Raw genomic sequence first — 140,276 nt, forward strand, 5'->3', positions numbered from 1 at the left:
AGTGCTCGTGACCCCCTGAGTCATGTCTCCAGCCCCAGAAGAGTTTTAATAGTCATACAGGGTGATAAAAATGGTCTTAAATTAGTGTAATATTTGGACTTCTGCTTCCAGAAATCTAGATGGGGAGAGAGATTTGGATTGGGCACAGTGGTGGATGCTTTTAATCCCAGCACTGGGGAGACAGACGTTGGTGAGTCTAACTCTAGGCCTTGTGAGATCCTGTGGGGAAAGACAGCGTGTGTTGATTTGCTTTTGGTTCCCTTTTGCCTAGAACAACCAAATATGGTCAAGACATTGGCCATCAGGCCACAAAGGAGAGTAACATTCGGGAAATGGGCAAAGAGGAGGATCCTTCTTATTACCCCAGTTTACTGTCTTCAGGGTTTCCAGGCTAGACCACAGAGAAGGAAAACTGAGGTAAAGCTCAAAGGAATCCCTTGGATCAGTGGTTCTCAACCTTTGGGGGTGCTGAATGACATTTTCACAAGGGTCACCTATGACCATCTGCATATCAGATTTATATTACAATTCATAACAGTATCTGGGCAGTAGTAGCGTACTCCCTTAGCATACTCTGCACTTGGAGAGGGAGAGGCAGGCAGAGCTCTGTGAGTTCAAGGCCAGTCTGGTCTACAGAGCTAATTCTAGGACAGCCAGGTTGTTACACAGAGAAACCCTGTCTCAAAAGCCAAGCAAAATAAAACAACAGTAACACAATTACAGTTATGAGGAACTATATTAAAGGTCATAGCACCAGGAAGGTTGAGAACCATTGCCACAGATGCATAGACAGCTGAGAAGCCTGAGAGAGAAAGGCAGCTCGGGTTCAAAGGACAAAATGGCAGAGAAAGAGTGCTGTACCCAGACAGACACACAGACAGAGACCTATAAGGGATTCTCTTTTAGTGTTAAGCACCTCTCTGGGAGAAAACTAATTAGTTCCAGCTACTTGGGAGGCAGAATTTTTTTAAATTTTGTATTTTTTTTTTTTTTTTTTTTTTTTTTTTTTTTTGGTTTTTTCGAGACAGGGTTTCTCTGTGGTTTTGGAGCCTGTCCTGGAACTAGCTCTTGTAGACCAGGCTGGTCTCGAACTCACAGAGATCCGCCTGCCTCTGCCTCCCAAGTGCTGTTGTTGTTGTGTGTACCTCTGTGAATTTATGTGTACCACATACATGAAGGTGCCCTTGAAGGGTCACCTGGTGTAGGTGCTGGGAACTGAACTTAGGTCCTCTGAGCAATTAAAAAATCACTAAGCCATCTCTCCAGTCCCCATTAGTTTGAGGTTTTATTTGTTATCGTGTTTCTTTCTTTCTTTCTTTTTTTTTTTTTTTTTTTTTTTTTTAGTTTTTCGAGACAGGGTTTCTCTGTAGCTTTGGAGCCTGTCCTGGAACTAGCTCTTGTAGACCTGGCTGGCCTCGAACTCACAGAGATCCGCCTGCCTCTGCCTCCCAAGTGCTGGGATTAAAGGCGTGTGCCACCACCGCCCAGCTTCGTGCTTATTTCTTGAAACAGGGTCTCTCTCTCTATAGTTCTGGCTGTCCTAGAACTCACTATGGCTGACTTCAAAATCACAAGAGATCTGCCTGCCTCTTTCTCTGGAGTGCTCAGGTTAAGGGTGTATGCCATCACAACCTGCTGGTTGGTTTTTTGAGACAGGACCTCGTGTAACTCAGGGCAGCCCCAAACTGGATAAGTAGCTAAGGGTGACCTTGAATGTCTGCAGCTGCCCTCAGAATAGTAAACTTACAGACATATGCCACCATGCCCAGTTTTTGGTGTGCTGGGGTTCGAACCCGGGACCCCTGCATGCTAGGTGACAAAACCGGAATTGGACAAGCGGCCTCAAAGAGTTCCTTTGGGAACATTTCCTTTGGGCTTCAGCAACCAGCCCTTACCAAAGCCGCAAGGAAGCTTCAGGAAGCTATACACAGGACTCCACCTCGTCCCTGCACCACAAGCGATCTGACGCTTTCTATGGAAGCAGTAGGGAAAAGTCCCTAAGTGGAACCAGCCCAGCCACACCCGGCTGCGTCCCTCAAGATCCAGAGCTTTCCAGACAGCGGGAGGGCGGGACGCGTGGGATCCGCGCCTGAGAGAAGCAGCAGCTTGGCAAAGCGGCGCCCCGCAGAGGTGCGGCTGGGGCCTTTACCTCCGCAGCATCCGCCCTGGCCGCGGTCACCTAGCAACCGCAGCCCCATACTCCCAGACACTAGGCATTGGCCGGAGAGTCACGTACGCGCCTGCGTGGCAGCTGGTGCTACCGCGCAGGCGCAGTGTGGGCGAAGACCGCTGAGGGCAAATGTGGTAACAGGGAGGCCCACGTGCGGTTCAAAGGCTTTTTGTGAGTCTGTGTGTGGAAGCGTTTCCTTTCTTTTCTTTTTGTTTTTGTTTTTTTTTTTTTTTTGTGTTGCTTTGGAGCCAGCCCTGGGACTAGCTCTTGTAGACCAGACTGGCCTCGAACTCACAGAGATCCGCCTGCCTCTGCCTTCCAAGTGCTGGAATTAAAGGCATTGGCTGCCACCGCCCGGCTGGAAGCATTTCTTTAAGAGAAAACATGGCAAGTTTTAAAATCTGTCTCCCCGGAAAAGAAACTTCTCAGCATCCAGTTTGTTGCCAAAGGAATTTCGTGGCAAAGGGTGAACTTTAAGGACGCAGATTGCTTCTGCCTGGAAAAACGCCTGTATCCGGCCTAGAGCCTGCTGGGACATTTGCTGCATTTCAGAAGTTTACTTCTGGATCATGTTTGTTTGTTTGTTTGTTTGAGACAGGGCCTTTGGATGTAACCCAGACTGCCTTCAGACCCCAGATTCTCCTGCTTCGGCCTCCCTAGTGCTGCCAGGTGTCATCATTCGGCATCCTTGGGATAGTTTAAGAGTGACTCTGGTTTATGATTATCCCTACCTGTCTGTCCGATATTCTGCAAGCCATCATTCATAGTGACTAATGTGAAAGGGATTAGAGATGATTGGGGTGGGGCAATCTTTTTTTTTTTTTTTTTTTTTTTTTTGGTTTTTTGAGACAGGGTTTCTCTGTGGTTTTGGAGCCTGTCCTGGAACTAGCTCTTGTAGACCAGGCTGGTCTCGAACTCACAGAGATCCGCCTGTCTCTGCCTCCCGAGTGCTGGGATTTTGGTTTTTTGAGGCAGGGTTTCTCTGTAACTTTGGAGCCTGTCCTGGAACTAGCTCTTGTCGACTATGCTGGCCTCGAACTCACAGAGATCCGCCTGCCTCTGCCTCCCGAGTGCTGGGATTAAAGGCGTGTACCACCACTGCCCGGCTGGATGGGGCAATCTTTTTTAAAAACTCACGCACTGTTAGGATCATTTAGCCCAGAAATCCTAAACTTTCTTCCTTCAGTTTTCCAGTTCTGGGATTATATTCTTGTTCCACAACACTAGGCCAGTAACATCCTTTCTGATAACACTTTCCTCCAGCAAGTGGAGATATGCAGGCAGATAGTAAATTAATCCTTGTTGAAAAAATGAATAAATGTTCTATTTTTTAACAGGTTCTAGGCAAAAGCAGAAGTGGGGCCGTACCTGTAATCCCAGAACTCAGGAGGTTGAGGCAGGAAGTGTGTCATGATTTCAGGGCCAACCTAGGCTGGTTATATAGCAGGCCAGTCAAGACTACAAGGCAAGACCCTGCCTCAAAAACTTACAGTCTGGGATGCAGCTCAGTTGGTGGTGTGCTTGTTTAGCATGCAAAAGCCTCAATTCGCCAAGCGGTGGTGGCCCACGCCTTTAATCCCGGGACTCAGGAGGCAGAGGCAGGCGGATCTCTGTGAGTTCGAGGCCAGCCTGGTCTACAAGAGCTAGTTCCAGGACAGGAACCAAAGGCTATGGAGAAACCCTGTCTCGAAAAAAGTCAAAAAAAAAAAAAAAAAGCCTCAATTCCTAGAACAAATTATGCAGGGGTGGTAAATCATACCTGTAATCCCAGCATGCGGGAAGTGGAGCAGAGGTGGTAAATCATACCGGTAATCCCAGCCTGCAGGAAGTGGAGGAGAATGACAAATTCAAGGCCATCCTGAGCTTGGTGCTGAATTTGAAGCCTGCTGAAAAAAACAAGCAAAAAAAAAAAAAAAACAAACCTTGGATTGTACCCAAAATATGGGTAGTGCCCACTCAGGAGACTTTGTAACCACTTTGTATCTTTAAAGTTGTGTCTTTAGACTCTTCGATTTAAACAGTTTGGCTTTATTGACAAAGGTCTCACTTGGTAGTCCAGGATGGCTTGGAACTCATTTTGGAGCCCAGGCTAGCCTCGAACTCATGCACCATCAGGCTGCCTCTGCCTCCCGAGTACTGGAATGACATGTTTGAACAATTCCATCGGGCTTCTTTGTGTTCTTAGCTTTGACGGGCACAGGTGTGTTACCACCCCTTCTTGTCTTTGTTTTCTGATAACCTGTTTAACTGTAGCTCTTGGAACTTTGTAACTTGAAACCAGGTTGGTTTCAAATTTATGACCCTCCTGCCTCCCTCTGTCCCTTCAATGCTGGGATTACCAGCATGCGCCATGCCACACCTTGTAGGAAGTGTTTCTTGAAGAGAAAGAAAAATAGAATTTTATGTTTTTATAACAAGGTGGGGATCTTGAAGTAGGCGTGTCAAGGAAAGGTCAACAAATTCCTGCTCAGATGGCAACAGTAATTCCTTTCATCCCAGAAGTTTCCTCAGAGCCTACCCAGAGATCTGCAGCCCACAACTGAAAACTTATTCCCTATCCAAACTCAAACAACCTAAAAAAAACAAAAAATTTCAAGCAGCCATAAAGATATTAGGGCTAGTTCCGATCTGTTCCAAAGAGAAAGTTGACTGTTTTTATTTGGTTTTGAGTCAGGGTCTCTGTGTAGCCCCAATTGTCCTGGAACTCTCTACATAGAGCAGGCAGGCTTCAAACTCATTGAGATCACTCTGCTTCTTCCTCCCTGTTAAAAATAATCCTGAAAAAGAACCTCTCCCCTGACACAAAAACACTCCAATCAAACCAGATTAGACCGAATCAAAAATGCCCACATTTAATAAATGCCACACTCCCAGGTGGACACAGCATGGGCCCAGAGAGGAGCCCATGCAAACCCCTGGAGACCACAGTGTTCCTAAATACCCTGTGGGAGTGGTCCTAACCCTCCCAGGGGAGGGGTCAGCACTTGGCAGGCTGGGAGTTGGAATCTAAGCGCTTGACAGGCTGGGAATTGGAGTCCAGACCAGGGCAATTCCCAGGCCAGGAGCTGGAGTGATACTTCCAGACTCTTTGGATATAGGGGTGTTAGAGGACTGAGTCTCACTTTTGACCAAATACTCCCAAGTGCTAGGATTAAAGGTGTGTGCCACCACTGCCCAGCAAGAACAGGTTTTGATAAAGAAAAAAAAAAAAAAAAAAAAGGACCTTAAGATTATTGGAGAACAAGGAGGGGCAAATGAGCAGAGTCCAGGAGTAGAGGAAGGAGCAAGGAGGTTGAGTTTTCCACAGACCAACTTTGACCCATTTTGTCACTTTGCCCAAAGCTGATTCTTGCATTCAAAGTACCAATCTCTAGCCCCAAACATGGGAATTGGGCAAATAATGGCACCAGTTATGGGAGGGGAGCAAAGTTCATACTTATCTGAAATGTGTTCACAGTCCAGAGTACAGGTGCCCTGGGGTGGAGGCCGCTCTAAATGGGGTGGGACTAGAAGTCTGCCAAGGGAACTATGGGTGCCTTACCCAAGTGCACGTGATCCTGGCCAAAGAAATAGGAAGTGTATGTGTAAAAACACTCAACACCCTGAAGGCTGAGGCAGGTGGATGTCTGCGAGTTCAAGGCCAGCCTGGTCTACACAGTGGGTTTGAGGACAACAGTGAGACCTTGTCTCAAAAACAATAAAAATCAACAATGATCAATAACCGAATAAAATGAAGCTCTGTGTACTCTCATTTGACGAGCTAGAAGAGGAATGAGGGTCTGTAGGAAACCTGGCCAGGATACTGTTAGGAAGGGTGCGCTTACAAGGAGACATTTTAAAGATCGCTATATAATTCCCTAAAGAAAAGTAATAATTCATTAGTGTCAAGAGCATTTACAAGTCTGTGCATGGTGACACAGGCCTTTAATCCCAGCACTGGGGAGGCAGAGGCAGGTGGATCTCTAAATTGAAGGCCAGCCTGATCTACAAAGCAAGTTCCAGGATAGCCAGGGCTACACAAAGAAACCCTGTCTCCAAAAAATGAAAGAGATGGAACATGAACAATTAACTTTTGATGGCTGTTCTCCGATACCCACCCACCCATCCATCCATTCCTCCCCCCACCCCACGCCAGTAAATGCTTTTTTTTTTTTTTTTTCCTTTTTCGAGACAGGGTTTCTCTGTGGTTTTGGAGCCTGTCCTGGACCTAGCACTTGTAGACCAGGCTGGTCTAGAACTCACAGAGATCCGCCTGCCTCTGCCTCCCGAGTGCTGGGATTAAAGGCGTGTGCCACCACCGCCCGGCTTAGTAAATGCTTTTTAAAGTATCAGGATACACTAGGGATGGTCGTGCTTGTCTGGAGGCAGGAGGAGGATACCGATTTTGAGGCTAGCTTGGGCTACATAGTAAAACAGTCTAAAAAAAAATTAGAAAAACAACCAAAGAACAATTGAAAGACAGAATAGGCTGGTCAGACGGCTCAGCAGGGAAAAGTGCTTCCTCTAGCTGCAGACCTGAGTTTGTCAACTCTGCACCCACACCATGGAAGGAGGAAACCAACTCCAGCAAGTTGCTCCTTCACGTCCACACGCACCCCTTGTCGTGAGCACACCCACCATCACATAACACAACACAGGGAACTAAATGTGCTTTTAAAATTAAAGCAACTACAGCCACAAAATCTGAGTAGATGCGTTTAACAGGTTGGCTGCTTCAAGTAAAGAAGAACTGGGCAAGAATGAGGCAGAGATGGGAGCCTCATTGACAGTGACCATGGAGTCACCAAGGGGGCTGAGAGGACAGCAATGTGACAGGTGTGGGCAGAGCATCTGTGCTCTAGTTCAGGGAAGAAATTGTAGGGGACAAAAATTCCACTTTCCATGGTAGGTGCCTGGGGATCACAAAAATAGGAAAGAATATGAAGAATAATAAAACAGAAAACATAGGCTAGTATTGGGAGGGAATTCCAGTGAACATTGAAATCGCCCGCGTTTAATTCCAATTGCTAAAAATACCCCTGACCCCAAAAGATATGAGTAAGATAAAAATCTGCATTAACAAGATACAAGGAAATGAACATAGCAGTTGAAGGTCACAGGCTACATTCATAGTTAATCATTCTGTTGCTCAATCAAAACAAGTCACGCTCACACCCTAGACCAAAACATTCTGTAGGCAAACCACTCCCTGGGTGGAATCCATTGTTATCTCAGTAAGGGAACTGGAATTTAGTTGGATCCTTAGAATTTTTGGTGGGTAGAAAGAGATCTACTTCTTTATTTCTGAAATACAAGGTCTGGATATTAGCCTCACCTGTGGACAATAACCTTGAGAGAGCAGAACTCTGACCTAAATGTAGGTGGGACCTTTGAGGTAGAACAGACAATAACCTTGAAGGAGTTATTGTCTTGTAGAAGTAAGTTCCAACTCTCTGACCTTTGGTCAGGTGGAAACAGGCTCACATTTTTTGGGCCTTGACAAGAAACAGAAGTTTAGGTTATTTTTTATTGTTAATTACAGAAATATATGTGTGGGGATGCGAATCAGTGCCCACAAATCCTAGAAAAGGTGACAGATGCCCTGGAGCTGGAGTCACAGGCTGCTGTGAGCTATGCCACACGGGTGCTGGGAACCTGGTCCTCTGCAAGAGCAGTATGTGATCCTAACCGTTGAGTCAACTCTCTGGCCTAAGAGTTTAGAGTCTTCGGTTCTTCCAATTTGAAAGTCTTCCGATCACTGTCTGTGTATATTTAGGGAAGTAAATTAAAGTCCCCCCAGGTCTCGGTTTCCTTATCCATGAGATGAGAATGGGGTTCTCTGGGAACATTTCAAAGGCTGGGCCTGGAGACACAAAAGCTCCTGAAACTGTCGGCTCAGTCAGGCCTCATGCTCATGCCTCTAATACCAGCACTCTGGAGACGGAGGCAGGAGGATTTAGAGTTCTAGGTCAGCCTAGACTACATAAGACCTGTTTCAGAAAATAGGCAAGACTGCAGGCTCAAGTCAGATTGCCTCCTGGAATCGCTCTTAATGTTTTTGCATCCTTAGGCGAGAGGCTGTCTCTGTCCCTCCACGGCTTCTGTAAAATGGAGGTAATTAATACCTCATGGGTATTCCTCGGGGCTCAGTGACTCAACACAAAGTGCTCCGAAGAGTTCTTGGCACACAGTGAGCATTCGGTAAATGGTAGCCATCCTTTGGAAGGTGCTTGCCGGCAGCAATCAATGAATAGCTCCCATTTTTGGTAAGCCGTGTTAGTCTGAAGCAGGACTCCAGACTCCCTCTTCTAAACCGTCAGCTCACCCCAGCCTAAATTAGGGCCGAGGACTGATTTGTCGTTTGTGGTGACAGGTGACAGGCGTACAAAGTCTATCTGGTAGGGTGATAGACTAGAGGCCACAGTCTGAATCAGATCCCAAGAGGCAGTTGACTGGAGTCTAAACGGGTGAGGCAGGAGAGGGACTGAGATGACTGAAGAGGCAGGACCAGGGTCCAGGGTATTTGAGCAGTGAGCAGAGCTGTGGGCAGACAGTCGTAGGAGCTCAGTAGCTCTGCCCCATTCTCCAGGTAGCAGCCAGCTGGAACATTAAAAGCACATTTCACAGTTTTATTAAAGTATATCATGGGGCTGGAGAGATGGCTCAGAGGTTAAGAGCATTGCCTGCTCTTCCAAAGGTCCTGAGTTCAATTCCCAGCAACCACATGGTGGCTCACAACCATCTGTAATGCGGTTTGGTGTTCTCTTCTGGCCGGCAGGCAGACACACAAACAGAATATTGTATACATAATAAATAAATAAATTAAAAAAAAATAAAGTATATCATGTACTTCATACACTAATCACAGTTCATTAAAATCGTTGTTGTTGAGACAGGGCTTCTCTGTTACACAGCTCTGTCTGTCCCAGAACTCCCACAGATCACCTGCCTCTGCCCCTGGAGTGCTGGGATTAAAGACGTGCACTCCTATGCCCAGCTGAGATGGGGTTTTACAATAGATGCAGGCTGGCCTTGAATTTGCCACCTTCCTGCTTTAGCCTCTTGAGTGCTGGGATTACAAGTATGCCCCACATGCCGGCTTAGCTTAATTGGGTTATATGCACGACAATCGATCTTAGAACATTTTCATCACCCCCCCATCAAAGAAATCCTGTACCCATCAGTCGATCACTATTCAAGTCTGTGTCTTCCCATCAGCCCATAGCAGCCACAAATATATTTTCTGTCTCTATGGATTTTCATTCTCAGATATTTCATATACTTAGAATTATGCCATATATCTCTTTGGTGACCGATGTCTTTCCCTTTTTATAAGATTTATTTTGGGGGGTTTGGAGAGATGGCTCAGCAGTTAGGAATATTGCCGTTCTTCCAATATATTCAGGACTCTGTAGAGAGACCTGTCACATAACAAGCAAACAAATCATGAACACTTCTTGTTCTTTTTTTTTTTTTTTTTTTTGGTTTTTCGAGACAGAGTTTCTCTGTGGTTTTGGAGCCTGTCCTGGAACTAGCTCTTGTAGACCAGGCTGGTCTCGAACACTTCTTGTTCTTACAAAGGACCTGGGTTCATTTCCCAGCACCTGATGGCTCACAGCCATCCATAACTGTGTTTCCAGCGAATTTGACTTCCTCATCTGATCTTTGAGGGCATCAGGTCCAAACTTGGTGCACAAACATATATGCAAGCAAAACATACAAGTAAATAAAATTAAATTAAAACAGACAGTCGGGGTGTTATTATATAGCCTAGGCTTGCCTGGAACTCTCAGAGATCTATCTGCCTCTGCCTCCTAAGTCCTAATGGCTGTGCTTAAAAAGTCAACATCAGGCTTTATTTATTTATTGGTTTTTCAAAACAGGGTTTCTTTGTGTAACAGTCCTAGCTGTCCTGGAACTAGCTCTTGAAGACCAGGCTCAACACCAGGCTTTGTTGTTGTGAACCTGGAGATGTCAATGAAAAGGAGGAACACTTCACTTTGGTTCATGGTTAAAAGGGCTTTGGTTCAGGGTCCATTTGTTTCATTAGCATGGGGACGTGGACAAGCAGAACACGGAGGCAGAAGCATGTGACAGAGAAAGCTGTTCCCCTCTTGGAAGAAGGAAGGGATAGAGAGCCTGGGAGGAGAGCATGACATCACCAAACCTCTTCATCCAATCAGGCCCCACTTTCTACCATATTCACCGTCTTCCAGGGGTCCATTTAATTGTGAGTCCAACAGTGGATCAATCCACGGATGATGTCATCACTCTCATGTTCCAGTCACTTGCCCTGAAGCCCACCACTGAACACGAACGAGCCTTTAACATGCCTCGAAAATCCCCTCTGCCCTCCTCTGTGCTTACCACCACGGCCACCGTAGTGAGTGGTATCGATTTTACGGTTTTAACGCACAATTGCATTTTATTATGATCAACGGATTCTGGGAACCAGGAATTTAGAGAGTACAGGGTACCCAGGAGTTGGCTCCGAGCTGTCTGTAGCCTCGGCTGCAAAGTCTCAAAGGCGGCTGATAGCCGGGGGATGGTGGCGCACGCCTTTAATCCCAGCACTTGGGAGGCAGAGGCAGGCAGATCTCTGTGAGTTCGAGACCAGCCTGGTCTACAGAGCTAGTTCCAGGACAGGCTCCAAAGCCACAGAGAAACCCTGTCTCAAAAAACCAAAAAAAAAAAAAAAAAAAAAAAATCAAAGGCAGCTGATGACTCAGTGCCTAGAGCTAAGTTCATCTGGAAGGTTTTATTTTTATTTATTTATTTATTTATTTATTTAATTTTGGATTTTCGAGACAGGGTTTCTCCGTAGCTTTTGAAACCTGTCCTGGGCCTGGTGGTGTTGGCTCACGCTTTTAATCCCAGCACTCGGGAGGCAGAGGCAGGTGGATCTCTGTGAGTTCGAGACCAGCCTGGTCTACAAGAGCTAGTTCCAGGACAGGAACCAAAACGCTACAGAGAAACCCTGTCTCAAAAATCCAAAAAAAAAAAAAAAAAAAAACAAAACCTGTCCTGGAACTAGCTCTTGTAGACCAGGCTGGCCTCGAACTCACAGAGAATGCCTGCCTCTGCCTCCGGAGTGCCATCTGGAAGGTTTTAAACTCAGACACCTGCTAGGTTTTCCTGGTGAGCAGCTTTGTCCTCAGTTAAGCGGTTGCTTGGAATAGCTATGTTTTTTCTCCATGGTGGTCTCACTACGAGAGAGATTTTGGGCAGCCTCACTGGATCCCAAGAGCTAATTGTCTAAGAGAATCAGGTTAAATGCCATTCAGACAGACTTAAGCTCAGAAGCCATACAATGTCACTTGCCCAGAGTCAGTCTACACCACAGTTCAAACTGTCACTTGCACAGTCCGTCTACACCATAATTCAAATGTAGGGACTTTTTTTTTTTTTAATTTCTAAGCCACACTGGTCTCAACCTCTCTTTTTAGCTGAGAATGGTCTTGATCTTCCGCTTGTCCTGCTTCCACCTCCAGAGTCTGGGATCCCAGGCATGTGTGCTCATGTTGCATTGTATGCAATGCAGGAGGGTGAAGCCAGAGCTTCAAGCATGCCAGGTGAATGCTCTAGCAGCTGAGCCACATCTTGCTGCATCTGCCTAACTTAAAACCTATTTTTAACCTGCTCTGCTTTAGAAAGCATCACGTATGTTTTACCTGAGACCATCCTCACCCCCCCACCCCCTTTCCCAGGCAGTGTTCATTAAGGCTTGTTGAAAACGCTAAACATCTGCTTTCCTAGCCTCCCTTGTAGCTCTTGACACAGGTCTACCCAGTAAGACACCAGCCATAATCTGTTGCTAGGCTTCTAGGCAAACGCCAACCCCGGACAAGAAAGTGACCCACGGTGTGGCGATTCCAGCTACACTGCCATCTTTGGGGAAAGGCCAAAAGAATTGTTACATCCTTAGAGGTAAAAAGTGAAAGTACTGGCCCTTGTACCGTTGAGCCACTGAACTGGAGTAGCCGCCTGTCCAGGCCCCTAGCCTGTGAGAAAATAAACCCTTATTTGGTAAAGCCCCGAAAACATCTATCAGTCCAAACCTAGGAAACTAAAGGACTTCCTTTGGAGTTGTAGGAATCACACCTGAGGTGTAACGGGTTCATAGAATAGAGTCAATGATGTAGATAAGGAAGGGGGAGAATTTGAACTGAAATGGATGAGTAGAGAAACTCTATTGAAATTGGGAAAGAATTGGCGTTGTATGAAAGGCTCTAGGTCACGGATTCATTCAAGCCAGTATGGTGGTGCATTCCTTTGATCTGAGCACTTGGGAGACAGAAACAGGTGGATCTCTACAAGTTCAAGACCAGCCTGGCCTACATAGCAAGTTCCAGGGCTACATAGTGAGCCCCTCTCTCAAAAAAGGGAGGGGTCTGCTAGAGGCATGGCTGAGCAGACAGAGCACTGGCTGCTCTTCCAGAGGCTAGATCTGGTTTGATTCCCAGCACCCACGTCATTTCAGACCTGTCAGTGATTCTAGTCCCGGGAAATCTGACACCCTCTCTCGTCAACAGCACAGATGTACACGCAGGCAAAGCACCCACACATATAAAATTTAAAAAAAAAAATTCTTTTGTTTTTTGAGACAAGCTTTCTCTGTGTAGCCTTGGCTGTCCTGGAACTCAGTCTGTAGAGCAGGTTGACTTTGAATTCAGAGATCCTCCTGCCTCTGCCTCCTGAGATTAGAGGTATGTGCCAGAACTACCTGGCAAAATTTAATTTTTTTCCAAGAAACGATTCATCCAACAATAACATCTTGATGTCCACGAAAATCTAGGTACAAGTTAATTATCTCCTTCAGATGACACAATCCAAGCGTGAAGGTGATTTGAGCTCCCATCCTGCGGGGCACCTGGTGTCCTCAGAAATCTCATTTCTCAACTCCGTTTTGAAAGGCTCTTTACAATTTGACTTTAATTTGCCCTGTAGTTGGGCTTTCTGTCACCCAGTCCTTGGTAGCATCACTGTCCTGGGGGCCCAGTTTTCCCACTTCTGGTATTGTAAAAGTCTGCCTTCTCTGCAAACAAACTTAAGTTCTTGTGGCATCTGCAGCCATCTTGCTTCCTATTTCCTTCCTGTTATGTTAGAGAAGGCAGCCTGTTCACTGTGAAGCCAGGAGGGAAAACTTGTATTTGCAGTAATCCTCCAGCCTCTGCTCCTGAGTGCTGAAATTATAAATGTGGGCCACCCTAGTGTTCCTGGAGATTTTGGATTTCTATCTTTTTTTTTTTTTTTTTTTTGGTCTTTCGAGACAGGGTTTCTCCCTGTACCTTTGACTAGCCTGGAACTCACTTTGTAGACCAGGCTGGCCTCGAACTCACATAGATTCACCTGCCTCTGCCTCCCAAGTGCTGGGGTTAAAGGCGTGCGCCACCACTCCAGCCCGGCATGAATTTTTATCATTCTTGTGCCTTCCTCTCTATATCCTCGTATGAACTGGGTGGTCTTAAATAGGGCCTTAAAATAGCAAGTATTTACCAAGTACTTTCTTTTCGTAGGCTGGGATTGCCCAGTTAGGCTCCTCAGCTGGATGGTAGATTTGCAGAGGCTGAGGGTGAGGTAACTAAGGCAGAAGGGGACTGAGTGGTGCTTCTGCCAGCACAGAAGCGGGCCCGAGCACAGCAAAGTGAGCTCTAGGGATCAAACGAAGGATTTGGGTTTCCGTCTTACATTTAATTACCAAGGCGAAAAGTTAATATATTATAATGCCGATTTCCATTTTGAAAAATCTGTGTTAGAAAGATGTTTGGTTGAGTTTCCCATAGCAGATGGAGAGTTAAGGGTAAGGAGTCGTGCCTTTCTTCCATTTTTATGCCCGCACAGTAGGTGCCTGTTGCTTGAATAACTGAGATCGTGGAGTACTCCGGCTTCAGTTACTAAATCAACCAATAGTGGGTTTTCCCCACCCCCGGATTCCTCCCCCACGGCCCCCCCAGCCCCGCCCCACACGCCGCGTGTCGCGAAGGCGGCCGCAGCCAGAGGCGCTTTACGGCAGCCGCGTTGCAGCGGGGCGGGGCGCCGGGCGGCCCGCGCTTGACGGCAGCGGTGGGAGGCAGGCCGGCAGACAGACGGCCTCGCAGGCGGGTGGCGGCGGCCGTGCTGGCTGCAGAGGGCGGGAGCGAGTGAGTCACTGTGCGCGTGTGAGGGAGGGAAGGAGCGAGGGAGCGAGCAGCCCGCGCCCGCCGCCCTCCCGCAGCTCCCGGCAGCCCACTCCCACCCCCCGCCACCGCCTGCCCTCCGCCCAGCGCCCAGGCCGGGCCGAGCCGAGCCGGGTCGGGCCCGGGCCATGCTGCTCACCGTGTACTGTGTGCGGAGGGACCTCTCCGAGGTGACCTTTTCCCTCCAGGTCGACGCCGACTTCGAGCTGCATAACTTCCGCGCGCTGTGCGAGCTGGAGTCCGGCATCCCCGCCGCCGAGAGCCAGGTACGCCAGGGGCAGCGAGCGGGGCCTCCAGCCGCTGCGGCCGGGGAGTTGGGGGGGGCGACTGGGTCCGAGTCCTGCAGCTGCCCGGAGATGCACCCACTGCAGCGAGGGGGACACGTGCACGGGTGGGCACCCCTCCCCACCTTCTGGCCCTCGGGAGCCCTGGATCCTCATCACGTACCTCCTGCTTCTCCGACCAGAAATACCAGTTTGGATCACTGGGAGATAGACACTGGTCTGGGGTTTGCTTATTTGTACCGAGTTCCTCCTTCAGTATGCGCAGTTTACCAGGGAACACACATATCTGTAGTTGAAAGTGAGGGGAAAAGTTTGAGACTCGCTCTGCCTCTGCCTTTGACGTCGCTAGAAATGCATGCGTTTCTGGTTAGTTTATTATTATTTTTTTTAAAGCGATGGTTAGGTCAACTCAGTCTGCTTCCCAGGCCAAAGCCTTCCTCCTCTCTGGTCCCCGTTCAGTTGGGTCAGTTCAAAAAAGCTCAGTGCTTTCGAAGGATATAGGCTTGAAAATGACCTACTGTCTGAAGACCTCCGTGGGACTCGGTGGCATGGCGTTCAGTCCCTCTTATGTTTTAATAAGAAAATACATCCTCAAAATGCTTTGGAGCTCTCAGTAGTCTTTGTCAAACAGAATAGGTGGACTGCTCTGTAGCCTTTGCACTAAAACTCTTAAGATTGTACCAAAAGTGGGCCTTGTTGGGCGTAGTCCAAACATTAGAAAATTGTAGACGACTCCCAAGGCCTCAGAATGTAAATCTGGATTTCCTTCTGCAGTTATGAAATAGTTCCAGAAACTATTGCCCAACTACTGCTTGTTCTGCCCTGACTTATGGCAAACGTGTCAATATTTTGTTGAGACGCGTGATTCCTTTGCACAATGTGAACTTAGAACCTTGGCATACAACTGTTTCTGGAAGGATCTGTTTTAGGGAACAAGGTGTCACTCACATGCAGTCTGGCAAAAGGTAGGGATTAAACAGTTCCCCCAATTTCTATAGAAAAATTCACCCACAAAAACCTAGGACTCAGTTCCTGTTGGTCCGCCTCATACTCATGGCAGTGGCAAACTAAGACCAAAGAGATTGTGGGGAGGGGGGATATCAGCCTTTTAGAGAATCAATTGATTGATTGATTTTTGATGGGGGTTTCAAGACAGGGTTTCTCTGTGTTGCCCTGGAAATTGCTCTATAGATCAGGCTGGCCTGGAGCTCACACGCATCCACTGACCTCTGCTTCCTGAGTGCTGGAATTAAAGGTGTGCGCCACCGCCACCCAGCGATTGGTTGATTTTTGAGTCAGGGTCTCACTGTATAAATCATTGGCTTCCATCTAAACTCATACAGATCCCTTCACTCGGTGTCCCAGGCTAGAGCTATCACAACCAGCTGTTTCGTTTTTTTGAGAGGAGGTCTTAACTAAGGGGCCAAGGCTGACCTCAGACAACATTCATCCTGCCCCAGGCTCCTGGACTGCTGGATCACATGCAAGTGTACACTACCATGCCCAGCCTAGCCTATTCAGTTTTTTTTTTTTTTTTTTTTGGTTTTTCAAGACAGGGTTTCTCTGTGGTTTTGGAGCCTGTCCTGGAACTAGCTCTTGTAGACCAGGCTGGTCTCGAACTCACAGAGATCCGCCTGCCTCTGCCTCCCAAGTGCTGGGATTAAAGGCGTGCGCCACCACGCCCGGCCCTATTCAGTTTTTGAAGTCCCCCCCACATCGTTTTTTATGTGGCTGTTTGATTACCCAAGTTATAATTGCAAGCTGATTGGGAATAATTTTAAGTTGAATTTGTTAGTAGGACTTGAGAGTGAACAGAAGTTGACATTGTTTCTTTTCCCATAGTGCCCACATGCACTCTGTGTGTGTGTGTGTGTGTGTGTGTGAGTGTGTGTGAGAGAGAGAGAGAGAGAGAGAGAGAGAGAGAGAGAGAGAGAGAGAGAGAGAGAGAGAGAGAGAAGCATTCTACGCCTGGGTTATAGGTGCACTCCCACGCCTGTGTCACTCAGATGTCAGTAAAATTTTTAGTAAATTAGGGTATCAGATTGAAAGATAATTGTAGGGTTAAAGAGGGCACTGTCATCTGCCACTTGGGGACTTTAGGGGTGCTACTTGAACAATTAGGCGAGCTCCAAATTCTTCCACTGTTGGCATCAACATTTGGTATTTACTTTCTTCCCAACACAAATTAGTGTGCTCCAACTAGTGTTAAGCCTGTATTAAATAGCTGTAAACAGCGCCCTGTTTTTCAAGTTAGTGCTGTCGGCTCTATGTAACCTGACAACAGTAGTGTCTATTTTAAGAGCGGATTTTTAAGCACTCTGGGGGTCGCTTGTCTGGCTTGCTGGCTAGCCCCCACAGGCAGGAACAGGATCCGCCCCAGACACTAAAGTCACTTCCTTTCGTCGGATCTTAAACATTATCATTTGTTTGTTTGGTTTGGTTTTTATTTTCCCCAGTCATTTCTTATTTGAGCTCCCCAACCAGTTTTTCTAACTTGTCCCTTCCTCTCAGATTTCTTTCTGGCTGTTTACTTCATTGGGCTTTAGTTTTTTCCATCCCCATTCCTTCACCTGTTTCTGACTTCACACCACAGGTGTCCAAACATGTATGAATTTTACAGAGCTGCTTGGCTACCGAGTCACACTTGCACTGAGATAGAATGTGTTTCACTTTAATCACATGTACAGGTGGAGATGGTTTCTGTTCTAAATTTATTATCCTCATGTAATAATTTGTATCTCCATAAGTAAAGTGGTTCAGATCATGCTCACAGTACCTTGTACATAAATTACAAAAGTGGCTGTTTTAGGCACTAGACACGTGCATATTTTCTTGTGTGGTGCATAGCAGTTACAGCTATGTACACAGTTATATATGTGCATATACTATACGTCAGTTACATTGTGTACATATATACATTGAGTAATCATGTGCATTATATATGCAGAGTAGAACTCAAGGATAAAATAAGGGGGGAGTGTTGGCCAATGCTTTTAATGCCAGAACTTGGGAGGCAGAGGCAGGTGGATCTCTATGAGTTCCAGGCTAATCTGCTCTACAGAACAAGTTTCAGGATATCAAGTACTACACAGAGAAACCCTGTCTCAATCCCCCACCTCTCCAAAAGAATAAACAAGACTACATGGAAATGGGACTGAAGAGACAGTTACTGACTAAGAGCACTTGTTGTCCTTACAGGGGTTTGATTCCCAGCACCCACACAGTGGCTCACAACCATCTGTAACTCTAGTTCCATGGGATCCAACACCCTCTTCTGACCTCTGTGGGCACTAGACAATACACATAGTACATATACATACACATGGGCAAAGTACACATACATAAGTCAAATTTAAAAAACAAAAAAATAAATAGAAATAAGAATTCTCAGGCTATACCTGTACTCACCCAGGGAGCACTGTTTAGAGCTCCACCTTTCATCAGCATCATCTGTGCTCAATCTCATTATAGTAGTTCTGAGGCAGTGACAATAAATTTAGAATAGAAACCGTCTCCACTTTTGCTGTGATTAAAGCAGGACATGTTCTCCTGCCGTGCAAGTGTGGGCTTGGCAGCCAGGCAGGCTTTGATGCAGACTTGACTGGGCCGACCTCAAACAATTATCAGAACTTATCTTCATGTTAAATGTCTGGGTGGTTTTGAAACTAATTTACTTGTATAGGTGGTATGGAGTACAAGCCTGTACAGAATGGAAGGCCCCTCAATGAAAGCTATGTTTAAGTGGCAGCTAGCAACCGTGACCCTGGAAATGCCACTTTTGTACAGCTTACATGGTTTACAAAAATGCTATTTTAGACCATGGGAACTGAAAGTTTCTATTGTGGCTAGTTTTGGTGTGTTTATTTCCTTAAGTAATTCATAGTCTCCCCTCGGGGGGCCCCCACCTCTGGTAAATTCTGAATAGTTGTGATAGAAAGGTTGTAACACAGAAAAGAATAAAGAATGCAGCCACTCGCTTATTCCTCATAACCCGTAACTCATAACTGCAGTTTGGGTGTTTGTTTGGTTAGTTTTTTGTTTGTTAATGTTATTTGAAACCACAGTTCAAGGCCAGCCTGGTCTTCATTGAGGGTTTCAGGCCAGCCAAGACTACGTGTTGAGAACCTGTCTCAAAAAAACAACAGTTCTTGTTGGAATGCTGAGTGTGGTGGTTCACACCTTTAATCCTGGCACTTGGGAGACAGGCAGACACAGGTGGATCTGTGAGTTCTAGGATAGCCTGGTCTACATAGGAAGTAGTGAGACCTTGTTTCAAAACAAAAATCTACTGGGTTGGGGCTAGCTCTGGTAGAGTGCTTGCCTACTGCACATTGCCAGCACTGTAGGAAAGAAAGAAGTGACCCCGCCCACCCCGTTAATTGAAGGCTCTCTTTCAGAGACCAGAAGACATTTGGTGTCATGCTTAAAGGTTCTCGAGTTGTATTTTTGAGCTTGTAGCTAGGTGTTAAGGTCGGACTCTCATCTGAAAGTTGGATTCTAACACTCCCTGGGTGTGAACACCAGCTGCTGCGTCAGGTCTGCAGATCCACACCTAAAAGTGTAGACTTCTGTTGTGCCCTCTTCTGACTGGCAGGGCGGGGCTCGGGCTCAGGTTTTCCACACTAGTTTCTGAGGTCGGGGACAGATGTGGTAGAGCACTGTGCCCGTGCCATTGCCAGCTTGCCTTTTGTTTGGGTGGTGGGGAGACTAGAGGTTGTTGATCTGGTCATACTCATATTGAGATATTGAGTTGGGAGGTGAATGGGTTTGTTTGTTGGACCACGTGTCCTCTTGCCTCTGCCTCCCAAGTGCTGGGATTACAGACTGTACCATCATGCCTGGCCTGTACTGGGTGATTTACTTAAGGACTTAAAATGTAAAATAATCACATTTCTTAGAGTTTTTTGAGCTAGGGTTTCAATAGCTCAGGCTGCCCTTAGCCCCAGCCTTCCTTCTTTATCCTTGCAGGTCCTGGGATTACAGTCTTCATGTCCTACTTAAACCTGCTGGATTTCATTCTTGTGGATATTTGCTCTCTACCCGGTGTGGTGGCTGATTTTGTTGTTAGCACAACTGAATTAGGCTTCCTGGGGGATTAGTGAATTACATCTCCAAATGTGTCTATGGTGGCGTTTTTCAGAGACAGTTTCATCCTGGGGCTCTGGCCTAACCTATGGATTAACTAATGCTTTGATGAATTTGTAATATGGAATTATTGGGAGGTGGTAAAAGGTAGTGGAGTCTAGTTGGAGGAGGAAGGTCATTGGAAGCATGTTCTTAGGACATATCTTCCTGTGTCCTTTTTTTTGCTTTGAAATCAGGGCCAAATAGACGTCAATGCCCAAGTAACGAACCCACCCATTTTTGAGGAAATGGAGTCAGAGATTCCATAACGTGCATGCATTATATATGCCTGATGTCAGTGACTGTTAGAGCTTGAGTCATATCGCCGTCCCTTTCTTCTCTCTCTCCCTCTCACCCTCCCCTCTCTCAGATTGTTTTTTTTTTTTTTTTTTTTTTTTTTTGTTTTTCGAGACAGGGTTTCTCTGTGGTTGTGGAGCCTGTCCTGGAACTAGCTCTTGTAGACCAGGCTGGTCTCGAACTCCAGAGATCCGCCTGCCTCTGCCTCCCAAGTGCTGGGATTAAAGGCGTGCGCCACCACCGCCCGGCTCTCAGATTGTTTTTGAGATAGGATTTCTCTACATAACTCGAGCTGTCCTGTAATTCTGTGTAGAACAGGCTAGCTTCAAACTCAGAAAAGTACAGAGATCTGCCTGTCTCTGCCTCCCCAGGCTGGGGTTACCACCTCTTTTGGCTTCTGTTGCCATCCTTTTTAACAGTGAGAAACTGGGGCTGGAGTGGTTAAGGTGCACTGGCTACTCTTGCAGAGGGCTGGGTTCAGTTCTTAGCACCCACATGATGGCTCACACATATTTACGATTCTAGTTTTAGAGAATCAGACACTCCTGGCCTCCAGCACCAGCCATACAAGCAATAGACTTAGGCACATGAAAGTTAAATGCTCATACTCATAAAAAAAAAAAAATCAAAAAATAAAAAATGGGAAAAAAAAAAGGCCAATTAAGAAGACGCTAAACATTGTAGTATTTTCCCGTCCTTTGCAGACATCCCCCAACCCCAGTATTTCTTGGTGTTTCGAATAAGGACGGTTATGTGTGTATCCCGTACCCCATACTCAGACTTGAACCCAGGGGCTTCACATAAGCAGTCAGGCACTGCCAGCAGAGGTTTAGATCCTTATCAGGGAAGGCTGGCTTAGAAGCCATTTCCCGAGGCTACTTTGGGGTGCTAGAAAAGAATGCCATTTTTAATGTCAAGCACGTAGAGCACCCGCATCATGTCTCTTTATAGCTGTGTGGTCTCTGTGTCTTCTGATCCATAAAATTGGACGAATGATTTTTGTTAAAATGTGACACTCCGTGAGACAGTGTAAGGGTTAAGAGGGAGAATGGGAACTGGACTTGTTAGCCCAGGAGAGTTTCACTCAGTGGTAGCAGGGTGCTCTTTAAGTTTGGGTTTCAATGTTACGCCCCATTGGAAGAGAATTGAGTAGTCTTGTGCTGAGCTTTTCCATGCCAGACAGACGCTCTCCTACTGAACCAAGCCTTATCCCCTAAACTGTTCTCATCTTCCTGAGTTTGGTTCTTTATACATGAACATATTTTCTAGTAAGTGTGTCTTCCTTGGGAGACGAGTCATGTGTCTTTAACTACATTGCAGCTGACTCACTGAACCTGAGAGGCTAGGGTAGGCAGGCCATGGGCTATTGGTGACCTCATCACAGTGGCTTAATTGTGTCGATGCCACCCAGTACACCTCAACCTGTGCCCCCGGTTTATGGTTGTTTTCCACTCACCACCACAAATTATATGTGGTACAGTTCTTCATTGTATTACCAAAAAGAAAGAAGAATCAGTTTGAGATATGCACTTAGATGAGTGTCATGACGAGGTGGTAGTGATGGTTGCAGTCATTTTTAGTAGCGTATAAAACTTGTAAAATTGGTTGGGCCGTGGTGGCACACACCTTTAATCCCAACACTCAGGACGCAGAGGCAGAGACAGGTGGATCTCTGTGAGTTCGAGCCCATCCTGGTCTACAAGAGTTAGTTCCAGGCCAGGCTCCAAAGCTACAGAGAAACCCTGTCTTGAGAAACAAAACAAACAAACAAAAAAGCGTGTAAAATTGGACAGGCAAGTTCTGCTTTCTTGTCTCCAGAAGGATTCCATTCTGGAGGACTAGGTTTTTTTGCCCGTATCACCATGAGATTAGGAGCAGAATGGCAGCATATGCTCAGGATGGCCGGTGTAAATGATGTTTGCTGTTCTGTGCCCAGGAGCTTTGCCAAGAGCGTATGTGGACAGGCGCAGGAAGGCTGTGGTAGACAAATTGCCTAGTAGGTACAAGGCCCTGGGTTCAGCCCCCAGCACGGAAAAAGAACTGGAAGGAATATCTGCTATGATCAGTCCTGGTGGCCTGCTGGACACAGGACATTTAACTCCTGGCCCACCTAGTGACAGGCCCCTCCTAGAGTTCCTGGCTGAGTTAGTAACCAGCTCAGGTTGCTCAGTTTGTTTGTGGCCCAGAACAGGGCAAACGCTTAGGGAGCAAGATGTGCCAAGTGTGCCACAGCGTGTCCCGTGGAGTACATGAGAACATAGGGACAGTGTTTCCACCCTCACTCCTATGTGTGCCATTCTTCCCACAAGTACACTCTGCTTCTGTGTTGGACCCATTGAAAGTATTTCTGTTAATAGGACTTAGCTCAGCATGTTTTTCTTTCGTGTTAGTTTTCTCTCATCAACATGAGAGCAGTGAAACTTGGAGGATGGCAGAAGAAAGGCCTGCCAGTGTGTGGATCCCTGCCGACTGCACTCTGTTCCCGTCAGTTACTGTAGTCACACAATTCTCTGTCATCCTGAATTTCTTTTTTGTTTTTGTCTTGTTTTGTTTTTTGTTTTCAAGATAGGGTTTCTCTGTAGCTACGAAGCCTGTCCTGGAACTAGCTCTTGTAGACCAGGCTGGCCTCAAATTCACAAAGATCCGCCTGTCTCTGCCTCCCGAGTGCTGGGATTAAAGGCGTGCACCACCACCGCCCGGCTTCTCTTCCTTCCTTCCTTCCTTCCTTCCTTCCTTCCTTCCTTCCTTCCTTCCTTCCTTCCTTCCTTCCTTCCTTCCTTTCTTTCTTTCTCTCCCTCCCTTCATTTCTTTACTGATTTATTTTTATTTTATGTGCATTGGTGTTTTGCCTGTGTGTGTTTGTGTGTGGGTGTCAGATCCTGGAGTTACAGACAGTTGTAGGGCTGTCGTGTGGGTGCTGGGAATTGAACCCAGGTTCTCTAGAAGAGCAGTCAGTGTTCTTAACCATTGAGCCATTTCTTTCTCAGATTTTTAAACGATGTTTTGTTTTTTAAACTTTTTATTTGCTTTTTTTGAGAACTTGATCCTTGAGTACTGTGTTTACATCATTTCCACACGCACCCCATTCATGACTTGTTCTGTGATTATTGTTGTTCCGTATATAATGGGTTTAGTTTTGTGGGTTTTTTTGAGACACTATCTCACTGTAGCCCTGGCTGACCTGGTACTCGAGGTAGTTTTTTGCCTTGGCCTCCTAGTGTTGGAGTTACAGGCATGTGCTACCATGACTAGATAGCTAAAAGTGTACATTAGCTAAAAGTGTACATTATTTGCCTTGTAGCAGACATAGCCAGAATATGTCATCCCTACTTCCCTGGTTGCTCAGAATGGAAGCTAAATTCCCTGCTATATGAATCAGCCCATCCTTTGCTTAAGTAGATTTCTGGGCAGTCATTATATACCAGGCTTTGTCCTAAGCTGATGGGCAGCTGAACAAAATCATTGTTCCACATAGCGTACATTGTAGTTGACCAGATCAACGTGTAGCATATTAGTGAGGAAAGTAGTCTATTACAAAATACATTGTGTTGTTCGGGCTAGAACCCAGGGCCTCGTGGGTGTGAGAGAGATGCTGTCATTGAGCTCCACCCATAGCCCATGTCCAGGGTTCACTTTAGATGTGGCTTTAGGGAAGAGCACTGAAATAATGTTTGATAAGAGACCTAAACCAAGTGACAGGAGGAAGAATGGTCCTCAGGTAGAGAAAGAAACAGAGCATGAGGGGAAGGTGGTGTGTCTCGTTGGACAGCAGTGGGATGAGGTCAGAAGCGGCTGTCAGCCAAATCCTTTGGGCCTAGTAGGAGACAGGCAGGGCTTTGGATTTCCTTCTAGGCATAATGAGAACGCATGGAAGGGTCTTGAGCAGGGAACATGATGAAGAAGAAAGTGGTACCATGTTGCTTTTCCACACTTTATACCACCGGATCTTCCCTTGCAGATTGTCTATGCAGAAAGACCTCTCACTGACAACCACAGATCCCTGGCTTCTTACGGCTTGAAAGATGGCGATGTTGTGATTTTACGGCAGAAGGAGAATGCGGACCCTCGCCCTCCAGTGCAGTTCTCAAGTAAGACCAAAGCTCATCACCTTCTAATACAGTGTCAGAATAAGGGAGTGTAGGCCACCTGCCTGCCACATAACTTTGGGCAGGTCATTGGGTTTCTAAATCAGTCATCTCTTTAGCAAGGTAGTTGTCATAATTAGCCCAGCTTTACCTCAACGAGAGATGAAATGCAGGCTTAAATGATGTCATCACAGTCACATAGCTAGTAAATAAAAAGTGATTGAATTGGTGCTTTTTCTGTTGCTCCAAACCTGGCAGATTTAAGTGGTTGGAACATCAGGTTTGGATGCCTCCCTAACACTGCTATTAGTCTTGATGTGCCATTCGGAATGGGGAATTTTGTAAATGTTTTTGTGGGGTTTTTTTTTTGTTTGTTATTATTTTTCCAAGTCAAAGTTTTTCTGTGTAACAGCTCTGGCTGTTCTGGAAGTCACTCTGTAGACCAGGCTGGCCTTGAACTTACAGAAAGCCACCTGCCTCTGCCTCCCCAATGCTGAGAGTAAAGACTTGCACAGCCACCACCCTGCCATAAAGAATTTTTTGGGGGTGGGGAAGGGATTGGTTTTTTTTTTTTACAGGATTTCTCTGTAGCTTATAAACCTGTCCTTGAACTCGCTCTATAGAGCAGATCCACCTGTCTCTGTATCCCGAGTGCTGGGATTAAAGGCGTGCGCAACCACTGCCTGGCTTTAATAATATATTTTTATATGTATGTATGGGTATTTTACCTCTTTGTGTGTATGCTATTGCATGCAGCTCCTGTAGAGGCCAGAGGAGGATGTCAGATCTTCTGGAACTGAGTTAATTTTTTTTTTTTTTTTTTTATTTTCGAGACAGGGTTTCTCCATAGCTTTTTGGTTCCTGTCCTGGAACTAGTTCTTGTAGACCAGGCTGGCCTCAAACTCACAGAGATCCGCCTGCCTCTGCCTCCCGAGTGCTGGGATTAAAGGCGTGCGCCACCACTGCCCGGCTCCGAGTTTATTATTTTTAATTTTGTGTGCGCGTGTGGGGGGGGTGTTGTACACCTGAATACAGATGCCCACAAAGATTAGAGGCATTAGAGCCCCCAGAATTGTAATTTAGCTACCTTACATGTGTGCTTGGAGCCATCAAAAATCTTTTAACCACTGAACTATGGCTCCAGACCCCGTGGCTTTTTGTTTTGTTTCAAACCCAGAACAGCCATGGAACTTTTTGTGTGACCCAGGCTGGCCTCCAGACTCCCGAGGGCTGAAATTACAGGCATGCACCCACACATCCAGCCAGCTTGGTGTTCATAGTCTGGATCCTGCATTTAGATTTCTGTGTCTAGAATATGCAGGACTGTGTGGGAGCGGGCACATATGTGCTTGATGCTGAGAGGGCCTGTAGCTTCCTTCAGCTGCTCTCATGACTCAGCTCCCAAGCCCTGATGTGGGCTATGTGATGAAATGTGACTTCTTTTCCCTGCTGCCTGCCATATTTTGGTGAAAAATTTCAGATAGTATTTAGCCTCCAGGTCTCCTGCCTTTAAAGGGTGTGGTACTGGATTGACAGGTGTTAGGGTCAGCAGACTGCAGCCTGGAGCACACTGCTTCATTCAGACTCCTAGACATCTTCAGTCTCGCTATACCAGTTCCGGATTTCAATCCGTCCCTTGGGCTCCTCCTGCTTTAGGAAGAATAGCAGTTGGAGTTTGTTCATCGGGAAAAACCAGATCTTCGCTTGGGTACTTTGTGAGGTAGTCGGTACTAGAGAGTCGCCGTAGTAGTTTTGTTTGTATGTTTTATTTTTTCTTCACTGTTGGTATATGAACAACATCGCAGTTAGGTTGCTGTGAGGGGAGGGGTATGCGTGGAGATCTGGGTTATGAAGTGGACAAGGTTTTCAGAGTTCTGAAGTATATCGACTGGCAAGTGGAGATAAGTTTCTTCAGCAGCAGAGGTGGCCCCACCCGTGTGATTTGGTGGTTGGTAAGGACAGCAGCTCCCCAGGGAGTCTGCCATTCCCTCACCTTTCCATTGCTTAAATGTTTTGTCCCACGTGACTCTTTTCAACACACACACTGACTGACAACTGGCCTCTGTTTTAAGACAATGACTGGTTGAGCCCACATGTGAGGCTGAAACCTTATACCTGAGTTTAAGCTTTCCCTTTTTGTAGTTGATACACAAAGGGCTTCAGGATAGTCCAGACTCTGGACAAGGCTGGTTATTAAATAAGTTTTAGGGTTGAACATAATGTGAATTTTTTTTTTCAGGGCCATTGTCTCATTTTGGCTCTAGTTTGTTTTAGTTTGTCTCTTTTTTTTGGAGACAGGCTTGCCTCAAGCTCCCAGTCCTCTTGTCTCTGCCTTTGTCATGCTGGGGTTACATGCATAAGCCACCATAGCTGTCACCTTTCTTTTACTAAGCAGATTTATTGAAATAAAGTCCACACAACCATGATTCCCCCTTTTAAAGGATACAGTTCAGTGGTTGTGATTATTCACAGAATTGTATAGCTCTACTCTCTGTTCAGCTGAATCCTAGTAGTGATTCAGTGGTTTCCCTTACACACCAAAAGTGTGCTTCCTGTCCTTGTGTACTGTTCTGGTATTTCATGGCAACAGAGTCCGACATTGTATGGTCTCCTGTGTGAAGATGAAGCTCTAGAACAGTCTAGAACCTGAGATAAAAAACTCCTCTTCATTTCTTCTGTCCTGTAAAACAATTATGCCCACTTACTTCCCAGGACCTTGTTTGTCTGGGATGCACAGATGAAATTGTAAATTCAAAGAAGTACAGAGAACCTCCTCAGATTTCCTCAGGCAGTGCTTAGATGTTCAGAATTTGACATGAAATGTTTGTGCTGTTCACTTGATCCATACAGTTTTCTTTACTCCAAGTGTCCAGACTTTTCAACAGAGTAGCATGTTAGGGGCTGGAGAGATGGCTTTGAGGTCAAGAGCACTGGCTGCTCTTCCAGGGACCTAAGTTCAATCCCAGTACCAACATGACAGCTGACAACTGTCTGTAATTCTAATTATAGGATCTAGAGTAAATATATGCACCACATGTGTGCCTGCACAGGACTGCAGAGGAGGACGTCAGAGCTCTTGAAATGGAGTTAGGCATGGTCGAGAGCCATCATGTGGGTGCTGGGAATTGAACTCAGGACCTCTGGAAGAACAGCCAGTGCTCTTAACCACTGAGCCATCTCTCCAACCCTGGGTATCTATTAAGAACCTTATGTAGGGGCTGGAGAGATGGCTCAGTGGTTAAGAGCATTGCCTGCTCTTCCAAAGGTCATGAGTTCAATTCCCAGCAACCACATGGTGGCTCACAACCATCTGTAATGGGGTTTGGTGCCCTCTTCTGGCCTGCAGACACAGACAGACAGAATACTGTATACATAATAAATAAATAAATATTAAAAAAAAAAAAAAGAACCTTATGTAGAGCCGTGCAGTGGTGGTGCACACCTTTAAGCCCAGCACTCTAGAGGCAGAGACAGGAGTTCAATGCCAGTCTGGTCTGCAAAATGAGTTCCAGGACAGGCTCCAAAGCTATACAGAGAAACCTTGTCTCAAAAAAACAAAACAAAAGAAAACAAAAAGAACATATGTAGGGCCAGTAAGATGCCTCAGAGGGTAAAGGTACTTCCTGTACAAGCCTGGCAACCTGAGTTTGAACCCAAGAACCCACATTAAGGTGGCAGAAGATAATTTATTGGGTGGCTTGAATATAAATGTCCCCCATGGGCTCATATATTTGAATGTTTAGCTGGGGAGTAGAACTGTTTGAAAGGATTAGAAGGATTAGGATTTGTTACCTTTTAAAGGAAGTATGTCACTGGCTTTGAGGTTTCATAAAGCCCTGGCCAAGCCCAGAGTCTCTCCCTCTGCCTATGGATCAGGATGTAGCTCTCAACTACTGTTCCAACATGCTGCCATGCTCCCTGCCATGATGGTAATGGACTAAACCTCTCACACTATAAGCAAGTCTCCAGTTACATGTTCTCTTGGCATGGTCATGGTGTCTCTTTACAGTACTAGAACAGTGACGAAGACAGCAGGTGTGCACTGGAACACATGCTCACATCTTTAATTAGTAGTTTTTATGTATTTATTTATTTTGGGGGAGTATTTATATAGCCCTGGCTATCTATCCTAGAATTCACTGTGTAGATCAGGCTGGCCTCAGAGTCACAAAGATAAACCCTACCTCTGCTTCCTGAGTGCTGGGATTAAAAGCCTACACCACTATGCCTACGATAAAATTGTTTTAGAAGAGCATATCTAGAATTAGGCAGTTGCAGTTACTGAGACAGGCATAAGTTTTTATGTTTGCTTATACGAGACAGAGACTCATATATCCCCGCGGTAGACAGAAATCTGCTACGTATCGGATTATCTTGAATTTGTAGTCCTTTTGCCTCACCTCATATCGTTTATGGGGTGTTGGGGAGTGGGCACAGGACTTTGGCGTGCTGAACCTGATTCTGAATTCTTTTTTCTCTCTCTCTCTCTTTTGGTTTGTTTGGTTGTTTTTTTTTGTTGTTGTTGTTGTTTGTTTGTTTCGTTTTGGGTTTTTTTTTTTTTTTTTTTTTTTTGGTTTTTCGAGATAGGGTTTCTCTGTGGTTTTGGAGCCTGTCCTGGAACTAGCTCTTGTAGACCAGGCTGGTCTCGAACTCACAGAGATCCGCCTGCCTCTGCCTCCCAAGTGCTGGGATTAAAGGCGTGCGCCACCACCGCCCGGCTGTTTTTTGGTTTTTCAAGACAGTGTTTCTCTGTGTAGCTTTGGAGTCTGTCCTGGAACTCACTCTGTAGACCAGGCTGGCCTCGAACTTACAGAGATCCGCTTATCTCTGCCTCTGGAGCGCTGGGATTAAAGGTGTACACCACCATGCCTGCCTCTTTTTTAGTTTTTTAATCTTTTTTTTTTTAAATAATGTGTGTGAATGTGTCTGCACGTATGTATGTGCACCATGTGTGTGCCTGACCTCGTGGAGGTCAGAAGAGGATGTAGGCTGTTCCTAGGACCCAAGTTGCAGGTCATCTTGACCCACCATGTGGGTGCTGGAAACTGAACCGTGGTCTTCTGCACCTCTGAGTGGTCTCTCCAGTGAGCCCTTCCCCTCTCATATTTTTCCCTATTAATTTACTCTTGCAGCACCATCTTGGAGGAAGGGCAAGGGGAAAGACGGAGCGTTTACAGTTACCACTTGCTGCTGTTGTCAATGACGAATGCCTCTTTGTTGTTTCCTTCAACACTTGTTTTTATGGCATGCATCATTTGGGTAAACTTGATTGATTGATCTCAACAGACTTGCCCCGGATTGACTTCAGTAGTATAGCTGTGCCTGGTACATCAAACCCCCAACAGCGCCAGCTGCCCAGAGCGCAGGCTCAGCACTCATCTCCTGGGGAAACAGCATCGTCTCCTCAAGGCTTGGACAACCCAGCCCTGCTCCGAGACATGCTGCTGGCCAACCCGCACGAGCTGTCCTTACTGAAGGAGCGTAACCCGCCCCTGGCAGAAGCTCTGCTCAGTGGAGATCTTGGTAAGCTCCCTTGTGTGTCAGTAGTTGTACCAGACAAATGTGTAAGGCAGCTGTTTGAGTCCATTGGCTGTCTGCTGTGAGTCTTGAGCAGGCTACTTGTTGATGAGAGGTGATTAATGTAATCTCAAACTGGGGTAATTGGCAATAATGTTTGTATTTAATTGAAGTCATCTTGATCCTTAGGGCAGTCTCTTTTTTTTAAAGTTTATTTATTATATATACAGTGTTCTGACTGCATGTATGCCTGCAGGCCAGAAGAGAGCACCAGATTTTATTGCAGATGGTTATGAGCCACCATGTGGTTGCTGGGAGTTGAACTCAGCACCTTTAGGAAGAGCAAGCAGTGCTCTTAACCACAAAGCCGTCTCCAGCCCCCTAGGGCAGTCTTTGTCCACCTGGGCCTCTGCCTCCATAGTGTTGTGATTAAAGATGTGTGCTACTATGCCCAGCTTCTTATTCTTTCTTTGTTTTTCAAGACAGGGTTTCTCTGTGTAGCTTTGGAGCCTGTCTTGGAACTCACTCTGTAGACCAGGCTGGCCTTGAATTCAGAGATCCACCTGCCTCTGCCTCCCCCAGGGCCAGCCTGATCTACAGAGCAAGTTTCAGGGCTACACAAAAAAGACTATGTGTTGGGGAAAAAAAGTTTGTTTGTTTTTTAAATTATATTTATGTGGCCACAGCTGGCATATGGATGTCAAGGACAGCCTCGCTGGGCGGTGGTGGCGCACGCCTTTAATCCCAGCACTTGGGAGGCAGAGATAGGCGGATCTCTGAGTTCAAGACCAGCCTGATCTAGAAGAGCTAGTTCCAGGGCAGGCTCCAAAACCACAGAGAAACCCTGTCTCGAAAAACAAACAAAAAAAAAAGAACCCCCCCAAAAAAACCAACCAACCAACCAAACAAAGGACAGCCTTGGTTGTCAGTCCTCATCTTCCATCTTGTTTTTGAGAGCAGGGTCTCTGCTGTTTGTCACTGCACTGTATACAATAGGCTAGCTGGTCTGTGAGCTTCTGGGGGATTTTGTCACCACAGAAGCCCTGGCATGCGGATTGTATGGGTGCACCAGGTTTTATGTGGGTTCTGGGGGTCTGAACTCAGGTTTTATCTTGAATAGGTGTCACAGCACACACCACAGCCATAGTAGAGGGCAGTTCTCAAGAGCTGGTTCTCCTGGCCTCTTCGGGGAGACAGGGATTAAATTCAGATAACCAGACTGGTCCACAAACTTCTGCCACACCTGGCTTGTTTTTAGTCTTTTTTAAAGTGGGATTTCAAATGTAGACCTGGAGGAAAGCTCAGATATCATCAAGTATAGGATCCACCTTGTGTGCAGCAGGGTCTCTCCTTGGCTTTTCAGCAGGTGGGCCAGGGCCTCAGAGAGCCTCTTGTCTCTGCTCGGGCACTGGAACACAAGTGCACACCATCATTTCCTGCAGTTTCGTGTGGGTTCTGTTTATAAGTTGAGCACATTTTCAGCTAGAAAGTTCCACTATGTCCCTTTTACTCACTTTCCTCTTGAATAGGCTGGCACTGTTCTGATATTTGATTTGTTTTGTCTGTTTTCAAACTTAATGTATTTGGAATTATAGAGTACACTCTTTGAGGTTTGTCTTTATTTTTGGCTTTTCAGGATAGGGTTTCTCTATGTAGTTCTGGCTGTCCTGGAACTTGCTTTGCACACCAGGCTGGCTTTGAACTCACAGAGATAGCATGCTTCTGCTTTCTAAGTGCAGGTATTAAAAGCTTGCACCACCACTGCTAAAATGAAGTAAAAAACATTTTTTAAAATTAAAAAGTAGCTGGGTAGTGGTGCTGCACACCTTTATCCCAGTCTTGGGGAGGCAGAGGCAGGCAGATCTCTGAGTTTAAGGTCAGTCTGGTCTATAGAGTGAGTTCCAGAACAGCCAGAGAAACCCTGTCTTGTAAAAACCAGAAGAAAGAAAGAAAATGTAGAGTTGAATATGTTCCTCCCTTATTTTTGTAGAGAAATTTTCCAGGGTCCTGATAGAGCAACAGCAGGACCGAGCTCGGAGAGAACAAGAAAGGATTCGTCTGTTTTCTGCTGACCCCTTTGATCTTGAAGCTCAGGCAAAGATAGAAGAAGATATAAGGTAAGATCCATCTACCTAATGAGCAAGCTCACAGCATCCAGGTCATCAGCATTAACTAGATGTCTGCTTGCAGGCAACTTCCCCATCTCCAGGTTGAGATAATACCCTCAATCTGCCTAGGTAACTCTCTCCTTCATAGTCCTCACATTTTGATCCAGTATTTGGAAGTGCTCTCAAATTTTGTGAGCACTTCCCGATTAGCAGACAAAACAGCATCGTTAAAGCAAGGTAGTTGACCCCAGGATGACTGAAGAGAAACCCCATCTGCTGAGATCAGCTGATTTCAATCCTCATTAAGTCGGATCTTGAAGGCGGTTGGATTGGAGAGCTCTGCACATGTGGAGTCTTGTAGTCTTCTGTCTTCTTTCTACTGCCCCTTGCTGGCTCCCTGCCTGACACTCTGCCAACCCGAGTCTGTTGCAGCGGCTCTCTGCTGGGGCTGTATTAAAGCATGCAGTAAGCTTTTCAGAGTTTAGCTGCTTGAGCCTTCTCTCTATTCTGATGAGTCAGGATCTTCAGGGGTGGAGCCCAGGCAGGTACAGAGATGCTAAAGGCTAGTCACAAGTTAGATGCTGTCTGAATAAAATAGCCATTTGCTCCCCAAACCCAATTCAATTTTTGTTGCTACTTGTGAAAATCCTCCTGTAGCTAAGAGGAACAAATCTAATGATACTCCTATTACACTGAATAGCAGGGTGGGAGCTTTAGTTACCCGACTTACTTGCTTTATTATACCCATAGGCTTTCCCCACCCTTTGCCTACACTGGGCCCTCACGTATTTGTACTCAATAGACTAGTCCTTTATTACCAGACTGCATCTAGGACACTCTGACTATTCTCGAAATTGAAGAAATAAATCATATTTAGAACGAATTGACAGCCCTAAGCTATTTGCTCATGTTCTGTTGGTTAAGTGTTCTCTTTACATGTATCAGATAATGGTGATTTTTCCCCCCTCTCTTACACAGTTAGACAAGTATTCTGCCACTGGGTCACATCCTCATCTCTGCTTTTACTCTTTATTTTGAGACCCAATCTCACTAAGTTGACAAGCTGGCCTTAAATTTAACATCCTGCCTCGGCTTCTCCACTAGCTGGGAGGCCTGTGCAGCCATACTTTAATCAGATGTTAGTGAGTGTCCGTGGACAGCTTGCCTAGCTGAGTCAGCCCAGAGAAATAAACCATTTATGTTCTCAAATTGTGGCTCTAAGGGAGTCTGACATTGATTTCAGGCATAGTTGGATTTATCCCAGGAAACCGGGGCGGTAAGGCGCCATAGACAAACCCTGGAAGTGGAGTGTGTCGAATTGAAACAGGTTTCCTACAGTGGTGGGGTAAAGGAAACTGGGTGATGTAAGGAAAGAAGATTACCAGATTACGCAGAGTGCCCAAGCTGGCCTGACACTGCTGTGCATCTGGGGCTGCCCTGAAACTCTTTGTATTTGTTTGACTTGGTTGGCTGGTTTATTGAATTGTGTTGTTGTTTTGAGACAAAGTCTTACTATGTAGCCCTGGCTAGCCTTAAGCCCAGGTCTACCTGCTGTGTGTTCTACCACGTGTTGTAAATACTTTAATTTTATTGGTGTGTGTGTGTGCACGTACACATATATGAGTCTGTGGGATCATTGGAGCTAGAAGTAAAGGCAGCTGTGAGCTGTCTGACGTGGATGCTGATAACTAAACCAAGTTGTCTCTCCAGCCCAAGAAATGTGCTCAAAGCGACCTAGAGTTAAAGCATTCTTATTAGTTATTGGTATGGATGTGTATGCGGTGATACATGTGTGTCAATCAGAAGACAGCGTGCAGGAATTATATCTGGTTTTCTCCTTCCACCATGCGTCATAGAGATAAAACTTAAGTTGTCAGATTCGTGACAAGCACCATGCTTCCTGAGTTGTCTTCATGGCCTCACAGTCATCCCTTGAAGGAGACTTTGCACTTCTCAAGCTCTTCGGTTGTGACCTTCAGAGCCGTAGCAAATTGGTTGTATTATTTCAAAGGATTAATTTTTCTGAGATTTTTATTAAAAGGGCTTTTCCTCAGCTGCACTCACTCTATTCATTCATTCATTCATTTATTTGAGGCGGCTTCTCTTGCTGAACCTGGAGCTCACAGATTTGGGTAGGTTTACTGGCTGGCCAGTGAGCTCCAGGGACCCTTGTGTCTACCTCCCCACCTCTGAGATTGTAATTAGATACTGCCAGGTCCCCTCATGTTTGAATGGTAAACATATTGCAACTGAGCCATCTCCCTAGCCCCACATATTCTTTTTCTTTTTTTCTCCTGAAACTTAACTTAGATTAGAGCAATATCAGGGGGTTATGTAATTATTTGTATGTAATTTCTAAATTTATAATGTGCCAGTGGATAAAGGTATATAATTATATCAAATGTGCCTTAAAATTTCTGCTTGGTGCATGACACCATTATACATGACACATTATATCGTACACCAAGTGTAGTAAGTAGCTTCCCTGTTTGCCAGACTAAATTAAACAGTGCCTGGGCTTGCTGAGAAGTGTTACCATCAGTTCAGTGAACCAGGGTGTGAAGGAAAGCGCGGGCAATGGCATTCAGAGCATAGGTCCAGTAGACTTTCCGTAAAGCTAGGTAGTTAGCTGTTTTAGGTTTGCAGGCCATGTGATCTGTTTCAGCCCTGTGCCTGCCACGTGAATAAGCAGTGACAATGGACAGCGTGTTAGTTACTTATCTACTTGCTGTGACAAGCAACTTAAGGCAAGGAGAGCTTATTAATTATTTACTCTGTTTAAGGCTGTAGTCCATGATGGCATGGTGGCAGGAACATGTCTCCTTTTTATTCAGTCGTGGACCCCAGCCTCAGAAGCACCCTCCGTGGCAAATCTAGACTGGCATTTCTGTGCTGATTTTTAAATCCAATGTAGCTGATAACTGGATTTAACATCAGATGGTAGGTAGACAGTGCCTCCATGTTCTTATGACATGTGCACATGTATTGGAATGTGGTCTTAGCAGTTCTTAGTTCACAGTGAACTGTACCTCAAATTGTAGACTGAGTTCACTATTTCCAGTCTAAAGGTAGACTGTCTAGCCAGTCAGTGTGTGTATCTCAGGCTGGTCTTCTCGAACTCACAGAGATCCGTCTGCCTCCCGAGTGCTGGGATTAAAGGCGTGCGCCACCACCGCCCAGCGTCTCAGGCTGGTCTTAAATGTAGCCAAGGGTGACCATAAAGTTCTGATCCTCCTGCCTTCAGTTCTCAGATGCTGGAAGTACAGGTGTGCACCACCACACCTGGAGTATATGATTCTGGGCCCCTGCTTTCTTGCATACTGTGAAGGACTCATCCAACTAAGCTACTTTTCCAGATAGATACAACTTTGAAGCTCTGCTCTTGACTTACTTAGCACCATAAACTAAATTCTGTAAGACTGTTCATCAACGTTGTAATGGGAAGGAATTGTGGGGTTTTTGTTTTTTTCATTTTTCAGATTAGAAAAGCCAGTTGTGGAGATGAAGCAGCCTGCGCTGCACAGACAGGTGGAATACATGTGATTCTGGTTGCAGACTAGTAAGACTGATGCACTGGGATGATACTCAAATGCCCAGGACATCCTCAGTTAAAACAGGAGTACATGGGGTTGGAGAGATGCTCAGAGACCAAGAGCACTGGATGGATGCTCTTCCAGACTTCCTGAGTTCAGTTCCCAGGAACCACATGGTGGCTTGCAGTAGTCTATAATGAGATCTAGTGCCCTCTTCTGGCAAGCATGCACACAGGCAGAATGCTGTATTCATAATATTTTTTTTTTTTTTTTGGAGACAGGGTTTCTCTGTGGCTTTGGAGCCTGTCCTGGAACTAGCTCTGTAGACCAGGCTGGTCTCGAACTCACAGAGATCCGCCTGCCTCTGCCTCCCGAGTGCTGGGATTAAAAGCATGCGCCACCATTGCCCGGCTTTTTTTTTTTTTTTTTTTTAAGGAGCATAGGACTGGCATAGCGACACATTCCTTTATTACCAGTCCTTGGAAGGCAGGGTAGTGGCCAGGGCTACACAGTGAAACCCTGTTTCAAAAAGATCCAAACTAAACTAACAAAAAACCAAAAATATAAGAACATGGTACACACATATAACCCCTACACTGGAGAGGCGGAGATGAGAGGGTCACAAGTTCAAGTCCAACCTGGGCTATGTAGTAAAAACCTGTTGTATTATTCATGAAATATCAATTTCAGTGTTTGGTAAGATCAAAAGGGCCTGGGCCTTTCTTTCTAGGAGTTTATTTTTCCATCTGTGAGCTTTTAGGGGGAACATGATCATTTTATAGAAGGATAGTTTTTATTCCTGACTTAGGTCTTCTGCCAGCTCTGTCTCTCATCACCTCCTGTTGAGTCACCTGTGGGGAACACGAACCAATTTCCATTCAGTGACTCAGCTGCTCCAGTTAGGGCAGATTTACAAGTGTGTTTGTGGTGTTCTTTCCGGAAATGGAGTTTTCAGTGTGCTGCTCTGGCTCGTCACAGGCAGCAGAACATCGAGGAGAACATGACGATAGCCATGGAGGAGGCCCCGGAGAGCTTCGGCCAGGTCGCCATGCTCTACATCAACTGCAGAGTGAACGGGCACCCTGTGAAAGCCTTCGTCGACTCAGGTGAGGATGGAGCGGAGGCGCTGCTCTTGTGCTCTGCTTGCTGGTGCCTTGAAGTTACATTTTCACTCTTCAGTCTTTGTGCTAGTGGTAGATTTCTTTTCCCAGTCATTTCTCACCTGATCTTGTGTTTGCTGTGCCTCAACTGGTAGTGAGAGCCTGGGGGGTGTTTCTAGGTTCTCGTTCACTTAACCAGAGAACTGAAAAATAGAGACTCACACAGGGAGACAAAGTTGAGATTGACTGGGGGCAGGAGTGGGATCAGCAGTTAAGTTAGTGTTGCTCTTGGAGATCACATAGCTCACAAACACCCATAACTCCACCCTCTTCTGGCTTCCTGGCCATCTGTATTCACTCCGCACCCCGTCACACACATGTACATGTAATTAAAATAGAATAAAATCTTAAAAAGAAAAAGGTTGACAGGTTAACCTTGGGCCAGATGGGTAATTAGTCGGTATTAGGGCTCCAGTTATTTGCAGCTGCTTTTTGTGGGACTCAAGAAAAGGAAGGTTTTCCGGGCAGTGGTGGCGCACGCCTTTAATCCCAGCACTCGGGAGGCAGAGGCAGGCGGATCTCTGGGAGTTCGAGGCCAGCCTGGTCTACAAGAGCTAGTTCCAGGACAGGAACCAAACAGCTACGGAGAAACCCTGTCTCAAAAATCAAAAAAAAGAAGGAAGGAAGGTTTGGTTGCTAAGGAGGTAGTTTGAGTAGTTCTCTATTTTGATTGATAAATTAGGTTATATGTTCATTTTTCTTACTGTATCAGATTTTAGTTATATGTGCACCCAGTTATACTAGACACAAGACTGTAAATAAGGGATTCCCCCTAAAAGGTTACTAGGTAACACTCGTTTCCCTTATTGTGCATGCACCCCAAACTGCTTCGGATTGGATTGGCCCTTCTCTTGTTCAACCCCAGATATACTGGGACTACACTTGAATAGAAACTGTTTAAATTTGGCATTACCAGGAATGGGAAAAACATACAGTGTTCAGAGATGGTAGCATGCATAGCCTTGTGTGAGTGGGGGATGGGGGATTCTGAAGTTTCAGGTGCACTGTTTGAAAGGACTGTGGGTGCACGGTATGTTCTCCTGAAGGGACCAGGTGCCAAGTGTCTTTTTAGAAGTGTGACATATACAAAACCAAATGGGAGTTCCAAGCTAAGCTTCCCCTGTGCTTACCCGCCTCCTTAGTTCCTCAGTTAGTGCTCTGAGGTTCTTGGGCACCTTGGTAAGGAGTTGGGAGCAGTAGGGGTCTATAAGGTGCTGTGAAGGGCATGGGTCTGTGTTGTTTTCTTGTTGCTCTGAGAAGGTACTTGCCTGTGAAAGCCTTATTTTGGCTCACGGTTTCAAAGAATTGGGTGGGTGGGAGCATTTTGGGGAGAAGAGAGATGTGTGCCTTATAGAAAAGAAGGAAGACTATGTATTGTGCAAGGTCTTTCTCCTTTTCCCCTTTTGTTCAGTCTGGGAGGCCCCCAGCACACCTTCAAGGCAGATCTTCCTCTCTCAGCTAACCCTACCTTGAACTGCTTTTCTCAGCCACCCCACAAGTCTCCTAGCCAGTCTCTTGTTTCTAAGTCTAGGCAAGTTGACAGTGAAGATAGGCAGTCACAAACATTTCCATCTGGTCGTTGTGCAGCACATTGCTTGGAGTGAGGCAAGTAAGGCCATATGAGACTTGGTCCCTGCCTTTAAGATGCTAACATTTGGGGCTGGAGAGATGGTTCAGAGGTTAAGAGCACTGGCTGCTCTTCCAGAGGACCTGAGTTCAATTCCCAGCAACCACATGGTGACTCACAACCATCTGTAATGAGATCTGGTACCCTCTTCTGACATGTAGGCATACATGCCAACAGCACATTGTATGCAATAATAATAATAATAATAATGATAAAAAAGAACCTAATGGTTAGGGTTGGAGACACTGCTCACAGGTTAGAGCACTTGCTGTTCTTTCCAGCACTCACAACCATCCGTAACTCTATTTCCATAGACACGAATGGTTCGCTTACATACATGTCAGCAAAATTCATGCCCATAATAAATTTGGAAAATAAAATAAGAAAACAGCCTGGAGGGATGACTTAGTTAAAATACCTTGCTGCTCTTTCAAAGGGCCCAGATGTAATTCATAGCACCCCACACTACATCTGAAAACTGTAACTCTAGTCCCAACCTGTTGTCCTCTTCTGACCTTAGGTGAGCACTGGGCTCACATGTGCTGCACATGTTCTGCAGGCAGAAACACATAAAATTGAAAAAGAACAAAATAACAGGCAAGGAGATGGATAGAGTTTGCCACTTGAGTCTTAGGTGGTCGAGATGCTCACTGGCACCTAGTCTTAATAACAACTCTGCTTTTCTTCAAGCTCTTCTCTTTCTCTCTCTCTCTCTCTCTCTCTCTCTCTCTCTCTCTCTCTCTCTCTCTCCCTCCCTCCCTCCCTCCCTCCCTCCCTCCCTCCCTCCCTCCCTCCCTCCCTCCCTCTCTCTCTCTGACTTGTTTTTTTATTATTGTTTTCGTATGTCCAGACCGGATTTCTCTGTAGCTTTGGAACCTGTCCTGGAACTAGCTCTTATATACCAGACTGGCCCCAAACTCACCGAGATCTGCCTGCCTCTGCTTCCTCCCCAATGCTGGGATTAAAGGTGTACGCCACCACCGTCAAGCGACTTTTTATTTTTGGCCTACAAATATATCTGTGGCCACAGGTCAGAAGAGTGTGTCAGATTCCCTGGAACTATAGTTATAGGTAGTTGGGTGCTACATATGGGTGCTGGGAATTGCACCCCTGTTCTCCTCAAGAGCAACAAGTGCCCTAAACTGCTGAGCCTTCTCTCTAACCCTAGCTCTGCATTTTAAATCCTTCAGTGTGGGTGCGTAAAGGGAATGTACCTGAGTGGTCATGCTCATCTTAATTCTGGGCATCTCTTGAGGTTGAGACGCCTGTCTGTGTTACATCCACAAACACTCGAGCACATATTGAGGTTGTCACTTGAGACTAGGACAGTCCCAGAAGTCAATGTGCTGATATGTGTGTTTTAATGATGCTGGAGAGATGGGTATCTCAGTGATTAAGAACGCATGCTGCCCTTCTAGAGAACCAAAAATAGGTTTTAAACACCCAGATTTGGCAGCTCACAACTTGTAAGTAGTTCTGGGGGATCCAGTGTCTTCTGGCCTCTGAAGGCACCTGAATGCATGTACCATACATGCACACATACATGTAGATAAAAATAAGTCTTAAAAATAAAAAGTTGTTGGCTGGGCGGTGGTGGCGTGGGCCTTTGGTTTCAACAGTAGGGAGGCAGAGGCAGGCGGATGTCTGAGTTGGAAACCTACATGGTTTACAGAGCAAGTTCCAGCACAGCCAGGGCTACACAGAGAAACCCTGCCTTGAAAAACCAAATGAGTGAATGATACCTGTCTAGTGCTGCATGCAATGCATTGGCTGAGTGCTTAGTGGTAAGGCTTCCTGTCAGAGCTACAGGACATATGAAAGAGAGAAATGTGTAGCTCCCCAGCGCACATTAAACACTTCCTGTACACCAGGCTCTGTGCTAGATGCTTAGTACATCTTACTGCGTCCATCATACTTCAACCTCAGACATCTCTATGAGCCATGGTGTGTCCCTGCTTTACAGATAAGGAAGCCAAGCTTCTGTCCCAGGTAGTGAGGTAGTGAATTCAGCCTCAGCTGTGCTTGATGCCAGAGAATCCTTTGTCACTGAGCTAAAGCAGTGCACATTGGGTGGGTGTGCTGGATGTAGAGACCAGTTTCCCCGATTGGAGTACATGGGTGAGTCTCTAGAAGTGACTGTTAAACTGCTGCACAAGCAGGAACTGGGGTTATGAACTAAGCCAGTTTCCCCACATTAGTTTGTGGAGACAAGGAGGACAGAATTCTTTCCAGACTTCCTAGACTCTTTTTGGGCCTTTTGAATCTTAGTTTCCTCATAAGTATTTTGATTTTTGTTTTTTTGTGATGGTCAGAGCGAAATCCAGGGCCTTGCCTGCATGACCACCACTGTGTAATACCCTAGTTACCATTGTCACCTTCCTCATGCCCACGATCTGCTAGTACCCACAGAGAATGGGTGCTTTTAATGCTCACCGATGCATACACAGTGAATTGAGACAACAGGATTGGTTGGTGAGTCTGCAGCCAGGCCTACGCAAAGGTAAGACTCATATAAATGAGAACAGGGAAAGGATCCTTTATAGGAGGCCAGAGTGAACAGGAGACAAATTGCTCCCACCTTCAAATGCTTCTAGGTGTAGTGAGAGTGGACCTGGGGTACTGGGAGAGAAGGCCTGGGTTAGATCCAGCACTCTATAAATTGAGCGTGGTAGCACAGACCTTAATCCCAGCATTTGGGAGGGAGAGGCAGGAGAGTTAGAAATTTAAGGCTATCAACAGCTCTGTAATGAGTTTGAAGCTGGGTTTATGAGGGTTATGTTTCACCTCTCTGAAACAGGAGGTGGGATTATGTAAGGCTCTGGATCAACAGGATGCAATGGGTCCGATGCTGGGCATTGTGACTTAACACAGTCTTTTTTTTTCTTTTTTTTCTTTTTCTTTTTTGGTTTTTTTCGAGACAGGATTTCTCTGTGGTTTTGGAGCCTGTCCTGGAACTAGCTCTTGTAGACCAGGCTGGTCTCGAACTCACAGAGATCCGCCTGCCTCTGCCTCCCGAGTGCTGGGATTAAAGGCATGCGCCACCACCGCCCGGCTTTTTTTTTTCTTTGTTCGAGACAGGGTTTCTCTGACTTTGGAGCCTGTCCTGGAACTAGCTCTGTAGACCAGGCTGGTCTCGAACTCACAGAGATCCGCCTGCCTCTGCCTCCCGAGTGCTGGGATTAAAGGCGTGCGCCACGATCGCCCGGCTTAACTTAACACAGTCTTATAAAAAAGTGGGAGCCTTAGCTGGGCACATGCCTGTAATTCCAGCACTCAGGAAGCAGAGGCATGTGGATCTGAGTTCAAGGCCAGCCTGGTCTACAGAGTGAGTTCCAGGACAGCTAGGGGGGCTGGAGAAATGGCTCAGTGGTTAAGAGCACTGACTGCTCTTCCAGAGGTCCTGAGTTCAATTCCCAGCAACCACATGGTGGCTCACAGCCATCTATAATGAGACCCAGCGCCCCCTTCTGGCATTCAGGCACACATGGAAGGAATGTTGTACACATAATAAATAAATAAATCTTAAAAAAAAAAATTAAAAAGGTGGGAGGACCTTTAAGGGTTATTGAATAAGTAAAGAAATGATTGAATCAACTGGAAAAATTCTTTAACTTCAAGGGTCATATTTGCTTTAAATTATGTATGCATGGCACAGGTTCAAAGCCAGAGAAGAGTCTACTCAGGAGGTAGGTGGCTGCGAGCCAGATTAGTAGCTATGGTAAGAAAGAAGGAGGTCAGAAAAGCAAGCATTGCAGAGACCTTATTTGTGGGGTCAGGACAGTTTTAAGGGCACAGTGAAGGCAGCAGGAATCAACATTATAGTGTGCCATAGTTGTAAGATGTGAGAAGGGCATGTCACTGACAAAGATAGAGAAATCCAAAGTAAGGTTTGGGATGAGCTAGAGATTTCCAGTACACAGGTGTATGAAACCAGGATTCAAGGGAGGAGGTAGGGCTAGGCAAAGATTACAGAAATGTCAGCCTGAGATAGAAAATACCCTCAGGTCAGGCTAGGGATGTGCCCTGGGTGGTGATGTGCTGCTTGTGTAGCACACTCAGAGTGCTCAGTTTGATACCCAGCACTGCGTGACTCAGCGGGAGCATCATAGAGCATGTTCGTAATCCTAGCACCTAGGGAGGTGGAAGCAAGAGAATCCTTAACTCTATCCTGACTTTCCAGCTTGAGTAGCAGTGAGGCCTGTGCCATAACAAAACTGTCCTAGCCGGGCGGTGGTGGCACATGCCTTTAACCCCAGCACTCGGGAGGCAGAGACAGGCGGATCTCTGTGAGTTCGAGGCCAGCCTGGTCTACAAGAGCTAGTTCCAGGACAGGCTCCAAAGCCACAGAGAAACCCTGTCTCGAAAAACAAAAAACAAAAAAAACAACAAAAAAAACTGTCCTACAAGCCTTCAGCTTTCAAGGGGAGAAAACCCAGTGTAGGCTAATTTCTGGTTTTTGTCCCCATCTACCCACCCGGCGGGGTCGGGGAGGGCCTGGAGCTAGTTGTGTAGACCAGACTGGAAACCTCCTAGAGATCTTCCTGCTCTGCCTCTGAGTGCTGGGATTAAAAGTATGTGCTGGTGGGGCTGGAAAGATGGCTCAGTCAAAACTGTTCTTTCAGAGGATCCAGGCTCAATTCTCAGCTCACAACTGTCTATAACTCTAGTTCTAGGGGAACCGACACCCATGACAAACACCAATGCACATAAAATTTAAAAAAGAAAAAAAAGTATATGCCACCATGTCCAACTTTTCTAAAGTGGCTCTAGGATCAAACCAGGTTAAGCACACCCTCTCCCACTGGGCTGTACTCTTAGCTGCAGGCTCTATTAGCTCGTGAGCCTTTTTGTCCCATCGCTTCAAATAAAAATCGCTTGAGTCTGTGTGCTGAAGTACACACTTGTAATCCCAGAAGGCTGAGTCAGGACAATTACATATTCAAGACTAATTTTGGACTACACAGGAAGTGAGACCCTAACTCAAAAACAAAACAAAAGCAAACAACAAAACGATGACATGTTCTAACTGTATAGTGCTGCTTAACTTAACATTGCTGTCTGGACACAGCACCATTTGAATTTTAGATCACTTTCAGATGCGTTTGTTTTCTGCTGGTAAAGTTTTTAGTGTCATTCTGGTACTCCATTAAAAACATACTCTTGTTGGGTGGAGGTGGCACAAGCCTATAATACCAGCACTCAGGAGAACAGAGACAGGCAAGTTTCTGAGTTCGAGGGCAGCGTGATCTACAGAACGAGTTCCAGGACAGATTCCAAAGCCACAGAGAAACCCTGTCTCGAAAAACTGCAAAAAAAAAAAAAATACTCTTGGGTTTTTGTACTATTTTAGATTCTGGTACGGAAATTGAATTAAGCTGGGGTGTCTGCGCATCTGCAATCCTAGAACATGGGGGCTGAGGCAGGAGGAGGAACATCAAGAGTTTTCAAGAATAAATCAAAGAGCAGCTGGGCAGGGAGATGTGGGTTATAATTTCTACAGTTTGATCTCTCTCTCCCTCCAGGTGCCCAGATGACTATTATGAGCCAGGCTTGTGCAGAAAGGTGTAACATCATGAGACTGGTGGACCGTCGGTGGGCTGGCATAGCCAAAGGCGTAGGCACACAGAAGATTATTGGAAGGGTGCATCTAGGTGAGTGAAGGCAGGCAGACGCTTGCTGCTTTCTGGTAGGGAATTTTTAGGGTGGTTGAATTTTAAGGTTCTTCCATAATCACCTCTGGTTGATGTACATACAAACAAGCAGGTGTAGCTCAAATTCTAATTGGTCTTAATAATAAAAACCTAGAGTCAGGGCCGGGCGGTGGTGGCGCACGCCTTTAATCCCAGCACTTGGGAGGCAGAGGCAGGCGGATCTCTGTGAGTTCGAGACCAGCCTGGTCTACAAGAGCTAGTTCCAGGACAGGCTCCAAAAAAAAAAACCACAGAGAAACCCTGTCTCAAAAAACAAAACAAAACAAAAAACCTAGAGTCAGATATGGGGGTAAAAGCCGAAAGATCAGAGAAGCAGAGCAGCCAGCCACTACTAGTTCTTACCGCTACGAAATCCTCAGATCGAATGGGGTATTCTGATTTTACAAGTCCTCGGACTGAATGCCTGAATGAATTGAGCTCTTATCTCCTCCCACCTCATATTCCTCTCTCCGCCCAGCCATATCCCTTCCTGTTTTCACCTTCCTCGCTCTGGATTTAAAGATGTGTGACTCCCAAGTATTGGGATTAAAGGTGTGAGGTGACACTGCCTGGCTCTGTTTCTCTTTTAGACTGAATAAACCCTGTATAGCCCAGGGTGACCTTGAACTCATAGTCTCCCAAGTGCTGGGATTCAAGGTGTGTACCACCACTGCTTGGCCTCTGTGACTAATTAGTGGCGTAGCTCTGCATTCTGATCTTCAGGCAAGTTTTATTTGTTAAATCACAAACAAAATATCACCACAAGCGGGTGTGTATCTGTGGATACACCTGCTCCTGTGCAGGTCAGAGGTCAACTTTCAGAGCTGATTCTGGCCTTCCACTCTTCCATGGTTCCTGGACTTGAATTCAGGTTGTCAGGCTTCTGTGACTAACAGTTTACTTGCTGAAACATCTTGCTGACCCTAGAGTGTGTGTTCTTCCCTCTAGTCTGGCTAGGTCAGAAGTCATTTCCCTAGAATCATGATCAGTGTTGCTGTGGGAATGTTGAATGCCCTTGGGAAGTATGGTCCCTTTCTTCTTTCAGTACCCCTTAGGGTGATTTCATATACTTGAATGTCTTCTTTTCCTTTCTTGTACTTGAGTGTTAATGGCTTTTTAAGTCTGGGGATGTATCCTTCAGTTCCATGATGGAGCCCAGTGCACATGATAAGCACACCCCACAGCCAAGCTGTCCTCTGTCCTGCCCCTTGATGTGCTCTGATGGTGATCTCTTCCTGTTTCTCAGTCAGTGGTCTCCTATGCCAGGCTCATCCTCCATATTCTTAGTGTTTTTATTTTTTTAATTATTATTTTTGTTTTGTGTGTGTGTAGAAGTGAGAGGGGGCAAAATATTAATGGATCCTAGAATGGGCATTCTGTCAGTTAAATCTTTCTAGAAACACTGTAGCAATCAATGTATCCAGAGGTATGTTTCCATAGAGAGTCTAGATCCTATCAAGTTGGCTATAAGATTAACTTCACAGGCCCTCTATTTCAAGAACTGGCAAGACATCACAGCAAGGGTTTCCAGCACACAGACTGCACATGTGGAAGGGTAGTTAGGAATGGGATATTTAAGGTGTGTGTGTGTGGGGGGGGGGGTGGTCTTACTGCTTTTGTTTGTTGTAACTCAATTTTGTGGTTTTTGTTTTTTAAAGATTTATTTGTTATATTTTATGTATAAGTGGTTTTGTCTACTGTGCGTCTCTGGTACCCTTGGAGTTTAGAAGAGGATATCAGATCCTCTGGAGTCTTACAGGTGGGTGTGAGCCTCCATGTGAGTGCTAGGAACCTAAGTTGGGTCCTCTGCAAGAACAGCAAATGTTTAACTTCTGAGCCATCTCTCCAGCCCCAATTATGTGCTTCTAGGTCATGGATTTTATAGTGGTAGTATCAAAGGATTTTATAGTGGTAGTGTTAAAAGCTGGACCCTATGCAGGACTCAGTTAGTTTCTCATTTTGGCTCTCATCACCAAGGGGTTATCTGCACTCCAGATGTCTTTGGGGATCTTAGAGCAAGAGAGAATTGGAGGTGTTCTGAGATAGCTGCATGCCCACATAGAGAGAGGAATCAGACCAGCTTCACAGTACACATGCATAATTGTCCAGGCGGATTACAGCCCAAATGCTTTGCTACATAAGTGTGAGACCCTGAGCTTGGATCTCAGCCTGTAAAAGCAAGGTGTGATGGCACCTGTCTGCAGCCTCAATGCTGGGAGCACAGACCAGCTGATCTGGGGACTGGTAAGCCAGCCAACCCTGTCAAAATGGGTGAGACCCTATTTCACAAACTATAGTGGAGAGCAATTGTAGTGATAATTTTATTTATGTTTTAATAAATAAAGCTTGCCTAAAGATCAGACAGAAAAGCTAAGTCACTAGAAGTCAGGCAGTGGTGAGACATTCCTTTAATCCCAGGATTTGGGAGACAGAGGTAGATGGATCTCTCTGTGTTCAAGGCCACTCTGGACTACACAAGATGGATGCAGAAACATACAGGTGGTGGTGCCTCACACCTTTAATCCCAGTCCTAGGGAGTCATACTAGAGGGAATATAAAATGGGAAGAGAAGAGAGGCTTAGTCTGCAGATGCTCAGCATTGGTAGAGGTAAGCCTTCTCTAGTGGCTTAGCTGCCTTGCTTTTCTGGTTTTCCGGCTGAACCCCAATATCTGTCTCTGGGTTTTTATTATTCATGCTACAAGCAATAGAGGAAAAGATACTTAGCATCAAACTACAGTCTCCACATACATGTTCACACCTGAACCTGGGTATACCACTTGTGCTTAGAGGCAGATTGTGGTGCCCCATACACTTGTAAACTAGGCATTTGGCAGGTGAAGGCTGGACCACATGAGATGCTGACTTGTAAAACTGAAAATGAAGAAGATAATGGAGAAAACAAGAGGAAAGATTAAGATTCAAATTTTTTTAATTTTTTTTTTTTTTTTTTAAAAGACATTCTCTCTATAGCCCTGGAACTCATTATCTGGCTTTGAACTCACACATCTGCCTGCCTCTGCCTCTGGATTATTAAAGGTAAACTCCATGCCAAACAAGATTAAAAAGTTTGTCATGAGAACTGGGCATGGTGGCACATGTCTTTAATCTAATCTCAGCACCCAGAAAGCAGAGGCAAGCAGATCCTTGAGTTCCAGAACATCCAGGGCCACACAGAGAAACCCTGAGGAGGGGGTTCCTTGAGCACATGTGGTATTGTACATCTGTAGTTCCAGTGCTTGAAAAGATATACTTTAAAATAATAAAATAGACACAACATTGGCCAGAAATATGTATAATACTATCTAAAGATTGAGGAAAAGCTAAAAATGATTAACACAGAACTAAGATAGTTGGGAGAGTCGGAAAAGACAGATGAGAGGAATATAGGAAACATATCACTTTGGTTCTCTTTTTCTTTTTAAGATTTGTTTTTATTTATGTGCATATGTCTGTCTAGGTGAGTGTGTGGCCCATTTGTGTGCACAGGCTAACTGGAGTTACAGGCATTGTGAACTGCCTGTAACTGAAACTGAATTCAGTTCATTAGGAAGAGCAGCAAGCACTCTTAACCACTGAGGCAGTCTGACACTTTGGTTTTCTATTTCTTCATCTGGAAACTAAGTGCATGCATGGTTGTTTGGTATACCTTATATTGGACACACAGCTCACACTCTATTTGGCTTGCTTCTTAATAGTAGCAAAGTAATTTAATGCCTTTTTAAAAAAATTTATGTTTTTATGGGTGTTTGCCTCCATTTACATCTGTGCACTCCCTGTGCTCCTAATGCCTATGGAAGCCAGAAGAGGTCATAGGACACCTATATCTGGAGTTATTGGTGATTTTGAGCTGCTCTGTTGGTGCTGGGCATTGAACCTGGATCCTCTGCAAAAGTAGCCAATACTCTTAATTGCTGAGTCATCCCTTCTTCCCCTAGTAAAGTAATCTTTTTTTGTTTCATGTGCATTGGTGTTTTGCGTGAATGTATGTCTGTATGAGGCTGTTGGACCTCCTGGAACAGGACTTACATGAGCTGCCATGTCAGTGCTGGAATTGCACCTGGGTCTTCTCAAAGAGCAGCCAGTACTCTTAATTGCTGAGCCATCTCTCCAGCTCCTAGTAAAATAAATTTTAACCTGAGAAGTAAGAGACGCAAGCAAAGCCAGACTTTACCTGTGTTTCTGATTTGAAAAGTAGAAACTGGCTCTAACAGGCAATGAGAAGCCTTTTCTTGTGTGAAGGTTGACTTCAAAAGGTTGCAGATATGCTGGTTCTATTGCTTTCTAGGAAACACTTATACAAAATGTGTCAGGTATAGTTTGGGCTCCATCCTAGCAACCATGTACATAGTGTACTCACAGATACTTGGTAAACCATTTATACCAGAGAGCTGATTTCACTGTTACTGTCGTGTGTGTGTGTGTGTGTGTGTGTGTGTGTGTGTTTTAATCCGCTTAATGCTTACTTTCATTACCTGATGAGCATGGGTCCTGATAGTGATCCTTGAAAAGCCAGGTATTGAAAACAGTAGCCCTACCCTGAATACTTCATTTGCTTCCCAGCCTGTTTCATTGTTGTGCCTTCCTTGGCTTGACTGATCCCAGGGAGCCCAGCGCAGGGGATGGGTTCCTCCACTGCTGCCCCGGGCTTGTGCAGATGCATCAGTAATATCTCCTCCTCTTATGCTTTAGCTCAGGTTCAGATTGAAGGCGATTTCCTGGCATGTTCCTTCTCCATACTCGAAGAACAGCCAATGGACATGCTTCTGGGACTGGACATGCTTAAACGACATCAGGTAATTAAGAGCTTTTGTATGTATGTGTACATGCATGGACACACATAAGTACATAGAGGCTAGAGGTTGACAGCAGATGTCTTCCTTGGTCTGTCTCACCGTGTTTGTTTTAGCTGGTGTCTCTGACTAAACCCAGAGCTCACCAATTTGACTAGACTGTAAGACAACAACTCCAGGGGTCCTCCCATGTACTCCCCCAGTGCTAAGGTTATAGGTGTGTACTGTTGCACCAGGGTTATGGGTTTTGTTGTGTAGCCCTGATAGGCCCAGAGCTCACTGTATAAAGAAACCTGCCTTGAACTTGCATGTTCTTGCCTCTGCGTCTTGATTCTGGAATTATATGCATGTACCATCATACCTGAGCTGTCTGCTTTGCTATGTGTCTCTAGTATTTACATCAATTCTGCTAGTTGCATAGATTGACAGACTAAGAAGCATATTTTTCAAACATGGAAATGTGCTTGATAGATTCTGTTGTATAGAGTTGAGATGACTATCATTACAAATAGAGTCTGTCAGTTGGGTGTGGTAGTGCATGCCTTTGATCCTGTCACTAAGATCAGATCCTAGCACCTAGAACAGAGAGGTAGCCAAGTATTTGTGAGGCCTGAGCTGCATAGTGAGACCCTGTCTCAAAACAACAGCACAGATCTCTACTTGTAAAACCTCTAGGGATAAGCTAAATCTTGTTTGTTTTCACATTATAATAGTAGTTTTATTTGTTATTTTTACCTTAAATTTTTTTTTTTTTTTTTTTTTTTTTTTTCGAGACAGGGTTTCTCTGTGGTTTTGGAGCCTGTCCTGGAACTAGCTCTGTAGACCAGGCTGGTCTCGAACTCACAGAGATCTGCCTGCCTCTGCCTCCCGAGTGCTGGGATTAAAGGCGTGCGCCACCACCGCCCGGCACCTTAAATTTTTTTAAACTTAGTTTTCTCTTATGTGTTTTGTTCATGAGAATGTATGCACCACATGCATGTGTGGTGCACTTAAAGGTAAGAGGGGGGCTGGACAGATGGCTCAGTGGTTGAGAGCACTGCCTGCTCTTCCAAAGGTCCTGAGTTCAATTCCCGACGATCACGTGATGGCTCATAACTATCTGTAATGGGTTCTGGTGCCATCTTCTGGATTGCAGGCATACATGTGTAACATGAGGAGCGAGCTATCTTATACCCGAAATAGTCACACAGAAATTGTGTTAATTAAACCACTGCCTGGCCCATTATCTCTAGCCTCTTATTGGCTAACTCTCACATCTTGATTTAACCCATTTCTAATAATCTATATATCACCAGGAGGCAGTGGCTTACCAGGAAAGATTTAGCATGTCTGACCTGGTGTCTCCGTGGCGGCTCTCTGACTCTGCTTCCTACCTCCCAGAATTCAGTTTCTGTCTTCTCCACCTACCTAAGTTCTGCCATATCAGGCCAAGCAGTTTCTTTATTGATTAACCAATGAAGGTAACACATAAACAGAAGGACCTCCTACACCATACATGCAGGCAGAACACTGTATACATAATAAATAAATAAAATATTTTTTTTAAAAAAAAAGTAGGAAGAGAAGCATTGGATCCCCTGGAAGTACAGTTTAGATGCTTATGAGCCACCGTTTGGGTACTGGAAGCAGCAGGTCCTCTGCAGGAACAGATGCTCCTTTGCCTTTCTTCCTCATATTGAAATAAATTTTTTCCCCTCACATGATATATCCTTGTTGTGGTTTCCCTTCCTCTATTCCTCCCAGTTCCTCCCTGCCTCCCCTCCCATCCAGTTCCACCTTTCCATCTCGTTAGAAAACACACAGGCTTCTGTGATATGGTATGAGAAAACAAAACTAACACATCAGAATTGGACAAAACAATCAGAAGGAAAAGAGCCCAAGAGAAGGCATGAGAAACAGAGACCTCCGTGTCCTCACTCAGTCCAATAAAAACAGTCCAGTGGAAGCCATCATGTATATGCAGAGGACCCGGGTTTCCCTGCTCCCTGAGGGGAGGGGTGGAGACATCCCATTAGAGGGCTGTGTACAAGTACTCTTAACCACTACGTTATCTCTCCAGCCTCAGCAGATTTTTTTTGTTGTTGTTTGTTTCTTTCTGTTTTGGTTTTCGAGACAGGATTTCTTTGTAGCTTTGGAGGCTGTCCTGAAACTAGCTCTTGTAGACTAGGCTGGCCTCGATCCACCTGCCTCTGCCTCCTGAATGCTGGGATTAAAGGCGTGCGCCACCACTGCCCAGCATCAGTAGTTTTATTAAGTTATATAATTTTAAGATTCTGACTAGAAATCAAGAGGGTTTTATTTTTTTTTTAAATGATTTCCTACAGGTGTTTAGTACATACTTATCTTGGGTGTTAATTAAACAGTAGACAGAACATTGAGATTAAAAGAGTAGAGAATAGAAATGCTTTGTTCATTCAGGGAGAATTATCTGACAACACATTAATTTGTCATGATGCTTTATTCCTCATCTAATGCCTAACTAAGATCTGCCATGCTCCATGCAGAACATTGGTAGTGTCTGCTGGGTAATAGACACCACAGTGGTTCATGTTGTTTGTTTTGCTAAGCAAGTGCTGTACCACTGAGTATAGCCTGAATCCCACTGTGGGTTTTTAAAGTCAGTGCGTTCACACCATTGTATTTTAAATATTCCACCTGAGAACGTAGGTCAGCAAGAGAGCACTTGCCTAGTGTATGAAAGACTCTCTAGTTCCAGGCCCCTAAAATCAAAAAGCCCTGAAAAATAATGTGTATTATATTAATTTAGCATTTTAAATAGAAGCAATGAATATATTTGGATGGATGAAAGCTAGGTTGTTTATTTGTCAGTTTCTTGTTATCTTTTAGCATACACTGGTCTTTTCTATCTTTACAGGCATAAATCAAACATGGGTAACTGTTCAATTTTAAGTAGAAATAAAAACCATACAGGGAGCCAGGCGGTGGTGGCGCACAATTTTAATTCCAGCACTTGGGAGGCAGAGGCAGGTGAATATCTGTGAGTTTGAGGCCACCCTGGTCTACAGAGTGAGTTCTAGGACAGGCTCCAAAGCTACATAGAGAAAACCTGTCTTGGGGGAAAAAGGAAGAAAGCCACACGGAAAAGGATAAAGCGAAGTGGCTGTAGTGAACGTTACCCCTGTAATCCCACCACTGGCCTCAGGCAGATGGATCAAGACGTCAAGGAAGGTCTGGATTATAGACGCTTTCTCAAAAAGTAAAAGAACAAAGGAGGACAGGGAGATGACTTTGTTATAGCGCTAACTGCAGTGGCTGTGCAAGCCTGTTGACCCAGGCTTGATCCCCAGAGCCCTTGATGGGTTTGGTGGCATCTGTAGTCTCAGCGCTCCTACCCCAAGATAGGACATGGAGGCAGAACTGCCTAGAAGCTCACGAACTTGCTGGCCTGAAGTATGCAACGCAGCAGCAGAAACAGGAGACCAAGTAGAGACAAGAACCAGGAGTTGGAGGCCAGCCTCCACTACATGCTGGGTTCAAGGGCCTGTCTAAATCAGAACGATATAGGGAGATGTAGAGGCACACAGGCAGGAGGAAGGTGAGTTGGAGGCTGTTAGACTACAGCATGAATCGAAGTCATTCTGGATTACATAGCAAGACTTTGTCTTCCAAATCAGATGTAAAACTTTGCCGCTTTCAGGTGTATAGTAAGGGCGTCTTTGTGTTTCTGTTTAAGCCTTCTCTTTTCCTGGCCATGTTCTTCATTGGTTGAATGTGGGGCTAAGACTCGATTCATTTACTGCTTTTCTTCTTTCAAAGTGTTCGATTGACTTGAAGAAAAATGTACTGGTGATCGGCACTACAGGCTCACAGACCACCTTCCTTCCTGAGGGGGAGCTACCAGAGTGTGCCCGCTTGGCATATGGAACTGGGCGAGAGGACATACGGCCAGAGGAGATTGCAGACCAAGAATTAGCAGAAGCCATTCAAAAATCAGCAGAGGATGCAGGTATTGGGGCTGACCATCTGAATAGTGCTGTTGTTAGTGAGGTGAAGGCCTTCCTAGGAATGGGCCTCGTTGTTGAGCAGTAGTTGTGTTCTCTGTCTTCTTATTCCTCTTTCCATCTCTTAATACTGTGGTAAGAAAGAAGCTCCTGGGGCTGGAAAGTAGAGCACTTGCCCAGTACACATGAAGCCCTGGGCTCAGTCCCCAGAACCACATAAAGTGGATGAGGTGGTACACACCTGAAATTCTAGCACTCAGGAGGTAAAGGTGGGATAGTTGATGGAAGGCTAGTATGGATATCCAAGACCCTGTCTCAAAAAGGAGGAGACAGGATGGACAGGGGTTTGCATTGCTATAGCTCGGCAGGTAAAGACACTTGCCACGGAAGCCTAGAAACCAGAGCGCATGTGAAGGTTGAAGGAGAACACCGACTCCACAGTTATGCTCTGACCTGTCCATGCCCACAAGTAGGTGCCATCATAGTAAAAGGATTCCTATTTCAGCAGATCAAGAAAAAAACCTAGGAAGCTGGGCCTGATGGCCACATCTTTTATCCTTGCACTCCCGGAGGCAGAAGCAGGTGGATCTCTGTGAGTTGGAGGCCATCCTGGTCTACAGAGCAAGTTCCAGGATAGCTCTGACTGTTACACAGAGAAACCTATCTTGGAAAACCGAAAAGAGAAAAAAGAATTTAGGTATAATGGCATATACCTGTGATAATAGCAGTCGAATACTGAGGCAGAAGAATCACAAATTCAGGTCAAAACAACAACAACTAGAGAAGCCTTAATCCCAGCACGACTCAGGAAGCAAAGCTGATCTCTACCTCTGTGAGTTCAGGCCACATTGGAACCAGGATCCAGGGCCGTGTTCAAGGTTAGGTCATTCTTTGCTTTCGTGCTTTAAAGCATCCTGTTTTGTTCATAAAGAAAGTTCTACAGTAAGCATACACTTTCAGATCAGCAGTATCCCTGGAAATGCATTTCATTTTCTCAGCACGTTTATTGATTTGAAGGAAGGCATTATTACTATGACTAAACAGTGAAAATGTTCACCAAAAGTGCTGCCTCCAAAGAAGAACCAGTGACGAGTGTAATCTTACTTTAATCAATTGTAGTACTTATGCTTGCTGAGGTCTCAGACTAAGGCCACATAGCAGTGCTTTGAATCCAGGTTCCCCTAATGCCTTCTGAATATGAAGAAAGATCAGTCTTCTGAGGAAAATGGATCAAGACAACTTCCCTGAAATTCCCCATCTATTAACAGAACAGTGACTCGTGCATTTTCCAAAAACTGAAAAGATTTAACTTTTAAGTGAATTGTCTTGAAGTCTTGGTGAGGATTATTTATCAATGTGACCACTTTGTGGTAGAGTGCGTGAGAATTATGAACTCATGGAATAACTTTCTGCCCAAGAAAGAGATAATATAATGTTTGAAAAGCTTTGTTATGTATCCGGGCAGTGTTGGTGCGTGCCTATAATCCCAGCACTTGGGAGGCAGAGATAGGTGGATCTCTGAGTTCGAGGCCAGCCTGGTTTACAAGAGCTAGTTCCAAGACAGGCTCTAAAGCTACACAGAGAAACCTTGTCTCGAAAAACCAAAAGAAAAGTTTTGCTATGCTTCCCTAGAGCATGTGTAGGCATGTAGCCTTAAACCTCTGGATCGTGTAGCTGATGGAACTTCCAGGTTGGCCTTGGTCATTTTGTGGTCCCACTTTACTATATGGAAAGTACGATTTTGGTTGCAACTGAGATATTTTTTGGAAGGAAGGAGAGAGAGTTTTGAGTTACCGGCAATCATTTTAATCTTCCTGGAGGGTCAGTGCCATTGAGCTCATCCACCTCCTTAGCCTATGGACGGCAATTTGGCAATTTCGACGGGCTGCTGACATTTTAAGATAGTATTTCCCCACACAGCCACGTGCCATAATTAGAGAAACATTAACTAATAGCAGCAACATTCCTAGCCCGGTCAGTAACACTTAGCCTTCTGAAGTGCGCATCATGTTCAGGGTACCAAAGTAACTGCCACCTTTTCAGGATCAGCAAAGAAAAGCACAGACCAGTTTTAGAAACCACCGATCCATGGAACCCTTGCTACTACACACGTAACCTGTGTTGATTTTGTAGTGTTCTAACCGTGTGATTCTGCAAAGTTAGACTCGATTTATTAGAAGAATCGACTTCTTGGGATCATTAAAATCATGATTCTTAACATGATATGTGGAAGCATTTCCAGAAAGTTGTTTATCTCTAGAAAATTATCAGGGTATCTTTACCCTCTGTATCCATCTACAGACTGACTGTAGGAGCTGTCTGGCATGTCTGTATGCTGGTTAACTGTGAAGAAGGCAGCATCAGGGACTTAGCCACTCTCGGTTCTCATTCAGAAAATGAATGAGAGACAGGTGTGCTGGCACCTGCCTATAAGCCCACGCTTGAAACGTCAAGTTCTAGGTCAGTCTGGTCTACATAGCCATACCTTGTCTCAAAACAGAAAAATAGAACTGTTGAGCAGTTGGAAAGCTTCTACCCTGCCCACTAACCCTTCTAGGTGGCCGTCAGGCAGCTCTTCTGATGGATCGACTTTGCCTCCTACATCTCTGCAGAGCTGTGAAATAATTTCTTTCCAAGTACAGTTAAAAATCTGTTGATGTAGAAACCTTGTTGGTTGTATTTGGAGAGAATTGAAGCAACCAGCAAGTCTTTGGGATGCCCAGGCTGTGGAAACATCCCTCAACATGGACTCCTCGCTCCTCATTTTAAGGATGGGAAGGATTGAAGACTACAGCCCTGCATGCTGTGTGGTTCTGCGTTCTTAACCCACGTTTGCTTGTCTGTTTCCTAATCCAAACAGAGCGTCAGAAGCCATGATGCATGTAGTGTGTGTGTGCTGCAGCTGGAGTGGGCCCCAGACCAGGTATTTATAGACGCCACATTACCTTCCATCCAGTTGTCCTGTGCTCTGAACAGTCTCTGTCTGGAACCATTTTGGAAACTCAAGACTTGCCATCTCTGTTTCTCCCTGTTCAATCTGGTTACAACTAGCCTGTATATACACTTTTATGTATGTTGGCATATGTACATGTAGGCTTAAATTCTTGTTTAGAGCGTTACTGTTTATGGGAACTGTCTAGGAGAGAGTCTTAGTGAAGATACTATGTACCCACCACCTCTGACAGTTGAGGACACCGAGTCAAGACTGTCGGCATTATGGCAGCTTGTTGCAGGTGATTTGTTAGATGTCTCAAGCCATTTTTCTTTGAAAAGCTGGAAGTCCTTGTACATTGGAAGTTTATAGAAGGACAGAGTTTTCATCTTATTGAGCAGAAATGGAAACTTGAGCCAGATGACTTACCCAGAATCATAGTAATGGATGGGCAGGGCATGGTAGTGCCTCCGGCATCCCCTTAGGAAGTTGAGACAAGAGGATCCAAGGCTTAAGACCCACCAGCCTAGACTGTGTAGTGAAACTTACTTGGGAGGAAAATTGTTAGCAGAACTTAGATTTTTTTCCTCAAATAGTAAAAACTGATACTTGGCCTCGTCTTCTGTCTTTGGCCTGACATGACCATAGAAGGCAACTGCTGCCACTTCTGTGCTGTCAGCAGGGCTGTGTCCGTCTGAGTATGTTCACTGATTTTATCTGGAAAAGCTTTGATGATAACAAGGGTTTGAGGCTGGTTGTAATTGGACTCATAGCATTTCATTCTCATTCTTTCTCTGTCTCTTTCTCTCTCCCTCTTCCTCCCTCACTCTCATTTTAAGGACATTAGGCATGGTTAATGTCCGCTAGCCTTTTTTTCTAATTCCCCTGTTGCACTAGCTGTTTTGGTTTCAGAAGGATGACGTACATGCTGCTCTTAGAGTGAGTCTACAGTCTAAGCCAGGCAGTGTGGCATGCGCCTTTAATCCCAGCACTCGGGAGGCAGAGGCAGGCGGATCTCTGTGAGTTCGAGATACTGGTCTACATAGTAAGCTCCAGGACAAATGACTACATAAGAAATCCTGTCTTGGGGCCTGAGAGATAGCTCAGAGGTTAAGAGCACGGGCTGCCTTTCCAGAGCTCCTGAGTTCGGTTCCCAGCAACCACATGGTGGCTCACAACCGTCTATCTAGTGGGATCTCATGCCCTCTTCTGACATAAAGGCTTATGTGAAGAGCGATAAGTCTTCTTAAAAATAAATAAATAAATAAAAAGAAAGAAAGAAAGAAAGAAAAAGAAGAAATCCTGTCTCAACCCAGAAAAGAGATAGGGTGTGTGGCCTTGGAATCCTAACTGCTCTCTGCAGTGTTTGGAAGCCGCCGGCTGTGCTAGTTAGTGTGTGTTGTAATGCCCGCTTAGTCTGAAGCAGTAGGAATGCTTGCTGCAAGTCAGACCGGACAGAACTGCATAATAGGGCCAGAGAAACAGTGCCTCCCTGGCATACATAAAGCACCACAGAAACTGGGAACAATGATGCATACCCGTAATTCCAGTACCGGGAGGACCAGACTTCTACATCAAGTCAGAGGCCAGCCTGGGAGAAATGAAATCTAGCCTCAATGAATGAATAAATTATTATAGTGTTTAATCAGATGAATAAAATTTTGTCTGCTTCATCTTGTTTTGTTTTTTGCTATGATGTTCTAGAAACTTGGCTAGAAATGAAATCCATTATTTACTTCTTTATTTTCTAGGGATCTCTAGGCATGTAAACCCCATCTCTCTTGGTTGCCCCACTCTGTCCCTAGCATACTTGCTTTTGGATTTCTTCTGTGTAACTTAGGCTCTCACTTGAAACATAAGAAAGTGCACTGGAGGCAGTGTGGTGGCCCATGCTGTAATTCCAGCCCCCAGGAGGCTGGCATGTGAGGATCACTGATAGTTCAAGGTTCATCACTCTCCCCCCCCCCCCCCCCTTAAATATAAGAAGGGAAAAGAACTCAATGAGAATGCAAAATTCCCCAGCAATAAATAAGCATGCCTGCTTGACATGATGGGACACTCCCAGCAGCCAGCATTCTAGGATCAGGCCAGCTCAGGCTACATAGTGAGACCCTGCCCGCAATAAATACACGCTTAGGTAAGCATCTATAGTGTGAACACTGACACAGCCGTTATGAAGTGCATGCTGACAGCTCTTCATGTATGGAATTTAGTAATGTTTATTAGAGACATACTTCAGATTCAGTGATGCTAACTCATCATAGAAAGATATGTGTTTTTTTTTAGCCTCATGTTTGCAAGACAGACCTAAATTAAAATACCCGCTTTTATTCTATTGAGATTTCATTCTTTGATAATTTAGTGATCTAACTTTTCCTTTTTTTCTTTTTCTTTACCAAAAAAAAAAAAAAAAAAACACAGAGAAAAGCAGTAAAGAATCTACCTCACTGGGAATGTCATCGTTGCTGACTTCAGATGGGTTCGACCATCCAGCCCCTTCTTCAGGGCAGAGTCCTGAGGTTGGTAGCCCCACGAGTCTTGCTCGCTCTGTCTCTGCTTCAGTTTGCGCCATCAAGCCCAGTGACCCCAATAGCATTGAACCTATAGCTATGGAGGCTGTGAAGGCTTCGGCTGAATTCCAGACAAACTCTCCGAAAACAGATCCTCCTCCTCTGCAGGGCCTTCCTGATCTCACTTCCCCACCAGACCAGAATCCAGCTATGCCTTTGCATAATTCATCCGAAGAAGCATTTGTTGCAGATAATTCAGAGAAGTTTGCTGTTGGAGGAACCCAGGGCCTCAGAGTTTATCTCCACACCAGACAGGACACTAGTTTATCTCTTACAACTACTGGGGTGCATGAGCCACAGAGATTTGTGAAAGAAAAGAGTTGGCATCCAGAAAATCAGAATCCAGGTCAAGTGAATGGCCCTCAGCAGCCCAGAGAACCACACAGAGGGAATGGTCAGCAGAGTGCCCCACACGACCAACAATGTCCCTGTGACACAAAAGAAAATCAACAGGACCAAGAAAACATTGTCAGTTTGGAAGCTGTGATGAAAGGAGATGAACTACAGACAAATGCTCGTCTTTCAGATACAGAGAAAAGTCTTGTAGCTTCAGGGCACTATAGCTGCTCATGCCCAGAAACCCTGATGGACGTGGATACAACTGAACGGTCTCTGACTGCCGTGTGCAGCTTCATGGGTGGGCAGGATGCCAGCATCAGGAGCCCTGGTGCACCGCATCTTACTTCAGATAATCCCACGGTGGAAATGGAAGCAGGACACTGCAGCCCCTCACCTGAAAGCATGGAACATTCCATCTCAGCTTGGGATTTGCAGCCCCCAGAAGATAATGTTGAAGTGTCTGCGATGGATAGCAAAGATAGCAGCGCTTCCTCTTCCCCTCTGAGTGACCACGGTCAGCCCTCTGTGGAGGCAGCCGAAGAATTTTGTTCATCTGTCACAGTGGCCTTGAAAGAACTGCATCATCTTTTGGTCATTAGCTGTAAACCAGCTTCGGAAAATGCACCTGAAGATGCTAACTGTCGGTCAGAGATGCAAGCTAAGAGCCAAACAGGTACTTTGGACCTTTCCAGAAGGGGGGCCCAGAGTGAGAATTTGACCCCTAGTGACCAGTATCCACAAGTCTCCTGTCACCAGACCACCTCTGAATCAGAGAAGACAGAAATTGTAGGCACCACACCTTGTCTTGGCATGGAGCATGAAGCATACACTAGCTTCAGGGGTCTGGGTGGTGGCTTGTCACCTGGCAAAGAAGGTGTCCCCAGACCAAGGGAGTCTGTCGCCATAACCTCAGCTAAACCATCTGATCAGCCACATTGCACCTCAGGTGTGGAAATTTCACCCACATTTGCAGCAGGTGAGGAGGGTACCCACAGTCAGCCTTCCGAGCACGTGCAGAATCCAGACACAGACAGGCCGGAGACCAGCAGTGTTTGCCCTGGAGCTGCGCCGCCTTCCCGTGGATTGGACCCACCTGCCACACAGCACTTGTCTTCTCCCTCTGCTCTTCCACCCTTCATCTTTCCCACTGCAGATGTTGACCGGATTCTTGGTGCCGGCTTCACTCTGCAGGAAGCCCTTGGGGCTTTGCATCGAGTTGGTGGGAACGCAGACCTCGCACTTCTTGTTTTGCTAGCAAAGAACATTGTGGTCCCTACGTAATTGTGGGAAAGCAGCTAGACCATACCCATTCCCTCTGTGAAAGCTCTCTCCACACAGACACACTCACCACATACATACACACTATATGTAGAAACCAACCTGCAAGCAAAATGTTGAGCCAGATTTTTTTTTCCCGGCCAAAGTAATTTATGATCTTTTGTCTGATGAATTTGTCTATTTTACTTGTTTAAAATTTGGGCCTTTTAAAATGTATTGGCAGTATGTGCATACAAAAGCTTTTTATTCTCATTAAGATGATGTATTCTGTAATAAAACAGATGGTTTTGTGTATAGCATACCATTTTAGATGAGTGAATGCTTTGAAAGCAGGAGGCACAAGAACCCTGCCACCCATGCAGCTAGGAACAGGCCAGCCGCCGACTGTGGCTCTGGCTGTGCTGTGTGCAGAATGTGGCTTGTAACGGGAAGCTGGAGGAGAATTCCATAACTCCTGGAGTTGTATGTTTTGATTTGTGTGCTCAGGGTTGACATTTAAATAGGGTGAGCGGGAGGGCTTAAAACTTGGGCTGTCTTGTGCTTCATAGACTGCTGCATGGTTTCATTGGCCAGATACCTTTATGATGGTGGGTGGGGCATGGGGGATTCACATTAGAGTGAACACGGTGCTACTTGTATTAAAAAAGGGAAGGGGAAAAACTGATCATAATTCCATTTGCAAATGTCAAGGACTGTGAGTAAGAGATAAAAAACACTGGAATGAACTAGATATAGGGCTTGGGGCATCTCACTGACACCCCAGCCCTCAGTGGCCAATGGTCAGCTGCCAGGAGCCTAGCTTCTAAAACACACCTGCTGGGAAGGTCTTCCCATGCTCACTCTGAGCTGAGCGAGACTGAGTTAGAACCTTCGTCCCTGGTCCTCTTGGTGCTTAGACTGATCATTCTGTGAGTGTCCTTCATGGCAGTGGGTACAACCGAAGTTCTGACGAGTGGCCTTGGTACAGTTCCATCCCTTTCTTTCCTCAGGAGTTTGTTTTCTAAGCAGGATCCATGTTTGTGTTCACCACGTTGAGTTAGAGTGGGGCGGAATGCGGAGATGCGTTTACCGTGGCCTTTTTAGTGTGAGTTCTCGCCTTGTAGGTCGTTCTGTGGGCCCCACTGTGCAATAATCCCTCCAGATAGTGCTGAAAGCATCCTTTCCTGGAACATAAACTGTTGTCTTAGATGTCTGGCAGGAATCTGGAATCTTGCTTTTCTCGAAAAGGATCTTGAGGATAATTCCTGATTCCTGGTGAGAGTTTGAAATCGGTTTCTGGACTTAGCACTAACTGATTTGTGTCTAAAGTCCACTCTCTCTTCTCCTCTCTCTCTCAAGCTTGTTCTTTCCATCAGAATTGAAGTATTGAGCGCAGATGGGTTCATATCTCAGGAGTTGGTGAAACTTCAGGGCACTTACAGGGGTCTGTTCTCTGGTCCATTTCTTTTTGCCACGCTGCTTGTGCGTCAATACTCACTCCAGCGACACGATGGCAGGTCACACACAGTACCATGACCCTTTCTGGAGTTTGGAAGTGGTTGCTGGGTGGCCTTGTGTTTTCCCTTCTCCATTAGGCACTCAGAACATCAGGCTAGCCGAGAAGTTCTTTGTTTCAGACAAGCACAGCCTGTCTGCCCTTGTCGCACCAAAGATGAGCGTGTGACACTGGGAACCTGCTCCCAGGGGCTCTTGCCCGGCGTAGAGTCGTGGCTAAAAGATCAAGAGCAACATACTGAGGCCTGGTGTTTGCTTTGGGGGTGGGGTATATTTTAGGGTTACAAATCTTTGGGGCCACAGGGTGGGGTATGTAGAGAAGGTACTGATGACAGACAGCCACTACTGCCCCCCACCCGCACCCCAGAAGGCCTTCTGAACAGAGGAACTGGCATGCAAGACCAGTGGTTTGGCCACTGATTTTTTTTACATGGATGATGGGAGAGAGCCCTAGGCGGTGTCAGATACCGGTCTGGAGAAGATTTCACTACAGTAGCTTTTAATGACTCTACATGTCATGTATGTTCATTTTTGGAAGCAAGCTGATAGACCAGATGGTCCTTCGGAATCCTTGGACGAAGCTTAGCTCACTCGCCAAATACTTCATTCCTTTAGGTCATTACTTTTCAGCATAGTTACTTTTGAGTTTTAAACTCTTGTCAAGAATAAATAAAAGACCAGGGATGCTGGCATACACCTTTAACCCCAGGAGGCAGGCAGATCTCTGCGAGTTCAAGGCCACCCAGAGCTACATTAGTGAAATCCTGTGTAAAAACAAAGGGGGGGGTGTCTTTTTTCTGACATTAATAGGAAACTAAAGTTAGGAATTGACTGACTGAATTAAATTGAGCAGTCATAGAACAGGGGACACGAAAGGATGTGACCCCAGTGGACCTTCATTGTCAGATTTCACTTAGCTGACTCCCCAGGGTTAGACCACATGATCGTACATCCTAGTGTGGAGCGTGTCGGACTACAGCCATAACCACAAGGGGCAGCTCCTTTACCAAACATGTCGGCACTTACCTCCAGTGCTGATCTCCATTTATGCACCAAAGAGGATTTTCTTGTAAGACTTGTGCTGAAGCTGGTGTGCAGAAGGGGCTTGGTAGCCAGACAGCGCAGCTGCAGCTGGAGCTTTGGCCCTTTGGATGTGCTAGTTCAGGCCTTGAGACCGCCATAAGCCTTCATCCCACAGTTTGGGCTCCGTGGTGAAGATCCCAGCCCCTCTGACTGCGGTGTCTACCCAAAGCATTTCTCTGGCAAGAGGAAGGATTTCATAACCAGCTTGTGTAGTGTCTGCCTGTTCGTCCCTCTCTACAGCTTTCTGTCTCCAGCGAAAGCCATAAGAATCTGTTTCAACTTTTCAGCTCATGTCTATAAATAAATATGTAAGCTATCATATAGAAGGTGATTGACAAATATTCTGCATAGGTCGAAAAGCAGCTTCTGTGTCTACAGATGCCTGCACATCTGGCGGCTTTTCTTCCTACCATGTATATAGTAAACTGCCTTGCAAATAGCTATGCAGGAGAGTCAAGGCAAATCTCCTTGTTGTATGTTTTTTTGTTGTTGTTCTTTTGTTTTTGTTTTTTGAGATAGGATCTTGCCATAGCCCAGGCTGGCCTCAAACTCATGGCAGTTCTTCTGCCTCAGCCTCTAGAATGCTGGGATTATAGGCTCACGCCACCATGCCCAATTCACTCAGTGCATTCCGATTGCTACCTGTGATGAGCGTGACCGATGTGGCTGAACTGGCTGGTGATGCAGGAGCCTGTGGCTGACTAGAAAGACAAAGGTTACCATGTACTTCCCTCCTGGAGAATGAAGGCTTCTCATCTCAGTAGTTAATGTAAGATAGCATTTTGTGTTTCCTGGGAATGAGTTCCTCTTTGACAGCAGAAAGTCAACTCAGCAGTCCCTGAGGGCTGGCACTGAGCTCCTGTGCGTGCGTTGCCTAATCCCCTGAATGTTGGCAGAGCCGCAGGAGGGACTTCGGGGTGAGCCTTGGATGCACTTGCTTTTCTTTTGTGCCTTAATTGTTTTTGACTAGCAGAAGCATCACATATTGGGAGTATCAGGGAGAAGTCAGAGGGCAGCTCTCCAGGAGAAGGCTGGCCACAGGGTGTGGTCCCTGGCTCGTTGCCACTTTGATTCACTCTTACCCTGCATCAAACATTGGGTCTCCACAGATAGGAGTTTCTGCATCCTGTATACCAAAAATGGTTTCTTCGTGTTTCAAAGATTTTCTGTTTTGTGCTTTTAAGAGAAATCAAGCCGGGCGGTGGTGGCACACACCTTTAATCCCAGCACTTGGGAAGCAGAGGCAGGTGAATCTCTGAGTTTGAGACCAGCCTGGTCTACAATAGCTAGTTCCAGGACAGGCTCCAAAGCCACAGAGAAACCCTGTCTCGAAAAACCAAAAAAAAAAAAAAAAAGAGAGAGAGAGAGAAATCAAATCTTACATTCTAGATAAGAAGTCAGTTCCTCCTATCAGGCTGTGCAGTATGGACAAGAGCCCATTGATCATCAAACATTGAGTAGCCCTGAAGCCTGGGAGCTCAGCGGCACCTGACCCAGACTGGAGCCTGGCCTTAGAAGCCTTCAGTCTAGGAGAGACATGAGGCAAGGTTTAACTAAGAACTGTTTTTACCTATTGGCATGCTTTTGTTTTTGAGAAGAGATTTAATGTAGCTCAGGCTGACCTTGAACTAGTAATCCTCAAGCAGATGGGATTAAGAGGTTATAGGCACATTTTATGATGTCTGCATAGCCTGCTTTCATTTTTAAATATACTTGGTTGTAGTTTAGAACTGACTGGGAAAAAAATCAAGGCCACAATGGAATCAGATGCTGTAAACCTAGAGTTATATTTTAAAATGCTTAGTTTTGTTTGTTTTGTTTAAACAGTTAGGGGCTGGATGTGGTGGCATACACCTTTAAGCTGTAAATGCAAGGCCAGTCTGGACTATGAGGAGAAACCGTCTCAAAATGAGTGGAAATAAAAATGGATTGGGGATGTAGGGGAATGTAGCCCACACTGCGTGACCCGAGTGTGACACGTGCAGGTGCAGGTAACCCCAGCCTGGAGAAGTAGAGGCGAGAGGATCAGAAGTTCAAGGTCATTCTTGACTACATCTTGAGTTTCAGGCCAGCTTTGGTTACATGAAACCTTGTCTCCAAAAAGTGGGGGGAGGGTTTTTGTAGAACACTTGCCTGGCATGTACAAGGCCCTGGGTGTGACCCCCACCCCAGCACTGCAAAGAAAAAATAGTTTTAACTGAAAATTTAGTAGAAATAACTGAAAAGATGCTGAGGGATCAATGTGTAATGCTGTTGACCAGAAAGGAGCAGGCAGGAGAGGAATCAATTACCTTTCCTTCCCTGAGTATGGATGCCACACTGATTCGGGTGGGTGTGTGGCATCCTCCGCCCGCTGGTGAGCACGGCACGACCATCTGGGAGAGCAGAGCTCGGCAGAGGCCTCTGCGGTACGCTATTTAAGGCGGCCGAGTGCAGTGTGGAACTGGAAACGCAGAGCAGAAAGAGTAGTCGGTGGGATGGCAGGCAGCGTTGCTTTGCAGAACTCTGCATGTTCTGCAAGACATTCTCCAACCCTCTGAGATAGCCCAGCGTGTGCATTCCTGAAGCGTAGGAGAGTCGCGTGTTAGTGACTGTTAGGAAACACACTCAAAAGTTAACCAGTGATTAAGACTGGGGCACTGGTGAGGAGGGGCTGTGTGAAGTGGGGGGGGGGCTGCTAAGTTTTAGGACACTAGCTAGGGAAATTGCCAAGAAAATAGCTCAGAACATAGGAGTTTCTTTACCTGCAAAGTTTGAACCACAGATCAGGAGTTGGCATGGAGTGCAAGATCAGATTGCTTCTTACAGAGCTGTGCTAAGTAAACAACCTAAGACGGTTTTGAGTGGCTAATTTGGGTAAGGGGCATTTTCCCTGGGCCTGTTCAAGTGATGGGCAGTGATTGTACTTAGAATTTGGTAGCCCACAACCTACAGACTTAAATATCAGTGACGTGCAGAGTAGATCTGTGTTCCCTCGTGAGCCAGCCAGATCTGTGTTTACAGGCTCCTTGACTGGACCGTAGAGCCTGGGAGACACATGGGCTCGCACCATTCCACCCCAGTGCTTAGGCGCGTGTTCTTCCCTGCCCTGCACACCTATAGTTCTGGCGACAGACACCAGGGGAATCCTTTGTGTAAATCGAATCTGCTCTGTCACACATCTTATTAGAGACTAATTGTGCATTTGTATCCGGATCTCTTCATGGTGAGTTGGGTAGTGGCTTCAACCCCTAGCAGAGGCTTGTTCAGTGGTTTCCTGCCCCACTTGGCAGGCCGTGACTGGGAAGCCTGCTTTGCTGCATCTTGCACCTGTGTGTCACAAGGTGTCCTGGCTTTTCTTGAAGCGAGGCTGGTTGGCCCAATCTGCTTACCAGTGGTCCAGTCACATACGCATGCTTTGAGAGCAGGAAGACAGAATTTGTGGGAGCTGTGCTCAGTCATCACAGAGTTGGTCTTGTGCCACTGGTTAGGACCTGTCTGCAGCTGGACGCACTAGATGCCTTTGAGTTTGATTTTCTTTTCTTTTTTTTTTTTTTTTTTTTGGTCACACTTTGAAATATAAGTCAGCCCTAAATAATCCAAACACTTTATTTTATTTTTCTTCTTTAATAGGAATTTTCTGAAGAAAACGTGATGTGTAAAACCTTTGATATTTAAGATAATAAAGTTTTTATCATAAGAAGCTGTGTTTGATCTGTTCTTTTCAATTGAGATGGCTCTTCGCTCCAGCCCTTTTTCCTACCAGCCTTTGAAATTGCTTCTGCCCAGGTACTGGGGCAGTGTTTCTTGCACTGTGTTCCAGAAGGAATGAGCAGCCACGAAGCTGACTTAGGTTGCTGGGGATCTGCTCCCTGTGGATATAAGATGAGCATGTTGTTGGTTGGTGCAAAATAATAGACAACACTGGCAGTGGGTATCAGCCTGTGGGTTCCGACCCTTTGGGGCACCAAACAACCCTTCATTGGGTCACCTAAAGCCGTGGGAAAACATTCGCATTATGATTCATAACAGTATCAAAATTTACAGTTATGAAATAACTGTAGCAATGAAAATTTTATGGTTGGGGGTCTCTACAACTTGAACTGTGTTAAAGGGACGCAGCATGGGCTGGAGAGATGGCTCAGTGGTTAAGAGCACTGGCTGCTCTTCTAGAGGTCCTGAGTTCAAGTCCCAGTACCCACATGGTGGCTCACAGCCATCTGTAATGGTGCCGCCTTCTGGCATGCAGGTGTACATGCAAGCAAAACACTGTATACTTAATAAATCTTAAAAAAAAAAAAGTGGGGGGTTGAGAACTGGAGCCTCGCTGCTTGGTATAGTCCAGCTTTGCTGTTAATAGACTTAAAGGGCTGGGGACTCAGGAGGCAGAGGCAGGCAGGCGGATCTGAGAGTTCCAGGCCACCAGCCTGGTCTACAGAGGGAGTTCCACAACAGGCTCCAAATGCTACATAGTAACCCTGTCTCAACCCCTGCCCTCGCAAAAAAAAAGAAAAAAAAACTTTAGAGATGGTTCAGCAGTTAAGAACACTGGCTGCTCTTCCAGAGTTCCTGGGTTCAATTGCAGCATCCACATGGCGGCTCACAACTGTAACTCTAGTTCCAGGGGAACTGATACCGTCACACCAATGCACATAAAATAAATTATTTTTAAAAGGGGGGAAGTTGGCTCCATTGGTAAAGTGTGTGCTTCACAAGTTCCTATCTCAGGGCCCACATGAGAAAAGGCCAGGCTCCTCAGGCAGCATGGCAGAGGCTGGCCAGTCCCCAGGGTTCACTGGCTTCCCAGCCTAACCAGTTGAAAATCTCTCCAAAGATGACGCGAAGACTGATCAAGGAAGTGTGGACCTCTGACCCACATGTGCATGCTCACATGTGCACACGTACCATAGACAAGAGGAGGCAGATTGTAAGGATCGAACAGGTTACGACATAGAAGATGCTTAGCTGATAGCCGGCCAAAGAACACACTTCTTAGGTGTGAGGTCACTGGTTCAGAGATGTGAGATGCCAAGTGGCTCTTGCAGAAGCTGGTGACTTCTTGCGGACATACATTCATTTCAAGTCAAGCCAGTGTTTGCTGGGTCATGTGACCACAGCGGACTTTTAAGAGGAGCTATGAAGCCGGGTGGTGGCACTCGCCTTTAAGCCCAAGCTTAAGACCTGGCCAGCCTGGTCTACAGAGGGAGTTCTAGAGTTCTAGGACAGCCAGGACTGTAAGAAAATCTGTCTCGAAAAGCCAGAATGAATAAATCAATAAATAAATAGAGCTGGAGAGGTGGCTCAGCGGTTAAGAGCACTGACTGCTCTTCCAAAGGACCTGGGTTCAGTTCCCAGCACCCACATGGCAGCTCACAACTGTAACTCCAGTTTCAGGGAATCATAACAATGTACATAAAGTTAAATAATTTTGTTTAAAAAAAAGGGGGGGCTATGAAGTATAATCTATGTGTTTGCTTTGTGTGTGGGGGGGTTAATTCTTTCGTTACATTTATTCTGTGGTGTGTGTGTACGGGCATACCAGGGTATGGGTATATACCCCAAGCTGGACTCAAACCTGATCCTGCCTCAGCCCCTTGAGTGCTGAGGGTGAAAGGCCCATGCCAACGTAGCTAGCTAGGACATTGAAAACCCTGTCTTAAAGGGTTTCTCTGTGTAGCCCTGGCTGGCCTGGAACTCACAAAGATCTGCCTGCCTCTACTTCCTGAGTGCTGGGATTAAAGGTGTGCACCACCACCTCTGATTTCTTTATGGGGTTCTTAAATTGCCCAGTCTTTTACTTTGCTTGAGATAGTGGAAGTAAGGCAAACTGGGGGTGGGGGGTGGGGACAGAAACCATCACCCGTCCACACAACAGAAATCCCAGCGACATATAATGAAGCTCGTGCCTCAAAGCTGTGGAGTCTCCACACCTGTTTTCCCAGCATGGATTAAGATTGCACTAAATTCCAGGTCAGACAGCGCCAGAGTCTCTTGGGGATTGGCTTAACACCATTTCTGTCACAGAGCATCAGTACTGTCACATCTGATCAGGGAGCAGCAGACTTGACTCCCAGCTCTGCTCCGAAACCGAGACTCCCGATTGAGACCAGCTGTGTTTTGTTCTCTGACATAGGGCTGTATGAATCATATCCTGGCCTCACCATGGCTGTGTAGCTGAGAGGGGCCTTGAGCTGGACTCCTGTGCTCCTACCTCCCGAGTGCTGGGATTACCAGGCTGTACCACCACTCCCAGCTGCAGAACTGTTTGGAGTTGAGTTTTCTTGCTTGGTCGGTTGGTTGGTTGGTTGACTTTTTCCAAGACAGGGTTTCTGTGTGTCCTGGTTGTCCTAGGACTTGCTCTGTAGACCAAGCTGGCCTCAAACTCACAGAAATCCGCCCGCCTCTGCCTCCCGAGTGTTGGGACTAAAGGCGTGCGCCACACCACCTGGGAGTCTCAAAACCCTTCCATCTCTATTTCAGGGCTCCTAAGTGATGTGCTTACTTATTCACTCATTTTAAGCAGGTCTTCTATACCCTAGGCTGGCCAAGAAAGAGATGGAACTGAGAGTGAACCCCGTGCCTCCACCTCCTTAGTGCTAGCATTGCAGGTATGCACCACCGTACTTAGTTTATCAAGTGCATGAGCTCAAACCCAGCACCTCCTGCCTACTGGACCAGTACTCTCACTACCAACTGAGCTGCAACCCCAACCCCTGTGTTTTGGGTTTATTTGGTTTTGTAATGCTGAGGCAGGAGAGTATTTGCCTAGCACTAAATACCCAGCGTTGCAGAGAACAAGACTATAAACTTGCTGTGTCAGGGGAGTATGTGTCAGAGGGCCAGGAGAGAAACTCACATATTCAAATGCCCTAGACAAAACTGCCTTCCTTCAGTTTGTCCAGTCCACTTCTGGATACAGTGCAGAATGGGGGACCTAGAACCAGCCTGTCCCTCTGTCCCCTCTCTGGTAGGGCTCAAACAGCTTCGCCAGTGCTGGCCGAGAAAGTGATTCCTCTAAACACAAACATAATTGTCTAGAGTCGGGAAGAAAGGGAGGGATTCATCTCTTTTTATTTATTTATTTTTATATATGAGTCTTTTATCTGCACATGTGTCTACGTATCACCTGCGTTCCTAGTACCCAAGGAGGCCAGAGGGCACCAGATGCCCGGGGCTGGATTACCAATAGTTGTAAGTTCCATGGGGGTGTTGGAATCTGAATCCAGTGCTCTTAATCACTGAGACGTCTCTCTTTTGAGACAGGAGGCCTCCTCCAATTCTATGAAGTTGAGGACGATCTTCCCGTCTCTACTTCCCAAGTGCTGGAACTCCAGGCTTGCGCCCCGACAGCTGGCTTGCGCCCCGAAAGCTGGCTTTGAAATCCTTTTGTCTGTGCCACTGATTTGGAAACCAGGGCAAGTGTCTTGCCTGAGGCCCTGGCATGAATCAGCACAGGCTTTGGGTTTTTGATGCTTTTGACTCAGAGTCTCATGAGCTGCTCACGTGACAGGGAAGTGTTGTGTAATAAAAGAATGGCATTTCATTTCCAGCTTCGTGATTCCCAGCAGTAGGATGCCTGTGTTTCCCAGAGTCGCCATTTTTTTATATTTATTTTTAATCTTTTTTTTTTTTTTTTTTTTTTTTTTTTTTATGTGTATGATGTTTTGCCTGTGTGTCTCTGCACCACGTGCGTGCTTGGTGCCCCTAGAGGCCAGAAGATTTCGGGTTCCCTGGAAAGGGCAGCTAAAAGATGTTTATGAACCACCATGTGGCTGTGGGGAATCAAACCCAGGTCCTCCAGAAGAGTAGCTGGTGCTGAGCCATCTCTTCAGGCACCCTGTTTGTGACAGGGCACCCCAAGCATGGTGCAGTGGGCTGCTCATGAACACGTGTGTGGTCTCTTTTCAGTCAGAAGGTCCTGTCAGACTAAGCGTGTTCCTTTCCTCCTAGACACACACTTACCCCAGAACACCTTGGGAAGCTGGTGGGCAGAGAACATGTGCTCCTCCAAAAGCTGTAAACCGTTGTTTGGGACCGTAATCCTCCAACAGGTGCGACAGCATAGCAGAAATGCCACCACCTTTCCCGTAACAGAGGAGGTGGACAATCTCAGCACATGGCCAGAATGAAAATACCTGTTACTGGACATTCTCAGTTGGTAGAATGTCTGCCTAGCCTGCACAGAGCCCTGGCCCGCTATCTTTTGTATTTTATTTTTGTTTATACTTTTTATTTATTTTATTTTTATTTATTTTTATTTTTGTTTTTTCGAGACAGGGTTTCTCTGTGATTTTGGAGTATTTATTTTATTTTTTTTAAGACAAGGTCTTACTCCGTAGTCCTGGCTGGCCTAGAACTCCCTATGTAGACCAGGTTGGCCTCGAACTCATCTAGAGATCTGCCTGCCTCTGCCTCCCTCCTAGTGTTGGAATTAAAGGTGTCGGCCACCACACCTGTTTGTTTTATTGTTGTTGTTTTTTTAATTACTTATGTATGGGGAGATCAGAAGAGGGAACCAGACCTCCTGAGCTGGAGTTACAGGTCATTATAAGCCAGTAGGGGTGCTGGGAACGCATCTCCACGTCCTCTATGAGCGAAGCAAACACTCCGAACTACGGAGCCATCTCTCTGGCCCAAAGCCCCGACTCCCATCTAGTGCCATATAAATTGGTTGTGATGGCACAGACCTGCCACTCCAGTTTAAGTATTCCTCAGCCGCAAGGAGTTCAAGTAGAGCCTGGGCTGTATGAAATACTCTTTTAAAACAAACAAAAGGGGGCGGGGAGGTGAGGTGGGGCTTGGGGGGAGGTGGGGTGTGGCGTGTTAGCAAAACACTTGCCTGTGTAAGGACACTGCCCCCTTCCCCAGTTCCAGGCACTGTGACTCATTCTAATCCCATAGCTGGGCACCCAGGCGCACAGAGCAATTTAGACTAATTGGTGAGTGGCAGGCCAATGAGAGACTTTGTCTCAAAGAAGGATAGTGTTGCTAAGCATGACATGGTTCCTAAGCATCACACACACACACACACACACACACACACATCTGTCCTGAGTTCAAAACATGAAGAGGCATTTGTTGGAGCATGGTGCTGAGCAGCTGACTTGACGTTTAATAGCCGGGAATAACCACATAGCTCATAGCTTATACTTTGGTCTGAGCAGTTCTGAAGAGCCAGGCCTGCAACTCATAGGCTGGGGCCTGTAGGCACCCTAGCTAGGAGGGATGGGGAAGGGAGTCATTCATTCAGACTAATCTTCCTTCTCCTTACCACAAACACCTCTGGGCATCTGTCTCTTTCTTTATCGTTAATGTAACATGTCTTCTGCCCTCAATCTTTTCTTTACTTGGGCAACAAATGCAACCTTGATCCCCAACTCTTTTGCCCTTTACCCAGTTCCATGGCGACTCTGTTTTTCTTGGATTCAAAACAAATTTAAAACTCCCTGGCTTCAGTTGTTCTAGAGACTCTACTTTTCTTCTAAAGGTTAGACCAAACCCTTAGGGTGGCCTGTTAGAACAACCTACAACAACATAAAACAGGTCCGGGTTCAGAAAAACTTCTGAGTGATTCCTGGAGTTGTAGTCTAGATTCTATGGAAAACACTTATTTCAGGCTGATCCTGGTGATGTGTGTCTCAATACTTGGAGTCTGAGGCAGGAGGATTGCCTCAAGTTCAAGGCCAGGAAGGGTTGTGAGACCGTGGCTCAAAAACTAGTCCTGGATCTACTGGTGTGGTTGTACATATCCTTGATCACAGAACTGGGGAAGCAGAGGCAGACAGATCTCTGTGAGTTTAAGGTCAGCCTGGTCTACAGAGTGAGTTCAGGGTAGCTAGGGCCACAGAGTGAGACTTGTCTCAAAAAACCAAAGCAAAACAAAACAGCACTGGACTTATAGGCATGGCCTAATGTTTTCGCCTGGGTTTTTTGTTGTTGTTTTGGTTTGGTTGTTTGAGACAGGGTGTCATGTAGCCCAGGCTGGCCTACAACTCACCTCTCTATATAGCTGAGAATGGTTTGTTAACTCCTGATCGTCCTGCCAATCAATAACAGCTGTGTGCTCTCTGGCTAACACCTAGTTTCTTAGTACTGGGGACCCTGCCACCACTAGCCCCAAGCGGAATCCCAGATTCCCTTTCCCTTTGCAGAGTTTATTTTTTTCCCCTTATCCACTCCTAGGAAACAAAACTATCACCATCTTTGGTCTCCCTTTGGCGGTCAAGGAAAGGGTGGGGTCCTCTGTTCAAAGGTTATAGGATTGGTGCTTCAAGGAGGACTTTGGCGGTGAGTTAGCCTGAGCAGACACTGTTGAAAAATAAGTATCTAAAGAATGGACGTATAGCTCTGTGAAGACGTGTTTATTTGGGGATCAGACTTAGAGAAGTGACACAGGGTAGGAGACAGACCCCAAGTGTAGAGTTGGTGAGTTTGGGGTAGGGTATGTGTTATGGTTCTCAGGCTGAGGGAGCGAAGCCCTTAGCAGCATAGGGTGTAAGTGTCTTAGTTAGCTTTTCTACTGCTGTGATGAAACATGAAAAACGGGGATCAAAGATGCTTGGGGAGGAAAGGGCTTATTTGGCTTATATATCCTGAATTACAGTCCATAGAGGAATGCCAAGGCAAGAACTCAAACAGGCAGGGGCTGGGGCAGAGGCCATGGAGGGTGCTGCTCACTGGCTAACTAATTAAGAAAATGCCCTGCAGGCTTGCCTATAGCGATCTTATGGAGGCCTTTTCTTTCTTTCTTTCTTTCTTTCTTTCTTTCTTTCTTTCTTTCTTTCTTTCTTTCTTTCTTTCCTTCCTTCCTTCCTTCCTTCCTTCCTTCCTTCCTTCCTTCCTTCCTTCCTTCTTTCCTTCCTTCCTTCCTTTCTTTCTTTTCTTCTTCGAGACAAGGTTTCTCTGTAGCTTTGGTGCCTGTCCTGGAACTAGTTGGCCTCAAACTCATAGAGATCTGCCCGCCTCTGCCTCCCGAGTGCTGAGATTAAAGGCATGCGCCACCACCACCGGGTTAGGAGGCCTTTTCTTAATTGAGGTTCCCTCCTTTCCGATGAGCCTAGCTTGTGTCCCTGTGTTGAGCTGACATAAAGCTGCCGGGACAGAAGGTATGAAGGCTGCTTGGGAAACACGGCTGTTTTGGAAGTAGGAGAGCCACCAGGGATTTGCAATGACCTGAAGTTGAGGACCGGACTTCGAAGATGATCCGTTGGAATGTTGGGGAGGATGGAGGGTTGAGCTCTGGAGTCAGGGCCAAGTTTGGGTCCTGGAGCCTCTATGCCATCTGAACCCCTGAACTCTGGGTAGGTGTTTCTGACTGGCCAGGCCTTAGCTATAGAGTCTCAGGCGTGCGGATATGTCTGGCGTCCCCTGTGGGCAAGGGTGAGGAATGCCAGATTTGTGATGGGGGAGGGGCGCTATCTGCGCTGGTCCTGAGTGGGGGTCTCCAAGGAGTTGGACAGAGATCCTAGGAGGAGGGTCTTTGAATGTTGTGGGGGAGGGGGATGGGGGTAAAGAGGGAGGGGGTGATCTCTAAGGAGTTATGCGGGTTCCCAGACCTGAACAGGGAGGGCCTTGTTGCGGGGGCGGGGAATAACACGGTGTCTCTGCGGTGTTGTGCCGGAGTAAGGCGGTTGTGGGAGGGGCGGAGAGACAAGGTCCGAGGCTCAGGGATGCCGGGTCTAGGAGTCCCCGGGTCTATGCGATGCCAGCTCTATGAGGTCCTGGGTCTGTGTGATCCGAGTTGTGTGATCCCTCCTGGGTCCCCGGGTCTCCAGGTCCCCAGGTCTCCGCGACCCCGAGTCCCGGAGCTCGCAGATCTCCGCCGGCCCGGGACTCGGAGGAGGCGGGCCCGCCCGGTCCCCGCCGTCCCTCCCGGCCGGTGCTGGCGCCGCCCCGACTGACATCAGTTCCTGCCGCCGCGCACAGCCCGCGTCTCCTTCCCGGCTCCGCGCTCGGGAGGCGGCGGCGGCGGAGCGAGGCCCGGGCGAGGCGAAGCGAGGGCGGCGGGCGCCGGGGCCCGCGGCCGGCACCACGGAGTCCCCGCACGGCCGGCGGCAGCGGTTGGCGGCGGCCCCGGGCGCCCGGCGCGGGAAGCGGCGACGGGGCGGCGGCGGCGGCGCCATGGAGCCGCGGGAGGTGAAGGACCGAATCCTGGAGAACATCTCGCTGTCGGTGAAGAAGGTAAGCGGCCTCCTTCGGCTCGGGCCCCTCCCCGGGCCCTGTCGCTCACCCCCCGGGTCGCCTCTGTGCCTGGGATCCCTTGCCACCGACCTCCCGGCGACCCCCAGCCCTGCAGGCGAAGCGGGCGGCTCCCGGGAGCACCGCGGCCTCTGAGCTATTTTTAAGAAACAAAGTTGAGGTCAGCGTTCTCGGAGCTCCCCGGTGCCCGACCCGGCCTTGCCGTCCCTAGAGGGGCCGGTGACACTTCGGGAAAGCTCCGGGGACGACCCGACACAGTGAGCATCCCCGAGGAATGACTGCATCCACCCTTACTCAAGGCAAAGGCCGAGGACCAGCACTTGCCTGGCGTCCTGGGGAGTCCCCAAGTCATCCTATTCTGGGATGACCGTTTAGAAAAAGCTCATTGCAGAGTTCTGATTGAGGACCCGAAGTGCCTAGGATTGTATTTTTGGATAGTGAGTCGTGGGACAGAGTGACACTTTTTGGATAGTGAGTCGTGGGACAGAGTGACACTATAAGCTTTGCGTCGGGGTTTGCTAGCGTTGGTCACCGCCCCAGTTCCTGGTAGGAATGACTACCTGTCAAGGGCATGCACACGGGTGAGGAGACAGGCCGGTCTCAAAAGTTCGGGTGTGGTGGTGCCTGTCTGTCATCCCAGCGCTCAGGAGACCAAAGCAGAATCCTGAGATCTAGGCGCGCCTGGACCACATAGTGAGACCCTGTCTCAAAAGCAAAAAGTAATAGGTAGGACCCACAAACCAAAAAGGATCCCAAGCTAGGTGGTGGAATTCCTAGTCACCGAAAACCTACATGGGCCATCAGAAGAGATTTATTTCTCTTTAGTTTTTATTATTTGAACTCTTGTCTCACCTGACTCGAAAATATTTAACTAGCTTTCCTTTTCTGCTCTTTTTTTTTTAATTATATTTTATTTACTCTGCGTATGTGAACGTGTGTATCTCCATATATGTGGGTGCCCACATGCCCAGGTGGGAGAGTGGAGGTCAGAGGGACAACTTTTGAGAATTGGTTCTCTCCGGTCATGTGAGCTCCAGGCATCAAACTCAGGTTGTCAGTCTTGGTAACAAGTGCTCTACACACTGAGCCATCTCTCTGGACCTCTTCTTGCTTCTCTTTTCTTCGTTTCTTTTTTTTAGTAGTCGCTTTGTAGACCTGGCTGGCCTCGAACACTACCTCCCAAGTGCTAGCATTAAAGGCGCACACCACTATGCCTGGCCTCCTTTAAGGTTCCTTCTGCTTCTAGCTGGGCAGGCATAGCGTCACATGACTTTGTCCAGCGCTTGGAAGGCAGAGGCAGAGGAAGGCTGCTTTCTATGAGTTTGAGGCCAGCCTGGTCTACATAGTTGGTTCCAGGACAGCTGCCAGAGCTACGTAGTGACGCCATCACTTGAAAATAAATAAAAAAAGAGTTCTGCTTCTAATAAGACTGCTTATTTGGAAGGCAGCTGGAGCTATGTGGTGATAGTCTATCTCACAACAAGAAGAGTCCAGCTCCAGCAGTGGACACGGAGGCCTCTGCAGGCCAAGTCTCATCTATGCTCTAAGAGCAGCCATGGCAGGCCCGGTGAGGTGGTGTAGCCGGTAAAAGTGCTTGCAAGCCTGAGTTGGTGTGCAAACTGGATGGCCTGGGTTCAACCCCCAGAACTCACGGTGGAAAAAGAGGATTGGCGGGACGGTGGTGGCGCACGCCTTTAATCCCAGCACTTGGGAGGCAGAGGCAGGTGGATCTCTGTGAGTTCGAGACCAACCTGGTCTACAAGAGCTAGTTCCAGGACAGGCTCCAAAACCACAGAGAAACCGTGTCTCGAAAAACCAAAAAAAAAAAAAAAGAAAGAAAGAAAGAAAGAAAAGAAAAAAAGAGGATTAAATTAAAAACAACAACAAAAAGTTGGAGCTGGGCGGTGATGGCAGGCGCTTTTAATCCCAGCAAGGCTGAGGCAGGAGGATCTCTGTTAGTTCAAGGTCAGCCTGGTCTATAAGAACTTGTTCCAGGACAGGCTCCAAAGAAACCCTGTCTCAAAAACAAAAAAAAAGTTGGTAGAGAGATAGCCTGGCGGCTAAGAGCACTGGCAGCTTTTCAAGAGGACCTAAGTTGGGATTTCACTGCCCACATTGGGTGGCTCACTACTGCACTACTGCTTGTCACTCCAGTTCCACGTGACCCAAGGCTGTTCTGTGTTCTCGGGCACCTGCACTGTGTGCACATACCCACACACAGAGACACACCTTAGTAAAAATAATGAAAATAAACCTTTTAAGCCGCAGCCATGGCCTCCCAAGACTCTGTGTTGGTTGAGAGAGGGAGCCTTAACTAAACCTTGACAAACTGGTAGAATTCTCAGAGAGAAAGAAGTAGCTATTCAGGCTTGAAGGAACATCCCTAAAGAAGTGGGAGCCCCTAGGTGATCTTCTGAGAACACTGGGGAGACAGTTTAATCTCAGAAGTATCAAGGGTTCTGCTGGATGTGGCTAGGATGTGCATCCTAGAAAAGCCGTGCAGCCTGGCACACAGGCCAGAGGCGCACAGACCCAGGCTCGGCTTTGGATTCTGGATTTATCACTGGGCATAATGATGCTAGCAGGCGTGGAAGCTCTGTTGACATCAGCAGTCATGCTATAATGGGAATTCAGTTCCCTGGGATGATATACCTGCAATGCTCAATGCAATGTCTGCCACACACTTAGGCCGAAATACTGTCTCAGCAGCCAGTGCGACCTGCGGCATTTCCTTGTCTTTCCTCCCTGTGGTGGGGCTGGACTCCACGGCCTTGTGCATGTTCTGTGAGCTCTCCGCCATGTTCTACAAACACAGCCCTTTTTAATTTTGCTGTTTTATTTTACCTTATTTTTTTTAATAGTCTTTACCTTATTTTTTTTTTTTTTTAATAGTCCAGGCTGACAAAAATGACCTCCGAGGACTTTTTTTTTTTTTTTTTTTTTGATTTTCGAGACAGGGTTTCTCTGTAGCTTCTTGGTTCCTGTCCTGGAACTAGCTCTTGTGGACCAGGCTGGCCTTGAACTCACAGAGATCCGCCTGCCTTGCCTCTGCCTCCCGAGTGCTGGAATCTCCGAGGACTTTTGATCTCTCCCTCCCCCTCCCACGTACTGGAATTACAGGTGGGCATCACCACCACGGCGTGGGTTGCTGAGGATTGAGCCCAGGGCCTCTGGATACTGGGCAGGTGCTCCGCCCACTGAGCTACATCCTGAGTGTTCCTTTTTTACCTTTCTGAGACAGGTGTAACTACGTTGCCCAGGCTGCTCTTGAACTTATGTCCTCTTGCCTTTGCTTCCAAAATAGCTGTAATTATAGACCTTGGGCACCATGACCTGCTTCCTGTAAACTTCTTAAAGAATCTTCTTAGAGGTATTTTCAAGCTGCATAGCTTTCACTGAAAATTACCCAAATCTTTCCTTTTTAGCCCCAGAGCAACCAATTGATGGGTGAGGCTGTATCCCAGCAAACCTTTATAAAAATAGGTAGGCTAAATTTTGGTCCCCAAGCCGTTGTTTATATATGGACACATGGGTCTACCCTAAAAAGTCCCTGTCAAGGCGGGCTGGGGAGCGCTTTCAAGAAGAGTGAGTGTGACCAGGCCTGAAGTATTCCATGTGTATTGCAGCAGCATCTTTATGTTACAGGTTTGTGGGGTGAGTGTGGGCACCGTGAACCACATGGTGATGAAGCATATTTAGGTTCGTGAGTACCTTCCCGTGAGCCTCATTGCTCTAGGTCAGCAGTTCTCAACCTGTGGGTCGCACCCCCCACAGAGGTCGCATATCAAATATTTACATATGATTAGTAGTAGCAATAGCAAAATGACGGTGGTTAGGAAGTAGCAACAAAAATAATTTTGTGGTTGGGGTCACCACAACATGAGGAGCTGTATGAGGATCGCAGCATTAGGAAGGTTGAGAACCATTGGTCTAAGCTCTAGGAAGGTCACATGGGAAAAGGTCTCCATCACCTGGAAGCAACCTTATAGTAGAAGATGAGAAATTAACCAGGCTGGGTGGCGCACGCCTTTAATCCCAGCACTCGGGGGGCAGAGGCAGGCGGATCTCTGTGAGTTCAAGGCCAGCCTGGTCTACAGAACTAGTTCCAGGACAGGCTCCAAAGCTACAGAGAAACCCTGTCTCGAAAAAACCAAAAAATAAATAAAATAAAAAAAGATGAGGACTTTTTAGTCCAGTCTTATCGAAGACTTTCAGGTTCTAGCCAGTGCTGTACAGGCCTAAGGCAGAGTGTGCTGAAGACTCAGGAGAGGCTAGCTTCAGCACGGATCGCTCCTGAAGGGGAAAAGTAAGACGCAGTCTGAGAAAACAGGTCTTTTCTTGAGTGAGGAAGAGAGACAGGGCGTCACACTGTAGCCTGATCAAACTCCCTGTAGCCCAGGAGACTAGCCTCCGGCAACAGTGCCTCCCTGGCGTTGCAGCCTGTGACAATACGCTGAGCAACACGTTCCAAAAACATACACATATTATACACACTGCACAAACATGCATCACATGTGCATGTTCCACACATACACCACACACACCACAATACATGTGCCACACATACACACACCTGAAAATATGAACTGGTGGTGTAGCTCAGTGGTAGGCTTTAGCATGCATAAAGTCCTGACTGGATCCCCAGCACTATGTGGGGGTGCACACCTGTAATCCCAGCACTAGGAGGTAAAAGCATGAGGATCCAAAATTCAGGATCATCCTCAGCTACATAGAGAGTTCTAAGCCAGCCTAGGCTATACCAGACCCTGTCTCAAAAACAAACAAACCAAAAACAAACAAACAAAACAAGACAACACCCCCCCCTCCCCGCCCGCCAGATGCCAGATTTAAACGATAAAAACATGTACTCAGGAGCAAGAAGGCTAGGACAGGAGAGTTGCCATGAAGCTAAGGCTAGCCTAGACCCTGCTTTCAGAATTATTATTCTGATTATTATTTTTAATAATAAAGTCACAGGTACTTCAAGTATACAATGAAAAGTAGCTGTCCTGTGTCTCCCTCTTTTTAAACATTAGGGCAAATGAATTCATGAGACATTGATCGTAGCACAGCGGCTGCTGGTCCAGTCTGCTTCTTCACCTGCTTGGTTTGAGGTAGACTGCCACCCGCTAAATGAGGTTCAGAGGGCCTCCTTCCCCCCAGTTCCCCATCAGCCGGAAGCCCCCATCACCCAGAGCCCCTTCCCCCTCCCGGCCCACTTGGGTCTGGATCCAGGCTGCAGCTGTTTCCCAGCCCAGCTGAGCATTGCTGCTGCAGAGGCCGTCCTAGGGGGTGGGTTTTTCCCTGACTTTCTTTTGTTTGTTTGTTTATTTATTTATTTATTTATTTTATTTTCGAGACAGGGTTTTTCTGTAGCTTTTGGTTCCTGTCCTGGAACTAGCTTTTGTAGACCAGGCTAACCTCGAACTCACAGAGATCTACCTGCCTCTGCCTCCGGAGTGCTGAGATTAAAGGCGTGCGCCACCACCGCCCAGCTGTTTATTTTTTGAGACAGGTCTCTAATGTCTCCCGGCTGTCCTGGAACTTGCTTTGTAGACCAGGCTGGCCTTGAACTCACAGAGATCCTCCTGCGTCTCCGGCTGGGTTTAAAGGCGCGTGCTCCCACCTCTGGCCTTTCCCCACTTTTTAACTCCTTCAGATAGCTTTGCCCTGCTAGTGCACTGAAAATTAGTGAAAGTCCTGGCCCACTGCTCGAAATCAATTTGTTCTGTCTGCTTCCAGGGAAAATGTTCTACAAACCCCCAGTGACTTAAGTGGCCCCGGGTGAAGAGCTAAATAAATAATAGCCACGCACACATTTTACCAAGTGAGCTGCTTCCCTTTTCCTTCTGCTGGATTGTGGCTCTGGCCATGGGTCCTTTTCTTTGGTTGCAGAAAAGGCTGAGAAGGACCCAAGGACCCCCAGGCAGTAATCACAGTGTGCAGGCCGGCTCCGACCCTGTAGGTCACCCCACTGAGGCCTAGGAACAGATGTGAGACAAGTATTCCCTGCTTTTCCTGAGCCCTGCCCATTCGGCTTACAATATACTTCTCTTTTTATGCGACTCTTCTGACATCAGGTTTCTATTTCAAGCCGCGTGACATTGTGGTCCTTCCCATCCCATCCTGGCCTTGGTTCTAGCTTAGAGCCATTCATATTGAAAGGCCTGCTCCTGGGCGGAGAGAAACGCCACCTGCAGGCAGTAGTGGGCTCCGTGGCAGACCAAGGCCTGCACTCAGGAGTCGGGTGGCTCCGTTCTGTGGTGGTTCTGTGATCTCCCAGGAAACTCATCTGTTTGGAACCCGGTCTGAAAGAAGGTCATAGAAAAACTGAGCATCTGCTGTCGGCTGTCACATGTCAGGTCTGGCAGCAGACTGGGTGAGGGTGCAGTGGTCAAGATGGCGAGAAAGGAACAGCGTGCATGTTGTAGGGAGGAGAAGGCTGGCCCTTCGAGGTCGCTCATGGGGCAGACCATTTGTCCTGCTGGAGGGCTTATCTCGGCCCTTATTCATCGTCCCTTATTCATCGTCCTGGTGTGTGTGTTGCCGTCAGAACTGACAGTATTCCGTACCCACAGGAAACACTGGGGGCCTCCATCTGCTGCACAGTTCTCCCAGGTGGCCGCTCTGGTGGCGAAGGGGCTCCGCAGTGTGGCGTTTGGAACCTGCCCTGCAGTGCGGCTAGAACTGGCCCCCTGGTCCAGCCTAGGCGGCAGTCCTCGTGGGTGTGAGCCGATGCTCCTTGCCAGTCTGTTCTCCCACTCATCCTCCTAGCTGCCTCCTGTGTGTGAATGTCTCAAACACGTATGTTAGGCAGGGTAGTGGTGAGGTCTCAGCCGAGGCTGGAAATTCACTGGTCTGTTGGTTTTACCTGGGGACCTGAGCAAAACACACAGGGAAGAAGGCATCTGTTTCCTATAGTCTATTGTCTGCCCCAGATAGCTGTTTAATAGTGGGACCCAAGAAAGTCAAAGTAACCCATTGGCAGGGAAGAGCAAGGAAGGAACTGTGCACATTTGAGACCCACACGGTCCTGACTGCAGTTTGTGGAAGTCACAGTCACTGATCAGTTTTAGCACAAGTTCTGTTTTTTCTTTCTTTCTTTTTTAAAAGTTTTAATATTTTAGTACTTACAAATTCTTACATTTAAACCATTAACACAGGGGGCTGGAAAGGTTGCTCAGTGGTTAAGAGCATTGCCTGCTCTTCCAAAGGTCCTGAGTTCAATTCCCGGCAACCACATGGTGGCTCACAACCATCTGTAATGAGGTCTGGTGCCCTCCTCTGGCCTGCAGACATACACACAGACAGAATATTGTGTACATAATAAATAAATAAATATTTCTAAAAAAAAATAAATAAATAAAAATAAACCGTTAACACATTAGAGTTACACTTGCCGTGCTGTGGGGTGCTTCTGTGTGTGGCTTCTGTGCAGACATCGGTTGTCAGATCTCCAGCTGTTGGAAGGACTGTTGCTTCCCATTCAGTTGTCTTGTCATTTTTGTTAAAAATCCGTTCACTGTATGCAAATGCATTCGTTTTTGGAGTCCATTCTATTCCCTGTTAGTGGGGAATAGTACTTGAAGTCCAGCGTCTCGGAGGCAGGCATGCTCATTAGCATAGCTCATAGAAGGGCCATTTCTATCCCCCTCAGTGCCCAGAGGTGAGAAGTGGAGGCATACAGGTACACCACCCATTCTCTCAATTGACGCACATAATTCCCTTTTAAAGCAATCATATCAACTTTCTTCTTTTTTTTTTTTTTTTTTTTTTTTTTTTTTTTTTTTTTGGTTTTTCGAGGCAGGGTTTCTCTGTGGCTTTGGAGCCTGTCCTGGAACTAGCTCTTGTAGACCAGGCTGGTCTCGAACTCAGAGATTCACCTGCCTCTGCCTCCCAAGTGCTGGGATTAAAGGTGTGCGCCACCACCGCCCGGCTTCATATCAACTTTCTATTTCCATTTAACATCATGGGGTAATTTTATCCTTCCTTTTTACGTATCTGTAAAAAAATGTCTCAAGCCTGAAAAAGCTAGCTTCAATTTTACTCAACGCATTTACTTATTTGCTCAGTTATTTTTTTGTTTTGTTTTGTTTTTTGTTTTTCTAGACAGGGTTTCTCTGTGGTTTTGGAGCCTGTCCTGGAACTAGCTCTTGTAGACCAGGCTGGTCTCGAACTCACAGAGATCCACCTGCCTCTGCCTCCCAAGTGCTGGGTTTAAAGGCGTACGCCACCACGGCCCGGCCCTTTGCTCAGTTATTTTATTTAATGTAAGAGATCATTGTCTCCTCTCCACTGTGAGGGTGTTGACACAGGACTGCTTTCACTAGATCTTGCTCCTGCCCTGCTACAAGGTAAGAACTCTTATGTCTGCATGAGGTAACCCTAGCCACTGGCACCACGACACTCTATCAGCCCATTCCTCCTCACACACACCTATTCTAAGCAGTCCAATGGCGATTAGATTACAAAAAAAAAAAAAAAAAAAAATCCAAATTGCTAACTCTGTCCCAATGCAAACAGTTAAAAAGGTTGCCTGCTTAGATTCCAGTTTGTGCATATGGATGCTCCCCTTCACTGAGTTAAGAAAGTGAAAAAGAATATAGGTTGAACCAGAAACATATTAAATTTAGATTTATGAAATTCACTGTGGTAATAAGACTGCTTAGCGGAAATATATAATGGGTTGCTAGAAATCTAAGTCTGGAGCTCAGACAGGTGTAGAGAGAGAAATGGATTTGCTTGTACCTTCATGGAGAGGGGTATGAATGAACTTTTAGAGGGGACAGATAGGGTATAGAAAATAATACAACACATGATAACAAAGTGGTAAATTTGGAAGAAGGACCAACTGTGTCAAGCCACAGGTTTATTGATGGCAGTTTTCAAAAAAACTATGAGTTTGACTATGTGGAGATTGTTGGTAACTTTAGGAGGAATGGTTTCAAAGTCAGTGTAGACAAGGTCAGAATGCAGGGTCCAAGTATAAAAAATAAGGAAGCAGTCAGGCATGGTGTTGTATGTCTGTAATCTTAGCACTCAGGAGGTAGAGGCAAGAAAACTTCTAGATTGAGGCCAACTTGAGCTGTAGCATATAAGACCCTATCTCAAGAAAGGCTTAAAAAAGAAAAAAAAAAGAGGGAGAACACACCTATCTAAACAAGTACCTTTCGTTCCAATCAGTTTTTTGTTTGTTTGTTTGTTTTTGATTTTTCAAGACAGGGTTTCTCTGTAGCTTTTTGGTTCCTGTTCTGGAACTAGCTCTTGTAGACCAGGCTGGCCTCGAACTCACAGAGATCCGCCTGCCTCTGCCTCCCGAGTGCTGGATTAAAGGTGTGCGCCACCACCGCCCGGCTTCCAATCAGTTTTGATTGTGATTGAGAAGGCAGAAAGGATACAAGGTTGTGTATTGGAAGGCAATATTTCGTATAAAGGTAAACCACTTAGTCTGCTTTTTTCCTTAGATGGTCTCAGGAAGCCCCTGTTGGATGACTTTGAACTTGTTTCTGATCCCCCTCTCTCCACATGGAGCGCCTCACCCAGTTTTATGTGTTCTGGGGTTGGACCCCAAAGCTTTGAGCACACTAGGCGAGCTTCCTCCCTGCCTACTGAGCCACGTCCCTCAGCCTTACTCAAGGCTGCATTTTGGGTGTTTGGAGGCTGCAGAGGCACGAGGCAGCCTGACCCACTGAGAGGAAGAGGGGATCCCACAAGTGGGCTCCTTACATTTAATCTGTTCAGAACCAAGTGTCCATACCTTTCCCGTCAGCAATACCACACACTGACAGGACAGCCCTTGTTGCCTGCCTCATGCAGGGTAGACTCAGAGAGGCAGGGTGTCCAAAGCCATTAATCTCAGAAAGAACAGGGTTGACCTTGGAACCAGTTTTCTGGCTCCTGCTTTTTTCCATTTCTCTATGATGTCCACCTTAAAATGATAATCGTGTCTTCTAGGTCAGTCTTTGTAATGTATCAAACAATGGATTCCATCACGACACTCATACGTGTGCGTCATGATACTTTGCTCGTGTGTCCGCTACTGCACTCTCTGCTCCCCGTTCCATGGGTTAGCCTTGTGGGCTGGCCTGCTATGTTATAAACGATTTGCGTTTTATGAATTTGCCAGGTGACTTTGTTTCGCTAGGGATCAGCAGTGAGCCAATCCTGGGAAACAGGGGTACGTTCTAGGGTCAAACACGAGGGAGGTGGCAGTGGGGGCTCTATGGGGATAGGTCAGTCAGTGAAGTGTGCAAGGACCAGCGTGTGATCACCAGAACCCACTGTAAAAGGCTGCCATAGGACCATGCTTGCGTCACCTGGTGAGGCGATGACAGCAAGGTCCTGGGCTTGATGGCTAGTCAGCCCCGCCCATCCAGTAAATTCCAGGTCAAATGTGAGACCTTAGCTCAAAAACCCCAAAGTGGACAGTGTTCCTGAGGAACAGACATTAGAGATGGTCCCCTGACTTCTGCATACCTCCCCACACACAAACATAAAAAATAAGTCTTTAGCCAGGCGGTGGTGGCGCACGCCTTTAATCCCAGCACTCGGGAGGCAGAGGCAGGCGGATCTCTGTGAGTTCGAGACCAGCCTGGTCTACAAGAACTAGTTCCAGGACAGGCTCCAAAACCACAGATAAACCCTGTCTCGAAAAAACCAAAAAAAAAAAGTCTTTAGTTTGTGTTTGTTTTTTGAGGCAGGGTTCTCTGACCAGGCTGGCCTTGAACTCACAGAGATCTCCCTGCTTCTGGGACTTAAGGCATGCACTATACCTTCTGGCCATGTAAAAAAGTAAGAATTACAGTGTCTGGATGTGTATCCCAAGCCCTCTCCCCTATCCTTAAGTAACCTTGGTTTGTAAGCTATAATGTTCCTGGCTGGCTTCCTCACCCCTGCGTTTGCGTTTTCAGCCTGTAATGTTATCTGACTAGACCATGGCGTTGCATGGGCCTTGGACTGGAGAAGGGTCTCTCTCCGCCATGTTCTCCAGACTAACACTGTATTTAGACAGTTACCTTGGTGGCCATTTTCCTTTGGTAGCACACTGCTTGGTGGGGGAAGCCCTTGTGGGGTCACGCAGACACAGTGGAGAGAGGAAAGGGAACTGAAAGAGAGCAGAGAGGCAAGGAAGGTGCAGCTTGGGAGCCGGGTTTACAGTAGGCTTTGAGAGATCCCTCCCCTGCATCAGCATAGCCTACAGCACCGGTGACTGAAAAAACAGGCAGGGTATCTGCCAGCCTCTGCCAGCGCCACCCTAGAAGAATGGAGGAGAACCCGCCAGTGCCTGCCTTTTGGGCCTCTGGTGTTTGCCAGGGACCCTTGACCTTGGTTCCTCCCAAAGGGGTTCCTCAGGCTAGTGGGAGAGGACTTTGCAGTCTGGGCAGTCTCTTTCCTGGAAAAAGTTTTCAACTACTTAAAGAATTGTTTTGAGGGCTGGAGAGATGGCTTAGCTGTTAGGAGCACTGGCTGCTCTTGCAGATGACTCTGGCTTGGTTCCCAGCCTGACATAATGGCTCACAACCATCTTTAACTCCAATTCTGGGGGATCCAATGCCCTCTTGAGGTTCTAGACATGCTATGGCCACATACACAGATGCAGGTGAAACAATTTATACACAAAATTTTTGTTTTCAGAAAAAGAGCAAAATTAGTTATTTATTGTTTGTTTTTTAAGACAGGGTTTCTCTGTGTAACACAGCCTAGTTATCCTGAAACTCACTCTGTAGACCAGGCTGGTCACGGGTTCACAGAGATCCACCTGCCTCTGCCCAAGTGCTGGGATTAAAGGCACGCGCCACCACGGCCTGGTGCAGCTGGTGCTCTTAGCCACTGACCCAACTCTCCGGCCCTTTATTATTATTATTATTATTTGAGATAGGGTCCCATGTATCCCTGATGGCCTCAAATTCCCTGTACTACTGAGAGTGACTGAACGTCTGACCTCCTCCCTCCACTGTGTTACAGGCGTGTGTCTCTGATGTGTGTGGTACTGGGACGTGGACACTGGGCCTCTTGCATACTCAGCGAGTGCTTTCCCAACTGAGCTGCGTCCCCAGCCCAGGCTCTTAGAAACCACATTCTGTCAGTTTACCTAAGAGGTCTGTCCCCTCAGACACCATTCCAGCCTAAACAAGGCACACACACAAACTCCAGAACCTGTTTTCCTTTTTCCCTCAGCTGCTTCTCAGAGGATCTGCCAGCCTAGTGTAGTGTCTGCTGCCGTGCGGGGCTGCGAGCAGGGATTTGGGAGGCGGCGGGAAAGCTGTAGGACCCAGATGTTGTGTGTTCAGGAAGCTCTAGTTTTACCAGTATTGGTTCAAGGACAACGCAGGATAGGGCCAACAGACCCTTTAGGGGTGACTGCCCCCCAGAGACATCAGCTCAAATCAGGAGTGCCGTGCCCATGAGGAAACGAGACTGGCCCTGTGTGAATCTCAAGGTCTCTCATTGGTTTTCATGCAGGGTGATTTTTGCGCTCTCCGGCTCCGTGGGCCACTGTAACTGGCTGTCACTGGGAATCCGTTCCAGGGTAAAGTGGAGTGGGACCTTAGGGTAGAGACTGTAAAACCAGGAGACTGAGTCAGAAGCTTTGCAGGTGTTGTTGGAGCTGCAGACAGCCGGGGGCTGTACGCTAATGCTGGGGAGGAAGGAAGCAACTAGAACATTCCAGCACCATGGCCCAGGTTACTAAGCCCCTTGAAACCCGTGCTTTATCTCAGGTGGGATAGAGGCAGGGGAGCCAACTCTGGGGTCTCAGCACATGTGGCCAGGTGGTATGGAACATGTCTTTGCCTTCCTCGGCCATAAAGCGAGGGATCTGGTCCAGGGGTTATTTTTCTGACTTTGCAGTGTGTGTGTGCGTGTGTGTGCGCGCGTGTGTGTGTGTGTGTGTGTGTGTGCGCGCATGCTCACTTTGCTTGCTGTCACACACTGCCCCCACTCTCCGGGTCTCTCGCCTTTCACATGCCATCCTGCATGGGGCATTTTTACTGAGGCCGTGGGAAACTGTTGATGGCCAGATGGTTGTCTTAGAAACACTTGGATGTCAGAGTTCTTCCACCCTGGCCAGCATCCGGTCCTGACTAAGACCCTGCTGTTGGCAGTGGTGTTCTGCTCCTTGGATCACATGACACAGGCATTATTGTTCTTAAGGAGCTTCGTGGAACTGGGGATGCAGCTCAGTTGGTTGGGGTGGGGAAGAGCCTGTCTAGCTTGCGTAAGGCTTGGGTTGTGCTCGCCAGGCGTGATGGTGGACACCTCTAACTTCAGCATTCGGGAAGCTGAGGCAGGAGGAAGGGACGTTCACGATCATCCTTGGCTGCATAGATCCCCTTTCACACCCCTAAAGAAGCTTCATTAAAAGAAAAAAACCGTCTGCCTTGGTTACCTTGTTTGTGCATTTTACCATACACCTATATATCTGTTTTTGATAGACTAGGTGATGGGTACCAGTCTTTCCCTTCAAGGCATCTGTGCCTGAAGATGGTCCAGACTTCTGATCAATATTAAGCTGGGCCTGGTTGCAAAAGTTTGAAATGCAATCTCATTGGGAAGCTGAGGCAGGAGGATCTCAAGTTCAAGGCCAACCTGAGTAACCTATTGTATTCAGTGTCAATTGCTGTGAAGAGGCACAATGGCCAAGGCAACTCTTGTAAAGAAAGCATTTCACTGGGGGCTTGCTTACTATTTCCAAATCTCAGTCCATTATCATTGTGGTGGGGAGCGTGGCGGCAGGAGCGTGGCGGCAGGCATGGTGCTCAATAAGTAGTTGAGACTACATCCTGATCCATAAGTAGAGAGAGAGACATGGACCTGGCGTGGATTTTTGAAATCTCACAGCCCACCCCCAGTGACACACTTCCTCCAAAAGGCCACACCTTCTAATCCTTCCTGAACAGTTCTACTTCCTGGTGACCAAGCGCTCAAATATATGAGCCTATGGGGGCCATTCATATTCAAAGCTCCACATATGAAAAGCTTTAAAAGGATCAGATTTATGGAGGTCCCCCTGAAGGGACATAGTCACACTGGCTCTTCTCCATCTGTCACTGGTTGGACATATTCTCTTTTGACCTCTTCTTGAGAAGTTTAGGGATCAGAATTTGAGGACACCCCGATTCCCAAGATGATAAATGGTGTTGTATGGCTCAGTCCTGTTCCTCCGAGGACCTGTGTCAGAAAGAGCAAGTGTCTGTGATGGCCACCAGAGGGGTTGGACACACAGCAATCCCAACACTTGACAGGCTGAGGTGAGAAGATTGCAAACCTGAGGCCAACCTGGCGCACACAGTGAGACACCCTGACTCAAAATGGCACAAACAGAAAGTCCTGCCGTCTGTCCGGTCAGTGACCGTGCCTGGAAGAGAATTCAAAACCGTAGGGCAGACGTAGCGCTGTCACTTCTGGGACACGATTGCTCGCACACCTGGCCACAGCACTGAGTGAGGGAAGCTTCACATGTAGACCGAGGACCCCCAGAGGATTGCTCTGTCTGCTCCAGCGCTCATTTGAGCTCATTTAAGCGTGACTCCCATCGACCTAATCATGTAAAGGGTAACAGGAGGCAGCACCCGTCCTTCATTTGCTTCTAGATCTGGAATCTCAGCTCTCTTAGCAGTGGGCCCTCAGAATATGCGTGTTCTCCGTGAGGCCATCAGGAAGGCTGCTGTCACGGGCACCTCCCTACCCCCCCCCCCCCCCGGCAGCAGAAGAGAGATGCGTCTTCCATGTTGCCAGGCTGTTTCTTTTATTTTTCTAGGTTTGTACCCTCTGAGCAGGGATGAGGCAGGCGCAAGGATGGGGCAGGCTTAGGAGCCAGGCTGCCTTGTGACTTTCAGGTGTGAGATGCGCACGCACAGCTCGGGAGCCTTCTAGCAGCCTTTGTACAGCCCTGGTCCATCACGCCTTGCACACTCTGCTGATGTTGTTGAAGCAGGGTTTATCCTGCCCTGTAAAGACACGAGTAGGACCCACTTTATGCCCAGGGCAGCCTCAGCCAGTGGCAGAGCTGGAACCTGGGTATCTCTGTGTCTGGACAGCTTTGTGGCCCCTTTCAGGCCTGACTGACTAGGACACAAGAAGAGAGGTCACCTGCTCCCATCTTTGTGCTGGGTCATTTATGATCTTACACAGCTACCCTTTAACCAACCCAGAAGGGTTGCACGAGACCTGTCATGGGATTCAGTGTTTTGGTTTGGTTTTGGTTTTGGTTTTTCGAGACCGGGTTTCTATGTGTAGCTTTGACGCCTGTCCTGGAATCGGTGTTGTCCTACGGCACTTGTCTATAGGAGAGGTCTCAGGACAGAGAGTGGAACCCGCCCCATCAGAATGCTGTGCGTCAGACAGCTCTTGGCCCAGTGGTGAGTGCCACCCGTGGTTCCCTGAAGTCACGGGGCTACTGCAGTCATGTGATGACCAGTCTCCCTGGGGCGCTCAAAGAGTGCATTTTCCTGGCTTTAAGGGAGTTGAGGATGAACCAGGCAAGCGCACACCCCCAAATGGAGGACAGAGTAATCAGCTTAGCTAGTACAGGGTGTGGTCTGGGAACAGGCAGCCTTAAAATGGGCAGCTTTACAGAATAGTATAATAGTCCCTCTTTGGCTCAGCTGATTTTGCTTTTTTGGTTTTATTTTATTTGTCTTGTAAGTGTATGCCATGTGTGTGCTTGTGCCTACAGAGGCCAGAAAACTGAGATTGGCTTCCCTACAGACAGCTGTGAGTCACCTGATGTGAGTGCTGGGATTTGAACCCAGGTCCTCTGGAAGAGCAGCCAGTGCCCTCAGCCACCAAGCCATCTCTCCAGCCCTTGATGGTTTTAAATTTCCTCTGGTGGGAACTTTCTTACAGTCCCATTGTCAAGCATACCAGCCCACCTGTGTCTGTCACAGGAGGCCAACTTTCTTGTTCCACCTGTTTTTCCCGCCATCTTTTTAGCAAAACCGGTCAAAGGAGTTTTTGGTATTTGTCGCCAACTGTTCTTGGGGCCCCTCCTTCCTCTCTGCCCTTTCTCTCGGCTGTCTTATTTTCCTGTTATTTTGAACATGTTCTTGTCATCCATAGCACCTTCAGTGTGCGTTGCCTATAAACAGTTCTTCCCACAGGGCCTGATACCACAATTACCTCCTTTAGAAATCAGTGATAATAGCTGTGGTGGTGGTGCATGCCTTTAGTTTTATTTCTTGGGAGATTGAGGCAGGCGGATCTCCATGATTTCGAGTCCAACCTGGCCTACATAATAAGTTCCAGGTCAGCCAGGGCTACACGGAGAAACCCTGTCTTGGGGAGAAAACTGGTGGCAAATATCCCTAATGCCATCAGGGCGGGGTCACAGCTCAATTGGCCAAGAGCAGGGTTGACACCCATGGAGTCCTGGGTTCCATCCCAGCACTGCATAAACCAGGCTCAACCAAGTCTATAATCTCAGCACCTGGGAGATGGAGGCAGGAGGATCAGAAGTTTGTCATCCTGGGCTACATAGCAAGTTCAAGCCCAGCCTGTGCTACAAGAGACCCTGACTCAAAGCAGAAAGATCAAGAACCTGCTGGGTATTGAGTTCCAATGATTGCAGTCCTTTAAAAACTCCTTGTTTACTCAAAACATGTTCAGTGGCACTCCCCTGCCCCTCAGCCCAGGCTTTGTCAAGGTCCTTGGCCACTGTGACCCGGGGAACCCATGGTGCCCTCTGTCTGGAAATTCTTTCCCGTGGCTTCTGCAGCATATGCTATCTGATCTGACTTCTGCCGCCCCGCTGCTCTCAGTCACCCACCCTGTCAGCTGCTGGCTGCAGCCATGTTGGATCACTTAGTGGTGGTCCTGCCGCGGGACCTCACGCCTGCTGTGCCCATAGCACACTGGCCTTGCATGGGACTTCCTGGGGTTGCTGAAAGAAAGACAGTGTGTGGCCATCTACAAACTCTGCTGTATTGGTCCAGGAAGGGGCCTGGGTATCGCTGTATTTCTCAAGTTCTTCAAGTGCCCTGTGGAGTGCCCTAGTCGAAGGCTGGCACCCCCTGGGCAACACTCGGAGGACCTTTCCCTGACCTCAGCATCTCAGCCCATTTCCCCACCACCTCCTGGAAAGCTCCCCTTTCACGTCTCATGGCAGAGTGCCACCTGATCTATGAATGGGACCATTCTGTGGCTGGGACCAGAAAGCCTGGACTCGCCATGGCTTCCTTTCCTCAGCCGTGGATGAGCCCCTGGACACCACTTTCCCCCCCTTCCTCTGTCTGACCCCTCCCCACTTCCTCCACCACCACGGCTGCCCTGGTGCCATTGCCCTGGTCCCCTCTCCCAACCAAGCACTGCCTGTGACACACATCCGACCAAGTCGTCTTCTGCTGCTCAAGTCTTTAGCAGCTTCACATCAAACTGGAGATGAAGCAGGAAGCCCTTTGGTGGCCACATCCCATACGACTCCCATCCTTTCCCTGAGCTCAGCCAAATCAACTTCACTGTTGCTCCTGCCTCGGGACCTTTGCTCCTGTTCTCGTCCCTTAGAATCCTCAGTGATCGTCCATCCAGGGAGGGATCATCCCTGGTCCAGAATGAGCAACAGGCCCATGCCCTTCTTTGCTTTAAAGTAGTATTTATCATCCCTGATGCTGTATGGAATGTATAGTTTCATATAGTTTATCCTTAGCACCAGAATGTAAGTGTTCCAGATGCCAGGACGTTGTAGATTTCTGTGAAGCATGGGATCTGAGGCTAGGGATGTATTCGGTGTCGTCTGGTTGTTTAGCATGCACAAGGCCCTGGTTTTGAGCCCCGGGCTGCCATATTGGCCTGCGATGGGGGGAATGTTCATATCCATATATACTAGGTAGTTAGTAGTGTTTACTGTACTGTATGACTCCTGAAGACTTGCGCCACCCACTTCTGGCCTCTGCTGAACTGACCTTAGGAGACACGGCTCCTCTCACTGCCCAGTTGTCCCAGTGTGTGCTGCTTGCCACCTCTCTCAAGACCTTAGGCCGTGGGCCAGCATCATTTTCTACTCAGAGCTATGGACCCCTTTCTGGCTGTTTAACCTCTGTGGTAGCTGCTGGATTCTATCACCGTCACACCAAGGCAGCACAGATAACACACACAGAACGGTGTGTTCTGCCAACTCTGAAACCTTCTGCCTTCGCCCAGGGGAAACCCTCTGATCAGCAGGGTGAGTTTTCCCCAGAAGTGAGACTCGGGAGACACAAGGAGGGAGTCACAGGTCTGTGGTTTCCCACGGCTCTGGACCATCATCCAAGAAACAGGCTCAACTGTACAGGCTTTTAAAGATTTACTTATTTTTATTTTGCATGTGTGAATGTTTTGCCTACATGTGTGTCTGTGCACCACGTGTGTGCCAGCTGCTCATGAAGGCCAGAAGAGGGCACTGGGTCCCCTGTAACTGCAGTCACAGATGGTCGTGAGCCCAGGTCCTCTGCAAGGATGGTCTTGACCCCTGAGCTGTCTCTTGGGACCTACACTGACTGTTTCTTTCTTGGACTCTCTTAAAATATATTAGAAAATAACTTTCTTTTTTTTTTTTTTTTTTTTTGGTTTTTTTGAGACAGGGTTTCTTTGTGAAACAGTCCTGGCTGTCCTGGAACTTGCTTTGTAGAACAGTCTGGCCTCAAACTCACAGAGATCACCAGTCTCTGCCTCCCAAGTGCTGGGATTAAAGGCGTGCGCCACTGCCACCTGGCTTAGAAGAAAATGTCAACAGTCTTCACTTTTGTTTGCTTGCTCTGTGTTGGTCTTTGAGGTAAGGGCTGCCCGTGTAGCCTAAGCTAGCTCAGTCTCCAGTGCTGAGATGACAACGTGCACCACCACACCTGGAACTCTGACGTTTGTTCAGGGATTTTGAACCCAAGCGTGATGAAAATACTTGTGTTTAAGATCTGGCTGTGCCGATTACTAGCTGTGTGACCGCAGCTACGGTGCGGCTGCGAGGATTAAATGGTGTCTCTGAGTCGCTGTCGTCAGCATTGTGCCGTTCACACTTGTAAAGTGTTTATGAGGCCCTTTGATTTTTGTCTGGTGTTTTTTGAGACAGGGTTTCTCTGTGTTGTCTTGGCTTTCCTGGAACTCACTCTGTAGACCAGACTGGCCTTGAACTCACAAGATCCTGCTGCTTCTACTTTCAGAGTGCTGGGATGGAGGGAGTGCACTACCACTGCCTGGCTGGTCCTTTGATGACTGAGGTGTTACTGTTGCCTGAAGCCTCCTGGAAGCCATTAGAAACTGAGTTTGAAGCAGCTGGGTAACCCATGGTCCCACAGTGAGAGCATGTAACCCGCATCTGATCCCAGGACAGATCTGATTATAGCTGATATTAGCATTATCGAAAGATATCGATTGCAACCAGACTTATTCGGCATAAAAGATGCCAGCTGCACGTATAGGCTGCTCGTTATGTCCGGTCTCCCGGCTCCATCACTCTGGAGTCCTCATCCACTGTGTGCTGTCCCAGACCTACGGCCGTGAGAGGTGGCTGCCAGCCGCTTCTCCTGGCTCAGAGAGCACCTCTGCTGCTTGTTTACCTTTGTGCCCGCTCTGCTGACCAGCTCCTGGCGGATGAACTCGAGCTGTTGACGCAGCTCCTTGAGCTCTTGCGTTATCGACGCATGGGCATTCTTCTTCCTGCTTGTCTCAAGATCTGTGCCTGGCTTAGCGCCAGCGCCAGACCGAACCCCTTCAGATAACAGAAATTCTAAACCAGCCTAAGGGAGCCAAGGAGATGGCTCAGCTGGTGAAGCGCCTACCTTGCAAGCATGAGGACTGAGTGCCGATTACAGGACCCACTGAAAAGCTAGGCATGGTGGCTCCCAGCGTAGTTACAGAGCTAGTGGGGCAGAGTCAGGCAGAATCTGGAACCTACTGGCAACTAGCTTAGCTTAGCCAATCGGTAAGCTCCTGGTTCAGAGACTCTGTCTTAAAAAAAAAAAAAAAATAGGTAGGTAGCCTGGCAGAGTGATGCAGGCCTTTCTTCCTGCGCTTGGGAGTCTGTGACAGATGGCTCTCTGAGTTTAAGGCCAGCCTGGGCTACATAACAAGTTCCAGGACAGCCAGGGCTACATAGCAAGACCCTGTTTCAAAACAAGAAAGGTGGGGCTGGAGAGATGGCTCAGTGATTAATAACACTGGCTGTTTTTCCAGAGGTCCTGAGTTCAATTCCCAGCAACCACATCAGACCATCTATGAGATCTGGTGCCCTCTTCTGGCTTGCAGCATTCATGCAGACAGAACACTATAACATAATAAATAAGTCTTTAAAAAAAGATTTTTTTTAAATCTTGAGAAATAATTGCAGAAGATGCTCACTGTCGATATCTGCCCTTTTTCCCATGCACATACATAGATGTACGCACACACAGATATGCAGATATAGAGATCTGCACACACATATACCATGCACGCACACAGATGTGCACCCACACAGTTATGCACATATACACAAACATCATGTACACACATACACCATGCACACACAGATAGAGATATGCACACACACAGTTAAACACACATACACCATCCATATACATACACCATGTACACACAAATACACACATACACACACCATGCACACAAATACATCATGCACACACAGAGATATGCACACACACATACCATGTATACAGATATTCACACATGTACACCATGCACATACACAGATATGCACACACAGAGATTTTCACACATGTACACTATGCACACACATGCTGTGATGATTCATGTTAACTGTCAGTGTGACAGACACCATCTGGAATGAGTTTCAGCAAGGGATTTCCTAGATCGAGGCTGGCCTGTAGGCACATCTAGAGGATGGTCTTGGTTAGGTTAGCTGGTGTGGGAAGAGCCGGTCCACTGTGAGCAGCACCATTCCTTAAGCAGGGGGACCTGAGCTCAAGCTAGCAAGCACACATCCATGTCTCTCTGCCAGTGACTGTGGATGTGATACGTCACGTTCTGCTGCCTTGGTTTCCCCCACCGTGAAGGTCATGGACCTGGAATTGTGAGCGAAGATAAGCCCTTTCTTCCTAAGTTGACTTTAGTCAACATGACGCATCACTACAACAGAAATGAAATGAAACTAAAACACGTGCACACAAATTATTATTTTTTTTTTTTAAAAAAAGGATGCCTGAAGAGTAGAAACCACTGCTGATAGAATAGTTACTGAGGGCGGAAGTGTGTGCTTAGCCAGGTGCTCCGCCATTAGTATGACAGAGAATCCGGCTTCACTGTTATTGGTCATCTCAGCTCATGTTTTGCCACGTGCTGCTCACCAGCTGTGCTGAGCCTCTCGGATGCTCTTTCTTACCTGACCCCTAAGCCAGCAGCAGCCAGCAGGACAGCCTGATGTGACAACCAGGGCAGAGCTGCTTGCTCTGGTGACTGCTGAGCACTTGAAATATGACTGGTGCTACTAGAGTGGGCATTCTGTCGTTTTTAAGTTAGCTTCGATTTTGCTTTGCTTTTTAAAATGTGCATTATGTCTGGTTCTGGGGATTGAGCTCAGGCCATGTACATTCTAAGTAAGTGCAGCCACTTCACAGCCCCCTGACTTAATTTAACGCCTTGCAACCACACAAGGCTAGCAGGCACTGTACTGGACAGCTCATCTCTAAAAGTCCCTTTAATTCATTTTAAAGGAGAGGGGAAAAATGAGTAGGAAAAGTCGAGTAACTTTCTTGAAGGTCTGCTGCTGTGCACGGTGCCAGGCTGAACACTTGCTTCCCGCCTCAGTCCTCCGCACCATCGCAGTTTGCGTTCCTCCAGTTTACTTTTTTCTTTACTTTGCAGGTGTGTGTTGGGGTGCACATGTTGTGGCACGTGTCTAGAGTTTAGAGGACAATTTATGAGAGTCAGTTCTCTCTGCCTACCTTGTGGGCTCCAAGGATTGAGATCAGGTTGTCAGGCTTGGACGCTGAGCTCCCTCACTGGCCGTGATGTCTTTTTTTTTTTTTTTTTTTTTTTTAATGGTTTCGTGGTTGCAGAGTGCTCTCTGAGTCATAATATCATGTGTAGATTTGCGACTCACCTTGATACGTGCAAGACATACCTGAAGACAGCTGTCAGAGGGTATATGGGTGGAGTCTGTATTCTTCCATGTAAACAATCTCTGGGTTCAGTGTAATTCTATTATAAATTCAAGAGTGGAGTGGGGGGCTGCTGGAGAAATGGCTCAGCAGTTAAGAGCAGTGGCTGCTCTTCCAGAGGACCTGGGTTCAATTCCTAGCACCCACGCGACAGCTCACAAAAATCTATACAATTGACATATATGCAGGCAAAACACCCATACACATAAAATTATTTTCAGTTTTTTGAGACAGGGTTTCTCTGTGTAGCCCTGGCTATCCTGGAACTCATTTTGTAGATCAGGCTTGGCCTCAAACTCCAAGATCCCCTACCTCTTCCTTCCCTCCCAAGTACTGGGATTAAAGGCATGTACCACCACTGCCCAGCATAAAATAATAAAAAAAAAATTCAAAATGGAATGGTGGTGAGCTTTGATTTGTTGAAGGAAGGCTTGGGGTCAGCAAAGTAGTTGAGCATGTAAAAAGGTGTTTGCCAACAAACCTGACGACCTGAGTTCAATCCCCAGATCGGATCTGTGGGGTGAGAGGAGAGACCCAGCTCCTGTAAGTTGTCCTCTGACCTCCACGTGTGACCGTGGCATGTACATACATGCCCCCAATAACTAAATGAAATGTTAAGGGGGGCTGGAGTAACAATTTTGGAAAAGAATAGCTGGGTAGGGGCTAGGAGGGCTTCTGCCCATATCCAAGTGCTGATTAAAGGGGAAATAATTACCCTGGGGGCTGATATGGGAACAGCCAACAGACCAACCACAAGAAGAGTCCAGAAAGGGCATGTTGACTCATGGATAAGGTGGCAAGAGGCTGGACTGTGAGAAAATGGGTCACCCTTCCAGAACTAACACAGGTGGCCCTCAGCTTCATGCTCAAAAGAGTAAACACAGAAGACGAAGGGCAGGAGTGGAATGGTCAGAGACAGAGCTTTCCAGATGTGTCTTGCCTAGTGCGGACCCAAATGTCAGTCCCTCTAAGCATATAACAGGCGGATCTCTGAGTTTGAGGCCAGCCTGGTCTACAAAGCAAGTTCCAGGACAGCCGAGCGGTGGTGGTGCCAGGACAGTCGGGGCTACACTTTAAGACCCTGTCAATAATAATAATATACTTTTTAAAGACAAGCAGACCAGGTGTGGTACTACACATCTGGAATCCTAGCCCTCTGGAGGCTGAAGCAGGAGGACCATGGATTTGAGGCCAGGTCAGGGAGGGTCACTGATGAGACAGTGTGATGCTACACTGAAGTGTGCAAGAGTGCCATCAGGGACTGGGGTGACGGCTAAGGGGGCAAGAGCCCTGGCTGCTCCTGCAGAGGACCTCGGTTCAATGCCCAGCATCCACATGGCCGCTTAGAACCATCTGTAATTTCAGTTCCAGGGGATCCAATGCCCTCTTCTGGCCATGTTGGGCAGTAGACATGCATGTGGTGCACAGACATACACATAAATAACACACTCATATACGTAAAATAAATAATACATTTTTTTTTTTTTATTTTTCAAGACAGGGTTTCTCTGGAGCTTTGGAGCCTGTCCTGGAACTTGCTCTGTAGACCAGGCTGGCCTCGAACTCACAGAAATCTGCTTGTCTCTACCTCACAAGTGCTGGGATTAAAGATGTGTGCCACCACCACCCAGCAAATAACACAAAATTTTAAATAGCCGATTGGAAACCATTTAAAACAAAAGCCCCAAACGCCTCCAGCCATTGCCAGCAGGCCGCTGTGCTGCGTTGTGGGTGTAGTCCGTCTGGCTGCTCCAGAAGGCTCTCCTCCCTCTGCTCCTGCCTGCATGACAAGTGAGCTGACCCTTTGGGACTAAACTCTGTCCCTGGTCAACCAGGCGGCTGGGCTTGCTCTGGTCACAGAGAAGAGTCTATTCTTGTTGTGGGAGGTGAATGGTTGGCCTCCCTCCAAGAGCACATGCTCCCTGGTGTGGCTGACCCATCTCGGCTGCTGTGGCCATCTCTGTCACTGCTTCCAGAGCACACTTGAGAATCCAGTTGTCCCTGGAGCTTAAACCCCACCCCGGAGCTCGGGGATCTGCGCCTTTTTCTTGCCTTTGCCATCTGGGCCACTGGAAAGGCAACAGGAATGGAGGGTTCTGATCTGGTTGCATAGAACTCAGCCACCTGCGTCACCCTGGTGAGCCGGGGGTTCTTCAGGGAACCTCATCTGCAATCTCAAACTTCCCCCGCCCATCTGTCCCTCTCTCTGTTCCCCCCCTCCCCTCTTCTTTTTCTGTTCCTGTCTCCAGCCCTGGGAACAGTGTCTTTCTTGGCATAGGGCTTGACATGAACCTGGCACACACCTAGATCTGGCCAGGTTCCTCAGCAAATGCAATGCCCATGTCAGCCTCTGGCAGGAAGGTCATCAGAGCAGGTGATCTGGTCTACCAGACCTCTGTGTGTGCAGAGGGCAGCTCCAAGCAGGCCTACACAGTAAATGCATGATTTTTTAAAAAGGGGCTGATTGGGAATCTTTTTCAAATGCTTTCCGGCCTTACTAACAGGCTGTGTGTGGGGGGGGGGGGCGCGCGCGTGTGTGTGCCTGTGCATGCTTGACTTATTCTATTTTTTTTTTTTTTTTTTTTTTTTTTTTTTTTTTTTTTTTTTGGTTTTTCGAGACAGGGTTTCTCTGTGGCTTTGGAGCCTGTCCTGGAACTAGCTCTTGTAGACCAGGCTGGTCTCAAACTCACAGAGATTCACCTGCCTCTGCCTCCCAAGTGCTGGGATTAAAGGCATGCGCCACCACCGCCCGGCATGCTTGACTTATATAGACATCATTGTATTTGGTGCCCAGGCAGCAAGTGCAGCCTATGGCCCTGCCCCAAAGCTTGGTACCACCCAACACTTGTGCAGGCTGCACAGGGCTGTCTATGCAGAGCCCCTCCCGAGAGCCTTTGCCCTCTACCTCCTAGGCAAGGTCAGTGCTCAGCAGGCCGGTTGGAAGCCAGCTCTGCTGGCCATTCCAGAGTACCCTATGCCTGGAACTTCCCTCAGCAGCATTATTTCTCTTCCTTCTAGCTGCAGAGCTATTTTGCCGCATGTGAGGACGAGACCCCTGCTATCCGGAACCATGACAAGGTCCTGCAGCGCCTGTGTGAGCACCTGGACCACGCCCTGCTGTACGGGTGAGTGCAGGCTGCTCTTGGGGCTGATGGAGCCAGGTTTGGGGACCCAGGTGCCCCCCTGAGAGGCATTCCCATCCTTGTCTGCCTCTGTCCTGGGGTGGGGATGGAAGGAAAGCGGCTGGTGGCCTGAGGTGGTTCTACCTAGGCCCAGCTGCTGTCCTGGCCCTACAGATTGCAAGACCTCTCCTCTGGCTACTGGGTGCTCGTGGTCCATTTCACCCGCAGAGAGGCCATCAAGCAGATCGAGGTGTTACAGCACGTGGCCACCAACCTGGGGCGCAGTGAGTAGAACCAGGGGCCAGCTGTGCTCTCCCTGTGGGGAGCTTGTGGCTCAGGTCCAGCCCAGGTCAGCCTGACGCAGCCGTCTGCTTTGTAGTGTCCGGTGGCAGTGGCGGTGGTGGTGGTGGCAGGTCAAATGCCAACGCCTTCCACAAAGCCTCACTTTTTCCCTGTACATGTGACAGGGTGTGGGTGTGTCACTGATGAAGTGAAGGGGAACACGATCCACAAGAAAACTGGATTCCTTTGGAGTCCCAGGCCAAGCACATGAGGGAAGTGTGTTAGGCCACAGGGTCGGGGCAATGTCCTTGAATAGCTCAAAAAAGCACCGACCACCAAACACCATCTTGCCTTCTGCACTCTGGCTGACCACAAGCTCGGGCCTGGCCTACAGGCTATGGACTGCCTAGTTCTTCACAGGCCTTTGTTTGGCAGATGAAAAGCAACTGAGTTCCTCCTGCCTTCTCTATAGGCCGCGCCTGGCTCTACCTGGCTCTCAATGAGAATTCCCTGGAGAGCTACCTGAGGCTGTTCCAGGAGAACCTGGGCCTGCTGCAGAAGTACTATGTCAGGTGAGTGGAACACTCTCCCTAATCTCTACCTAACACCGCCTGTCACACAGAGAGGCCTAGCTTTGATATCACACACCAAGGGCCTGACAGTGATGCCGGAGAGCCTTGGAGTCTTGCTGGCAGTCTGGTGGCTTCCTCCAGGAGAGCTCAGAGTTCTCCCCCAGAGTCCCAGCTGGGCTCTATAAACAGTCTGGTGTCTGCCCTAGCCTCAGGCTGACCAAATGCCCAGCGTTTGCCTTCCCTTTTTCTGGGGGCACTCCAGGGACAGAGTGCTCATAGCAGCCACTGATCTCCAGGCCCGTCTCTGGAGATGCTAGTATGCTTCACAGCCAGTAAGAGATCAGGCGACACTGGAGGAGGAGGGGGCCTGGCGGAGCGAGCTGGGTGCCCTCCAGGGGTGGGCTGTCATGCATCCAATTTCAACACTGTAGGCTTTCTGGGGATGTTGAACCAGGCTGGTGACCAGACTCAGAAATCCTCAGGTTGTTTTTTCTGTGTCTGGCAGGAATGCCCTGGTCTGCAGTCACGATCACCTGACTCTTTTCCTGACCTTGGTGTCCGGGCTGGAGTTTATTCGGTTCGACCTGGATCTGGTGAGACACCTGGGAACTTGATACTGGAGAGAGGCAGGCGAGAGGGGGCTGGGAAAGGACTTCATTTTTCTAGTCTGGAGCTTGTTGGGTGTGGCTGAACTTGGCCACGCCTGTTTCTTCAGATAAAGGGCACCTTTGGGGTCCGTGGGCTTGGCTGAAAGGCTGTTCTCTCTCGTGGCTTGCTCACGGCCCTGCTTCAGCATCTTCCGGCCTCTCTGCACAATGCGGAAACACCACCTTGCCTCAAGTGTTTTAGCTCAGAAGGGCTCTCCCCTTTATGTTTAAGACTTGAGTGTCTGAGAGGTCCGAGACAAATTCCTGCAACCCTGACAAGTGTCCTTGGCTCTGCCTCCCCGCAGGAGCTCTCAACCCCACTCCAAATCCCATCCATGTACTAGATAGACCTTCCCATGGTCATGGAGCTCACTTTCTAAGACTACCCCCATCCCTAACATCACAGATGGTACCAAACTCTGTATGCGCTGTAGTTTTTCCTCTGTAATAGTTTAATTTGTAAATTAGACACAGGGACTGGAAGGATGGCCTGGTGGTTAAGAGCATGTAGTACTCTTGTAGAGAACCTGAGTTTAGTTACCAATACCTTTGTATGACAGGCAGCTCACAACCACCTGTAACCTCAGTGCCAGGGGAATCTGATGCCCTCTTCTGGCCCCTGAGGGTATTGCACTCACAAGTGCACATTATCTGACACAGACACGTATCAACACTTAACTATAAAACCTTAATTTGGGTAGTGGTGATGCAGCCGGCAGAGGCAGACAAATATCTGAGTTCAAGGCCAACCTGGTCTACAGAGCAAGTTCCAGGACAGCCAGAGCTACACAGAAAAACCCGTCCTGGAACAAACAAACAAACAAAAAAGCAAAATTAAACTAAAAAGCTAGTCTATGTAAGAGATAACAATGATAGTGGCAAAGCAGGATAATATATAAGAGTTTTGTTTTAGATTTTTAAAAAAACTTATGATTTGTATAGGAGAGTCAGGAGGATCCAGAGTTCAAAGTCACCCTTAGCTGTGTAGCAACGTCAAGCCCAGCCCAAGATTCATAAAACCCTATTGGAAATACAATGACAAAAACCGGGGCCAGCTGGGTTGTGGTAGCACATGCCTTTAATTCCAACTCTCGGGAGGCAGAGGCAGGCGGATCTCTGTGAAGTCGAGGCCACCCTGGTCTACAGAGTGAATTCCAGGACAAAACAGAAACAAGAAAAGAAAGGGGGGGCAGCGATTTAGCTCAGCAGGTGAAAACACTTGACACACAAACCTGTCCACCCAAGTTCAACACCCAGATCCTACATAAAAATGGAAGGAGAGAAGCAACTCTTCAAAACTACCCTCTGACCTCCACACAAATCTTGTGGCATGTATATGTCCCCCCAACCACCACCACACACGCATCATGCACACAAAATAATAAAAGATAAATGATAAATAATGTTTTCCGATTAATTATGCATGCTGACGTCACACGATAAATAATTTTTTATTGAGACATGATCTCACTAAGTACTCCTGGCTGGGCTGGACTCACAGAGATCCACCTGCCTCTGCCTCCCACGTCCTGGGATTAAGGCACATACCACATGCCTAGCTCCAAAAACTTTTGAAAACCTATCAGTTTTTATTTCTGAAAGTTCTCATTTAATATTTCCGGACTACAGTAACAAACCATAGACAGCAAAGCCACAAGCCAGAGGAAGTGCCTGTACAAGGACAGTGACCCCAAAGAGGCCAGAGCCTCTCGGAGGCGTGGCAAGATTAGTGTTACTGCCCCATCTGGTCACACCCTTTCCCTGCTCTGGCCCTAACAGATGGAGGTGGGACTCAGCAGTGATAGAAATGAGAGAAAGAGAGAGATTCTAATGCTGAGAGTCATCAAGGGAATGTTAGCTGCTCTGACTAAATTTCTACGACTCTTTCCCTTTTTCTTTTTTTTTCTTTTTTTTTTTTTTTTTCCGGCACTGTTGATAGAACCCAGCCAGGCATGCATTCCTGCGCACTGCTGACATCCTATCCATCCAAGGCTTCCAAACTCTTTCCTTACTCCATGGGGCAGTTACTTCCCAATTAACTCCTAAACACCTTGATTTCCTTAAGAAAAGAGAGCATGGGGTGTGTTGGGGGGGTATGTGTGTCTGTTTGTCTGTGGTGTCTGTGTGGGGGTGTGTATCTGTGTCTATGTGTGTGTATGTTGTGTGTGTATCTGTGGGATATGTGTGCGTGGTTTGTGTATGTTTGTGTTTGTGGGATGGTGTGTGTATGTGGTATGTCTATCTGTTTGGTATGAATCTATTGTGCGGTGTTGTGTAGTATGTGTGTGTATCTGTGGGATGGGGTGTGTGTGGTATATGTGTGTGTCTGTCTCTGTGTTGTGTGTGTGTTATGTATGTGGTGTGTGTGTGTCTGTCTGTGTTGTGTGTGAATGGTATTTATGTGGTGTGTGTGTGTGTGTGATCCCCATCTTCCATCCTGTCCTGATTCTGGTGACTACTTGCTAAGCCTTGTTTGCTGGCTGCCCCCAGGTTCCTATCTGACGCCCCTCTCTACCTCTTCTGTCTCCCCAGGATGCCCCTTACTTAGATCTGGCTCCCTACATGCCTGACTACTATAAACCTCAGTACCTGCTGGACTTCGAAGACCGCCTTCCCAGCTCTGTCCATGGCTCAGACAGCCTTTCCCTCAACTCCTTTAACTCTGTCACCTCCACCAACCTGGAATGGGATGACAGTGCCATTGCCCCATCTAGTGAGGGTAAGTGGCCCCAGGGCGAAAGGAACTAGGTCTGTGCCCTGGAGTGACCTCTAGAGCCTCCTAAGACCAGCTGGGTGACAATGTCTCTGGTGTTTGGAATTCACAGAGCTGGTCATTTCCGAGATCTTCATTTCTGTGGTAACTTTAAAAAAAAAAAAAAAAATCAGGCCCTATGTACCTTCCTAACCATTCCAGAAGTTTCTAGCCTCATGCCCAGGGACAGTCTTCTGAACAAGGAGGGATCACAGCAATACACCCATGAAACTTGCCTGAGTCAGGGCTGAGCATCAGCTGCCTGGGGAAAGGTGTCCTGTGGCAAGTTCTACACAGAGGCTGTGCAAGCCCAGGAGAGACAGGCAGGAGGTCTGAGAGGGCAGGAACCCTCATGGTTTCTTGGGCAGTTCCTCTAGTACCCCTCCATGGGTCAGACAAACTCTAGGTGGGTCCTTTCAACTCTGATCAGTTACTAGATAACCCTGGCTTCCTCAGATCTTAGGTGTTGGCGTTCATAAACCTGGCCATTGCCCCCGCTTCAGTGAGATCTAGGTTGTCTTGATCTGATCTCATTCACTCAGCCTCACCTCCTGGGAGGTGGCTCAAGAACTCACTCAGCTCCCCTGGTCGCCTCCCTTGAGATCTGACCTTCCTCATTCTTTGTTTCTGTTTGTGCCATGGGTCATGTGTCCCACTTTCAGACTTGCTTCAGCAAGATTTGCATTGCAGGAGTTAGCAGTGTAGCTGAGTGAGTAGAGTGCTGGTCTAGCGTGTATGCAGCCATTGGCTCCACCCCCAGCACTGTATAAACCCAAGCTTGTGGCTGGTGAGATGACCCGGTGGCTCAAAAACACTTGCCACACCATACACACACCTGACAGCCTGACTGATCCTGGGAACCCACCAGGCCACACTCACTGTGACACCCGCAAGCCGGTGGCTACACATCACACACACACACACACACACACACACACACACACACCTCAGGCATGATGGGGGCATACCTGTAATCCCAGCACTTAGGGAGTAGTCAGGAGGATCAGAAGTTCTGGGTCATTCTCTGCTATGTAGCAAGTTCAAGACCAGCCTATGCTACATGAAAATGTGTTTCAAAAAACTAATAATAGTAAAAAGATTTGGACTGCTTATTTGCTTATGGAATAAGTGAAGATGCCACTCAGTCTCCGTGAGTGGGCCTCATGGGGTCAGAGGGATGGACAGGCCTTGAGGAAGCAGCCAGGCCATCTGTGGATGGAGGCTATACCATCAAACTCTAGCCAGAGGGTGGGACTTCAACCTCCGGACCACAGGGGAAGGAAGGCAGGGAGACTCAGGTTCTTGTGTGCCAGAACAGACTCTGGGTTGGGAAGGAGTGGCCCTCAGGACAGTCGAGGTCACAGTCGGCTTTTAGAGAAGGTGTACCCAGTTCTTCCCCCTCTCTTCTCCCGTGTCTCCCGTCTGCTGCCCCGACCTCCTTCCACTGCCCGTTTCTAATCTTGAGTTTTGTCCCTCGTTTTTATAGATTATGATTTTGGAGATGTGTTTCCAGCAGTGCCGTCTGTACCCAGCACAGACTGGGAAGGTGGGACAGAGTCCTCTGTGACCCTCTTTTCCTGTTTTGCAACGTTTCCACGCCAAGCTTGCTGCATGTTTCAGAATCAGCTCCTTATTACTTTTAACAATGCCCATGGTCATAACGATGCCACAGCTGGTGTTGGAGTAGGTGGAATTCTGCAGTAGGGGAACTTGGCCCGTAGGAACCTCAGGAGTCACTAAGTGACTGTTGCCCAAACACCAAGCCACCCTCCTGATTTCGGGGCCAATCGTTATACTAATGGTGTAGATGATGGCCTGGCTCACTGGAGCACAAACCTGTTCCATAAAAGCTATGCTTTGAGATACAGATATTGTAAGCTCCCATCCACCACCCGAGCATCCAGGAGAAAGATGAAGGCTCAGTCCTTTCAGGCTGTCCCTAATGGACTGAGATCCAGGTGAGGAAACTGCCCAGGCGTAGCTAAAGATCTCCACAGGGAGTTAGCAAAATGGTTTGGCAAGCAAAGGCGCTTGCCACCAACCATGACCACTCGAATTCTTTCCCAGGAAGCCTCATGGTGGGAGGAGAGAACTAATATCCCCAAGATGGCCTTTGACCTCTGTGTACACACACACAGCATCCTCTGACCTCTGTGTACACACACAGCATCCTCTGACCTCTGTATACACACACACAGCATCCTCTGACCTCTGTATACACACACACAGCATCCTCTGACCTCTGTATATACACACACACAGCATCCTCTGACCTCTGTATACACACACACAGCATCCTCTGACCTCTGTATACACACACACAGCACCCTCTGACCTCTGTGAACACACACACACACAAGCTTGCCCCACCCCATAAATTAGTCAGTGTGAAAGCTTCCAGCAAGGAGATTCTCTTTGAACTTTTAAAGAGGTTGAACTTCCTATGCTGCCCTCTGGGCATCAGCATTGTGGGGGCATTTTTTTCTGCCTGTGACCCACACCTGGGCTTGGACAAATTCACACAGTGATTTCAAGGTTTCAGGACTTACTCCAAGTAGAGTGTCTGTTTGATATGGTAAATGTTTGCTCCTTAAATCGAAGGCTATCCAACACACCCTTCCCAAAGAGCTCCTGCCCCAGGCACCCCTTCTTGCCTGAGGTGGGGTTCCCCCTGAGGACAAGAGCTAATGCTTCCCATGGAATGTGAGCATGAACTAGCTTAGCTTGGAGAGGCATGGGCTCCAACACTGAGAGGTAAATTGTGTCTCTCGGCCAAGAAGGTAGCTTCGAGGAGTGTGTCTGAGTGCAGGTAGTGTGAGACCTGGAATTCCACCTTAACATCCTTTCTCTCGGCCTCTTCTGAAGCATATTGTCGGCGTTGGTTTTTACCTCTGACTCTAACCACTAACCCTTTCCTGGTACACTTTTTACAATCACTTGACAGTCAGGCCATGACCTCTGACCTTCCTCTGCAGCCCTGTGGTAGTTCTTGCACAAGAACTAATGGCCCAGCTTGCTCAGGCCGGGCCAGACCCAGGCAGGGTTATATTCATGGCAGCAGTGACTCTCCGAGTTCTCCAGCTCCCTGGCAACTCACCTAGCTAAGGCCCCAGTGTCTCCTTGAGCCTGGAAGAAAGCAAGATTTGAGGAGGGGGGTTGCAAATCCAAACTTGGGACCCTGAGCAGGTCTGGGTAGGGTGATCCACGGTCTTAAGCTTATTTATAAAATGCTAAGCATCCAGGCACCTACCACGTCCTGGGGTCTGTGTTTGCTTTCATGACCCCTCCCACAAGCAGCTGCAAATACCAGGGGAAGCACCGGGTAGAAATCTCTGCCCTGTGGGAGCCTCTGTGGGGTGAGAAGGCGAGGTTTCCTTCTTCTGACCCTTCCTGAGGCAGGAGGACTGCTGATTGTCCCAGGCCAGACAGGGCCACATAGTAAGATCCTCCCCCATCTCAAAAAGATTAAAATGAGAAAAGGCAGACACTTAAAACAAGAGAAACAAAGTACTGTGTCAGCAAGCAAGTCCCGGCACTTCCGGTGTGCTTCGGGAAGCGTGTTCCTCCCCTACCACACAGCTAATGCCAGCGAGATGTGCACTGTTAGAGTATGAGTGGCCTTGCCATCACCCAGGCGGTCCCACCGGCTGGTCCCAGGCCTCAGCTCTCTGCCTGGGCAGCTCCTATCTGCCGCCAGGAAAGTAGCCCCATATACTCGCCACGATGCTGCTCCCCATCCGCCTAGTCCCGTAAGTTAGAACGGAGGGGTGTGGAGGAGGCCAGTTAGACCAGCTCCTCACTGAAAGGCAGCAGCCTCCAGCTCGCCCTTAGAGGGGTCCCCCAGGAGTACTGTTGGATTTGGGGGAGAAAAGTCAATATCCTCCCAAGAGCCTGCAAAGTGTCTTGGGGGGCAGCCCCTTGCACCCCTTCCTCTCTGCATCTCATCCTGTTGTCCCTGATCTGTCTGTCACTGTTCTCTGTGGTGCTAGGTCCTGTGTTCCCCTCCCCAGCCCATGCTTTCATTTTCCTTGTCTCTTCTGCTCTTCTTGCTTCCTTTGTTCCCTGTTGTCTGGGGGGGGAGAGGGGCTTGCAGAGGACTTTCGGTATCACTTTGCATAAGGAGTGGTGTTGAGGGGTTGCTGGGCACCCCCAGTCCTTACAGGAGAGGGCTCTGAAGTTATCCTAGGAGGTAGGCAACCTGTCTGCTCTTGGGGCCCCAGCCACCCTGGGAGCATCAGTCACCTGCCCAGGGCTTAGGTCTAGAAGCTGTTTCACACTGTGGACCCTTAACTGAATTTGGCTAAGTGTGAGCGCTAAGGGCTCCCAATGGCAGAGAAAAGGGCGTCCCCATCATTTGGCTCCAAAAGCATCAATTGCATGTCCTATGGGTTGGGGCTGCTGCTCTTGAACTAGGGCGACTGTGGTCAGGCTTCCCTGGGAGGAACTCGTCCACCTCCCCTGAGAGAAGGCATCCTCTGAGGCCCAATTGGGAGCTGATGGGCTGTGTGTGTCCTGTCTCTTTGTCCTTACAGATGGAGACCTCACAGATACCATCAGCGGCCCCCGCTCCACTGCCTCGGACCTGACCAGTAGCAAGGCATCCACCAAGAGCCCCACCCAACGCCATAACCCCTTCAATGAGGAGCAGCCCGAGGCTGTATCATCGTCTGACACCACCCCTGTGCACGCTACCTCCCAGGAGAAGGAAGAGGCCCAGACCCCTGACCAACCAGATGCCTGTACAGAGCTTGAAGTCATCAGGTCAGTAGGGAGGGGCCTGGAGAAGGTGGGTGAGCACCTAGTGCCCAGCGTCCACCTCTGGCCTCACCATGTAATCCAGGGCAGACAGGGGCTGTCCTAAGGGCAGAGGACATCACTGAGACTTAAGAAGCAGCCCCTTCACACCTTGTACGGTTTTGGGGCCACAAGGGATCAGACGATCTGCCCCAGGGCAGGCTGCTGTAACCAAGTGTGGGGACAGGTGGCAGAAATAACAGAAGGGGGGACTTGTTTTTGGTCCGCGACAGGGTTTCTTTGTGTAGCCCTGGCCATCCTGGAACTCAGATCCTCTGGCCTTTGCCTCCTGAGTACTGGATAAAGACATGCACCATCTTACGGGGCCACATCAGATCTTTATTCTGGAGGCCGAGGTGAGGGTGCCATGCCCACAGACCCTGGGAGGAGGACCTTCTCCATGTCCACACGTGTCTGTCTGTGTGTGTTCTCGTGTCAGGTTGGAGACACCTCTCTTTTATAAGTACCATGGTCCCATTCAGAGGGCTCTGCCCCATGGCCTTAGCACCTCTCAGAAGCACCCCTTTTGACACCATGACCTGGTCAGTGTTCCCCTTGAGAGGGACACAAGCATCCATCTTGGAGTAAGCCCTGGAGGGACTGGCCTTGGCAGCAGCCATCACTTGCTGGCCTCTGGGCATTTTGTTTAGCCCAGCCAGGATTAGAAACCACCTTGGGGTCAGCCACCTTCCCAGGAGTATTTGCTCTGTTAGGTTTGTTTGTAAGACAGGGCCTCACTATATATGTGTGAACCCCAGGTTGGACTGAAACTTGCCATCCTCCTGCCCCAGCCTCCCAGGGCTGAGAAGTCAGCACACATTCTGAGATCTCTAGTTTTGGTTCTCATCAAGCCTGCTTCATGGTTCATATCCTTGACACATGGACAAAGTTATACAAAGGTTGAGTGGAGGGGGCGCTTGACCAGAACCATCTCAGCTCTCTCACCTCCCTGGGGCCTACTCTGAGAGCTCTCCATAGCCCATCACACCTGCTGGCCTGAGGCAGGAGCGTTACTCCCTAGGGTCTGGGCTTGGGACACACACACACTCACATGCATGCACACACGCACATTCTCCCTTCCCCCCTCCCCTCTCACACACATATACACACACACTCTTGTTCAGGTTGGTTAAAGTACACAGGAGCGGGCTGGAGAGATGGCTCAGTGGTTAAGAGCATTGCCTGCTCTTCCAAAGGTCCTGAGTTCAATTCCCAGCAACCACATGGTGGCTCACAACCATCTGTAAAGAGGTCTGGTGCCCTCTTCTGGCCTGCAGACATGCACACAGACAGAATATTGTATACATAATAAATAAATAAATAAATAAATAAATAAATAAATAAATAAATATAAAAAAAAATTAAAGTACACAGGAGCTTTAGAGACTCAGCCCTGAAGTATCTTAGCTGGGCCCTCTCAGCCATCTTAGAACCAACGAGTAAAGCCAAGACGGTAGACCCAGAAACTCAGAGTAAAGCCAAGATGGCAGACCCAGAAACTGGGAAGCTCTTCGGAGCACATCATTTATCCCCAGTGCTACCTAATGGAAAGATCTGATCACATCCTAAGGGTAGCACTGGGTACAGAGTCGTTGGTTCAGCTAACCGTGGCCTGGACAGGCGTGGCAGCTCAGCTGGGCTTGTTTTGCTTTATTTTGTTTTCTGAGACAAGGTCTAACTAAATAGCCCTGGTTAGCCTGGAACTGAGTTGTAGATCAGGCTTGCCTCAAATGACCTCCTACCTCTGCCTCCTTAGTGCTGGGATTATAGACTTGGGCTCCCAGGCCTGACTTAGCTCAGATTTTTTTCCCCCGCTTTTTGTGTTTGAGATAGGTCTGGCTGTGTAGCCCAGGCAGGCCTTGTATTCACAATCCTCCTGCCTCCACCTCCCAAGTGCTGGGACCATAAGTTTGTATCAGCAGGCCTGGCTGCTACCTCAATTCTTTTTTTTTTTTTTAAAGATTTATTTATTTTTCATGTATACAGTGTTCTGCCTCCATGTATGCCTTCAGGCCAGAAGAGGGCACCAGATCTCATTACAGATGGTTGTGAGCCACCATGTGGTTGCTGGGAGTTGAACTCAGGACCTCTGGAAGAGCAGCCAGTGCTCTTAACCTCTGAGCCATCTCTCCAGCCCCTGCTACCTCAATTCTATCAGCTAGAATTTGTAGGCCTGCTCAGGAGCCATTCCTGCCTCTCTTGGCTGTCCCTCCTACCCATCTCTGCCAGCACCATAGGTCTCTCATCTCCTACTGCCCAGGGCCATATACCCTCCGGACTGCCTCTCTGACCCAGCCTGTACACAATGGGTACTAAAGCATTAACTTCCTGTCACTGCCGTCGTAGGGTCACCAAGAAGAAGAAAATTGGTAAGAAGAAAAAGACCAAATTGGACGAGGAAGCAAGCCCGCTGCACCCCACCTCTAGGCAGGGGGATGGTGACAGACTTGTGGGCACCCCAAACCTGGGGCGGGACTTGCCAGCTACTGCACTTGCCTCCCCGCAGGAGCAAGGGGAGGGGCCCAGCCGTGCAGCTGAGAGCAGTGAACACTCCGAGCTCAGCCAGATGGGCTTGTTAATCCCGGAGATGAAGGACACCTCCATGGAGTGCCTGGGACAGCCCCTGAGCAAGGTCATTGACAAGCTCCATGGACAGCTGGACCCAAGCACGTGGTGCTCCCACATTGATCCCCCAGATCAGTCCTTTCGGACCGGCTCTCCGGGGGAGGCCCCGGAGAAACCACCATTTGGCGACTTTAGTGAGGGGCTTCCAGCCCCAATGGACTTCTACCGCTTTACGGTCGAGAGTCCAAGTACTGTTGCAGCAGGTGGCAGCCACCATGACCCTGCAGGGCCTAGCCAACCGCTGCATGTTCCTGGTTGCCCTGAGACTGCTGTCCAAGAAGAGGAGGGAGGAAGAGGAGAGGGACAGGCACCTAAGCCCTTAGAGGACTCAAAAGAGGAAGCTCAGCAGCTGGAGCCTCGGGAACAGGACACCCAGTTGCCACTGGCCTGCCAGGAGTCCGTGCCTGAACCCGTGTCCCAGCCTGAACTTGGAACCCAGGAAGCTCTTTGCAAGCTCAAGCGAGACCAGCCCAGTCCGTGTCTGAGCAGTGCTGAGGACTCCGGGGTAGACGAGGGTCAGGGGAGCCCTTCGGAGATGACCCACCCCTCCGAGTTCAGGTGAGGGCTGTCTTCACCTGGTGCAGGATCTGCCAGTCCAGCAGGGATGGGAGGTCTAGCCTGCTGGCGGGAGACAGAAAGGCGTGTGACCCCTCGTCTGACCTCCGCTCCTCTCGACCCTTGTCCCTGTCTGTAACAGAGTAGACAACAATCACTTGCTGCTACTGATGATCCATGTCTTTAGAGAAAACGAAGAGCAGTTGTTCAAAGTAAGTCCCCAAAGTGGGGAGCCATCGCACGATGCAGCAAAGGCGGGTTGGGACACCCACACTCCTCGGTGTGCATGCGAGTCCAGCAGGGCAGGAGCTCGAGCTGACTCCCGTTTGCTTCGACTTAGATGATCCGGATGAGCACGGGGCACATGGAGGGCAACCTGCAGCTGCTGTACGTGCTGCTCACAGACTGCTATGTCTACCTGCTTCGGAAAGGTGCCTGCCGCCCCAGGCCAGAGAGGGTGGGGTTGAGCTCCCCTCCCCCAGCCCTCTACCCCCAGTTTAAGTATATACTAATGACAAGGTGTTCCCCAGGGAGGTACTGCTAGCTGGGCTCCGCACCCGTTCGACATTCTGCTCCACTATTGCTGGGTACAGAGGGGACTGGGGAGGGGGAAAAGACCAGCCAGGGTGATGGGTGCTGTCATCTCCTCTCTCAGGGGCCACAGAGAAACCATACCTGGTGGAAGAAGCCGTTTCTTACAATGAACTTGACTATGTGTCGGTGAGTGCAGACTCTGCCGTGGGTGGACCCACCTAGGGATACGGCTTCTCAGGCCACCCATGCTCAGAGCTGCAGAGCAAGGTGCATCCTGGGTTGGGCACCAACATCCAGAGGCCTCTGCACACACAGGAGACAGGAGTCGAGTGCAAAGGTGTCTCTGATCTCTGACATCCTCCCTAACTCATGAGAGACCTCAGATCTTGGTCAAGGGCCTTCCTAGTAGTGACCCCAAATGTGTGGTTTCTCCCTTCCTAATCCCAGCCAACCCTCAATCTGGCCACGCTGCCCCTTATGCTGGGCAGTGACCAAGCCCTGTGTGGTTTCTGGCAGGTTGGTCTTGACCAACAGACCGTCAAGCTGGTTTGCACCAACCGCAGGAAGCAGTTTCTGCTGGACACGGCCGACGTGGCCCTGGCTGAGTGAGTGTCAGCACCCCCCCCCCCCGCAACAGGACAGGGTAGTCAACATCTGCCGTGGGCATGGCTGTGGGTAAAAACAGACACCAACTGTTCCCCTAAGAGCCTGCGGTCTCCTTACAGAGGCAGGGAAGTCGACGGTCACTGGCCATCTGACTCCTGTCAGCCCAGGTGACCTCAGCCCCTCAGGACCCATGGAGAGGAAAGGATCTGGTGTGAGGTCCAATGGGAGGGGAGACCCAGGAGCCAGGCTACTGTCCTGGGTGTGCCCTGGACTACAGACAGAGAATTACATGCTGAGGTCCTAACTGTACTGACCTGAGTGGTCAGGTCCTACTGGCCAACACTTTGGCTAGTCTCTCTTTACTTTCAGAATCCAGGGCCCTTTGGACACTAGCAATGGTCAGGCCTTTTCTGGGCACCATCCAGGGATGCAGGGTCTACCACCGCCCTGATTCCAGCATCCTCAGCCCCTAGTTTCTCTTAGCCCTCTGGGCCAGGAGTTCTCAGGACAAAGCCCTGACCACCGAGGACCTGTCCCCAAGGCCTCTGACAGCAAACCACACTCCCTGCACAGGCTCTTCTTGGCATCTTTGAAGTCAGCCATGATCAAAGGCTGCCGGGAACCACCCTACCCTAGCATCTTGACTGATGCCACCATGGAGAAGTTGGCACTGGCCAAATTTGTCGCCCAGGAATCCAAATGTGAGGTCAGTGGCTGGGGAGGAAAGTCCAGTGGCACCCCAACGTCGGCCTGCCTTGGATTAAGTCTGAATAATACAAATGGTGCCCTTATCCTTTCTCAGTCACCTCGCAGGAAGGGCTTTCCTCCTGGGCCCTGTCCTCTTGCCCACTTGGCTATGTCCTGAGATTGCTTTGCTATCACTGTCCCTGGGGCTGGGTTATGGGTAAGCTGAGGCTCTGCCAAGACCTTATCTGCTCTGTCTGTTGCTGAACTCTCAGGCATCCACCGTGACTGTGCATTTCTACGGGCTCGTGCACTGGGAGGACCCCATGGACGAGGCCCTGGGCCCTGTCCCCTGCCAGTGCTCACCCCACGAGGGCACCATCACCAAAGAAGGTGTGCTGCACTACAAGGCTGGCACCTCATATCTGGGCAAGGAACACTGGAAGACCTGCTTCGTGGTGCTCAGGTGGGAACCCCTGCAGCGGTGGGCCCAGGGGGAGGTCAGATCCCTAGCATGAGAGGCCCACAGGCAGATGCCTCCCTTTTCCACAGTGTTATGGGGTTAGTTTTTCTGTCCAGCCAGTTCTCAGGGCGCAGATTCCCAGATGCCCAAAACCCCAGTGACAGACCTTCAACTATGCCCAGGAAGGGGCAGTGTTCTCCCCAGCCACTCTCAGATTCCTTTTATAACCCCTCCTTTAACCTCAGCACTTGGGAGATAGAGGCAAGTCGAGCTCTCTGAGTTCAAGGCCAGCCTGGTCTACAAGAGCTAGTTCCAGGACAGGCTCCAAAGCTATAGAGAAACCCTGTCTCAAAAAAACAAACCTTGGGGGCTGGAGAGATGGCTCAGAGGTTAAGAACATTGCCTGCTCTTCCAAAGGTCCTGAGTTCAATTCCCAGCAACCACATGGTGGCTCACAACCATCTGTAATGGGGTCTGGTGCCCTCTGCTGGCCTGCAGGCACACATGCAGACAGAATAATGTATACATAATAAATAAATATTAAAAAAAAACTTAAAAAAAGAAAAGGAAGGTAGAAAGAAAGAAAGAAAGAAAGAAAGAAAGAAAGAAAGAAAGAAAGAAAGAAAGAAAGCAGGTCCCTGGTTCCCAGCCAATTTATAAGGGACCCCTGGGATCTTCTTAGCCAGGCCTCACCTCACTGTATTGTGACTCTACAGCAACGGGATCCTCTACCAGTATCCTGACCGCACTGACGTCATTCCCCTGCTCTCCGTGAACATGGGGTAAGGGTACGGGGCAGGTGTCGTGGCTAGGTGTCCTGTCTGGCGTCCACTCTGAGTCTGAGGCCAAGAGCTTGCTGTCCTTCTGCCCTTCTTTCCGCTATCCAGCAGCCCCCTAGTGTCTTGGGGTTCACAAGCTGTAGGGAGCCATGGAGGCAGGATGAATGAGGAGGCACCCTTTGCCTAGAGAAGGGAGCCCACCCAATGAGAAGCAGACTGCAGAGGAAGCGGATGAGTGGCCCCTGGTTCTGAGCAGGTGCAGTGAGTGGCTGTGTACCCTCTCACCTGGCTATGTTCGGGTACCCCAAGGGCTCTTGGCACTTCTGAAGGTCCAGGTTGTCGTGCATCCCAGGAACAGTGGGACACTTCTAATGCAGCATGGAAGGTAGGAGCAGGAGGATCAGAAAGTTCCAGGTTATCCTCTGCTACATAACAAGTTCCAGGTTAGCCTGGGCTACATGAGACCCTGTCTCAAAAGAAACAAAACAAAACTGTTACACAGAAATGGTGGGGTTGCTAAGCACACGTCAGTGTCCCTAGACCCAGGGCCCGGGACCCAGTGTCTGCACAGCTCAGCCAGCGCCAGGGTCTCCCGCTCCGGCCTCCTCACCCACCATTTTACCCTCCTCCTCTGGCCCAGGGGGGAGCAGTGCGGTGGCTGCCGGAGATCCAACACCACAGATCGGCCCCACGCCTTCCAGGTCATTCTGGCTGACCGGCCCTGCCTGGAGCTGAGTGCCGACAGCGAGGCTGAGATGGCTGACTGGATGCAGCATCTCTGCCAGGCCGTGTCCAAAGGAGTAAGTGTCCCTGCTGACACCATCAGCCCAGCCTGGGAGGGCCGGGATGGTAGACCCCAGGGAACAGCCCAAGAATGAACACAAGCTCAGGGACTGTAGCCTGAGCCATTCTCCCCTCCTCTCCCTCCACTGCTAAGGTAGACAGTCTGATAGGGGATTCCTGGTACAGGTCACCCTGGAGAAACAGGTTACCTCTCCCACCTTCTGCCAATATCCAGGTCATACCTCAGGGGGTGGCTCCCAGCCCCTGTATCCCTTGCTGCCTGGTAATCACCGAGGACCGCCTCTTCACATGCCATGAGGATTGCCAAACCAGCTTTTTCCGCTCCCTCGGCACAGCCAGGCTAGCTGACATCAGTGCCATCTCCACAGAACTGGGCAAGGAGTACTGCGTCCTGGTGAGTTGGGTGGGAATGAGGGCACAGGCCCCGCCCAAGGAAATCCATGCATGCTCACCCAGAACCTGCTGTCTCTAGGAGTTCTCCCAGGATAGCCCACAACTGCTCCAACCCTGGGTCATCTATCTGAGCTGTACTTCTGAACTGGACCGCTTCCTGACTGCCCTGAGCTCTGGGTGGAAAGCCATCTACCAGGTAGGTACCTAGCGGTTCTTGGGGCCTGGCCTCACCTGCAGGGTTCTGGGGGCAGCAATTCACAAGCATTGCTGAGACACAGAAACTTAGGGCCAGAGCGGCATGTCCCGATATCAGCTAGTTTGTCAAAGCTAAAAATGGGGCCTGGTGAGACCCACGACAGGAGCTCCTCTTCCCCAGAGCCCTGGAGAGGTAGTAGCTTTTGTTTTTCTTTTGTTGTGGTTGGGGTTTTTGTTTTTTGTAGAGACAAGGTCTTGCTGTGCAATTCTGGCTAGTCTGGAATTCACAGGGAACCCTTTGCCTCTGGTTCCAGGGTAGCATGTGCTATGGCCATGTTGCAAGGAGGCCGCTTGTTGGTTCCTGGCTGCTCAGCCCTGAAATAATCACACAGAAACTGTATTAATTAAATCACTGCTTGGCCCATTAGCTCTAGCTTCTTATTAGCTAATTCTTACATATTAATTTAACCATTTGTATTAATCTGTGTATTGCCACAAGGCTGTGGCTTACTGGGTAAATTTCCAGTGTCTGTGCCCAGCAGGGCTGCATGGCTCCTCTCTGACTCCACCTCCTCTCTCCAGCATTCAATTTAGTTTTCCCCACCTACCTGCTTTTTTTTTTTTTTTTTTTTTTTTTTTTTTTTTTTTTTTTTTTTTTTTTTTTTGGTTTTTCAAGGCAGGGTTTCTCTGTAGCTTTGGTGCCCGTCCTGGAACTAGCTCTTGTAAACCAGGCTGGCCTCGAACTCCCAGAGATCCGCCTGTCTCTGCCTCCCGAGTGCTGGGATTAAAGGCGTGCGCCACCACTGCCCGGCCCCACCTACCTGCTATAGGTCCAAAGCGGTTTCTTTATTAACCAGTGGTATCCACAGCATACATAGGGGACTCCCACACCACACCACACCCAGGGAGAGGTACTGTTTTACACGCATGTGCTCCCTCCCTGCTGTGGTTCTGGAGGAGCTATACACTGAGGTGAAGAACAGTCAAGGATAGAAACATGAATTCCAGGTAGACCTGAGAGCTTGGGTTCTGTGAACAAAGCAAAAGAGAAACTCGCAACATGGACGACTTTCCCAAAGGGGTGTGTAGGGCCCCAAAGGTCTTCCATGGCTCCTGGGAACGCAGCCTGCAGCCTTTATGCTCCCTGCTTGTCCGCCACAGGTAGACCTCCCTCACAAGGCAATTCATGAAGCTTCCATCAAGCAGAAATTCGAAGACGCCCTGAGCCTCATCCACAGCGCCTGGCAGCGAAGTGACAGCCTGTGCCGAGGGAGAGCCTCCCGGGACCCCTGGTGCTGAGGCGTGGCTGGGCAGCATGTACACTGTGGTGTGCCACCATGCTGTTTCGGATTCAGGTGTCCACAGGCCTCTACAGCCCACTCCTGCCTTGGGGTGGCAGAACCCCTAGTGTGGCTCAAGACGGGGATCCAGAGTGGGCGCCTAGAACTCTGGGTGTCCCGCCCGACGGGGAGTGACTAGAGGTCACTGGGGCGAAGGTCTGAGCCCTGTGGGCTCTGTAGACACACGGTGTTCCCTGGGCCACCATTCGAGTCCTTTCCATCTGCTCGGGGTGGCCATGAGAATATTAGCATCCACTTAAGGGAAGCAAAGAGACCAGGAGGGCGGGCATGCCATCTTCTTTTCCTGGGCCAGGGGCCTGGGCAGATGGTCAGGGCCCCCTGGGGGTCGTGAGTGCCCAGCCATCCTTGTTCGTTTTTGAACAGTCCTCGCTGTGCAGGAAAGTGGGGACACTAGGTAGCTGTGCATGCCTCCTCTAACACATCCACCCCGTGCACAGTGGCCTGCTCACACGGCCTGGGCCCGGCCAGCAGCCCTCCATGGCTGCCGGGAGGCCCTGCATGTCCACAGCCCTGCCTCTCCTCTCCCTCAAGTACAACAGAGCTTGGAGGAGCCAGGGACCCGTTAGCGCCTCTTGCCAGGAGCAAAGGAGAGGGCCTGGGAGAGCAGAGCCCATGAGCTTGGGCTCTTTGACACCTGACTGCCCCAGGCTTGGCTAGAGCTGGCCCTTCTTGAGGTCCTCGTTGGATCCCTCTGGGGATGGGTCAGATGGATTGGACTTTGTCTTTTTTTTTTTTTTTTTTTTTAAATAAAATTGACATTATATTGCTGAGACTTGTCACTGGCCCTCTTTAAGCCTGAGATGGGGAGGGAGGGTTCCCCACTGCAACATCTTCATTGTCCATCCTGTGCCCAACAAACTGCCATGTAGAATCAGAACCAGAGTTGGGCAGTGGTGGCGCATGCCTATTAATCCCAGCACTCAGGAGGCAGAGAGGCAGGCGGATCTCTGTGAGTTCTAGGCCAGCCTGGTCTACAGAGTGAGTTCCAGGACAGCCAGGGTTACACAAAGAAACCCTGTCTCGGGGGCGGGGGGGGGGAGAAAAATCAGAACCAGGTCTGCCCCAGCTGCTTCCATGGTTCCTTCCACTGCCTGGAGGATAGAGGCCCAGAACCCCACCACCACCTTCCAGGCCTTTCTGTTTCCTACATGGCCAAGAGTGGGAGCCTGGTGGTCCCGTTGTTAAGGAAATGCCTAGAGCTACAAAGGTTACTCTTCACGGTGGTCCTTACCTTGCCAGCCCTCCCACCCAAGGACTCTGCAGTTTTGGGTGAACCAGGCTGAGGCACTAGAAGTTGGGAATTGAGGAGCGTGTGGACCTCTTCTGTGGGAGGCGCTGTTGGAAGCAGGCTCTTCACACATCAGTCCCCCAACGGAGACCGGAGTCGGGATCAGTGACCCCTCCTCCCCCTCATCAGCAGCACTGTTCTCCACGGTCTGATTCCCTGAAATAGGGAAGGGAAAACTCTAGAAATGAGCAGTTGTAAAGTTAGTTGTAAGTATGTGCACTGGGTTGAGTAGGTGTGCAGTGTGGCCGGGGTGGTTCATCCCATTGTCCAGAGTGTCTATTCTGGTGCCGGAGCAGGATTTGTGTTCAAGTAACCACCCTTTTTTTTTATTCAATAATGGCTCCAAAAGAAGTTGTCCTCTGACCTTTATACACATCTATGTCCTGTGTGTATCCCCTTACACACACACACATAAACATATACACATACAGGATAGCCTAAGCTATATAGTGAGACCCTGTCTCATATAAGTGTGTGTGTGTGTGTGTGTATGAATTGACATAAATGGGATTGGCTGGGCATGGTCACACACCTTTAACCCCAGCACTCAAGTGGCAGAGGCAGGCGGATCTCTGTGGTCCCTGGCCAGCTTGGTCTACATAGTTCCAGGGCAGCCAGAGCTACATAAAGAAACCCTGTCTCAAAAAAAAAAAAAAAAAAAAAAGAAGGGTTGGAGAAATTGTTCTTGGTTAGAACTCTTCCAGAGGACCTGGGTTCAATTCCTAGCACCCACCTACATGGTAGCTCCAGTTCCAGAGGATAGAACACCTTCTCTGGTTTCCATGGACATCCAGTACACATAGAGATGTGGGCAAAACACCCCTATACATAAACATAAGTGAAAGTGGGCATGGACGTGCCTGCTTGTACTGTCAGCCCTCAGGTGTGGGGCAGAGACACCTGGAGATTGACATGAGTTTGAAGGCGGCTTGGGCTATACGCTGAGTCCCTGCCAGTCTGGAAATGAGACCTGCCTCACATGAAACGAAACAACCTCATCAATAGGGCTCTGGGGTCCTTGTCGAAAAGCAACCATAAAAGCTGGGCGGTGGTGGCCACACCTTTAATCCCAGCACTTGGGAGGCAGAGGGTGGATCTCTCAAGAAGGCCAGGCTGGTCTACAGAGTGAGTTCCAGGACAGCCAGGGACACGGACACACACACACACAAACTAAAATAAAAAGCTGGGTGTGGGAATGGTGGTGCACACCTTTAATTCCAGCACTAGGTGGCAGAGGCAGGTGAATCTCTGTACTTTGATGTCACTTTGGTCTACATAGCTGTTTTAGGATAGCAAAGTTACATAGACCTTGTCTCAAAAAAAAAAAAAAAAAAAAAAAAAAAGAAAAGAAAAAGAAACTAAAAACTAAGTGAAACTTAAAGGAAGGAAGGGAGGGAGGGAAGAAACGGAGCCATAATCTGAGGGAAGCAGACTGGAAGACCAAGGATTTCACACAGGCTATGGCGGATGCAGAGACGGGACAGTTGCTAGTCAGTACAGGTAGCCTGTGCCTAGGGCCAAGCTGCCACATGCCCAGGTCTTTAGCTGGAGCCAGACAGGGACTAGAGATGGGACAGAGGTCTAGAGGACAAGGAGGAGCACTCTCTCCTAGTTTGGCTCTTTCTTCTGCTCCACTCTCCTTCCAGTCCCTAGTGACCTTTACTCCAGATCCCAGGGTCCAGGCCCGCCTAGCCTGCAGCAGCTGGGATTGGCCCGAGAGGGGGTGTGGCCAGACTCCACAGCCCCAGTCTGCTGAACAGGTGGAGTTCCAAGACAGAATCAGTCACCGACCAGATCTGTCCTCTAGAGATGGCACGGGGCCCCCTCGGTCCCCAGGCATGCGGCCACACATGGGTGCAGACAGCCTAGACACAGCCACCTATGGCCTGTACTGTGGCTGATCCAGGCGCAGATGGCTCCTGCCACGGATGCAGGGGATATGGTGACCCCAACTGTGGACCTTGTGCTGGGTGCCTCAGCCTGCTGCCTGGCGTGCGTGTTCACCAATCCCTTGGAAGTGGTGAAGACTCGTCTGCAGCTGCAGGGGGAACTGCAGGCCCCAGGCACTTACCCACGGCCCTACCGGGGCCTTGTGTCTTCTGCTGCAGCCATTGCCCGTGCAGATGGTCTGTGGGGCCTGCAGAAGGGGCTGGCCGCTGGCCTTCTCTACCAGGGCCTCATGAATGGTGTCCGCTTCTACTGCTATAGCCTGGCATGCCAGGCTGGCTTCACCCAGCAACCAGGGGGGACTGTGGTCGCAGGTGCTGTGGCTGGGGCACTGGGAGCATTTGTGGGAAGCCCTGCTTACCTGGTGAGTGTCTTCTCTGTGGCCCTGGGTTGGGCGGGGCAGGCTGGGAGGGGACTGTTTCCTGGGAATATCAGGCTCAGATCTGGAATCTGCCCTCGCTCAGACAACCCTTGCTCTTTTGAGGCCCATGCCCACTTGTCTTAGCCAGGAGATGGAGCAGGCTATGGAGTGGGTAGACTCTAGTCGTCATTTGCTTGTGATTAGTTCTACTTAGCCTGGTGTATGGTAGGAGTAAAAGCTTCCGCTGAGTGCGAGTTGTCGCATCCTGATCTGGCCACTGAAGTCCTCTGTCCTTGAGAGAGTGGTAGGACAGAGGACCAAAGAGCTACTTAAGAAACTTGAAGCCAGGTGTGGCACATGCCTTTAATCCTAACACTCGGGAGGCAGAGGCAGGTGGATCTCTGTGAGTTCGAGGCCAACCTGGTCTTCAGAGTGAGTTCCAGGACAGCCAGGGATACACAGAGAAACCCTGTCTCAAAAGAGAACCAAAATAAATATTGAGTGAACTCAAGCCAACTGAGACTTCCCCCAAGCTTCAGGTGTGAACTGAGGGCTACCATTCAGGAGAGGGGCTCAAACGTGCCCAGCTCATTTCCCAGTCTCTATCCTAAGCCCCCCATCTGCTCTGGACTTCCAGGTCAAGACCCAGCTGCAGGCCCAGACAGTGGCTGCTATGGCTGTGGGGCATCAGCACCAGCATCAGGTAAAACATCTCCCCAGAACCCTGGGCTCCAGGCTGTGCAGGACTGTGGCTCTCTAGTGACCCACACCCTTTCTTCCCCGCAGAGTGTCCTGGGTGCCTTGGAGACCATCTGGCGCCAGCAGGGCCTACTGGGGCTGTGGCGGGGTGTGGGTGGGGCTGTGCCCCGAGTCACAGTGGGCTCAGCTGCCCAGCTGGCCACCTTTGCATCTGCTAAGGCTTGGGTACAGGAGCGACAGGTAAGGGGCTGGGGACGCTGTCCAGACAGGGAGTGGGAGGGCCCCTGCCTCTTTCACACATGGGTGGTGACAGGTGGGGTCCAGAATAAAACCTGGTCTTGCTGAACGTGGTGAGACACACTTACATTCCTAAGACTTGGGGTGTTGAGGCAGGGGGATCAAGAATCTTTAAGGTGGTCCTCAGCTACAGAGGGTTTAAAGTCAGTCTGGTCTACCTACATGAGACCCTGTCAAAAGAGAGGAAGAAAGACAGGGGAAGGGAAGAAGGGAGGAAGGGGAGAAGGAGGGAGAGACAGAAGGAAGAGAGAAGTGATGGGAGGAAGGTGAGAGATGGGAGGAAGATGGGAGGAAGGTGAGAGGGGAGTTGCAGCTAAGGCCAATGTTTCTCAGCTGTAATCTCAGCACTTAGAAGGTGGAGGCAGGAGGATTGCAACTGGAGCACAGCAAGACCTGTCGCAACAAAAAGAAACAAAAGCGGGGGAGGAGGGAAGAGGAGATAGGGAAGGGAGGAAGAAAATAAAGTTGTTGTCTCTGTCACTATAGTTGTGACCTAGCCCTTCTGTCCAATAGGAGCTGGGGGTCATCAGTGAACCCTGAAACCATGGAGGAACACAGGGTTGGTGTTGGGGGCTGGGAATGGCTGGAGAGGTCTGATTTGCTCGCCTACCCACAGCCTTCCAGCCCTCGTGGGCTTGGGGCAGGGAGAGCCCAGCACAGGTGAGAAGAGGGCAGTGGGCAGTGTCAACAGCCTGATCCATCCCCACAGTGGTTTCTGGAGGACAGCTGGCTTGTGGCCCTGGCTGGAGGCATGATTAGCAGTATAGCTGTGGCTGCAGTCATGGCTCCCTTCGACGTGGTCAGCACTCGGCTATACAACCAACCGGTGAACAGAGCTGGCAGGGTGAGCAGGGGACAAGGAAATGTAGGCTGTGGGGTGATGGGACACACACACACACCATATTCACAACACGTTAGCATGCATGTCCTAAGTCCTCCGACTGGATTTTATTCTATTTCCCGATGGGGAAATCAGCTCAGAGAGGTCAAGTGGAGGCTGCCGGGAGGGTCAGCGGAAGGGGCAGGATCAGAATCGTGGCCTTCCTGTGGTATTGCCAGTCGGAAGTGTCAGGACCGAGATGATTGAGTGGGTTATCCAAGCTGCACCCCTGCAGGAGGCTATCTGCCTGAGGGACGAGGGCTCTGTTAACATCGCAATGTATAATCCGCCCAGGCCTGTAGGACTGGGTGTTCCTTCTCACCCCACCACTAGACACACTTGCTTTTGTCACCTGGGACCTCTCAACTCTTGAGGTGACCCTCACCCTATGTTTATCCCCAGGGCCAGCTGTACGGGGGCCTCACTGACTGCCTGGTGAAGATCTGCCAACAGGAGGGGCCCCTAGCACTCTACAAGGGCCTAGGCCTTGCCTATCTGCGCTTGGGCCCCCACACCATCCTTAGCATGTTCTTCTGGGATGAGCTGCGGAAGCTGACCACAAGGGCCCAGCACCAGGGCACCTAGCCTTGTCCCTCAACCCACCACCAAGCCTGGCATTTGGTGGAAATGATGGCCGGCTTCAATAGAACTGGCTGCCTCGAGCCAGCTTGAATCAGGCCCAGGTCGGGGGAGTGAGTCAGGATTGTGGACAACTGTGATCAACTGGAGCCCCAGGACTAGTTCACCCCAAGTTACCGCCCCTTCACCTCTTCCTCTCCCCTGGGTTACCATGCTGTAGTATATTGCTGTAGTAGCACCCTCGTGAAAGGGTGCCCACGGACAGAGCCACTCAGTGACACTGGCTCCTCCATCCTACAGCCTCTGTGGGACCACACAATCCTCTCTGAGCACAAGGAAACTGAGACACCACTCTGGCTGGGGCCACACGGCTTTGTGGTGACAGAAACAGGACTGTGGTTGGAATCTGCCCACCCCAGTCCTCTGCTCTCAGCAAGGGAACTGTCAGGACCGTTGGGCCACAGATCCCTCAGAAGCCACGGCACGTGAGGAGACTAATGGTTGAGCCCCGAGGGAGGCCTTGGGGTCCCCAGACTCTAGCTGGTCAAAGTTCCAAAGCCTTGGCAGCTTGAAAAACAAAAACCTATTTTCTTACTTTCAGAAGCCTGGAAGCCCAAGAAGGTATTGGCAGTGTTAGCATTTATTTCTGTTATTTGTGCTGTGATAAAACCAGGGTCTGGGCATGTTAGTTATGCAATCGACATCCTTAGCCCAGGGCTTACTTCTCCAGAGGCTTCTGTCCCTGACTCTGAGCTGGGCAGCTTCTTCCCAGTAGCCTGCCTGCCCAGTGCTCACAAAGCCCTGGGTTCCATCCCCGGCACATGCCTGTGATCTCAGCGCTGCACACACAGGTAGAGCCAGGAGGATCAGGGGTTCAAGTTCATTCTCAGATGCATGGTGAGTTTGAGGCCAGCCTGGGCTACTTGAGGCCCAGAGAGAGGAGAGAGAAAAAGGGGGGAGAGAGGGGGGGAAGAACAGAGAGAAGAGCAGAGTGGGAGAGAGAAGGAGGGGTAAAGGGAGAGGCACGGGGACGGGGAGACAGGGAAACACAGTTATATTGGATAGGGCCGGCACAGGGACGACATGTTAAATTAAAGGGAGCTACCACTGTCTCCACTGTCACCTCCTAAGGAACTGGGGTTGGGCCTTCAGCACGAACCTGGGAGCATCCCTGAGTTCAGACTTTTATTGAGGGCTTCGCATTTGTGTACATCCAGAGGCTGCTCAGGAGGTGGGGGCTCAGATAAGAGGGTGCCCTTTCTCTGGACTGCAACCACACTCCAAGAGACTGTTGAGACAGGAATATTTGTAAGGCCCCAGTAACCAACTCCTCCGCCAGGCAGCTCCAACCACCTTCCCCAACCACATCCCAAGTGCGAAAAACTGCTCTAGACAGACACTCCAATAAAGTTTTCTATTTTGTATACTTCCGCGACTCCCTTCTGCTTCCCTGACCCCGACTCCCAAACTCTGAGCTCTCAAGCCCTTTCTAGGAAGGACCCAGAAACCAGCCGCCACCTGCCCAGGTGAGGCCTGCCACCTAGTGGACCCAAGAGGAACAGTATGTCCCAGAAGCAGGCGGCACTCGGCCTGAGTCTTCAGCGGATTCCAAACCCCTCTTCCCCTGAGGCCTAGAGAAACTAGACTTCTAGATCTCAGAAGGGGCCACAGAGGCTGTGCGGAAGACCCTATGCTTTGGGAACTTGGGTGGAGTGCGGATCACACCTGAGTCTGGGAAGGCCGGGTGAGCAGAGGGACTTTCGGAAGGCATGGTGAGCTTGACGGTCTAGGGGGGACAGACAGCACTAGAGTTAACTGCTTTGCCCTTCAGGCCTAAATGAGAAGCCACCAGCGGCAGCGGGCTGACAGCACCCCCTTGATTCCCGCGGGCTGGACGGTCTAAGGCTTCTGGCTCTCCTGCCCCGCCCCCAGGTCTTTGACCCCGTCCTAGTCCCTCCCCTGTCCTGTAGAGACACCTTTGACCGGTGATGTCACTGGGTCTGTCCCAGCACAGACCCGGCCCCAGGCTGAGGCTGGATTCCTGGAGGCTGCCATGTTCTCCCTCCCTTCCCTCTCCTCCTGGCTCCCCGGCTTCCCTTCTTTTGAGTGGGGTTCCAGTCTCTTCGACAGCCTCCTGCAAGGTGAGCGCCTCCTAGATGCGCATTGGGCTCCGCCCCCTCCTCGGGTGGGCGGGGTGCAGGGTGGGCCCCACCACCCACGTGGGGGGGGCGGCTCCGCACCTAGCTGCCCCCTGCGCTAACCCTGCCACCTCCCCTACGATCCTACGCTCCCCTCACCCTCTCCTTTGTCCGGCTCAGGCCTAATCGGGGCCCTCGGAGTCTCCGTTCTCAACAGCCTCCTGAAAGTTTACTTCTTCGTGGCCTGTGTCAAGTGAGTGCCCACGTCGGTGCCACCCAGCCCTACCCAGGCAGTTGGTCCCTGCGCGGAATGTGGCTTCCGCTAAGAGTGAGGCTGGGACCCTGGCAACCCTCCCAGGACTGGACTCAGTGATCCTACCTCCCAGCCCGCACCCCATTCTGCCCCCACAGTGACCCCCAGCGGCAGACCCATAAGCAGCGGCTGCGAACGCAGTGGGCCTCACTGGAGACAGTGCACCTGGCCGGTCTGACCCTGTTCCTGACCGTGGTGGGGGCCCGGGTGGCCGCCCTCGTGGTGCTGGAGTTCTCCCTCCGGGCTGTGTCCACAGTGCTGTCCCTGAGCAAGGTGAGACTGCAGGGTGGGGCCAGTCTGGGCCACTTTCTTCCTCTGCATTGGGAAGTAGGGCTCTTTTCCTTCAGGTGGAGACCAGAGATTGTAGTTTGTCACCTGGAGTTTGGATTGCCAAAGTCACATCTCCATGGCAGCACAGACGGATCTCTATCCCCCTCCACCCGTAAAAGTCAGTTCTGTGAGCTAGGAATGTGGTTCAGTTGATAGAATGCCTGCCTAGCATGCACTAAGCCCTGGGTTTGATCCCCCTCTGTGTAAACCCAAGCATGGTGGCTCATTCCTGTACTCCCAGCACTTGAGAGAGGTGGAGGCAGGAGGATGAGAAGTTCAGGGTCATCCTTGACTATTGGGTTTGAGGCCAACTTGGAACACATGAGGTCTTCTGGTTTCAAAAATAAAATAAGGGGCTGGAGAAATGGCTCAATGGTTAAGAGCACTGACTGCTCTTCCAGAGGACCTGGGTTCAATTCCCAGCACCCACATGGCAGCTCACAACTGTCTGAAGATCCAGTTACAGGGGATCTGACACCTTCACACCAATGCACATAAAAATAAAGTTAAATAAACCATAAAAATATTTTAAAAAATAAAATAAAAAGTCCTGTGTTGCCCTGGTTAGGTACCTTGTGGCGTTTAGCCCATATTGTCCTGACAGCTGTCCTGACCTGATCTCCACAAGTGGGGAAACTGAGGCCCAGGGGAGCACATGGTTTGTCTGTGATCAATAGTCGTCAGGGAGTAAGGTGTGAAACCAGGTCTTCAAGGCCCTGCGCCATCACCCTCCAGCCATAGATGGGCGAGAGAAACCCACATGCGGGTCTCCCCAGTGCAGCCTAACCTGGACTCCTTTCCCCTGCAGGGCTCGGGGGACAAGGAGCGGCTCCAGCTCTTCTTGGTGTGTCAGTTCTCGCTGGGCTGTGGGCTGACCTGTGGCCTGAGCTTCCTACAGGAAGGTGCCCCACACCGCACCCTGAACCTGCTGCTGAGCCTGGGGCTGGCCGCGCTGCTCGGCTTGGGTGCCCGGCGCTTCCGTCGACACGTCTGTAGCCTCTATGAATTGCACACTAGCCAGCGCTACTGCGGGGTCTGCTTGGGCCTGCTGGCTGGCCAGCATGGCCTGCCCAGACTCCTGGGTCGCACTCTGGCAGTGGCCTTTGCTGTGAGTGACCTGGCAGCTGTGGCCCTCATCAACCAGGACTTCCTGAGCACGTCAGAGGCCGTGCGGTTTTGGACGCCACTCACCATTTGCTATACACTGCTGGTCATCTACATGCAGGGTGAGAGCCCCTGGGCTGGGGTCCATTCCATTGGCCACACTCCCCTTGCCATCCCAGCCACCCTGTCCAGGGACAGGACTTGTACTTTACTATGGGTGTGTAGGCTGCTCAAAGTAGTGTTAGGACATAAGAACTCTAAAGAGCTGGGACCTGGGCTGGTCTTGTGGTAAGGTGAAGGGGATTGTGGGCAGGAGAAATGCCTGCCAAAGCACAGAGCAAGGGAATGGCCATGCAGAAACACTGAGTGGTTCAAGCCTGTTACCCCAAGGGCAACAGGGATTGGGGCAAGGCTGGCCAACTTCAAAATTGCCTGGTCCAGCCGGGCGGTGGTGGTACACACCTTTAATCCCAGCACTCAAGAGGCAGAGGCAGGCAGATCTCATGAGTTCGAGGCCAGCCTAGTCTATAAGAGCTAGTTCCAGGATAGGCTCCAAAGCTGCAGAGAAACTCTGTCTTGAAAAACAAAAACAAAAAAACAAAAAAAAGCAAAAGAAAGAAAGGCTTGGTCCAGCTTGGCTGGCCAGGGTGATAAACAGGAGAGAGTGGCCCGTCAGATCTGGCCTCTAGGAAGAACCTCCTGGCTGCAGATGGGAATTGGTTGGACGTGGCGGAGCCAGGAAGGGTAGTCCAGGCAGTAGGAACAGAAAGTGTGAAGACCCTGAGGGGGTAGGATAAGCTTGGCAGGCTCCATGTGCAAAATGAGAAGCTGAGAAGCCAGGATGCCTGACTCTGTAAGTAAGGGGAGCATGGGTCAGAGACTGGCTGAGGGTGGGGAAGTAGACTTGAGCAGAATCAAGCCTGACCTTGTGAAACAAGGCTTGGATTCAAATTCTACTCTAAAAGCCATAGGAAGCCCTGGGAGCATTCTCAGCAGAAGAATGGTGTCATCTGATTGACATGTGTAGGTCACTTTAGCAGGTCAGTAGAACTTGTTCAGGAACAGAAGAGCCCCATGAATGAACTTCAGCAGGAGGGGAAGGTGACTGGAACCAGGGGGTGGGGAGCAAGAGAGTTGGGCATGTGCCAGGCAGAAGTGGACTGGTCTGCGGGTGAACCAGACTCATGGGCAGAAGAGAAGAATCTTAGGTTCTTGACATCAGCTGGCAAGGGCCTCTGTCCTCGACCAGAGAGAGACTTAAGGGTGGTCAATAAGTCTTGTGGGCGCCCAGAGAGGGGAGCTGGGGTGCAGAAGGGCAGTCAGGGGAAGGTGATACTGTCCCTAGGGAAGGCGGTCGAGAAGTGGAACAGGCTGGCCCCAGCTGACCTCCACAGGGCGCTGTCTGAGGCAGTGGCAAATATATCTCGTAGAGGAGCAGCGGCAGCACCGCTTCAGCCTCCAGGGCCAGGTCCAGACGGTACTGGTGCGCATGGGTGGCCTCTTCATTTTGTTGATGACTGTGGGCCGATGGCTGGACCTCCTTGGCGTCTTTGTCTCCCTTCTGGGTGAGCTGTGGTGCATGGCAGGTGTTCGCATCCTAATCGACCTCTGCCAGATACAGGTAGGCACCTCCATGTGACCCCAGCTTCCCACCTTGCTTCCAAGGCTCCCAGCACCTCCAGAGGCCCAAGTTTGACAAGGGCTGTGTTGACTGGGGAGAGTATGAGACCCAGGTGTCTTTTAGGTCACTAGGAGTGGGGAAGTGGAAGGGACCATTCCAGCTGGCACCCCAGGGTCCCAGGGAGGTAATACGGTCCTGATGATAATGGACCTGAGACTAATGGGGGTGTGTGTGTCCCTTTTGACCCTCCCCCAGGGCTTTCCATCCCAGAGGCCTACAGTAACAGCAGCAGTAACACCAGGAAAGGTATCAACAGTGTCAGATCCATGCGAGCCCCGGCCTTCCACACCTGCTCCGTCCAGAAGCGAGGCCCCCTCCTGACCTGCCCTATGGAGGACTCAAAGTCAGTCTCAGGCCTGTCTGTACAGGCTGACCAGCAAGGTCTTGACCACAAGATGTGGCCTGGAGACTGGGTGACTGAGCTAGTCCCCACCTAGAGTTCAGAGCAGGCCATGGGGGCCCCTGGAGAAAGGGGACGGCTAGGGCTGGGGACCTGGGAAGGTGGGGACATGGAGGCCTCTGCGTAAATCCCTCTTCCGTTGAAGATGGGCAGTGGATACAGTTTCATCAGACCCACCCTTCCTGGCCAGGCAGGAGGACAGCCGACAATTGTGACCTCAGAATGGCTCCCTGCCTGCCTGCTGCCCCTCCCCCACCTTGCTCCTTTCCACAAACAATAAAGTTGACTTTTCTCAACCTGTGTTGAGGATTACAGAGATGTAGAAAAAAAAAAAAGGAGCTTCCCGAGACCCACAAAAACCCTCATTTGGCAGGGGTTTGGGATATGAGCTTCAAGCCTGTCTCTGCCCTGGGTCTCCTGGGGGCCAAGGACACAGGTTGAGGTTCCCCGGTTCCAGGACAAAGAATCGCAGCAGGAACACATGGTTATCAAGATGGTTGGGAGCTGGAGATGGCTCAGGGTTAAGAGCGTGTAGTGCTCTTACTCCCCGGATCTATTTCAGACAGCTCATGACTGTCTTGGGGAGGTCCTGTGGGGTGTGATGCCTCTGGCTTTCTTGGGCACTTAGACACACACACACATAAATATACATACACAGAGAATTTAAAATGAAAAGACATTGAGACAGTTTGTTAAGAAAGGGGAAACACAGCCAAGTGATTTTGACTGGGCACACCTTTTGTACTCAGGAGGCAGAGGCAGGCAGATCTCTGTGAGTTCGAGGCCAGCTTGGTCTCCAGAGCAAGTTCCAGGACAGTCAAGGCTACACATGTTGGGTAATATTTTTGTTTTTTGGTTTTTTGTTTTTGTTTTTCGAGACAGGGTTTCTTTGTGGTTTTTTGGAGCCTGTCCTGGAACTAGCTCTTGTAGACCAGGCTGGTCTCGAACTCACAGAGATCCGCCTGCCTCTGCCTCCCAAGTGCTGGGATTAAAGGTGTGCGCCACCACCACCCTGCAGGGTAATATTTTTGTGTACTGTGAGGATGTGTCCCTGCCAAGGTGCCTTCTGATTGGTTTAATAAAGAGCTGAATGGCCAATAGCTAGGCAGGAGAGGATAGGCAGGACTTCCTGGAAGAGAGAGGAAGAGCAGACAGGAAACACAGGGATGAGGTGCCATCCTTGCTGAGGTAAGCCAATGAGGTGAGGTGGGTGGTAGAGTCTAATACCTACCTGCACCTAAGATGTACAGCATAGTGGTCTGTCCCATCCAGGGTGGAGCTGCTCTTGGGGCTCCAGCTTCCCTTGGGGCTCCAGCTTCCCATCCTGACTTGTCAAGGTAATGAGGATGGTTTCCAACTCAGCCCTGTTCAGGGCCAAGATCAGGGACAGAAAGGGCTGGGTACTCACTCTTCTGTCACACTACTCTGTTTGACTATGGGCAAGCTATTGCCCCTCTCTGAGCCCAGCTAAAGAGTTACTGCCTGGGGCATGGGGTGCTAATCCCAACATTTAAGAGGCAGAGGCAGGTGGATCTCTGTGAGCTTGAGGCTAGCCTGGTCTACAGAGGGAGTTCCAGGACAGCCAGAGCTGTTGCACAGAGAAATCCTCAAAAAAAAAAAAAATCCTCAAAAACATAACAAAATAAAGCAAAACAAGCATAGGGGCTGGAGAGATGACTCAGAGGTTAAGAGCACTGGCTGCTCTTCTAGAGGTCCTGAGTTCAATTCCCAGCAACCACATGATGGCTCACACTTATCTTTAATAAAATCCGGTGCCCTCTTCAGGCAGAACACTATTCATAATAAATAAATAAATAGTTTTAAAAAATCATAAAACCATTAAACATTAACACCATACCCTGGGTGTTCACACTCAGAATCCTATTTACTAACCTATTTTGACCCTTTTTCTCCCCGTTCTTTCTTTTTCTGATGCCCTGCTTTGTTTTTGACACAGGGTACTACTATGACTGGTCTGAAACTCACTCTGTAGACCAGGCTGACCTCAAATTCACAGAGATCTGTCTGCCTCTACCCCCTAAATACTAGAATCAAAGGTCTGTGCCACCACATCCAGCTGTCTGATGTTTTTTAAATGATCTGGATATGTAGCCCATGCTGGCCTTGAACTCACGAACTCCTCTTCTCTCAACCTCCCAATTGCTGGGATTATAGGTAGGTAATACTATGCCCTGATCCTGGAGGTTAAGTCCTTTTTTTTTTTTTTTTTTTATTATGTATACAATATTCTGTCTGCGTGTATGCCTGAAGGCCAGAAGAGGGCACCAGACCTCATTACAGATGGTTGTGAGCCACCATGTGGTTGCTAGGAATTGAACTCAGGACCTTTGGAAGAGCAGGCAATGCGCTTAACCTCTGAGCCATCTCTCCAGCCCCGGTTAAGTCCTTTTTTGAGGACACACAGAATTTGTATTTGCATGTGTGAGAGGGGGGAGTGTTTGCACTGGTATATTCTAGAGTCCTCGGAGGCCAGAAGAGGAAGTCAGATGGAAGAGGGAGTCAGATCTGGAGCAGGAGTTACCAGCATTTGTGAGCTGCTTCACATGGATGCTGGGAACTAAACCGCAGTCCCCGGCAAAAGCAGCAAGTACTCTGGACTGATGGGGCTTCCTTCCAGCTTGGGCAGGATTTGAACCCTGGCAGCCTGCACCCCATCCTTTCCCACCCCAGAGCTCATGTTTTCCATGATCCTTGCTCCCTTTGTCTGGCTAAAGGTTAGGTCCAGGGGACTGACAGGGCTGCGTGTGAGAAGTTGGCAGATCCACCCAGGTGGCTCTGGAATGTGGGTCTGGTCACCTTATGTCTCGGGCAGACAGAGACACCCATCAGGCCTGTTCTAGGCCAGAAACCCAGCAGTTTGGTTCTGTGGGGATTTCACTACAGGAGACCTACAGGGCAGAGGTGCCCAATCTGCTAAGAGGTGATGTGGAATATTAGTGGAAGATGTGTTACACTTGTTTAATGATGCAAAGATGTGTTGCATCCTTTTATATTGCATTTTTTAAACTCTGTGAAGCTGTGTTACTTTGCTTGTCTAAAACACTTGATTGGTCTAATAAGGAGCTGAACAGCCAATAGCAAAGCAGGAGAAAGGATAGGCGGGGCTGCCAGGCAGAGAATATAATTAGGAGGAGAAATCTGGAAGAAAAGGATGAAGAAGCAAGAAAAGAAGGGGCCAGCAACACAGCCAGACAGAGAATAAGAAGGAAAGAAAAGATATAAAGGAATAGCAAAAGGTAAAATCCCGGAGGCAAAAGATAGATGGGATAATTTAAGTTAAGAAAAACTGACATTCATAAGAAAGAATAAACCTTTGTGTATTTATTTGGGAGCTGGGTGATGGGCCCACAAAGAGTAAGAGCCAAGAGAAAAAAAACAAAAACAAAAACAACTTACTACAAAGAGGCCTCTTGGACCAGAGAGCCGGCCTGCGTGGGAGTGACAGGGAGGAGGTGAGGCCTGGAGAAGGCTCTTTGAGGACCCCAGACCGTGTTGAGGTCCTTTCTCTCTCTAAATACCACCACAGGCTGAGGGCAATGAGGATGTAATTTGATTGGAGGACTTGCAGGAAGCCCTGGGTTCAATCCCCAGCACTGCATAAAACAGGCACAACAATGTATACATCTGTAATCCCAGTTCTTGTGAAGTGGAGCTCAGGTTATCTCCTGCTACACACCAACTTTGGGACCAGCCTGGGCTACAAGAGCCCCTGCCTCAAACACCAAAACAGAAAGACCGTGACCACCTAGAAATTGTTGGCCTCTGGTTCTCTCCTCTCTACCCAAGGCAGACCCGCAACCCCGGGGAAGGTGCAGCCCAAGGCTAGCCTGGTGGTGCTGGGCCATAGAAGTCCTGCTCAGAACAATACCCGCGCCCCTGCTGTGTGAATTGGCTTCAGTCCCTCAACTTGCCCTGTCTGAAGGAAACGACTCATCTGGTGGGCGGAAGGCCAGCATCCGCCAGACCCAGACTGGCTCTGGGTTCTGACAGAACCCGCTGTTTGTGCTGGAAGGCATTCCAGTCTCAGCCCACAGCCTGGCTGGGAATCTACTGGCAGCATCTGGGAGAGAACAGGACTCGGCTGTCCTTTCCTTTTTATGGGCACGGGGACCATTGTCCAAACCAAAATTGGAACGTGTGGGCTGGGAAAGACTTCTTATATTATCAAATTATTTATCTGAAAATTATTTTGTGTCTGGCAAGAGTATAAAAGTTTGGTCACTCAGGCTTGAGACTGTAGCTCAGTAGTATAGTTCTTGCCTCTAATGTGTGTTCACCTCCCCCCCAGAATAGAAAGAGCTGGGGATGTGTCTATGTTGATAGACTATTTGCTTACCACACAGCATGCCCTGGGTTCAGTTCCCAGCCCTGTATAAACTAGGCATGGGTTTGCATGCCTGTCATCTCAGCCTTTGGAAGATGGAGGCAGGGTCAGAACTTCAAGGTCATTCTCTAGGTACATAGTGAGTTTAGTAAGTTCAAAGTCAGACTGGGATGGATGCATGAGACCCTTCTTAAAGGAGAAAAGAAGAATCAAAAAAAGAAAAGAAAGGAAGAAAGAAAGAAAAAAAGGAAGGAAGGAAGGAAAAAGGAAGAGAGAAACAGAAAAGAAAAAAATAGAGCGTGTGAGTGGTGCTTGCCACCAAGCCTGATGAGCTGAATTCAATCTGAAACATACATGGTAGGAGAGAACTGATTTCCACACAAGTACCGGGGCAAGTTAGTATCTATGCCCGTGTGCGGGCACACACACACATGCACACACAAAATAAGATACAAATTTGTTCTAAACAACAAAGGAGCCTGGTATGGCGTGCTTGGGCACGTGCCCTTAATCCCAACACCTGTAGAGGCAGATGAAGCCGTTACAATAGGATACGTGAACTCGGTGTGAGAAGGATGCCCAAGCAAGTAATCTTCCCTTTTTTAAGTGTCTGTGTGGAGTAGGGACAACTCCTTTGGTAACTGGAACTGAAGCCCCCTTCCTTCCTTTCTTCCTTCCTTTTTTTTTTTTTTTTGCTTTGCTAGTTTTTGCGCTGTCTAGTTTTATGTCAATTTGACACAGGGTAACTCATTTGAGAGGTGGGAACCTCAGTTGAGGAAATGCTTCCATAAGACAGGGCTGTAGGCGCCAGGGGGAGGAGGGGAGTGTTGCACGCCTTTAATCCAAGCTCTTGGGAGGCAGAGGCCTGCGAATCTCTGTGAGTTCCAGGCCAGCCTGGTCTACAGGACAAGTTACAGGACAGTCTGGGCTACACAGAGAAATCCTGTTTCCAAAAAAGATGTGTTACATTTGTTTATGCTGTGTTGCATTCTTTTTGTTACATTTGTTTAATTCTGTTAAGATGTGTTTCTTTGGGGCTGGAGAGATGGCTCAGGGGTTAAAAGCATTGCCTGCTCTTTTAAAAGTCCTGAGTTCAATTCCCAGCGACCACATGGTGGCTCACAACCATCTGTAATGAGGTCTGGTGCCCTCTTCTGGCCTGCAGACATACACACAGAATATTGTATACATAATAAATAAATAAATTTTTTTTTTTTTTAAAAAGATGTGTTTCTTTGCCTGTCTAAAATCTTTGCTTGGTCTAATAAAGAGCTGAACGGCCATAGGTAGGCAGGAGAAAGGATAAGTGGGGCTGGCTGGCAGAGAGAATAAATAAGAGGAGAAATCTGGGGCGAGAAAAGATCTAGAAATGAGAAAAGGAGGACATCAAGGGCGAGCCACACACCCACACCACCACACCACCACACTGACACACCGCCACACAGCCACACCACCACACTGACACACCACCACACAGCCACACAGCCACACCGCCACACTGACACACAGCCACACCGCCACACAGCCACACCGCCACACCGCCACACAGCCACACTGCCACACTGACACACCGCCACACTGACACACTGACACACCACCACACTGACACACAGCCACACTGACACACCGCCACAAGCCACACCACCACACCGCCACACAGCCACACCACCACACTGACACACCGCCACACAGCCACACTGACACACCACCACACTGACACACAGCCACACTGACACACCGCCACACAGCCACACTGACACACCGCCACACAGCCACACCGCCACACCACCACACCGCCACACAGCCACAATGCCACACTGACACACTGACACACCACCACACTGACACACCACCACACAGCCACACCACCACACCATCACATAGTCCCAGAGCCACACCACCACACAGCCACACCACCACACTGACACACAGCCACACCACCACACTGACACACCGCCACACAGCCACACAGCCACACCGCCACACAGCCACACCACCACACTGACACACTGACACACCGCCACACAGCCACACCGCCACACAGCCACACCACCACACAGCCACACCGCCACACTGACACACAGCCACACCACCACACCGCCACACCACCACACTGACACACCGCCACACAGCCACACTACCACACCGCCACACAGCCACAAAGCCAGCCACACAGTCACACAGCCACACAGTCGCACAGCCAGACATGGAACAAGAATGAAAGAAAAAATACACAGGAATAGAGAAAGGTAAAAGCCCAGAGGCAAAAGGTAGACAAGATAATTTGTTAAGAAAAGCCAAGCTAAGGCCGAGCATTTATAAGAAAAAATAAGCCTCTGTGTATTTATTTGGGAGTTGGGGGGAGGGGCAAGAGCAAAGAATAAAAGAGGGGGAAAAATAACAAAAACAAAAGCAGAAAAGTAGTGCCTAAGGAACGACCCTCCAGGTTAGCCAGTTAGCCCCCCGCCTCCACGCATGTGCCTATACACATAAACCCACACATGCGTACTCACCTACAGGCAAAAGAACATGAACTTCTTATGAAATGGGAATGTTGATTTAGAGAAAGCACATTTAATCATTGGAGACGTGGTGGTGCTGGGGCCCATTCGTCTGACATCTTGCTGGGCAGACAGCCAGGAATGCTTACTGGCAGGGTTTCTTGCCTATAACCTGGCTGCCCTTTGTGGTTTGCAATCCTTCTTAACCCCCATTCAACCCTAGCCTCCTGGGGTTCTCGCCCTAGTGAGCGCAGCCGGACAAGAACTTATTTATCTTCACACTGAACACACCTGGGGCTTGAGAACTGGGGAGGCCAGCCAGCCACGTGGGGTACAGAATTGGGAGGACCGGGGTTGGTGTGCCAGGCCAGAAGAGATCATTCTCTGGAAGAGAGGGTCCAGTAAGTGGGACTGCCTTTAGTGCAGGGACTCAGTCTCAGAAAACAGCTGAGGACCCAGGACAGGTTCAGGGACCCTTTCAAGAAAGTGAGACCAGAAGAAAGGCCTTCCCAGTCTGTTGAAGGCTCCAGAATCTTCCTGGCCCATCCCCCACTTCCCACCTCCGGGTCTAGCCTTCTCACCGGCTCAGTGTGGGAAATGACAGGCTTGGGCAGGCTTGGCCAGAGTCAGCTCAGGTCCCCAAAGCAGAGGGGTAGCACCTAGTCTTTATCTTCACAGTCAGGACAGAAGATGGTCTTGCCTGCCTGGGGAGGCAGGTGGACACCAGCTTGTGGACCGACTGTGGGACTTCATGCGTGGGTCACAGCTGAGTGCCTCCCAGATTCCAGGCATTTTTATCTACAGTTTTCCCATCGCTTACAAGAAGGCCACAGGCATGGGTTGCAAGAGAGGAGACTGAGGTCGCAACCCACCATTTGCCCAGGGTCACAGGCTGCCAGGGTCACTCACAAGCTGCAAATGGTTGGGTTGAGTCTACCTCCCCTCCTTCGTCTTCCCCTTCCTTCCCTCTCTTCCCTTTCCCTACCCCTCCTTTGCTTCTTTTTTATTTTTTTTATTTTTTTTTAATGATTTATTTAACTTTATGTTCATTGGTGTGAAGGTGTCAGATCTCGTAGAACTGCATTTTCAGACAGTTGTGAGCTGCCATGTGGGTGCTGGGAATCAAACTCGGGTCCTCTGGAAGAGCAGTCATTGCTCTTAACTGCTGAGCCATCTCTCCAGCCCCTCCTTTGCTTCTTTAAAACACTTTATTTTGTTTTACCTACATGTACACCCATATGCACACCATGTGTGTGCAGTGCCCAAAGGGGCCAGAAGATGGCACCAGATCTCCTGAAACTGGAGTTACAGTCAGTTGTGAGCCACCACCTGGGTGCTGGGAATCGAACCCAGGTCCTCAGCCACTGTCCTTCACACCTGAGTCATCCTCTTAACCGTTTGTTCTTTTGGGGGGGTTGTTTTGAGACAAAGTCTCATGTAGTTCAGGCTGGCCTCAAATTTACTATGTAGCCAAGGCTAGCCTTAAAGGCTTAATCCTCCTGCCTCCACCTCCAAAGTGCTGGAATTCTAGGCATGTGCCACCATGCTTGTTTTTGTTTAATACAGGATCTTACTTTATGATTCAGACTGACTGGGATCTCAACAATGTAACTATGCAGACCTCCCAAGTACTGGGATCACACACATGTGCTACTTAACCATACCTGGCTCAGAAATGTAATTTTAATTGGTTTGTGGAGAAAGTAAGATTTAAAAAAACATTCATTGAGAGGCTGAGGATGTGGTTCAGCAGCAGAATCCTTGCTTATGATGTGTTCTTGGCTCTGGATTCAGTGCCCGGGGAAGGGATCAGAAGTTCAAGGTCATCTTTAGCTACAGAGTAAGCTGGAGGCCATTTTGGGATACTTGAGACCCTGCCTCAGAACAGCAATAAAAAAGAACGGATTGGGTCTAGCCTTCCTAATATGGGTCTCAGGTGTGGCTAGATCCAGCTTAAGTGATGACGTCAGTTACCTGTCAACCTCGTTTAGCTCTGCTACCCTCTGCATTGGTCCAGGAGCAGGTTAAGAGTGTGTCGGGACTTTTATCCTGCCTGTCAACAAACCTCCAGGAAGATCAGATCACCCCAGCCACAGGCCAGGAGTAGCTCGGGTACTCATTTTGGATTAAACCATGATTGGCTAAACCTGGGCCATGTGCATATAAACATGGGAGTTGCGGCAATCCTGCTGGAACCCCAGTCTCTGAGAGTAAAAGCGAGGGTCACCGCAGAAGAAGGCAGGTGTCCCGCCAACATTAGGGAAGGCAAAGTTGGGCTAATTGCCAGCGTCTCCTATGATCCCACACGCCAACCTTAGCACTTACCTCTCAGGACAGTATCCCCAAATTTCTGTCCTGTATATGCATGAGTCCCAGCTGAATGCTTCCTAGGTCCCAGGCACCTTTGTCTTAGTTCGGTTCCTATGACTGTGATGATTCACCATGGCCAAAAGCAAGCTGGGGAGGAAAGGGTTTATTCACAGTCCATGAGTGAAGGAAGCCAGGGTAGGAACCTGGAGGCAGGCGCTGATGCAGAGACCATAGAGAAGTGCTGCTTACTGGCTTTCTCCCCATGGCTTGCTCAGCCTGCTTTCTTACAGAACCCAGGACCATCAGCCTAGGGATGTCACCACCCACCATGGGCTGGACCTTCCCTCATCAATCACTAATTAAGAAAATGCTCTACAGGTTTGAGTATAAGGTATTTTTTTCTTTTTAGATTTATTATATAGACACTGTTCTGTGTATGCATTATGTATATACTGTTCCGCCTGCATGACTACCTGCCAGAAGAGGGCACCAGATCTCATTACAGATGGGTGGAGTCATTGTGTGGTTGCTGGGAATTGAACTCAGGACCTTCAGAAGAACAGTCAGTGCTCTTAACCACTGCGCCATCTCTCCAGCCCATGTACAGCCCAATCTTATGGAGGCATTTTCTTACTTGAGGTTCCCTCCTATCAGATGAGTTTGATTTGTGTTAAATTGATATAAAGTTAGCTAGTACAAGCCAGGCATTTAATCCCAGCACTCTGGAGGCAGAGGTAGGAGGATCTCTGTCAGTTCAAGGCCAGCCTGGTCTACAAAGAGAGATCCAGGGAAACCAGGGCTATGCAGAGAAACCCTGTCTCAAAAAACTCCACAGCACAGTCCTCACAATTTTCCCATCATTTACAAGAAGGACACAGACGTGGGTTGCAGAGAGGAGGATGGGGTCTAGAGAAGCCATTTGCCCAAGGTCACAGCTTTCCAGGGTCACTCACATCCCTGCCGCCATCTGGGACCCCTCCAGGCCTCACCTACTGCAGCCCCAGGCTGTGACCATTAGGGCCCTTGTGAGGCTGTGTTCAGGAAATCCAGCCTCCTTCAGCTTCAGTCCAAGCAGATAAACTGGAAGATGGGGGAAGGGGTTGGGGAGATCAGGACCCTCGTGGGACTATTTGCCAAGGCTAGACCCCCACACTTAATACAGATGTACATATAGACAGCACCAACCTGAGGCTGGGCAGTTGGTTCTGACTTGGCCCAGCAAGCTCACCAAGGAGAGGCAGCTGAAGGGACATTCCCCTCCAGAGGTCCCTGGCCCAGGGTGCATGCCCTCAGAGAGCCTGGAAGCAATGTGGCCATGTTCCCAGAGAGGAGGACACTTCTTGCCCTCCAATCAGTTGACCACTGTTCTTGGATCTTGCTGGACTGTAATTGCCGTAGGCAAAATATTCCAGAAAGTAGGTGAGAACGATGCCGGAACCCCCAGATCTTCTATAGGAGGGTGCCAATGGTAGAGTCG

The 140,276-nt window shown here is 48.6% G+C and overlaps 4 protein-coding genes across 8 annotated transcripts; all 4 read left to right on the plus strand.

Annotated features, from left to right (window-relative positions):
• The first annotated feature begins 14,224 nt into the window (after positions 1 to 14,224).
• On the plus strand, positions 14,225 to 59,921 carry LOC130883365 (protein DDI1 homolog 2). Of its 3 annotated transcripts, XM_057783648.1 has the most exons (10): positions 14,225 to 14,591; positions 23,989 to 24,118; positions 29,402 to 29,638; positions 31,623 to 31,749; positions 36,252 to 36,379; positions 43,583 to 43,711; positions 48,441 to 48,544; positions 52,319 to 52,508; positions 55,364 to 55,426; positions 57,857 to 57,991. In XM_057783648.1, the coding sequence occupies exons 1-9, from the start codon at positions 14,454 to 14,456 to the stop codon at positions 55,378 to 55,380; spliced, it is 1,200 nt and encodes a 399-aa protein (XP_057639631.1). In that variant the 5' UTR covers positions 14,225 to 14,453; the 3' UTR covers positions 55,381 to 55,426; positions 57,857 to 57,991. The 3 variants fall into 3 exon arrangements, with proteins under 3 accessions (XP_057639631.1, XP_057639629.1, XP_057639630.1); XM_057783646.1 differs by lacking the exon at positions 55,364 to 55,426 and having other exon boundaries at positions 57,857 to 59,921; XM_057783647.1 differs by lacking the exons at positions 14,225 to 14,591; positions 23,989 to 24,118; positions 29,402 to 29,638; ... (2 more) ...; positions 43,583 to 43,711; positions 48,441 to 48,544 and having other exon boundaries at positions 52,435 to 52,508; positions 57,857 to 59,921.
• Positions 59,922 to 73,965: 14,044 nt separating this feature from the next.
• On the plus strand, positions 73,966 to 118,394 carry Plekhm2 (pleckstrin homology and RUN domain containing M2). 2 transcript variants are annotated; one of them, XM_057784592.1, is made up of 20 exons: positions 73,966 to 74,358; positions 99,477 to 99,583; positions 99,755 to 99,864; positions 100,335 to 100,434; positions 100,940 to 101,027; positions 103,614 to 103,800; positions 105,320 to 105,379; positions 108,366 to 108,594; positions 110,974 to 111,810; positions 111,950 to 112,019; positions 112,148 to 112,238; positions 112,463 to 112,527; positions 112,858 to 112,946; positions 113,521 to 113,653; positions 113,907 to 114,097; positions 114,811 to 114,876; positions 115,514 to 115,673; positions 115,892 to 116,071; positions 116,150 to 116,266; positions 117,427 to 118,394. In XM_057784592.1, the coding sequence occupies exons 1-20, from the start codon at positions 74,299 to 74,301 to the stop codon at positions 117,562 to 117,564; spliced, it is 3,078 nt and encodes a 1,025-aa protein (XP_057640575.1). In that variant the 5' UTR covers positions 73,966 to 74,298; the 3' UTR covers positions 117,565 to 118,394. The 2 variants fall into 2 exon arrangements, with proteins under 2 accessions (XP_057640575.1, XP_057640576.1); XM_057784593.1 differs by lacking the exon at positions 105,320 to 105,379 and having other exon boundaries at positions 73,968 to 74,358.
• Positions 118,395 to 120,696: 2,302 nt separating this feature from the next.
• Slc25a34 (solute carrier family 25 member 34) lies at positions 120,697 to 124,629 on the plus strand. Of its 2 annotated transcripts, XM_057784733.1 has the most exons (5): positions 120,697 to 121,225; positions 121,860 to 121,925; positions 122,009 to 122,161; positions 122,928 to 123,062; positions 123,501 to 124,629. In XM_057784733.1, the coding sequence occupies exons 1-5, from the start codon at positions 120,827 to 120,829 to the stop codon at positions 123,681 to 123,683; spliced, it is 936 nt and encodes a 311-aa protein (XP_057640716.1). In that variant the 5' UTR covers positions 120,697 to 120,826; the 3' UTR covers positions 123,684 to 124,629. The 2 variants fall into 2 exon arrangements, with proteins under 2 accessions (XP_057640716.1, XP_057640717.1); XM_057784734.1 differs by lacking the exon at positions 122,009 to 122,161.
• Positions 124,630 to 125,730: 1,101 nt separating this feature from the next.
• On the plus strand, positions 125,731 to 129,844 carry Tmem82 (transmembrane protein 82). Its single transcript, XM_057785319.1, has 6 exons — positions 125,731 to 125,818; positions 125,996 to 126,068; positions 126,227 to 126,401; positions 127,267 to 127,684; positions 128,993 to 129,183; positions 129,439 to 129,844. Exons 1-6 carry the CDS (start codon positions 125,731 to 125,733, stop codon positions 129,562 to 129,564), a joined length of 1,071 nt encoding a protein of 356 aa, XP_057641302.1. The 3' UTR covers positions 129,565 to 129,844.
• Positions 129,845 to 140,276: the final 10,432 nt, after the last annotated feature.

Source organism: Chionomys nivalis, chromosome 11 (assembly GCF_950005125.1).
Source record: "Chionomys nivalis chromosome 11, mChiNiv1.1, whole genome shotgun sequence".
Classification (NCBI taxonomy): domain Eukaryota; kingdom Metazoa; phylum Chordata; class Mammalia; order Rodentia; family Cricetidae; genus Chionomys; species Chionomys nivalis.

Excerpts from the sequence above, each read along its gene's own strand:
- Plekhm2 (XM_057784592.1), top strand. The coding sequence starts at position 74,299 with ATGGAGCCGCGGGAGGTGAAGGACCGAATCCTGGAGAACATCTCGCTG. Across the intron at positions 99,584-99,754 it reads GACCACGCCCTGCTGTACGG|ATTGCAAGACCTCTCCTCTG; the intron begins GTGAGTGCAGGC and ends CTGGCCCTACAG. Across the intron at positions 111,811-111,949 it reads ACCCACCCCTCCGAGTTCAG|AGTAGACAACAATCACTTGC; the intron begins GTGAGGGCTGTC and ends TGTCTGTAACAG.
- LOC130883365 (XM_057783646.1), top strand. The coding sequence starts at position 14,454 with ATGCTGCTCACCGTGTACTGTGTGCGGAGGGACCTCTCCGAGGTGACC. Across the intron at positions 31,750-36,251 it reads AAGATAGAAGAAGATATAAG|GCAGCAGAACATCGAGGAGA; the intron begins GTAAGATCCATC and ends GGCTCGTCACAG. Across the intron at positions 43,712-48,440 it reads TATTGGAAGGGTGCATCTAG|CTCAGGTTCAGATTGAAGGC; the intron begins GTGAGTGAAGGC and ends CTTATGCTTTAG.
- Tmem82 (XM_057785319.1), top strand. The coding sequence starts at position 125,731 with ATGTTCTCCCTCCCTTCCCTCTCCTCCTGGCTCCCCGGCTTCCCTTCT. Across the intron at positions 125,819-125,995 it reads CTTCGACAGCCTCCTGCAAG|GCCTAATCGGGGCCCTCGGA; the intron begins GTGAGCGCCTCC and ends TGTCCGGCTCAG. Across the intron at positions 127,685-128,992 it reads GCTGGTCATCTACATGCAGG|AGGAGCAGCGGCAGCACCGC; the intron begins GTGAGAGCCCCT and ends TATATCTCGTAG.
- Slc25a34 (XM_057784733.1), top strand. The coding sequence starts at position 120,827 with ATGGCTCCTGCCACGGATGCAGGGGATATGGTGACCCCAACTGTGGAC. Across the intron at positions 121,226-121,859 it reads TGGGAAGCCCTGCTTACCTG|GTCAAGACCCAGCTGCAGGC; the intron begins GTGAGTGTCTTC and ends CTGGACTTCCAG. Across the intron at positions 121,926-122,008 it reads GGCATCAGCACCAGCATCAG|AGTGTCCTGGGTGCCTTGGA; the intron begins GTAAAACATCTC and ends TCTTCCCCGCAG.